Source organism: Tripterygium wilfordii, chromosome 5, assembly GCF_013401445.1.
Source record: "Tripterygium wilfordii isolate XIE 37 chromosome 5, ASM1340144v1, whole genome shotgun sequence".
Classification (NCBI taxonomy): domain Eukaryota; kingdom Viridiplantae; phylum Streptophyta; class Magnoliopsida; order Celastrales; family Celastraceae; genus Tripterygium; species Tripterygium wilfordii.
In genome coordinates, this window is record NC_052236.1 from 725,322 (window position 1) to 838,167 (window position 112,846).

The 112,846-nt window shown below is 38.4% G+C and overlaps 17 protein-coding genes, 1 non-coding gene and 1 pseudogene across 30 annotated transcripts; 12 read left to right on the forward strand and 7 right to left on the reverse strand.

The window, feature by feature from the left end:
• Positions 1-3,733: 3,733 nt before the first annotated feature.
• On the forward strand, positions 3,734-7,172 carry LOC119999043 (lanC-like protein GCL1). The gene is made up of 5 exons (XM_038846537.1): positions 3,734-3,966; positions 4,050-4,240; positions 5,298-5,409; positions 6,040-6,510; positions 6,639-7,172. The coding sequence occupies exons 1-5, from the start codon at positions 3,820-3,822 to the stop codon at positions 6,978-6,980; spliced, it is 1,263 nt and encodes a 420-aa protein (XP_038702465.1). The 5' UTR covers positions 3,734-3,819; the 3' UTR covers positions 6,981-7,172.
• A 1,251-nt stretch (positions 7,173-8,423) lies between these two features.
• On the forward strand, positions 8,424-10,976 carry LOC119998200 (40S ribosomal protein S6-like). The gene is made up of 6 exons (XM_038845458.1): positions 8,424-8,561; positions 8,659-8,723; positions 9,613-9,670; positions 9,786-9,894; positions 10,057-10,329; positions 10,463-10,976. Exons 1-6 carry the CDS (start codon positions 8,556-8,558, stop codon positions 10,699-10,701), a joined length of 750 nt encoding a protein of 249 aa, XP_038701386.1. The 5' UTR covers positions 8,424-8,555; the 3' UTR covers positions 10,702-10,976.
• A 1,538-nt stretch (positions 10,977-12,514) lies between these two features.
• LOC119998203 (RNA cytosine-C(5)-methyltransferase NSUN2-like) lies at positions 12,515-22,464 on the forward strand. Its single transcript, XM_038845463.1, has 15 exons — positions 12,515-12,799; positions 12,886-12,974; positions 13,670-13,736; positions 13,833-13,948; positions 14,728-14,794; positions 14,937-14,985; positions 15,311-15,396; positions 15,600-15,856; positions 15,944-15,999; positions 17,487-17,572; positions 17,713-17,805; positions 20,203-20,521; positions 20,662-21,200; positions 21,494-21,728; positions 21,807-22,464. Exons 1-15 carry the CDS (start codon positions 12,617-12,619, stop codon positions 22,043-22,045), a joined length of 2,481 nt encoding a protein of 826 aa, XP_038701391.1. The 5' UTR covers positions 12,515-12,616; the 3' UTR covers positions 22,046-22,464.
• A 224-nt stretch (positions 22,465-22,688) lies between these two features.
• Positions 22,689-25,392, reverse strand: LOC119998204 (ras-related protein Rab11D). Its single transcript, XM_038845464.1, has 2 exons — positions 25,045-25,392; positions 22,689-23,443 (listed from the first exon to the last, which is right to left on the reverse strand). The coding sequence occupies exons 1-2, from the start codon at positions 25,275-25,277 to the stop codon at positions 22,996-22,998; spliced, it is 681 nt and encodes a 226-aa protein (XP_038701392.1). The 5' UTR covers positions 25,278-25,392; the 3' UTR covers positions 22,689-22,995.
• A 2,029-nt stretch (positions 25,393-27,421) lies between these two features.
• LOC119998205 (polyadenylate-binding protein 2-like) lies at positions 27,422-32,749 on the forward strand. The gene is made up of 6 exons (XM_038845465.1): positions 27,422-27,586; positions 27,738-27,846; positions 28,213-28,280; positions 31,641-31,832; positions 32,006-32,133; positions 32,253-32,749. The coding sequence occupies exons 1-6, from the start codon at positions 27,473-27,475 to the stop codon at positions 32,299-32,301; spliced, it is 660 nt and encodes a 219-aa protein (XP_038701393.1). The 5' UTR covers positions 27,422-27,472; the 3' UTR covers positions 32,302-32,749.
• Positions 32,750-33,511: 762 nt separating this feature from the next.
• LOC119998311 lies at positions 33,512-36,487 on the forward strand. The gene is made up of 3 exons (XM_038845611.1): positions 33,512-34,362; positions 35,047-35,157; positions 35,879-36,487. Exons 1-3 carry the CDS (start codon positions 33,718-33,720, stop codon positions 36,071-36,073), a joined length of 951 nt encoding a protein of 316 aa, XP_038701539.1. The 5' UTR covers positions 33,512-33,717; the 3' UTR covers positions 36,074-36,487.
• A 2,979-nt stretch (positions 36,488-39,466) lies between these two features.
• Positions 39,467-40,219, forward strand: LOC119998122 (EPIDERMAL PATTERNING FACTOR-like protein 1). Its single transcript, XM_038845347.1, has 2 exons — positions 39,467-39,698; positions 39,786-40,219. The coding sequence occupies exons 1-2, from the start codon at positions 39,588-39,590 to the stop codon at positions 40,035-40,037; spliced, it is 363 nt and encodes a 120-aa protein (XP_038701275.1). The 5' UTR covers positions 39,467-39,587; the 3' UTR covers positions 40,038-40,219.
• Positions 40,220-41,090: 871 nt separating this feature from the next.
• Positions 41,091-43,352, forward strand: LOC119998348 (linamarin synthase 1-like). Its single transcript, XM_038845655.1, has 2 exons — positions 41,091-41,704; positions 42,285-43,352. The coding sequence occupies exons 1-2, from the start codon at positions 41,230-41,232 to the stop codon at positions 43,238-43,240; spliced, it is 1,431 nt and encodes a 476-aa protein (XP_038701583.1). The 5' UTR covers positions 41,091-41,229; the 3' UTR covers positions 43,241-43,352.
• A 2,561-nt stretch (positions 43,353-45,913) lies between these two features.
• LOC119998443 (linamarin synthase 1-like) lies at positions 45,914-47,873 on the forward strand. Its single transcript, XM_038845775.1, has 2 exons — positions 45,914-46,474; positions 46,752-47,873. Exons 1-2 carry the CDS (start codon positions 45,973-45,975, stop codon positions 47,681-47,683), a joined length of 1,434 nt encoding a protein of 477 aa, XP_038701703.1. The 5' UTR covers positions 45,914-45,972; the 3' UTR covers positions 47,684-47,873.
• A 1,388-nt stretch (positions 47,874-49,261) lies between these two features.
• Positions 49,262-55,865, reverse strand: LOC119998738 (chaperone protein dnaJ A6, chloroplastic-like). Its single transcript, XM_038846134.1, has 8 exons — positions 55,713-55,865; positions 54,764-54,918; positions 53,707-53,848; positions 53,489-53,546; positions 51,848-51,890; positions 50,753-50,801; positions 50,562-50,642; positions 49,262-50,475 (listed from the first exon to the last, which is right to left on the reverse strand). The coding sequence occupies exons 2-8, from the start codon at positions 54,868-54,870 to the stop codon at positions 49,621-49,623; spliced, it is 1,335 nt and encodes a 444-aa protein (XP_038702062.1). The 5' UTR covers positions 54,871-54,918; positions 55,713-55,865; the 3' UTR covers positions 49,262-49,620.
• Positions 55,866-56,109: 244 nt separating this feature from the next.
• LOC119998737 (probable LRR receptor-like serine/threonine-protein kinase At5g10290) lies at positions 56,110-61,574 on the forward strand. Its single transcript, XM_038846132.1, has 12 exons — positions 56,110-56,280; positions 56,979-57,121; positions 57,585-57,720; positions 57,882-57,953; positions 58,298-58,441; positions 58,546-58,617; positions 58,804-58,869; positions 59,053-59,123; positions 59,232-59,372; positions 59,477-59,818; positions 60,385-60,779; positions 61,059-61,574. The coding sequence occupies exons 2-12, from the start codon at positions 57,055-57,057 to the stop codon at positions 61,371-61,373; spliced, it is 1,821 nt and encodes a 606-aa protein (XP_038702060.1). The 5' UTR covers positions 56,110-56,280; positions 56,979-57,054; the 3' UTR covers positions 61,374-61,574.
• Positions 61,575-63,445: 1,871 nt separating this feature from the next.
• Positions 63,446-64,756, reverse strand: LOC119998740 (tubulin-folding cofactor C). The gene has a single exon (XM_038846136.1). It carries the CDS (start codon positions 64,692-64,694, stop codon positions 63,618-63,620), a length of 1,077 nt encoding a protein of 358 aa, XP_038702064.1. The 5' UTR covers positions 64,695-64,756; the 3' UTR covers positions 63,446-63,617.
• A 4,152-nt stretch (positions 64,757-68,908) lies between these two features.
• Positions 68,909-74,838, reverse strand: LOC119998742. 2 transcript variants are annotated; one of them, XM_038846138.1, is made up of 2 exons: positions 74,186-74,838; positions 68,909-69,098 (listed from the first exon to the last, which is right to left on the reverse strand). In XM_038846138.1, the coding sequence occupies exons 1-2, from the start codon at positions 74,728-74,730 to the stop codon at positions 69,032-69,034; spliced, it is 612 nt and encodes a 203-aa protein (XP_038702066.1). In that variant the 5' UTR covers positions 74,731-74,838; the 3' UTR covers positions 68,909-69,031. The 2 variants fall into 2 exon arrangements, with proteins under 2 accessions (XP_038702066.1, XP_038702067.1); XM_038846139.1 differs by having other exon boundaries at positions 68,909-69,082; positions 74,182-74,836.
• A 1,000-nt stretch (positions 74,839-75,838) lies between these two features.
• Positions 75,839-79,393, forward strand: LOC119998741 (UDP-N-acetylglucosamine transporter ROCK1-like). The gene is made up of 7 exons (XM_038846137.1): positions 75,839-76,058; positions 76,573-76,621; positions 76,720-76,946; positions 77,159-77,357; positions 77,444-77,587; positions 78,244-78,318; positions 78,878-79,393. Exons 1-7 carry the CDS (start codon positions 75,928-75,930, stop codon positions 79,037-79,039), a joined length of 987 nt encoding a protein of 328 aa, XP_038702065.1. The 5' UTR covers positions 75,839-75,927; the 3' UTR covers positions 79,040-79,393.
• An 889-nt stretch (positions 79,394-80,282) lies between these two features.
• On the reverse strand, positions 80,283-84,651 carry LOC119998739 (oxidation resistance protein 1-like). 2 transcript variants are annotated; one of them, XR_005468293.1, is made up of 8 exons: positions 84,255-84,651; positions 83,305-83,810; positions 83,153-83,225; positions 81,958-82,038; positions 81,810-81,873; positions 81,003-81,109; positions 80,780-80,864; positions 80,283-80,630 (listed from the first exon to the last, which is right to left on the reverse strand). XR_005468293.1 is itself a non-coding variant. In XM_038846135.1 (8 exons), exons 1-8 carry the CDS (start codon positions 84,366-84,368, stop codon positions 80,547-80,549), a joined length of 1,095 nt encoding a protein of 364 aa, XP_038702063.1. In that variant the 5' UTR covers positions 84,369-84,650; the 3' UTR covers positions 80,283-80,546. The 2 variants fall into 2 exon arrangements, 1 of the variants encoding a protein (XP_038702063.1); XM_038846135.1 differs by having other exon boundaries at positions 81,003-81,090; positions 84,255-84,650.
• A 66-nt stretch (positions 84,652-84,717) lies between these two features.
• TRNAR-ACG lies at positions 84,718-84,790 on the forward strand. Its single transcript has one exon. It is a non-coding gene; the product is annotated as a tRNA-Arg (tRNA).
• A 1,046-nt stretch (positions 84,791-85,836) lies between these two features.
• On the forward strand, positions 85,837-88,105 carry LOC119998087 (annexin D2-like). The gene is made up of 5 exons (XM_038845296.1): positions 85,837-85,987; positions 86,603-86,748; positions 86,872-87,090; positions 87,197-87,409; positions 87,620-88,105. Exons 1-5 carry the CDS (start codon positions 85,912-85,914, stop codon positions 87,914-87,916), a joined length of 951 nt encoding a protein of 316 aa, XP_038701224.1. The 5' UTR covers positions 85,837-85,911; the 3' UTR covers positions 87,917-88,105.
• Positions 88,106-88,369: 264 nt separating this feature from the next.
• On the reverse strand, positions 88,370-90,925 carry LOC119998088 (annotated as a pseudogene).
• A 3,344-nt stretch (positions 90,926-94,269) lies between these two features.
• Positions 94,270-112,540, reverse strand: LOC119998660 (ABC transporter D family member 1-like). 11 transcript variants are annotated; one of them, XR_005468281.1, is made up of 27 exons: positions 112,351-112,540; positions 109,549-109,690; positions 107,966-108,245; positions 107,393-107,617; positions 106,619-106,816; positions 106,052-106,506; positions 105,520-105,655; positions 105,357-105,435; positions 104,051-104,289; positions 103,627-103,931; positions 103,416-103,527; positions 103,167-103,325; positions 102,461-102,560; positions 102,264-102,372; positions 101,204-101,294; positions 100,798-100,922; positions 100,553-100,702; positions 100,400-100,472; positions 98,997-99,177; positions 98,604-98,762; positions 97,218-97,379; positions 96,920-97,147; positions 96,201-96,364; positions 96,057-96,109; positions 95,882-95,960; positions 95,351-95,740; positions 94,270-94,877 (listed from the first exon to the last, which is right to left on the reverse strand). XR_005468281.1 is itself a non-coding variant. In XM_038846005.1 (27 exons), exons 3-27 carry the CDS (start codon positions 109,608-109,610, stop codon positions 95,654-95,656), a joined length of 4,011 nt encoding a protein of 1,336 aa, XP_038701933.1. In that variant the 5' UTR covers positions 109,611-109,690; positions 111,964-112,063; positions 112,356-112,540; the 3' UTR covers positions 94,969-95,653. The 11 variants fall into 11 exon arrangements, 10 of the variants coding, with proteins under 10 accessions (XP_038701933.1, XP_038701934.1, XP_038701930.1 ...); XM_038846005.1 differs by lacking the exon at positions 94,270-94,877 and adding an exon at positions 111,964-112,063 and having other exon boundaries at positions 94,969-95,740; positions 112,356-112,540; XM_038846006.1 differs by lacking the exon at positions 94,270-94,877 and adding an exon at positions 111,964-112,083 and having other exon boundaries at positions 94,969-95,740; positions 112,356-112,540.
• Between the last annotated feature and the right edge of the window lie 306 nt (positions 112,541-112,846).

Genomic DNA, 112,846 nt, shown 5'->3' on the forward strand with positions numbered 1-112,846 from the left:
TCCCACTTATCCCAGTTGTTGAGTTGAACGCACAAGGTTTAAGTAAATTCGTGCGCTCCACATGTCTCACATGTTATGCACATGAAATGTTTTACTTCCAACTTAAGATAATTGGAATACCAATTACTAGGATCCCTGTCATAATTGTGTTTTCATTTGATGATGAAAATGATCCTGGTAATTGATATCCCACCCACTGAAAACGCACAAGATTCAAGTGAATTCGTGGGTTCCACGTGTCTCACGTGATGCTCATGAAATTATGTGTGTACAACTTAATAGCTGGGATCCCTATCATAATTGTTGTTCATTTTATTCAGATGATATTATGCGTAATCTATTGTGACGACGTAAAAAAGACATTAGCAAAAAAGTTATTTAGTTATTAGTCTAATTGAAAAATTAAGGATATAATAGTAGGTTTTAATGTTTTATACAACATTTACTTATGATAAATCAATTTTTTTAATTAACGAGTTTGAAAGGAAATACTTGGGTGATAATTGAGTTGGTGAATTTTTTTAGGATCAAATCGTATAAACTCAGGAAATTATGAGTTCGATTTTCATTGAAAAACAATATACTTATTGCAACGTGCTGGACTTTGACCCTATTTTCCATATCATCATATGTGAAAACTTTTGTAATCGCAAATCTAACACCCTAAATTCAGTCAATAGTACATTGGAGATCGGCGATAACAACGATCCATCTCATCCGGATCTTGTCAACATTTGTAGGGAGGTTTAAGAGAATTATTTTGCAAATGGAATCTTAAGAAATGAGACCCAACGGGCTGGTCAAGTTTATTTGGGTCGACTGAAACTCTCATGGGCTAGGCTCATGTCCTTTCACTAGGCCCAACTTAGGTAGAAGTTGAAAATTCAAAATCGACAAGAAAGAGAACATGTAAGCCGATCGTTAAATTAGAAGAAGACAAACACCAAACTCATGCCCTTATACACCCGAGCCACTAGTTAAATAGTAAGGATGGTTTGTATCACTATAGTGATCAGGGATCGAATTCTCCCTCCCCCGTTTCAAAAAAAAACTCCGGTCTTTCTCTCAAATCTACATTTGTCGGATTCTCAGATTTAGATAGACTCCACTGCGTATATTGTCATTACTGCCTGAAACTCCAATAGTTTTGAATGTCCGCACCATTGATTATTGTCACTCTCTGTCTAAACCTTCTAAGAGATTCATGCTATATTGGTTCCGTTGGACTGGATTACCAAACATAGAAGATTCAAAAGAATAATCATGCCTAATTCAACAATGTTACCTTCTAAACCAATGTACTTTCTTAATGTTTTCTTTCATTTTTCTTCCATACAAGTCCATGCACCATTATCCCTATTTTTGGTCATTTAGTTTTTCATTTCCTCATTTTAGACACTTAGCTTTGATGTAGACGAAAAACTCTTCCACAATTGCTCCAACTCGTTAGTTGTCCAAATGGCTTCCCCGCTCGTCTGAACAGATGTCCCTCTGTCTGTATTCTATTGTTACTCCTCGACTGTCATCCCGAAGAATTACTCATACCCATATTTCTTTATCTTTTAAACACCCTTTTTTTTTTTAAATCTAAATACTAACACCAGGAGGAATGATGAGATGACTACATGATTCTAATAGATAGTTGTCCTTTGTTTTATGGGTTGGGTGTCCTCTCTTGTGATTTAGGTACCCGATTTGTTTTGATGATTGAGGTTGTGCGTTTGTATGTTGTTTGGTCTTGGTGAAGATTTGTGAGCATGCTCTTTATGGATGGATATTTTGTGTTTCTTGCAGTGTACCCTTTAATTTATGTTCGTTTTTTCTTTGTTTTTTTTTGGGTGTATTCACCATATTTGAAGAATTGGTGCAATACTATTGTGGTCACGTCTTTGGTTTTTGATCAAATTTATCAAAAAAATTTATGCGCGCAAACTTGATAACCCGAATTTACATCCGTATAGATATCCAAAGGGCATCTTAACGGGAAAACCTAAATCTTCTAGCGACATCGAAGAAATTACATGTGGAAAATAAGAGATTATGAGATATAGGGGACCCAATCACAAAGCACAATTGCTTTTACTATATTAAGCTTTTGTATATGTATTTTGCTTTACCTAACTTGAAAAACATTGTGACAAGCCATTGTTTGTGCCACTTGAAAAACATTGTGCTTCTTTCCTTTTGATTAATTCTCCTCATGCATCTGATTAAAAGAAATCACAAAACATCATCTTGTAATCAATACAAAATCACAATAATTAAATACTAATAACGGAATCTCTTTCATTTAATTTTTTTTTATAACTGATATGATTCATATGAAATCATGTGCACCACATGACTCATATGATACATATGAAATTGTGTGAGTGATTATCTCAACATTTGGGATAGTCGAGACAAAAAACACTGATATCACTAAGACGTAAGACTGTTGGAAATGTATAGAAGCGCTAGTCGTCTCAACAATTGAGAATTATTGGTATCTCAGTTGCTGGAACAAATATCTTTTTGGAGAGATGTAATAAAAATGCTAAGGTAATTATGTTTATTAACTTATATCCTAACATAACATTTTCAATATTCAATTATTTTTAAATTTGAAGGACAATCCCTGGCTTGCTAATAGACCGACAACATGTGGATCTGGTGGACTCGGGTCAATATCAAGAAATTTAAGGTGCCCATATTAACCATTTCCATTTGTCCTTAAACTATCTGGACCCACACCTCTCATAAGACTCTCTGGTCCCACACGTAATACCTGATAGGCATCCAGATCACCCAGTTTTAGGGAAACAAGCGATTTTCGTGAATCAACGGCGTTAGTTAATTCGTATAAATCCTCGTCATCACGCCACGTGTTCTAAAACCTACCGTTCGCCAATCCACAGAACCATAATTAGGGGTAGCAAAAAATTGATTTCAAATCGATTCGGTGTCTGACAATAAATAACATGTGTTTACGAAAAATTTATATATCTAGATCTTAACTCGAATTAAATTTTGGACGTAGACAAGTAAATCGGAGAATAAATTAATCCGGATTAGAGTCAGAACAACTAAATCAGATAAAATTTTTGCGTTGAGACTCATATGAGATTTTAAATCTGACAAAAAATTTATGTTTATATTTAAATTCGAACATATAATTTATGTTCAAACTTGATTTAATACGATCTATCATCCCTATGATTTTTGTCACCCCCTAACAATAAACCATAACTCCACCACAAGCACACTATATATTCATCGCTCACTGCGACAGAACAAAGAAAGAGGCGTTAGAGAGACAACGAGAGGGATTTCTAAAATCGGAGACGCCTAAGAACAATCTCTAAAGTATCTCCTTCCAATACAAAATCATTTGATTTATTAGACAGGATACTGGAGTATTATTTTTAAAAATAAAAAACAAAATTTTTTATTACTTTAAAATTATATTACAATGAGATCTGTTGTAATTTTATTACAGTGGTGCAATTACCGCAGGCAGCCGCCACCCTCATAAAACAATATATCCCACACGTAATACCTGATAGGCATCAGATCACCGAATTTTAGGAGAACAACGTGATTTTCGTGAATCCAACGGCGTTAATTATAAATCCTCGTCATCACGCCACGTGTTCTTAAACCTACTGGTCTACCTTGAACCGCCAATCCACACAATCATAACTCCGCCACAAGCAAAACTCCTATATATTCACACACGCAGCTCTCACTGTTAGAAACAAAGACACAGGCGTTATAGAGAGGCAACGAGAGGGATTTCTAAAATCGGAAACGCCGGAGATATTTGCAGAGAGCGATAGTATGTCGTACGTCGTTGGATTAACTTCTTCTCAAGAGAGTAAAGGAAACGAACGGCGGGATTTGGTCGACGGAATGAATCTAACGGCTTCGAATTTGACACTCCAGTCGGAGACTTTACTCAGAGCGGCCGTTTCTCTCAAGGAACAGGTACGTCTGTATTCTGTAGCTTTTAATTGAGTTTAACCGGAGGTTATGTAGACTGAAAGCAGGTAAAATTCGTGTCATTTTAGGTGGTGGAGTTCACGTGGAGTGGTGGTCGTTGTACGGACGGCGCTGCGAATGTTGATGCTACGGTGTACACAGGACTGCTCGGTACTGCTTTTACGTGCCTGCGGTCTTACGAAGCTACAGGCAGCCAACAGGACCTGCTATTGTGCTCCGATATCGTCGGCGCGTGCGCTTCCGTCGCACGTGCTTCTAGGTATGGCATATAGTAATTGCAGAGTGCTCTCTGTTTATTTATTTATTTGTTCATATTATCATTTATGAGCACAAGTGACGACACGTCAGCAGATCCTGTTCCATTTTTGGGGTGTTAGACATAATATACACCACATCGGTATATACACTTGGGGTGTTAATGACCTCCAACACAAATCTTTGAGTTATCATCAGAGTAATTCGGTCTAGTGAAATGTAGCCTTTACTCCATTTGGTGGATCTGACATAACCCAGACCATAAATGTAGGGAGTGTTAAGACATAATATATACCATATCGGAAAAGACATAGTCTTTCAATAGGTATTTATATGTAAAACCCGCTTCTAAACACCAACTAAGTCTTTTCGCTAATTTGGTGAGTTGGACTTAGCCCACTTGTTAGATTAGGGAACAAAACCGTGCGGACTTGATAACGGATAAACAAAAGCGGACAATATCGTTGGCGCGTGTTAGGTTGACATGTAGTAATTGCAGGGCTCTCTGTTTTTTTATTTATTTATTTGTTCATATTATAATTTGTGAGCACAAGTGATGACACGTCAGCAGATCCTGCTCTAGCCGTTTTTGGGGTTCCAAAATTTAGATATTAAAATATCAGTGTAGTATTTGATCTAAGGAATGAAACGATTTATGTTCGAAACATAAATTAAATTTACCAAGATCAAATATTTTGGATTTATATCTCACAATCCAGAATTATTATGCATTTTTCATTTTAAATTTTGATGAGTTTGGAATGAAGTCAAGATTCTAGTTTCCGACAATTTTAGTCATTGTCATCGAAATTATTTCATAGTCATTTCCGCTCAACTTTGCCCACCTTGACATGAAATATTTTTGTCCTGTCTTCGCCCTGATTTCATATATATGTTACTTTTTTTTTTGAAATAGGGGTTTAGGGAGGGGTAGGATTTGAACCCACGACCTAATAGGTGGGTCATCCCTTACACAGTGATTGTCGTTCAATCAACGGTTCACTTGCATATATGTTATTGTTCTTTATCATTGATAATGTCATCTTTGTGCACTTGTGCAGGCATGTGACATTTCTGTGTGGTAGAGGAGGAGTTTACGCACTTGGTGCGGTGGTTGCTAATTATACGAGGGACCAGCAAAGTCGTGACCTTTTCTTGAATCTGTTCCTCGAGGTACCACTGCCAAATATCAATCCTTGTCATTTTGAACAAATTAACGGAAATAATTAAGTACCATTTTCATAATTCCAAAAAAGGAGGGCTCCATGTCTTTTAAGTACCTCCTTCATGTGACAGTAATATTCGAAATATCTTATCAATAATTAGGGGTAATGGAGTGTAGGTGTGGAAATGTATGAACCATATAAGCCGAGTCTATTGTGTTGAGATGGAAAATTCCTGTGCGCGGACGGCCCAGGTTTATGTTCATTTCGTATGTCCAAAGAGCAACCTTGTGTAGTGTCGTTCTTGATTTATCCAAAAAAAAAGTCTATGCATTAGGAATGACAACAGTACTTGACAATTACTGTAGCTGGTGGGAGGTTTGCAATAACTAGCTAGCCAAGGAAGAATTTTATTTGGTGATCTATATATTATGTGATTCTGATATTCTAGTCTAATTTTGTAGTAAGATAGAACGATGAGGGTTATACTCCCTCGATGTCCTGCTTCTAGCGATATAAATCAAGCCAAAAAGGTTTTGGAATGTTGGTTTTTCTCTTGCAGTCTGCTAATGTTGTACACGAACAGGTTCGTTCCAAGCACGCTGTTATTCTATACTTATACTATTTGTTCAAATGATAGGTAGCACAAGAAAAGGCCCTTCCAATTGGTGCAGAGGAAGGTGGTTTCGGAATGTCATATGACCTTATGTACGGGAGAGCTGGTTTTTTATGGGCTGCTTTGTTCATAAACAAGCACCTTGGAGAAGAGACATTGCCTCTCGGCCTTCTTATGCCAGTAGTTGATGCTGTGTTAGCCGGAGGCAGAGCAGGGGCATCTGATAACACAGCTTGCCCACTGATGTACAGATGGCATGGAACTAGATACTTTGGTGCAACCAACGGGCTTGCTGGAATCTTGCATGTTTTACTTCACTTTCCTCTCTCTGAACAGGATGCTGAAGATGTTAAGGGGACTTTAAGGTATATGATGAGTAAGAGGTTCCCACATAGTGGAAATTACCCCTCAAGTGAAGGAAACGCAAGGGACAAGTTGGTCCAGTGGTCTCATGGTGCGACTGGAATGGCCATCACCCTTTGCAAGGCATCCCAGGTAATCAACTCAACCCAGTTAGTTTTTCGTGAACACGTAAATACATCTGCCAAATTAGCCCTAAGAGACTGTATGCTACTTTTAAGAACCTAATAACATGAAGCCGGACTCCCTTTCGACTTTTGCAGGTGTTTCCATACGTTAGAGAGTTTCGTGATGCTGCTATAGAAGCAGGGGAGGTTGTATGGAATAGTGGGCTAGTGAAGAAGATAGGGCTTGCTGATGGCGTGGCTGGTAATGCCTACGCCTTCCTTTCCCTCTATCGTCTTACAGGAGACAACATATACAAAGAGCGAGCAAATGCATTTGCAAGCTTCCTTTGTCATAACGCGAGACAGCTTGTAACCATGACACATGGACGAGGAGATGAGCATGCCTACTCTCTTTTCCAAGGTCTTGCTGGAACAGCATGCCTCTGGTTTGATATGCTAGCGCCGGAAAAGTCCCGGTTCCCAGGTTATGAGTTTTAGTGTGAAAATGATAGCCGAAAGCCTTTACCTTTCAAGGGAGAAAAACATAGTCTAAAATGTATATATGAAAGTGGCTTATTGCTCTTAATTAAAGTTTGTAATGAGCGAGGCTGTATCTCAGGCACATTCTAACAGAGGTTACTTGATGAATTAATACTGTATGTTGGCAACTAGGTTGCAGAAGATTCTTGACATTGCAGTCCAGTTCAAAATCTCCATCAAGGGCAAACAATCGAGTAGATTATGTTAACATGAATTTATATGGAGATATTGTGAATTTAACGATAAAATTCGAATATAGAAAAATTATATGAAAACAAAAGGTAAAACAAGACACAATATTTAATGAGGTTTGACACACCTTATCTACGTCATCGGACGAAAAACAATGAAAAATTTCACAAATATGAAAAATATTTACAAATAAAAGATGAACTCTTCAACTTAAAAACTAATTATCAAATCCTTTTCTTTGGATTCCTACACTCTCACACCTTAAACCCTTATCTATAGAATTCTCAAGAACTCCTTAGAAAGTTGCACAAAAGCTTAACTTTTATAGACTAATAAAAAACACAAGTGAAGGAAACTCAAATTCATTTTGGATTCTAACTCAAAACCTAATGTAATTATTATTTTAGAACTTTGGAAAAGTGAGGTGCCGTGGTCAATCAATCAACTTTATTTACCACTGACTTGCTATAGGAGCTCCTACCATTCATGTTGAAAAGGCCCAACAGCATACCTTTTTTGGTGGGATCATAATAGTTAAGGATTTACATTATTCTGAAAGCATAAGAAAGTGTTGGAGTTTTTACTACTTACTACAAATTCCTTCCGGTAAAAATGTATTTTTTGTCCCCTAACTATGAAACAAGTTTCATTTTTATTCCTAAATTTTTTTTTCCCATTTTTCGTCTCTCAACTATTACAAAGTACCATTTTCATCCTTTATGTGAAATTAAGGTCGGAAAATGCTTACGTTTGACACCTATGTGGCACGACGGAGAAATATGATCTGACGAATAATAGGGTTTCAAGTTGGATTTTTCCATTGCTGGATTTATTCGAGGGACAAACGGGGTACTTTCCCATAATTGGAGGTGAAACAAGGAGAAAAAAAGCTAAGGGATAAAAATAAAACCCGAACATTAATTGAGGGATGAAAAGTATCAATTCCTCCCATTTTCTAGTCTTTCTAGTTCTAGACATGGTATTGGTCTCCATAACATTCAACTTTATCGGGCCTTAGTGAGAGAAAGTGCCAAAGTGGCCTCTTCATAGTCAAGACTCAAGACACAGTTGAACAAATATCAAAGTATAGGCCCGATGAGGCCCTAAAGTGGAAGACAAAAAAGCCCAGGAGGCCTGGAGAAAGAAAAAACGGAGAGAGCGTAGATTTAATTGTCCACGTGTACGGCTGGGATGTCGCTTAAGAGAAATTTCGTCGTTCTCATCTGATGCATCTATAAAGGACACTCGGCGCAGCCAAAACCCTAATCGCTACACAGGAGCCCTTGCGCAGTAGAGCAGTCGCATTTCCCTTGGTGGCCGTAGCGTAGCACTCCGTCGAAAATGAAGGTTCGCCTCTTTCTATCAGTCTTGAAGAGTCTTCTCCTTCCTCAGGAAACCCTAGAGTTTTCGATTTTCTGATGCTAACTTGTTATTTGATTTACAGTTCAACATCGCGAATCCAACGACTGGATGTCAAAAGAAGCTGGAAATTGATGATGACCAGAAACTGTAAGTGTTATTTTCGTTATTTTGATTATTTTCTTTGATTTTTTGAGGCAGCGGTAGGCTTGTAGTTTTCTATGTGCAATTAAATTTTTGCATTGAAGCATAGTTTTTTAATTTTCTAACACTCCGGACAGATTACATTTACTGCAGTAATGGATTTTCGAAAAAGTATTTTCTTAGGCTTCTATTTGATTCCTTAAAGTTTAGTTTGCATAATTTGAATGTTGGTTTTGATACAAGAGATTTAGCTAATTATGTTGTTAAATAGGTTACTAATTTGAATATATGTTTAGTTTTAGAAATCGTTACAGTGTAGTATGGAACATTTCAAACTCGTTTGAACTAGCCATGCTTCTTCTGGTTTGACTTTGCGATCATCAGATCTCTATTTTTCTTACAATCTGTTAAAACTTGTTTGATAAGATAATGGGCGTTGTTCGATATCTTGCATCTATTCTCTACTGTAATGGTTGCTGCCGATGGTTCCTTGGATACCTGAATATTATTCTGATAAGGATATCCAGGATACCAAAGAAATCTTAAGTTAAAGGTTCTAATTATGCATTTTTGTTATATGGTTTGGTACTAATTGGATTTCATAGTTGTTCTAGATGTGTCGTCTTTCTCCTTATCTTCTTCAGCTTTTTTTGTAATGTGTCTACAATTTTCTGGATGCACATCTTTTTTTGTATATATTACATAAGAACCTGCTTCAGTAAACTGATTATAAGTGGATTTCATGTTCTTTGTATAATCAATCAAGCCTGCCATAGAATATAGCATTCACTTCTGGTTAAAACTATTGGTCATTAACAATTATCTGGTGCCTCAAATGCATTTTTTTGTTTTTGGAGGACAATGGACTCCTAATGAAATATTTTGGATGATGCAGACGAGCATTCTTTGACAAGAGAATTTCACAGGAAGTTAATGGAGATGCCCTCGGTGATGTATGTTGGCTTTTCTCGTTTATTGTTCTTCTTATCCCTCTACATTCTTGTTTTGCTATAGGTTGTCGCCATTTTTCTTCCGCTGTATGTTGACACATTTGAACATGTATTACAGGAGTTCAAGGGCTATGTGTTCAAGATCATGGGAGGCTGTGACAAGCAAGGTTTTCCAATGAAGCAAGGAGTGCTGACTCCTGGCCGTGTTCGTTTACTACTTGCCAGAGGTTTGTGGACAACATACACTGCATTTGTGTCAGTTTAGAAATGTAGGAGGGCTTGCAAATTCTGGCCCCAGTTTAGCGGTTTTACCGTTTTGGATCAATTTCTTTATTTAATAATTGTAACATTGAAGAACTATGAATTTGGCGTAATGTTTGATGAAACAGGTACCCCTTGCTTCCGTGGACATGGAAGGAGAAATGGAGAGCGTAGGAGGAAGTCTGTCCGTGGTTGCATTGTCAGCCAAGACCTCTCTGTCTTGAACTTGGTTATTGTCAAGAAAGGTGAAAATGAGCTTCCTGGTCTGACTGATGTTGAGAAGCCAAGAATGAGGGGACCAAAGAGAGCTTCTAAAATTAGGAAGCTGTTTAACCTGTCAAAGGAGGATGATGTCCGGAAGTATGTGAATACTTATCGTCGTACCTTTACCACCAAAAATGGTGAGTCACTGATTTCTTCATTTGAGTTTGCTCAGGAGATCGAGTTAGCATTCAATCGTATGTAGAGTGGTAACTTCACAGTAGTTACCAGAATGATGTAGTAAAAATTGAGTTACACTTGTCTTGTTTGCAGGTAAGAAGGTCAGCAAAGCCCCCAAAATTCAGAGGCTTGTGACTCCTTTGACTTTACAGAGGAAGCGTGCAAGAATTTCTGAGAAGAAGAAGAGAATTGCGAAGGCCAAGGCAGAGGCCGCAGAGTACCAGAAACTTCTTGCCTCCAGGTTGAAGGAGCAGCGTGACCGACGCAGTGAAAGTTTGGCAAAGAAGAGATCAAGGCTCTCTGCTACCTCTAAGCCATCTGTTGTGGCTTAATGGTGATTTAAAGTAGCTGGTAAGGTTGTCGGCCTGATGCCTCGGATATGGGTTGGGGTAATTTTGTTTGTTAATTTGGAGAATTCATGAGATTACTTCCTTGTTTCCTGCTAGCAATCGTCTTCTAGACAAATGAGATTTTGTTTTATTATGTTTCTATGTTGAGTGTAACTTCTATCATTTGCTATAATCTCACCTTTATGTTGGATTTAAGCAAATGTTGTGGTTGGTTTATGATGAATCTTCTTTGAAGGATATCGTAATATGTGTAGAAATTTTTCTATGTGCGCTTAAAATACGCACAACTTTTTAAGGATGTGGACGAGTGAAATGACAAGTGGGGTCATTGTTTTGAATTTCATATGTTTCAAATCAATGGTGAAAACATATGTGCGTATTTTAAGTGTATAATTTAGGTGCGCATATGAGAATTCTTTATCTTAATGTGCGTCTTTTGCTGTGTTCAAATTGGGGAAAGTAAATTTGTTGAGTCCTGCACTTTTTGCGGAATTCACACACTTTGTCCAAGAAGAGGGTGAATTCAAGTGTAAGAGACAGATTGTGGCGGTCACACGTTCATGCCATCACCACCATTATTTGGGTCGTAAAGTCTTCCGGTGGTAACTTATGAAGTTGCCAGTTTGTTTGAGTGCCGCCTAGGATGTATATGAGCCGAGTCAAGCAGCACTTCTCCAAGCATTGGTTCGGGTCATTTAGTTAACAAGCTCTAAAATGGAGCTTCCCTTTCGTTTGTTTAATAACAAACGAGTCCAGCCATTCGACACCACACAGTGATTTTTCCAATCCCATCCGCAAATAGGGATGGTGGGGCGGCCGATTAGATAAATATAAGCCACCACAATATAATTATTAGTCTATATATTAGTCATATAGGGATCCCGACAATTAATATACTAGTATCCTAGTTGAGTTGCGCTAGGATGGCAACGGATCGGATACCCTTTTAATTAGGAAATATCAAAACTGTTTCCGTTTAAGATACTCTATACCAAAACCGTTTCAAAACCATTCTAAAAACCATTTAAATTTCCAAACCCGGAACCGTTCCATAATCTTTTATCATCGGGTACCCATTTACCATTTAACTTCTAATATTTTTATTTTTTTCTTTGATGATTATATTAATATAAATTAATATTGAGTATGATTTATATTAATTGTGATTTTATAATTCAAATGAGTCTAATTTATAGTTTTATTAGTATGCTTCTATAAATATATACCTTTATTCATGATTTATAATATTATTACTATAATGAATCTTTTTATTAAATGGTTCGGGTACCCTAAACCAGACATAAAAAACCAAACCCTACCCTAAACCATGATGAGTTTGAAAACCAAAACGAAAACGAAAACCGTTTCCAAAACCTATAGGATCGGTTTTCGGGTTTTAAACAGATCGGTTACCCTACGGATAGTGTTCGGATTGGTTTTTTTTGCCACCCGTATAGAATTTTATATACATCATGTGAGATATGTGGAACCCACAAATCATTTGGATTTTGTGCATCCATCCCAACAAGTGAACAAGTGGGATAATTGGTATATCAATTTTTGAAATGTTTATCATTTTCGTATAATTATCGATAAGAATTAAAAACGATATGCAATATAAGTGGGCTGGGCTATCCCTTTTGGATGTTGGGCCCTCGGGGAAATCAATTTAATTGCAAGGGCTTATCTCAAACCTATAGGAGAAGCCTACTGAGAAAAACCTTTGAGCCCAAGAGCTTTCGAGCTCCTTGTCCCGCCGCAAAAGTTAGAAGGGAATCGGGCTCTTACTTTGGTCTCGGGACCCAATTGAACTACACGAAGCGAAAGCCAAGCAAGAGTAGGCGCCAACAAGTCGCAATTTAGCAGCAGCGGTAGCAGCAGGCAGAGCTAGCTGAAAATGGGCGGCGGCGGAAGAAGAGGAAGGAACTGGAACAAGTCTCGCACACAGAGGAAGCATTTCAAAGAAAATAGAGAGAATGTCTGGAAGCAACCAAAATTCGATCCATCCGCTGATTCAAACGATGATCCCTCTTGGCAACCCTGCGCCACCCAAAACCCTGCCTTCGATGAGTACTACAAGGTTTATATCTACATATCATGAATACGAAAGCTTAATTCTGTATATTTTGTCTGCATTTTGTGATTGTTATGGGATCGCAATGGTAGGAGCAAGGGATAGTGGCGCCGGAAGAGTGGGACACTTTCATTGAAGTTCTTCGAAGACAGTTACCTGCTGCTTTTAGGATAAACTCCAGGTAAATTTTGATTTAAATATTGATTAATTTTTTTTTTATTTTTGATCGATTATTTGTTATTACCATGTTTTCCTTGAAGTGAATTGATAAGAAATGGTGCATTGAAGTGAGGTTCGTTTCTTCTGTGCTTTGGAATCCTGTTATGGTTAACCAGAGTAAAGGAAACAATAAGAATGGCCAAGTAGGGTTACTAGTTTAGTTAGTTTAGTTACATAGTTACAGTAGTGGAGGAGAAGTTTGAGGGAGGAATGGAACAGTAATTGAAGGTGCTAAATGAAAGCCAATTTTGGATGCTTGAGTAGATAATGAGTTAATAATTGGATATTTGGACGTTGAAATCTTAGAATGTGGCCTTGCTGTCTTGGAGAGAGTTGAATTTTTGAAAACTATGTCTTTCAAACATCCTTACGAACCTTTTTGGTTTATGAAATGAAATTGTAAACTGGATGCACTTCTCCAGTTCTCTCGTAATCCAAGAAGAAAAAATCGTTGTAGCAATCATTATGGTCGATTAGATAGTGGATTCTGCCATTTTCTATAAAACTACTATTTTATCTGTAACTGTAGTAAGTATAAAGTTTGTAATTCACTGGTTTCTGTGAACTCAAATCTGCTCATAGATTTTACACGATGCAATATTGGAGAGTTTCTAGTTTGTAAACTCATTGTGCCAATTCCCTTCTCCTACCTTGCAGTAGCCAGTTTTATTCAGACCTTCGATTACAATTAGAAAACGACTTTACGAAATCTCTCCAGGCTGAGGTAAGTTGCACCATTCATTTTGTAATTCTACTTATCTGATTATTATGTTGCCCATGCTGGTCCTTAACTTCCTATTTTTCGTCACCCTTTTGCCAGTCCATTGATGGGGATGAAGTGGAGGCTATCAGACCATTGCCTTGGTATCCTGAAAATCTTGCATGGCAATCAAAATTTTCCCGGATGCAGCTTAGGAAGAACCAAAATCTTGAGAGGTAAATTAAAACATACAAAATGTGGAGATAAATGCCTTTTTGACTCTATGTATGAAAAAGTGAAAAAGAAAAATATGCTAATTTTTTGATGGTAAAGAGGACAGCAGTAACAGGATATTATGCTTTTCCATTGCCAAGAGGTCTATACGTGCGAGCTGGTATTGGATTAAACGGTTTCCTTTTAGTTTGTTGAGAATTCTATGTAATATGGTACATAAATATTTCATTTAGCTCATGCTGCATCTACAAAATATACATGCTTCAGTTTGTCCCACTATTCCTTGACCACTTCTTTTTCATGAAATTTCGAGGGTAGTGAAACTTAAGGGTATCTGCTTATGGGAATAGAAAATACTTTATTCTTTCGCGAAAAGAGAATATTTTAATGTAGGGTGATTTGGATTTTCTTTGGCATTTATTGACAACTTCCAGAAACAAACAACGCACAAGTGTGTAATGTGACTCTGGTGTCTAAGAGTACTTATATAGAAGGAATCTGTGGCGGAATGATGGAAGTGGTTGTTGATGTGAGTCCAGATGTGTAATTCTGATTGGCGCTACTTTTCCTATATTAGTTATAGGTGATAGTTGCTGTTTTAAGTGTATTCTCTTCGGGAATGTTACAAAGACTAAGATCATGTGATTAGTCATTTAAAGGCTGTTTTCTGCTTCTGTTCACTGAGGAATTTACTGATTTGAACGACCTGATGAGATCTTATTTGTTATTTTGTCTTCATTCATGAATTCATTTATATGAATTTTAAACTAATATGTTTCAGGTTCCATGAGTTCTTGAAGCTAGAAAATGAAACTGGAAACATCAATCGACAGGAGGCTGTCAGCATGGTCAACCATCATTACTTCTTTTATTTTCTATGCTAATTTAGCGTTGTCTATCTTATGAAAACTTAAGATATTCAGATTGCTCCAGGTTGCTTATTGTAATGGTTAAGTATTTATGACCTCTTATTGAATGTTTCCATTGCAGGTGCCTCCTCTCTTCTTGGATGTACATCCAGATCATTTTGTACTTGATAGTAAGCAACTTATGTTACAGTTAATTACACGTCTCTCAATGTCTAATCCAAGTACTGTATTATCACCTCGAAACCGATTATACTAGCACTTCTTTGCTTTCAAAAGGTTTCTTTAGATGAAGGAAAATTTTTCTTGCAACCATATTGAAAATTGCTGTTGCATTGTTGGTTTAAGAAACTTTCACTGTGTTGTCATCATCATCATCTCCAAAGGCTTAATCGCAAATGTTTTGGGGTGAGCTACATGAGCCCACCGTAAAAAGTAATATGGTTCATTGGAGCTCAATATGTTGTTTCCTGACCAGCTACTTTACTTCTATCACAGTGTGTGCAGCACCAGGTTCAAAAACTTTCCAATTGCTTGAGGTCATATACAAGTCAATGAAACCGGGATTACTACCCAATGGAATGGTTTGTTTCGTTTAGTTGTGTTTCAATGCTATTGATAATTTATTTATTTTTTATCTTCTGTATGCTTTGTATCTTGTGGAATATATTGGTAGCGAAGACATCCTTATTTCTGCTTTTGAGTATAATCTTGTCCTAGTGCACCGCAGATGACTCCACATTCTTCCAGTCTATTGAAAATTGATTTAACTTCCTTTTCTTAATAGGTTATAGCAAATGATCTTGATGTAAAGAGATGCAATCTTCTCATCCACCAAACAAAAAGAATGTGTACTGCAAACTTGATAGTTACGAATCATGAAGCTCAGCACTTCCCGGGGTGTCGGTTAAGCAAAAAGGCACGTGACATAGGAATAGAATATGAAACTAACAGTAGTCAGCTTCTCTTTGACCGTGTCTTATGTGATGTTCCCTGCAGTGGGGATGGTACGCTTCGCAAGGCTCCAGATATCTGGAGAAAATGGTTAGCTTCCTTGTTCCCTGTTCTGTTGCATATTCATTTATGTTTTAAATCAGCTTTTGGCAGATTAAATGATTTTCCTTTATACAGGAATGTAGGCTTGGGAAATGGGCTACATAGCCTTCAAATTCAGATAGCATTGCGAGGTAACCTATGGAAATCCTTTAATAGATATTTCTGAATGGTTTTGCAGTTCTCTGGTTTTACAAAGTTCCATTTGGAAATCGCTTTTTCAATTGTTGTAAATCGATTGTGATATCAGTTTCTTTGAGTTCCCAAGAGTATGAATTTGATTGGTTGAAAATGTCAAAAGTCAATACTGAAGGCTAATCTGCTTTGAAACGGCCAACTGTAAAACCTGAAAGTTCATCACAAGCATGAGCTTGTCTGTCTTTCATGTGATTGAAGGTGACATTCTGTTTCTTTGTGAACTCATACATACTGGTGCAGAAACTTTGATTGTTTTTTGAATGTACAATAACGAACTTTATTGATAACTCATCCAGATGGTACCAAAGTACCAAACATTACATTAAAGCTGTAACAAATTGCACTCTCTCACATAAAAACTCTCCTCTATTCCTCTGTACCAGATGAACAGGTTGTCAAACCAAGTACTATGTATATTGCAAAAGGATGATGAGAGCCCATTAAAAACCCTATTGTTCCAACCTGGGGCAATAATTCAACTATGCTTTTCTGACTCCTAAGGATGGAGAGCTAGAAAAAGCCATCAGATCTTTAGCTGTTCTTGCAGTAGGCTAGTAGCTCATTGAATGGCCAACATGCTTCTTATGATAATCCAAAGCTCTGTTGCTCACTCACAGTGAAGAACACTATGGTTGACAATTCTCTTCCTCTTTCTTACATAAAAAGTATCTCTTTACTTTGATACAGTTTCCTCTTTTTGAGATTATCTATTGTTATAATTCTATCCCATCCAAGTTCCCACATGATAAAGGCCACATCTGGTGGTGCCAAAGTTTTCTTGACATCTCTCAAAGGAAAGTTGCCACCACCTGTTGCCTCATATTTGCTTCTCAAATACTTAACATAGGTTTTCAGCATGAATACCCCTCTCCTCGTCCACTTCCACCATAGGCAATATTTTTCTTCTCTAAGAAGTAAGAACTACCTCATTTGCTTTGTACCAAGTCTTTGATAACTCCACGAATGCATCTATCTCCAAATCAAAAGCTTGCTGGATAAAGTGAATATCTTAAATGACTTTCCCCATTAACCACACTTCTAAGGTCTCCTTGTCCGTTGATCTGAGAATCTTCTACTTAAATGCAGTTCACTATAAGAGTCTTCGTTGTTTTCCAGTGAGTATCTAAATTTTTCCTTGAATTGTTGATGTGGGGTCTGAATCTCAGAAAGGAAATATCAGTGCTGAGAAAAGGGGGAAAAAGAAGCAAACAGAACTATTTGGTGTGTGTTATATAAAATATAAGCATTTCCTGGTGAAAAACCCAACTGGATATTGTACTTTAGAAAGAGGAAACCCTAAATCATTCAAGTTTTGGAAAAATTGAAAGAAAGTCAATTTTGTGAACTCCTTTCGGTTTCTATTTATTCTCTTTACTCTTTAGTGCAATGTGTCATGATTAGAGTTCCTCTATTCATTGTCCAGGCATATCTTTGCTTAAAGTTGGTGGACAGATGGTTTACTCGACCTGCTCAATGAATCCAGTTGAGAATGAGGCTGTGGTTGCTGAGGTAATGTGTGCCAGTCAATAGAAAGAAAATGTCTTAATTAGATTTATGCTATCACCATTTTGTTTACATATCTTTGCTCACCCTTTTTTGCTCACATCTCTCTTGATCGTTCTGTTGGCACTAATGTTCATTCTCTTCAGATTCTGCGGAAGTGTGGAGGCTCTGTAGAACTAATTGATGTTTCTAGTGAGCTTCCAGAACTTGTTCGCCGCCCTGGTCTCAGGAAATGGAAGGTTGGTTATTTGCCAATAGCATTGTCAGGTCATTTTAATTTAATGTCAGAAACATTATCATTATCTTACTTTAAGATTCTGGTTTCTGTAATTGTGTGTGTATATTTATCTTATACTAGGAAGCACGGACACTTCTACAATGAAGACATCCCGGTGTCGGACACTAACACTGCTCGGACATGGCACGGACACGTGTCCATGCTGTGTCCTATTTTTTTTTGAATTTTTTGAAAGTGGACACTGTTGGGACACGGTTTAAGTTGAAAAAAGAAAAAAAAAAAGGTTTTAATTTGTCTACAGATGTGGCCCATTTCTTATATTGATTAAGTAACTTAAGTTGGACTACAGACCTGGCCCATGTTTATAGTCTACACAGTGCATACCTGGCCCATGTCTACATAGCACATCTTGGCCCATGTCTAGTTGTTGAATGTCCAGTCTCACACAACTCGATTTAGAAAGAGCAACACCCCTAGATGGCTAAATTCTTCCGTCTGTTCAAGATCTTCGTGGGTGACAGGGTGAGTCTCCCTCCTCCGACTTCCTTCCTAGTTCCTACCCAGCTCTGACTTTGAGGTTCGACTGATCTGCAAGGTCATTCTAAGGCTCCGACTCTGCCTTATTATAAGCTATTCAGGTACTGTGGCCAGTGTGTGTGGTTTCAGTAATAGAGTAATCATGGTGTGCCGTGTGTATGGGTACTACTATCTATGGGACTATGGGTCCTTTACTCCTTTAATTTATAATTCTATTGTTGACAATAAACAATTATTTGTGAATGTTTATTTCTAATATATGACATATATATTTTATATATATTTATGTTTCTGTGTCCTTGACGTTTCCGTGTCCGGAAAATTTCGGAACTCCTGTGTCAACGTGTTTGTGTCGTGTCGTGTCCGTGCTTCCTAGATCTTATACATTTTCATAGCACAATTTCTCTGATTACTAGAATAATTATCTTATTACGGATTCTATCAACGGATATTAATGCTTGACTGCTTGGATATAGCATTAAACTAATGGGTTGGTGAAAAATCTAGTGAGATTCAAGAACAAGTTATGAATTTTGGTACACTGAAAATGATAAAACCCTTAGGGCAAGGATGATTATCAATAAACACTTAGAAAAGAGATTGTATGGGTTAAAACTTAAAGGCAAAAGTTGGTTTAAATCTAGGAAGCACGGACACAGACACGGGACACGACACGGACATGTTGACACGGGGGTTTCGAAATTTTCAGGACACGGACACGGCAAGGACACGGATACATAAATATATATAAGATATATGTCATATATTAGAAATAAACATTCACAAATACTTGTCTATTGTCAACAATAGAATTATAAATTAAAGGAGTAAAGGACCCATAGATAGGAGTACCCATACACACGGAACACCATGATTACTCTAATACTGCCACACACACTGGCTGCAATACTTGATTAGCTGATAATAAGGCAGAGTTGGAGCCTTAGAATGATCTTGTCGAACCTCAGAGTCAGAGTTGGGTAGGAACTAGGAAGGAAGTCGGAGGAGGGAGACTCGCCCTGTCGCCCACAAAGATCTTGAACAGACGGAAGAATTTAGCCTCTAGGGCACTGCTGCTCTTTTTAAATCGAGTTGTGTGAGACTGGACATTAGACAACTAGACATGGGCAAGGTATGTGCTATGTAGACATGGGCCAGGTATGCACTGTGTAGACTATAAACATGGGCCAGGTCTGTAGACCAACTTATGTTACTTAATCAATATAAGAAATGGGCCAGATCTGTGGACAAATTAAGACGCATTTTTTTTTTCTTTTTTCAACTTAAACCGTGTCCAAGCAGTGTCCACTTTCAAAAAAAAAAAAGACATAGCACGGACACGTGTCCGACACCGGGACGTCTTCATTTTAGAAGTGTCCGTGCTTCCTAGGTTTAAATGGTTTTGGCATGTACTAGAGTTTTTGGCAATCCAGTGTGAAAGTCGAGAAAGAAGACATGGAGAGAAGGATATGGACACCATAGAATAGGGGAGAGTGGAGCTTTGAATTAGATTGGACCATGATATATAATAAATGTAGTGTATTCATGTGATGTTTCGGAAAGACTTCGAAGATGATGATGCTCGCGTAGAATAAGTTGTATCTTATTTGGCGGTGACCATAATTGATAGATTGTTCAGACAAAGTCTTGAGAATCAATTTATGTTGCATGTAAATCCGTGAAATTGACTCTGCCTTGGTAATGAGATTTCATGATCAGAGGCACTATATTATATCACAGTTCAAACTGGCTCAAGCTCTGGCAAATAGCTTGACATACCAAATACTGAGCTTATATAGCCGCCAGCTCATCTATGTATTTATGCATAATTATTAAATCCTATTGTTCCTTTTGCTTGCAGGTGCGTGACAAGGGCCTCTGGTTAGCTTCATACAAAGATGTCCGCAAATTCCGCAGAAATGGGATTGTTCCCAGCATGTTTCCTTCAGGTAGAAGTGATAATGCCATATCTGACAAGGAGGATGCTGGGCATGAGAATGGTGCTAGTATAGAATCTGAAGATGGGTTTAATTTAGCTGAGGATTCGGGGACGGGGACCAATGACTCAGACATTGAAATTTCTGATCTCCCACTAGAGCACTGTATGAGGATAGTGCCTCATGATCAGAACAGTGGAGCTTTCTTCATTGCAGTCCTCCACAAACTTTCTCCTTTTCCAGGTACTTCAGGAATCCATGAAAGTGAAGTTGTTGGTTGTGGTCCTGCTGCTCCCCAACCCCTATTTCTTGATGCTGCTGTTTATTTCCTCAATAAACATTTAATATGATTTGATTCATCCTTTTCCATTTTCCCTATGCAGTTCTGGAAAAACCTAGTGATATGCAGCAAAATGTGTTATGTAAAAACCATGAACCAGAAGAAAATTTGACAGATCATCTTGTGGAAGATATTGATGGGGTCAAACTTAATACTGTAGATGGTGAAGAGGAAAGTTCTTCGGGAGCTGATTTAATTGATAAAGAAACAGATGTAAGCGCTTTGGAAGTTGATCCTTGCAATACTTGTGAAGAACAAGATTCAGGGGAAACCGAAGTGGCAGTTGGTGGGGAAGCTGATTCTTTAAAAGCTAGAAGGAAGAGAAAGCTACAAATTCAAGGCAAATGGAAAGGGGTTGACCCTGTTCTTTTCTTCAAAGATGAAGCCATTATCAACAGCATAAAGACATTCTACGGTATTGATGAGTCGTTTCCACTCAATGGCCACCTAATATCAAGAAACATGGATAATAACCATGTGAAGAGAATTTACTATGTTTCAAAATCAGTCAAGGATGCTCTGGAGCTGAATTTCCTTGTTGGGCAACAACTTAAGATAGCTTCAGTTGGCCTCAAGATTTTTGTAAGTGTACCTGCCCATTTTCCTGCTCTGCTTTGTTGTTGTTTTTTTGTTAAGACCCAAGATCATAGTACTTGCCCACTTTTTGTTTTCTCCCTCTTTGGCTTCTTGTCAATTTGGTGCACAGAACCATCGATGAGAGGTTAAATGGTATACGTCCCATATCCTGGAATGAACAAAATTGTCTTTTCTTAGTTCATGCTTGATGCTTGCCAAAACTTGTTTATTCTGGTATTTATGGAAGAATTACTTGTAGGGTTATCTCTGATCTCTTTTTTTTTCCTTCTATTAAAAAGGAGAGACAAACATCAAGGGAAGGTACGGCTGCTTCTTGTGCCTTCCGGATAACCTCTGAAGGGTTGCCAGTGATTCTCCCATATGTCACCAAACAAATCCTGTGCGTGTCCCAATTAGACTTCAAGCATCTTTTGCAATACAAATCCATCAAGTTTGCAAACTTTGTCGATGCAGAATTCGGTGAGAAAGCATCAAAACTAATGATGGGATGCTGCGTAATAGTTTTGAGAAAAGGTATGTGTAGTCATACAGTTGATGTAACCAGAGCAGATGCATGTATGTTTAAATTCCCTTATTGTCCTTTCTTTGCAGATGGCCAAGCCTCATCAGATCCGATAAAAGTAGATGAATCAACAATAGCCATTGGCTGCTGGAAGGGTAGGGGCAGTTTGACTGTGATGGTCACTGCAATTGATTGCCAGGAACTACTAGGAAGACTTTTTACATGGCCGGAGACTGATAAGAGCTCATCATCAAAGGAATTCAATGGTGAAGCTGAAGTGCTGGGTTTAGATGGGGACCAACAGGTTAAGGAGATCGAAACCATTTAACGGCAACCTGATTAAGTGAGCCAATTGCAAAATTTTGAGTTTACATTTCTTGTTACTCCATTTTTTGTTCCATAGACAACGCTCTCAGGACTTAAGGTGTATCGTAAGTGTCCAAGGTCGGCATTTAGCTATCCAAAGAGTATGTTGGGCTATTCTAACGGCCCGACAATATTTATGCCCACTCAATTGTTCAAAGGCCATGTTGGGCTAGTGTTTCCTCATATAGCAGAGCCTATTGTGGCTCTCATCAGTCATCACATCCAATTTTATTGCTTAGTCACTAATTCGTTGTTTCAGTCGTGGACATGTAAAAGCTTTTGGGAGTGGGACTCATTCGTAATCGCAGAACAGTACGATAGATTTGTATCCTGAATTTCTTTTGTATGATCACTCGTTGGATTGTTTCATACTCCTTTTAAGTCCTTATGTGTGGCCAGAGAATAGTACGTTGAGTGGGTGTGACCATATAAATTAAAATAAATTAATCGGACCAACCGACCCCCTTTCATATCTCACATTAAGAGCATCAAGAGTCATTATGTGAAATGGAAAGATCCACATAACTTCCCTCGTTATGCTCTATAACTGATAACAATTGTGAAATCAATGGGTAAAAGGGCAAGGAATTCAAAATAGAAAGAGCTGAATCAAACAAAATGTTTAGGCTTAAAACCCAAAAGAAGGGTACATTTCTCTCGGCATTCAACCTTGACTGGCTTCTAGGATTTTACAGAGTCGGAAAAGGCAGATGCAGTTGAATTCCAATCAGGCAAATAAGTAAAAGAGAATGTGCAACTCAGCTTTACTTTCAATTTTTGGTACTTGATTAACTAGCTGCAGTCCAACACTATGCTAAGGTAATGTAAAATACAACACACCTTTCATCCAAAAATTGCTATATGGATCATAGAGTAAAGAAACTCCACAGTAAAGAAACTTGTCTCACCAATTCACGATGATGTACAACACATCTTATTCTTTTGTGGAATTACCTGTGCAGGACCAGGAATTAGGATCTTCTTACCAGACAGTGACGCAGGATTTCCGTTGCTTTCATTTTCATCAGCAGTCAGGCTCTTCTTGTTCACGATGTTGAAGATCTCTGTCAACACAGTCAAGAACGCAGATTCGACATTGGTTGATTCTAATGCAGAGGTTTCCAAGAAGAACAGTCCTTCCTTCTGAGCAAATTCTTTCGCATCCTCAGTTGGTACAGCTCGCTGGTCCTCAAGATCGCTTTTGTTCCCAATCAAAATGATAACTATGTTTTTGTCAGCATGGTTACGCAGCTCCTCCAGCCAGCGGGGGATGTGATCAAAGCTCTGGCGTTTTGTAATGTCGTAAACAAGCATTGCCCCAACAGCACCCCTGTAGTATGCGCTCGTGACAGCCCTGTATCTATTCACGATATCCATAGAGAGAATAGGAGAACATCAAATACTGATAAAACACTAGGTGGACAAGAATATGTTTGGTTCAAAACAAATATGACAACAATCTATAAGGAAAAGATTGGGAACGACATGTCAAGGATAACTTCAACAATTAGGCAGCTGTTGTATTTTTTTATTCAGCATAGATGAGGAACCTAGCATGTAGCCCATTGGTAAAATTACAAAGGTGCAACATAGAGGTAACAAGTTAAATTCCTGGAAACAACCTCATGAGACTTGTTTACCTTTTAACGCGAACATATGACCCAATGGTAGAGTAGTGGTAATGCAACCCCTAGGTTACATGTTCAATTTTTTGAAACAGTCCTCCACATATTATGTTGTGGTAAGATCTGCATACATACAGTCTATCCCCGACCCCGCACACTGCAAGAGCCTTGTAGACGAGGGTTGTTTACTTCCTTCTTCTTTTTTATATAGGTTTAGGCACGCAACTATTGTTACTCAAGACCATGTGAGCTGCAATAAAAATAACAGACAGAACATAAACATAGTACAACTGAGGTAATGCATATCATTATATGACTGAAAGGCTTATCAGTCTTCATCTGGCGCAGAGATACCTTCGGCTTGTTCAATTCACATGGGACCACTATGCCACATTGGGAAAATGACACAATGCCAAACTCATTGACTGGATCTAGCCCAATTACCAAAAGCAGGAAAAAAAAAGGACACATTACCTCATGATTATTATACAGGATCAAGCTTTATGGCCAATGCTTTTGTCATGTTTCCAAAAAATATGGTTGAAATGTACAGCATCTATGCAGTACCCTCCATCATAAGAAGTGCCCAAATATGTGCAAATATGATCCAGAGATAGAATGGGGCATCAATGAATCAAAAAAATACTAATGGAAAATAATGTGTCCATATAATGATTTATGAATAAGCCTGTGCTGATATTACCGGCTCCAACTACTCGTGGTCACATATTGTATGACAATAATTTGTATAAATGTGACCGAAGTAATACGATTTTGTAGCCCTTATACATGTTTGATGTTTGTGTGTGTGACCAAGTCAAAGGTCCTAAAGGAAAACATGCAATACCACCAAAGTAGAACAAATAAAATTGTAGGTGCAATGGCAGCAAAGAGTCTCTCCATCAGCCCTTCGCAAATATAGTGAAGTCGCTGCAATAAGTTTTCACCAATCAATACAACCCAATGCTCTCTAGAAAACAAGCCAATTAACAATGACAAAAGAAAGATTAGTTCCTTACTTAAAATTATATTTCATTTCCAGGATTTAGAGAAGTTAATTCTCTGAACACCACATCGACTACTCATCAAGTGAAGTGAGCAATTGAATCAATTCATTCACATCTGAATCAAGCATCAACAACTCATACGGACATATTAGAAGTAAGATTCAACTTCAGATCACCCCTAATTCAAGTAATAGACAGATTTTTAAGAATGAGTGCAGATTTCACCGAGTGAAAAACCTAACACCAGCAACAAAACACACCGAAAAGCACAAAATTACGGAAATCCAGTCTCAGCGACGCATAGAAACAAGAGAGTAACGATATAATACCGTTCTTGGCCGGCAGTGTCCCAGATCTGGGCCTTGACACTCTTGTGCTGGATAACGAGTGTTCGAGTCTGGAACTCGACACCAATGGTGGCCTTGGAATCGATGCTGAACTCGTTCCTCGCAAAACGGTTCAGTATCTGCGACTTCCCGACCGCGGAGTCCCCTATCAACACCACCTTGAACACGAAGTCTATCTTCTGCGACGCGTCTCCGTATCCTCCTCCGGTCGCCATTTCTGCTCGTAATCAACTCAGCTGGAACCTGTTAATCTCCTCTTATCTTCTTCTTTCTTCTTCTCTGTTAACTAAATTTGAGATCAGTGACTTCCGCTGCAGAGACGTAGTACTTCAATACTTGTGTGAAAGCCAAGGCAAAATGATTAATGAGGTGAAATCCAGTCCGTTGTGTTCCACAGTATTTAATGTGGAAGCACCAGTGGGATTCCCTACGTGTGGTGCCATCATGATCATTTGTTACGTGGCGTGAATGGATTTGTTGGAATGGAATGCGGGGGTACACGTTAGCGTGTTGGAATGGACTCGGGTGCATTTGTCCCGGGTGGGTTGTCTTTCTTTCCATTATTTATTAGACAGGGGTCGTAAAAAAAAATCGGTTTTTAATAGGAGAATATCACGTTTTTATAAATTATTTACATATCTTAATTTTAATTTGAATCGAATTTCAAACATACTTAATTAATCAAATTCGGATTTGAATTGAATTTCAGACGTACTTAATTAATTAAATCCGGATTAATTTAAATTTAGATCAACTTCAGATTAATTTAAATTTATATTGGTTTAAATTCGAATAAATAAACCGGACAATAACTCAATTAGAGTTAGGATTCCGACAAGATTTACATGTTTTGACTCATATTCGGTTTTAAATGGAACAAAAATTTTATGCTTAGACCCAAATTTTAGATATATAAGTTATATTCAAACTCGATTTAATCCATACCATTGATAGAGTAGCACCCATATGCGCTCAACATCCAAGACCCAACCGACACCCATATGGGTCGACTGTACCCAAGGTCTCTCAATCCATACTAGAAAACCTTGGGTACTAAGGGAGGCCTATACTCCCCCCTATAAACAACACTTTTGCACCCATATCTTTCGATGTGGGACGAACAATCCTATCAATACCCTCCCTTTCAAGACCAACGCCCATATCAATACCCTCCCTTTCAAAACCCAGGCCCACGTTAGAGGGCACCATGGCCGACCACTCCAACAGACTCACCCCCTTCGATGTGAGACGAACAATCCTATCAATACCCTCCCTTTCAAGACCAACGCCCATATCAATACCCTCCCTTTCAAAACCAAGGCCCACGTTAGGGGGCACCATGGCCGACCACTCCAGCAGACTCACCCCCTTCGATGTGGGACGAACAATCCTATCAATACCCTCCCTTTCAAGACCAACGCCCATATCAATACCCTCCCTTTCAAAACCAAGGCCCACGTTAGGGGGCACCATGGCCGACCACTCCAGCAGACTCACCCCCTTCGATGTGGGACGAACAATCCTATCAATACCCTCCATTTCAAGACCAACGCCCATATCAATACCCTCTCTTTCAAAACCAAGGCCCACGTTAGGGGGCACCATGGCCGACCACTCCACCAGACTCACCCCCGTTGGTCGAAAGAATCTCGCTTCGATACCATTGATAAGGACCCCTCCATACCAGTGTTTCATGAGCTCAGGAGAGTCCAAGCCAAAACCCCATCCTAATAGTCCAATAGGCCTAGCCCCCATACATGGGCACACACCCATGGACCGACTGTAGTCCAATGGGCCTCCACAATACCAATGTTTCATGGGCTCTTGTGAAAACCTATTGGACATGTTAAGAAGTGGCATTTGCCCTCCTTATAAATATCACTTAACTCCCCTATCTTTCCGATGTGGGAGTTTCTATCAATGTGCAAGGACCCCTCCATACCAGTGTTTCATGGGCTTTGGAAAGTCCAGGCCAAAACCCCACCCTAACAGTTCAATAGGCCCAGCCCAGGCATACATGGGTGCACGCACCCATGGACCGACTGTAGTCCAATGGGCCTTCACAATACTAAGGTTTCATGGGCTCTTGTGAAAATCTGGAGTGACATTTGTCATTTTTATAAATAACACTTAACTCAGATTGAATAAATTCGGTCATATGTACCGATCAGGGTTTTCCAACCCCCATTATTAGTCATTAGATGCAAATTACGGTGTCGTTTCTAAATGAAAAGGACGCCTACGTCGATTTCGCGTCTCCTTTGTACGGCTACGATTTCTCTGTTTTCTATTATAATCATTGAACGGTCACGATTACGCGACCGCAGTAAGGGATATAAAATGGGGGACTGATTCAGTGCAAGTGCTTCCAGATTCAATAAAGAACACACTCTCGGAGAGACAGAGAGGGATGGAGGAAGAGGAGCATGAGGTGTACGGTGGAGAAATCCCGGACATGGAGGGAGATATGGATCCTCACAGCGCCGATGTCGATATGCGCGCCGCAGAAGATGACGCCGTCAAGGTATATTCATATTTACTCACATACGCGTATATGTATACAACGGAAACCTAATGGGGTCGATCGATTAGGTGATAGATATGAAATTGTAATGTTTACACAGTCGAGCGGTATATATGGGATTTTTATTAATTTGTGCTGGTTACGTGATTAGGCGCAGGAGCTGGATGAGATGAAAAAGAGGTTGAAGGAGATGGAGGAAGAAGCCGCGGCTCTCCGCGAGATGCAGGTAAAGGTGGAGAAGGAGATGGGCGCTGTTCAAGGTTCTTTTTCTTTCTTTCTTTTTTTATTTTTTATTTTCCCCTTTTTCTGATAGGGTTTCGGATCTAGGGTTATTAGTGTCGATTCCATGTTCTGATCCTGGGAGTATTTAGGACTTATTGCATCCCGAATAGCAACCTTCTTAGTTGTTGTAGGAATTTGAACTTGTTCTGCTGGAATGATCCGAATAAACTGTATGCCTATAATTCCGATTTACTCTTAGAAGTTAGAATTGCTATTTAGAATTATATTGATTTATATTCTCAGCCTTTTCAATTTAATTTTCCCCTGATTCTTTCCCTTATAGTTTGGCATTTTAAGATTAAAGATGTATTTGACGCATGCTGTTGGATGTAACTTTGGAACAGATCCTGCTAGTGCAGCTGCTAATGCGAACAAAGAGGAAGTAGATTCAAGATCAGTATTTGTTGGCAATGTAAGAAACATAATATTTCCCCTTTTAGGTTTCAAGAAAATAGTATTTTTTAATGATCTTGTTGTTGCTTTATTTCTTACTATGTTTTTATTCATTCGGTCATCAATCAGGGCATTTTTTGTTTTGAAATTGCTCTTGTTTTAGTGCTTACTTGTCGGAATGTGTGCATGGTTGGGAGCAAATATTTGGGCACAAATATACTTTGCACATTTCAAAATTGCTGAGGAGTTTCGATTATATCAGAAGCGTGTATTTTTGGTGCTCTAAAAATTGTACAGTACTCTCTTTGTATCTTCCATCTCTATTGTTTGGAAAAGCATTTGCATGATTTCATCCATATGGAAACATCAGGTCAAATGGAAACCTGGAGAACTGAAAAGAAAAAGAAAAAAAAGAGAGTAATGAGTAGAAGGTGAAGGGGGAGGAAGAATATTGGCATTTTCTGCACCTCTTACCATGAAGTCAACATAATACCTTCAACAAAACTACAGCAGAAACTATAGAGAGAGTACGAGAGGAAGAATGGTATTCTGACTAATTGAAAGCGGCTCAGGGAATTCAGTGGTTCAGATGGGAATGTACGAGTCAATTCTATTGCTCAGTGTTTGCGTCCTCACATGCTCCTTTCCAATGTTGTTAAGAGTGGAAAGCAATTTCAGGGTTATCGTTCTCATTTATGTGGAAAGCGGTTTCAGTTTATCATTCTCAATATTTAGGTAGTCGGTGTCTGAAAAGTCATTATATATGATCAAACTAAAGGGCATTCTAGCCTGAGCAATCTAAGCACCCAGTTCTAGTGAGTGATGATTGTAACGGTATACTAGAAAATAGAAATATGGAATTTGCTGGGACTCAAATATAGCATAAGAGTTTGTTGGAAATGGGGTTTCGATCTATGGAGTCTAAAGAAAAAGATAGGGAAGAAAACTGTAGGATGTCAGGAGACTATTGTAGGAAAATAGAACAAAAAAAGGCCTTTTAAAGTAACAGTAAAGCAAAATACCCCCCCCCCCCCCCCAATCCCCCCAAAAAAAAGTTCTGTGACTACTTGTCTACAATGTTCCTAATACTCGGGTCATGGTGAGCAGTTCACATTTTTTAATCACTAAATAATATCAGTATCATGTTCATTTTCTCCCTCGTTCTCATCGAGTATTCATTCAGCCATTGCTCCTCTCCTTTGTTGTTGTCAGTAAGTCACATCCTTTATGTTCCATTGCAATTGCTGGTGTTGCATGTTTAATTTGGGGTTTGAGTTTTACTGTATTCTGTCGGGATTTAATTTATAACTAAAACACTGTTCATTTTCCCCTTATAACTTCTGGTCTGGATATTGGTATTTGGTATCATGGTTTGACCCTATGTCTCACTATGATCGCAGGGTTTGTATTCCACGCGTTCTCTATTAGTAATGCTGGAATAGTTACACTATCTTATGAGGTTGTAGTGAGGAGAGGAAAAAGGAAAACAAAAGAAAAGAAAAAAAATGAAAGATCAAAAAATCTCTATGTGAAAGAAAATGTAAAAAAACTCTCAAAAAAGTTGGGGAGTAAAAAAGGGAAGAAAAAAAGGAGAGATGAGAAAGAATTTCCTGGGAAAAAAAGGAAACAGGAAAAAGAAAACAAAAAAGAAGGAAGTGTAATAAAAATAAAATGAAAAGGAATGGTTTGTGGAGAAAATGTTTTATTTGAGAGAGTGGATTGAATTGGAGCTTCTATTTTGATGGTTGCTGAAATGGATTCAAGTGCAATGTAATTTTGAGCTGCTTTGAATGCGAAAGGCTGCAAGACAAACTTTTGTCTTAATGGAGGCAGCATGGATGCTACTGGTGTGGTGCGCGTTGGCGCTCCTGGAAAGGATGGTTATTGAGCAGCGGATATGATGAGGTCGTAAGATTGTTAATGTTGCGTTCTTGTGACCTTATCTTTTGTCAACCAACACTTTTATTAAGTTTCATTCATTGTTATGTAGCTGTCTAATTAATAGGAATTTCCTTCCTCCATAGGAAATGACTGCTGCTGTGGGTGGAAATTACCTGATGCATTGTTTATCTTTTATTTTCACATTTATAATGCTACATGAAAAATATGCCACATGCGTCTCTACTTCTCTTTTTCATAGTGAATCCCTCTGCATTCTTGCCATTGGTCCTGGAACAAATTTGCAATCGCTGTCTTTTGAACACGATATGCTGTTCTAAAATCTCACGCATTCATTTTAGTCTTTCAGTTTTTCACTTATCTGAAAAATTCATTGGTTCTGGTTATCCCTTTGGTGTATTATCCATTCATCCCTCTTTAGAACCCTTCTATTAATATTTTGGTGCATTGGAGTCGTACTGTTTTGCAATTTGCTTCTAAATACATTTTTAAGAAGTTATCTTGAAGATTGCTGTGATTTTAACACACAATTAAATGGTTTATTAAATCATCTGTTTCCCATTCCATTGAATTAAGTTAAGACGTATTCTTTTGTTTACTTTCACCCTTTCATCTTATGTCAGTGGGTGTTGCGGTGATTTGAAGTTGTCGATAAAATAGATTGCAGTCTCGAAAGTTTGTGCAGGACATAGTATCAAAAAATTTCTCATGAGGAATTAAAAGAATGCTCTAATTTTGTGACTATGATTGTCTTTTATTGTAAACTATGAAATGTTACAATTTAGTCATTTTGTTGACAAGGTGTTTGGAATGATATAAGTCAACAGTTATTGGAATGTTGTATTCAGTAAAGCTTTGGGCGACCTCGAACATCCTTACAAGTAGTTGTTGTGGATTTAACAAAATGAAAATTATATTTTAAATGAGCATTAGTAACTGTAACTCTTGGTGAAAATGAGTTGGCCCCACTTCAATAGAAAGTTGTGATGGCTAGAAAATATTTTACTCACAGCATAAAGGAAACAAGATATTTCTCTTAGTTTTACCATGACCTTAGGCAAGTTCAATTGGTAAGCCTGTGTTTCGTTGCAAAATGAGTATTTTTTAATTAGGATTTGTTGTTATATTGCAGTTTGTATTTGCATAAGTACTGAAATTTTGCTTGAAAACTTGTAAAATTAGTAGTAACTGTAATATACTAACGTTCCTGGTAGGATGCAAATCTTAAAACATGTGCGTTGATGAGCAGTAGATAGTTTTCTTGTGTTTTTCAGCTTTATTTGTTTTTGTCCTTGCTAAATACTGCTGGCAACTTGGCTTAACGAGTGCACTGGTTATCATGGATCCGTGCTACGTTCTTACCTGCTTGAAAGCTGTTCTGGATTGAAAATGTTTCTCTTGTGGCATCTTTGGTTAACTACTTATGTGGTATCAAGCCTACTCCAATTTTTCATCAAGAGGTTGGATTCAATTCCTGCAGGTTGATTATTCATGCACTCCTGAAGAAGTGCAGCAGCATTTCCAATCGTGCGGCACTGTGAACAGAGTCACTATTCTCACAGACAAGTTTGGACAGCCAAAGGGTTTCGCCTATGTGGAATTTGTTGAAGTGGAAGCTGTTCAGGAGGCTCTTGTGTTGAATGAATCTGAACTACATGGCCGTCAGTTGAAGGTAATTTCCTTTGGAAAGATACAATGTTTTGTCTTTTATTGCCAAACGTGGGGCTTAAGATTTAAGAATATCACACAATTTATGATGGGTGTATTCCTAGTGGTATGGTGGTTCTCTTGAAATAATCTTATTCCTAAATTTTATGTTTTTTGTTCAATTGACAAACATTTCAGGTTTCAGCAAAAAGAACAAACGTTCCTGGGATGAAGCAGTATCGCGCAAGGCGTTTTAATCCTTATGCTGGATATGGATTCAGGAGACCATATGTACCTCCATATTTATACTCCCCTTATGGATATGGGTATATTCCACCGGTCCTAGCTAGTCTGTTTCATTGTCGAACAATTAGATCAATTATTCTTGTTCTTATCTTGGCTATTTTAATTTATTTTTCATTTTCATTTTTCTTTTATTTTGCAGCAAGGTTCCTAGGTTTCGAAGGCCAGCGAGATACATGCCTTATTACTAAAAAGTGTTTGCTTTGTAGCCAATGAAGTTAGCATCTTCCGAGAGCTCAAGACTTTTACATATTTTATTTTAAGAAGAATTTGAGACACCTAATCTTGCATGCATGAAGATTGTCTTCATAATGATTTTACTATATGGCACAGTGGAAAGTAATTAGGCAATGTTGCCTATCAGCCCACGCTGCATTATCTCCTTTTTCTTATTCCATCATCTTGCGACATGAAGTTGTGTCCATGTTTAGGCAGTGATTATATTTCTTTTTGCGCGAACTGCCTTGATCTTAATTGCTGGAACCTGTTTTTGTATGAAAGGGGAAAAAAAAGGGTTCGGAGGTATGATGTATGAGTAGGAGGTTTGCATGTGTTAATAGTTAATATTTGCTTCTGGTGATATAGAATTTCTGTACTATTTCTAACCGAGGATTCGTGGTAATGAATCCATCATTTATGCAATTTGACTATAGCTTTTCGATAAGGATTTTGTTGATGAAACTGTTTTGGGTGCTTGGGAGTGGAAGCAGTTTTAGCTTTTGAACTCTCCGCAGTGCGGTGATATAGTAATGCACTGTTCAGTTAAAACACTTTTTCTTTGAATGCGGTGTGTTTAAACCAAAACTAAATGCACTGTTCAGTTAAAACACTTTTTCTCCGAACGCGGTGTGTTCAAACCAAAACTAAAAGCGGTGTATTGGACCGGTGTAAATACATAACCAGACGGATTTGGAATATAGATTTTGTTGACGAAACAGTTTTGGGTACTTGGAAGTGGAAGCAGTTTCAGCTTTCGAACTCTTTGGGCTGAACTCTTAGGGTGATATGGTAATGTATCGTTTTGTTAAACGCTCTTTTGTTTGAACTCTCCATGGTGCCCCGTTCGATTAAACTTTTTTTTTTTTTTCCCTTCCGAACACAGTATGTTTAAAGCGGTGTATTTGACATGTGCAAATGGATAGCCAAACGGATTTGGAATAAATATGACGAGATTGAAGATTCGAACACATACCATAGTGGACTGGATTGGGAATAAATATGATGAGATTCAAACACATATCTTAGTGGGCTGGACTCTGCTGCCATGATCTGCTTTTGTCAAAACTTTGGGCTGAGGCCCGTTAGCTTTAGCACCTTAACATTGATATTCGGATATTCCCTCTAGATCACTGCGTATTTTATCCCATTCCAACAGTCTAAAACTAAAGTGCACGGATAGCCCCTTGGCCTTGTCTGCCATTGAAACCATCGTCATAACCTGTTCCCTCTCCCTCTCTCACCCCTCTCCCCTCTCTCTCACAGAGACGCACTTTCTCTCTCTTTGACCAAAATCCCTCCCATGCCGTTTCTGGATTCAGATAACTCAAAAATCTAACGAATTGTAATCGGAGTACGAGTACGCGCAAACACAGCAATCAACGACGGCAATGTCACTGCCATCTCAACACCTCTTCACAAACTCACCTCCCGCTCGCATCCCGCTGCACATCAAAACTCCGATTACTCTCGTTCCTCGAACACTCTCCAGTCATCTCATCACCGCTTCGCATTTTCAAAATTTACCCCTGAGGCCCCGAATTTCTTTCACTTACATCCTCGTCTCGCTCAAGACCCGCCACTCTCGTCTCCATGCATATGAGTCCGACACTATCTTACAACCAAATCCCAACTCCAACGATTTCAATTTGGATTCTTTTCTCTCAATCGCCGAGTTTTTGTGCCTTGCGTCATCCGTGATTGTTTCAATCGGTTTTGCCATAAATAGTGCATTCCCGGGATCGAAAGCGACATTTCTTGGGGCGCTAGGAAATGGGGCTTTTGCATGGGGAGTGGCGGCCTTGGCGGGTGGGGTGGCGATTGGGGCATGGATAAGGACGCGGCAATGGCGGATGGTTTGCAAGGAGACGGTTAGAGGAGGAGGACCGAGTGTGAATTTGGTGGATAGGATTGAGAAGTTGGAAGAGGATCTGAGGCGCTCTGCAACAATTATTCGGGTTTTGTCTAGGCAGCTTGAGAAACTGGGGATTCGATTTCGGGTCACTAGGAAGTCTTTAAAGGAGCCGATAGCTCAGGTACTCTCAATTTATCTACTTTCATCATTGACCCTCTATGTTTAATGAAACACCATGACCAATTTATTGAACTTCGGAGCTGATTGATGCACTGACACAACTCCATAGTATGAATTCTTACTTTTTTGAAGAAACTGTTGTCTTCAAATACCATTGAACATCTAAATTTCTTCAAATATATATGGCTTCGACGGAATGAGGATCCATTGTTTTATCAAATTCACGTGGGACTTGTATATTTGCTGACAATTGCAATTGGTAACTCCAAAGTCTTGCAGATATTTTGAATGATATTGCATAGCATTTTCTTTAGAGTCAGTGGCATTGAAGCTTACTGTTATCTTTTCTTTCCTAAGATGAATTTGAGGGTGACACCGTGGGTTTGTTTAACTTATTGTCAAGTTTGTAGAGTGTAGGATGCGATAATCTGTTATGGGGAAGTTAAAAGTAATACTACTTTCATAAAAGTCACCAAGCCATGTTCGTAGTTGTATAATCGGTTATTTTCATAAAGTTGTGTTTCTAGTTCAAAGAATTCTAAACCCAACTAGAAAGACTATTAACTTCATGACTCTAAAATCCCAATATTTGAATTTTGTCGTTCTTCCTATCTGCATCACTTATGTTACTCTTACATTTTGCAAAATTCCTGATAGCTTCTGACCATCAATGTCTCTCCTGAAGACTGCAGCTTTGGCGCAAAAGAACTCAGAGGCCACTCGAGCATTAGCAGCGCAAGAAGACTTACTGGAAAAGGAGCTCGGTGAAATTCAAAAGGTGTTACTTGCAATGCAGGTAAATCCAACAATGTGGAAATTGTCTTTTGATAGGATTATTTTTTAGTTATAAATTCTCTCGATGTATTTTTATGGGAGCAAAAGAAAACTTATTAAGAGGGGCGCCGACAAGGCAAAACCCTTATAAGGAACAGATACAATGGGAGAAAGTAGCACCCTTAAAAAAAAAAAAAAACACTCTTGATGCTAGAGTTCCTTGGCTAATCACTAAAGAACAGGATTTTTATTTATTTCAATAGGAAGTATTATGTACATATGAAAACCTGCCTGGAAAAAGGTCATATCTTATTTCACTCTCTTCCACTAACTCTCCCAAAAAGGGGGGAAATGGAGAAAAAAATGAAGAGTGAAACCTGGTCAGGCATCATTCATCAGTTCCCCAGACCTTTTGTTCTGAAAATGCGGGCAGTTTTAAATGGGAATCTTTCTACTAGAATTTCAAGTTGGTTTTATATTCTTTTATATTCATTTTGCTTTGATAATTTTGATAAAGATTTGCGAATTGTTATGTTTGAGGAGCACCACTATTTGCAGTAGTCAAGCTCCTCACCTCCTTTACAACGTGCAGGAGTTTGATTCCCGATTCCCCTTGAATGGTCCATCAAAAATGATATCGTTATGGTCACATAATCATTTTGCAGTTTTAATTGTTGAAGCGTGACTTTATGGTGCTAAATTCTGTTTTTTGACTTCGTTTTTGCTCCGAGTGTTATCCTTAGGAGCAACAGCGAAAACAACTAGAATTGATCCTTGCAATTGGAAAGACTAATAAGCTATGGGACAATAGGGAAGAAGCCACTCGGGAAGAGGATAGGGTTAACTCATTTAAATTGAAGGAGGGGGAGAAACAAATGGACTTTGGCAATACTCACTTTTCTAATGCAAGCATGGGAGCTGCCAATGACAGAGCCTAGGACTTTGTTGCCGCAATGTCTGATCTGAGTTTTCCGTCTCAACTACCTGGCAACATCGGATTGCCTTATCTTTTGTTCCACAAAGTGATGGTGGCTTTTGTCACTCTGACTGCATTTCCAGCCACCATAACTTTGAACATCAGAGATTGCAGGACGAAACAGCAGAATGATTAATGATAGACACGTTGGAAATACTAGTTTTCTTTTTTACTATTGTTAAAACATTATAGAACTGTTTGTTGGATGGTGTAGCATAGCTTATGTGTCGAGTTGCAAATGTATGTATATATGTTTGATTCATGTTTGTAACATTCTAGCACTTAGAATGGAACATTTCATTCTTCAAAGGGATCAGTATTGTAAAACCCCCATGTACTTTCTGTAAAAGTTGAAACAAGTCTCGTCTTTGTACAATTTTTCGGACTAAACAAATTCATCTACTTTGCGTTTCGGGCTAAACAAGCCTCTTTTACTGTATTTGTTATTAACAGTAAGTGTCAGGATTGTTCTGTGTAGGTAGACATCACTACTCTTTCAGTATAGTATTTCAGCTAACTAAAGTTAGTTTATAATCCTCCCCAACCCTTCTCTCTCTAAAACACTCTGGTTGTTGCTCGATTAGGGACTACGATATCAAAAAGTACCGCATTGTTCAAATGTTGATACGTATATTATATATTAGCCTAGTTTGACAAACAATATTGACAATCATATATATGATAGTAATAGAAATGTTGGACAATAATGGTTTCATGTATAGGTAATGAAAATTGGGTCGGAATCATTCTACCTTCTTGGGCCAATCGGTAAGATGGGCCCGTGAAGATTTGGTCTCACTTTGATTCTTGAATACCTGAACAAGTTAAATCTCTAGGTTTTAAGTGGTATTCTTTCTATAATAAAAGATTCAATTCCCTCACCTTTTCTCCTCCTCGGGTTATATAGTCCCTTTTCAATGATCATAGAATCTTCCTTCATCCGGAAGGTTGACTGGTTTCTCTTATTTAATGGTTGATTTTAAGCCGTTATTGTTATTTCAGGAGGATTGACTTAACTCGTCAATCTCACTCCTCAATTAGGGGATCTTCATAACTATCACATCTCTTAATCCGCTCCTTCTGTGAGACTTGTTAGGCTATTAAAAGTTCATTAGTTGACTTTTACGAAGGTCATTTTATTGCTCTACAACATAAGAAACAAGAACAAGCAAAACAAGGAAGTTTTGGTTGAAATAGTGAAGTTGACTATTACAAATTCAATTATTGGAAAATTACCCCAGAATCCTCATTCAACAATATCAATAACAAAAGAGAAATTGAACTTGAAAATAGCAATACAAAATCGGAGAAAAAACCACGAATGTTGTCAAAAGACAATCAGAGAACCTTCATTATGTGAAAAATTTGTACAACCATATCCTCCTATCTCTAACAGTACTCTACATCTTGGAGTCTCTCACCAAAAAACCCAGGCAAAACTCGAGAATAAAAACTAAGAGTTTAATTCTATCTAGAATCTCTCCCCAAGATATTTTCAGTTTGAAAAATGAGTTTCATCAAAACAGCGACTCTTTGTAACTCAAAAACTCATCCAAAATCGCATCTATCTATCAGTTGTTCAGACCGCTCGAGTATTTCTGTCAGCTGTAGATGCTGTCTGCACAGTCATCCGAACAACACACCCAACCGTCCGAACGGTTTAACTCCTGCCCATATTTCTTTATCTTTTACACCTTTTTTTTTATCAAAATCCTAACACAAATCCCATATTTCTCTCTCGCATGGTTTGATTGACGGCTAGACTTTATAGATGGTCCTCTCAGACGTCACTTCTCCATTCCCCATGACGAATCACTACAATCCTATAAGATTTCAACTTTTCTTTCACATCGTTTACCGTTTCTATCAACTCTTTTTTGACCTTTTTAATTCACAATCGACTGTGGGAGGTGTTCTACGTTGTGTGATCACTCACTGTCACCACACACTACTCGTGAGCATGACGAGAGAGAGAGGGATTGCGCAGTGTCAGTCTTTTTCTGTTCTGTTACTGCTTTGACTGATTTCTGGATTGATGAGGTAGAAATTGAAAACAGAAGCAATGACAGTCATCGAATAACCCTAAGATTAATTGAAGACTCGCATGGATAATGGCGGGTACATATTTTGGTATATGTGTTTGTGCTTTCTTTCTTGAGTCATAAACCATATTCTGTGCAAATTAATGAAGAAATTATCACAGCTGGCTTTGGTGGGTAACTCAAGTCTCTTCTTTGATATGCAGTAATTAAGAAGATCCTGACTTGGGTTTTATGGGGTGTGTTTGATAGTGTATTTTGTAAGAAGATCTTGACTTGGGGGTCTTATGGGATGCGTTTTGTAGTGTATTTGCACCTGTCAAATGTACCTCTTTTGATTTGAACGCATCGCGTTCGGACAAAAAAGTGTTTGGTTGAAAGGTGCATTACAGTATCACTACACCGTGGTGAGTTAGAAATTGACCTCATTTTTTACGTTAATACTCGAGATGATTTTTTTTTCAATTTTGTTCTCAATCAATTTTCTCATTTAATTTATATTTTTACAAAAAAAAGTCATCAAAAATAGTATTTTTAATGAGACTTCAAACACTTTTTTTCACCTCAACTTGCTACATTATTTTTATGATGAACATTATTTGCACCCTTTTTTTTATTAAGTACATCCCGTTAACCCTTTAAAAACACAGTAGAATGGGGTGTACTCAGTAAAAAATGTGGTGTAAATAATGTTCATCTATTTTTAGTGTCGCTTCAAATTTTTTTGTCATGACAACTCACCACAGTTTCAAAACTCGCCCCACAAGAGGTGAAAACACAATATACTCCGAGACCACCGATCCATTGCATACCAAGACAATTCTATCAACAAGAAGATTTAGATATAATAATTCTGTTTGGGAATTTGGACAACCCTTTTTCTGTTGGAACATATTAATAGATCTGGTGAAGGTGAAGCATGTCTCTGGTATGAATATACATACTCATATAAATACTCAAAACCAAACTATTTCATTCAATCAATCTCAGTCAAAACCCCGAATCTGACACTGAAAGAAAAGTGAGCCTGGCCTTGTATTAAATACTGAACTAATCACTGCCTCCTTTCTCTTACATTTAACACACCAGCTGAATCTACTCGACGACTCCCCTTTCCTTTCCTGAGCTAGTAAAGCCAGAAAATAAAACAAATGTAAGGAAGAAGAAAAATAAAATAGTGGCCCATACTATCCTTTCCTCTGACGTGGATTCTTTCAATTTGTTTCCCTCTCATTGTATTGTTCCTTTCACTCTCTCTGCCCTCATATGTCCTTTCCTCTCTCACTAACTCAGACCCTCAATTTATGTATTTTCTCATCTTCATCAACAACCCAACTCTCTCTCTCTCTCTCTCTCTTGCATGCATTGTCGTAAACCCAGTTACTTTGAGAAGCATTGGCGAATTGGGTTTGAATGACTTTCATGGTAGCATGAAAAATGCCTTATTTCTCACATCTCCTTTGCTTTATCACACTAATTCTTCTACAACTGAACTCTCTTTCTTCAGTTTCTTGCCTTAATCTGCTAGGGCCACCAAATTCTCCTAAGGTAATTAATCCCCCCCACCCTTCTCTCTCTGTTTTTTTTAAACCTTAGGACTCTGTTTTTGATTGATAAGAGTTGGGTTTTGTGTAGGTGGGTATGTATTTTGAAGGAAAAGGAAGGCTTGGTTCAAGACCACCAAGTTGTCACAACAAGTGCAACCAGTGCCACCCATGTATGGCGGTTCAAAACCCAACTCTACCGAGTCACGACAGAGTCCGGCCGGGTTTCACCAAGACCCAGTTATCTGACTATTCTTACGGCGGTGGTGGTGGTGGGCGTTACTCCAATTACAAGCCTCTTGGTTGGAAATGTGGCTGCCGTGACCACTTCTACAACCCTTAAGAAAATATGTTTTCTTCACTAATTTGATCTTGATTTCCTCTGTTTTTTTCCTTATTTTTTTTTTCAATATTGGTTAATGGGGGGTTTTAGGATTCTTTAGAGATGATGATGTAACGTGTTGATTGTTTCGGCATTAATCAGTACAGACAGAAAAAATGTGATACAGTGTACAGAGATTTGTATTTTTGTAAGCAGGCTCTTCACGGTTTGTAGATTCTTATGCCTTTTTTCTTCTTAATCTTCTTGGGATTTCTGGGACCCAAAGCACATCATTTCTCATGTCTTGTGCCTGATTATATCCGGTCAACTAATTTGTCTCACTGTCTCTGTGGGTTTTAGGCCATTCTACAATTGCCGAGTTGTGGTCTCTTGACTCAGATTTTAATTCTGTGGGGTAGAAGTAAAACCCAATAATAATGTGTCTTCGAATCAGTCAATTTTGTTGAACATGGTTTCCTGCGCTTAGGACACCTTTACTGCTATTAAATACTAGGCTAGACCAAAACTTTCCGCACATATTAGGATGGGCCTCTAAGAAAAAGCCCAAGTGTGGCTCGGTGAGGCAAAACTCAACAAATGAATTATATAGGTTAGAGTTTTCTCACATATGAGTGGTCAATCCATTGAACACCCGAAATATCCTACAAGTGACCCATCCATGATTGATGTACCCTTCACCTATAGGTATTCCGTCCATTAGGACATCTAAAAGATCCAACGAATAACCGAAACGAATGGAGGTAAGTGAATTAACGTCGTAGTTGTGTATTGCTATGAAATCATGTAAGAAAGTCCAATCCAAACAATTTATAATTGAGATTTATTAGATTTTAACTTCACTTTAATTTTTATCAATTTTTAATGGGTAGAAAACAAACTTGCAAATAATATTAAGGTCGTAAATTGACCCCTACACATCATCACACAGAAAATTTGCTCTTAAGCAAAAATTACCTAATCATTTAGGTCACTTCATCAATTATTTTTTACTTAAGTAGGACAAAGTCAAAGACAGATTGAAATGGAAAGTGATCTCTATGATGTAATCAAAGTTGACAGAAAAAGAAAAAAAAACCCTCCTCATCACCTTGAATCAAACCTTTTTCATGACACCTACCCATGCACACTGATTGTCAATCCAGATCTCATTATCAGAACCAGAAATCCCCAGATTTCTTTTCAGAAAGAAAACATGGCAAAGCCTCATGCAGTGTTGCTTCCTTTTCCTGCACAAGGCCATATCAACCCTTTCATGCACCTCGCCAAGCTTTTGCACGCAAGAGGATTCCACATAACCTTCGTCAACACCGAGTTTAACCATAGACGTCTGATAAGGTCTAAAGGGCAGGACTTTGTTGACGGCCTGCCGGATTTCAGGTTCGAGGCCATACCAGATGGGTTGCCACGATCGGACCATGATGCAACCCAAGAGGTTTGGGAGCTATGTGGGTCGGTCCAGAAGAATTGCTTGGATCCATTTAGAGAACTACTGGCTAAGCTCAATTCGGACCCTCGAGTGCCTCCGGTGAGTGGTGTGATCGGAGATGGTGTCATGAGTTTTGCTATTAAAGCAGCGCGAGAATTGGGAGTGCCAGAAGCTCTGTTTTGGACTGCCTCTGCTGTGGGTTTCATGTGCTATCTTCATTATGGTGAATTTGTTAGGAGGGGTATTTTTCCATTCAAAGGTACACATTTTTTTTTCCCCATAATATTGATTTTGTTGGTTCGATCTTGAAATTTTCAGCCCAAACTCTAGGTCACGGACATGAACGAATTTGTTTTTCATGGACCGTCGTTAATGGTTCTTTCTTAGACCTAAAAAACGTATATTTGATGTGAGAGGAGATGAACTTTGCTTATAAACCACTCGGTTGGGTTATGCCGGATAAATGTCTGAATTTTATATTTATACTCACTCACACTTGTGGACTTGTTTATGTCAGACCCAATAAGTAGACAATTAAAGATCTGTCCAACTAGACCGAGACTTTGCTTTAATAACATGTCATGTTGAATTCTCAATCCAAATACATTGAAGATATTGTCCGTTCTGACCATGGACCCACATAGATTTGTTATTCATAAGGGTCGTCAATGGTTCTTAAATGCAAAAAATACGTTTTCAATGTGAATGAATCTTGAGTTTTAATTAAACAAAAATCACTCGGCTGAGTTATGTGAGACCGATATCAAATTTTTGTCTTGACACTCGATGTGACTTAGATCACAAATTTTGATGTTTTTCAGATGAGAATTTCTTCAAAGATGGAACTCTTGATTCACCAATTGATTGGATACCCGGCACGAGAAATCTCCAACTCAAAGACATCCCATCATTCATCAGGACCACAGATCCAAACGATGTCGTTTTCAATTTCTTGGCTTCAGAAACCCAAAACTGCTTAAACTCCTCTGCAATCATTCTCAACACCTTTGAAGATTTGGAACATGAAGTGCTAGAAGCCATGAATAGATTGGAAAAATCCCCAAGAACTTTCAAAATTGGTCCACTCATTCCCCTGCTTAACAAGTGTGTCTCTGTCCCCCAAAATCAATCCAAATCATTGGAGCTCAGTTGTAACTTGTGGAAGGAGGATTTGGGTTGTCTTGAATGGCTTGATAGAAGAGAACCCAACTCAGTTGTTTATGTGAACTATGGCTGCCTTACAGTAATGTCTGACCAACACTTGAAAGAATTTGCTTGGGGATTGGCAAACTCAAAGCACCCATTTTTATGGATTATCAGGCCTGATATTGTGATGGGTGACTCTCCAATCTTGCCCAAAGAATTCTATGAAGAAGTTAAAGACAGAGGATTGCTCGTAAGCTGGTGCCCGCAAGACCAAGTTCTTCAACACCCATCAATTGGTACTTTCGTGACTCATTGTGGATGGAATTCTGTGACAGAGAGCTTGTGTGGAGGTGGTGTGCCACTGATATGCTGGCCTTTCTTTGCTGAGCAGCAGACCAACTGCAAATATGCTTGCAGTGAATGGGGGATTGGTATGGAGGTTGATTGTGACATAAAGCGCGACGAATTGACGGCGATTGTGAAGGAGATTATGGAAGAAGATAAAGGGAAGAGACTGAGAGAAAAGGCTCAAGAGTGGAAGAAGAGAGCAGAAGAGGCAACTGATGTTGGAGGGTCATCTTATAATGACTTTGATAAATTCCTTCAAGAGGTTTTTCTTCCAAAAAAGTAAGTGAGATGCATTTTGTCGAACACTTAAGTGTCATTTGGTTCGCAGAATCCTGTTTTCTAGCAGCAAGAGTTTTCCTTTTGCTAATGATTCATATATTTGGTTGGTGGAATTATTGGAGTTTACGATTTCAAGAAAAACTGGACTTCTCCCAACTTTGGAGGAATTCTTCTTTTATCATTGAAATGCTCACTTATTTTTAATTAAATACATATAATGTCATTTTGAAAAACACATCATTTTAATAATATCCGACAATTATGTATTTAAAATATGTCGTTTTTATATTATTTCATTTCTCATTGATTAAATCTGATCACATAAAAATTACTTTTTTATTTTCTTCATTTGCTAATTTAGATATTCAAATTAAAGCATTATTTTTTAATTCAATCTATCATAATTTTTACTCTAACCAAACATGATCAAAGGAAATCAATGATGTCAGAAAATAATATAATAATGTGATCCAAACATTAGTAAGGAATGAGAATACCAAGAAAATAACTTTCCTAACATCCTCTACCATTCTTAGCTCAAAATCCGCGAATCAAACTAACCATTAGCAATCAAAAAACTAGCGCGACCCAGTCACCATGGGCTATGAAACACAACCCATGAAATTGGGTTGAAGCTAGCCCAATGTACTTGGGGCCTTATGCAATTCAAATGAAATGCTTATACCCAAGACAGGGAGCTAGTAGATTGAAGGAACCAAGTGGCCTGATTCTCTCTACATGTCAAGGTTCAGTTATAGGTAGCAGCAGCCAAAAGTCACGTTGATCATGTTATATTCCTGTCGAGTATATTCTCACCTAACTACTTTGTTGGCATGCATGTATTTGCATGGTTAACATCGGCCTACAATAATATATATATATATATAGGGCTTCTACGGTGCGGGATCCTATATTTTATTTAAAATGAGGGATTCATCTAACACCATTCATGCGTGAATCCCATCACGTGTGGGGACCACACTTATATCAAATGAATGTAGATGAATCCCTCATTTTAAATAAAGTGAGGGATCCCTCATTTGAGAATTTTCATATATATATATATATATATCGCGAGCGGGATCCATTTTTTGACTTTTTTGGTTCTGATAATATATTAATGAAAGTTTGATTGTTTTATGAGAGCACTCACAATGAGGTGTTTTTGCTTGCTTGGAGATGGTAAAAAGTTGTTTTTGCTGAGCCAACAAATACAAAATGGGCATGTGGTTCCAAAAACCATTGAACATCCAGACAAGAACTGATATTATCATGGAATCAATAATTGCATGACTCATATACTACACAAATCTAAGATGCATGGTAAGATCTTATCCTTGAGACTAAGCTTGTGAAGTGGCCATATCTCTAGATTCCTTCCATTTTTGTGGCCTGAGGCCTTGTTCTGGATTGATTTGTAAATTAAGGAAATTTGGTTTGCTTCATTTATTTGCACAACTCTAGATTCTTTCTTTTTCATCTTAAAAGCTGAGATGCTAAAGGTGCTGATGCATGCTCCGTTTGTTTTACGAAAAATAAAATCTTGGAAAATGATATTTAGGTTTTTTAGTGTTTATTTGATGAAAATTGATAAGATCAAGGAAAAACAACTAAAAATTATCATGAAGAATTCACTCTAACCTAAGGAAAACAACATCCCATTTTAAAGAGGGTATGTCGTTTTTCACCATGGCTGCAACCTTATGTGCTTATTAATTAATATGCATGATATAATATTTTTTGCTTATTGATCAAATTTTGGAGTTCTAATACGTACCTTTAGGGTCTGTAAACTATGTATTCATAATGTTGTAGGGGTTTGTTTGTTTCTTTTTTAAATTTATGTTTTCCACCAAACAAACACCGAAAAATATTAACAACGTTTTTGTTCAAACACTGAAAATTAATTGTTTTTTCATGATAAGTGTTTCATTTTTCATAAGAGATTGATTTTCCTCGAAACAAATGGAACAATAGTTGCTGCTCTGTCAACAAGGGGAAAAAAAAATGCCATGCCCTGCCCTCCCTCTCTATCTATTCAAGGGATGGAAGGGCAGAGGCCTTTGGTGTGCCTTCCGTTCAAGAATTGGGCTCTCAATCACTAGCCAATATATTTTTCTATCATGTCTTGTGTAGAGGAACCACATCAATCCATCTCAAACTTGGTGGTTAAACTCTACTGGGAGTTTACATACACGTGAAGTGCCATGTCAATAACGGATCGTTGGTTGAGATGGTGAACTTGATAGTAGTAACTCTAATTGCAAGCGGGAGTCGGGAGGTTGTGAGTTTAAGTCTTCTTATTGTTTCCATTATCGCAATTTGCGATATGAACCCTTTCTCAGCCCAACATATGTGAATGCCACCCCACATTATCTCCCGCACTGGGCCTCTTCCATGTGGGTGGCTCAGGATTTATCAGCCAATTATCTGGTGAACAATTGGATGGGTTCCATGTTACTAAAAAAGGAAAATGCTATGTCCAATTGAATTTTATGATGTAAATTGTGAAAATATTTAGAAAGATTGGGGCTAAGAAATGATTGAGACATGGATTAATATAAATTATCAAAAAATATTTGGAAAGACTGAGGCTGAGAAATGATTGAGACCATGATTAATAGTGAATGAAATCAACGGCTGAGATTAAAAATCCATTCCTTTAAATGGACCCCCCGTTGAAGACCATGCATCCACTTGCTTCCTTCTCCACTGCACTTCACTATTTCTGCAACAATGGGTTCTCTGAATAAGCCTCATGCAGTCCTAGTACCATACCCTGCTCAAGGCCACTTGAACCCATTTATGCAACTGGGCAAGCTTCTTCACGCAAGAGGCTACCACATTACCTTCGTTAACAATGAATTCAACCACCAACGCTTGGTTAGATCCAAAGGGTCCGAATTCATTAAAGGCCTGCCGGATTTCAGGTTCGAATCCATACCCGACGGGCTGCCGCCGTCCGACCTGGATGCCACCCAGGAGATTACGCCTCTCTGTTATGCGGTTAGGAAGTATATGATAATCCCATTCAAGGAGCTACTAAGGAAACTGAATTCGACGCCGGATGTGCCTCCGGTCACCTGCGTGGTATCGGATGGGTTCATGAATTTTGGTAGTATTGCGGCAAGAGAGCTTGGGATTCTTGGAGTTTGTTTCTGGACTGCCTCTGCTTGTGGCTTCTTGGGCCATATGGTCTTTCCTGAGCTTCGCGAGAGAGGGCTTTTTCCATTCAAAGGTAATTCTCTCTCTTAACCACTTAGTGATTGCCTAGTGTCCGTGGTCGGGAGTTCAAACCAACCCGCTGGATACTTACTTGTAGAATCCGTGGCCGCATCCACAACTGCCGCAAAACAGGCAGGGTCGGTCCCCCACCCACACGGACTTCGTGACAATATTACTTGTTGTCAGTGTGGTACGGCCTGAGTTGGGTGGTCGATTCTGTTTTTTCTTCAATTTTTTAAAATAAATATATGATGTTTCATATCCCAATCTTAAGCATTATGTATTGACAGATGATAATTTCGAGAAGGATGGCAGTATGGACACGCCAATCGACTGGATACCAGGCATGAAGGACGTCAGGCTACGGGACATGCCAATCTCAATCAGAACCAGCGACCCAGACGACATCTTATGGCACTGCTTACGAGAAGAAGTGATCGACTGCATGAAATGTCCTGCAATAATCTTCAATACAATCGAAGAATTCGAACACGAAGCCTTGGAAGGAATCAAGCCAACATACTCCAACGTTTACAACATCGGACCTCTGAGTTTACTTGAAAAAAACCTACCACTGAGCCAAGCCAAGACACTCAGCACCAGTTTGTGGAAACCGGACACAAAATGTCTCGACTGGCTCGACAGACAACAGCCCAACTCGGTGGTGTATGTCAACTACGGCAGCATAGCCGTAATGTCCGAAGAAAACTTCAAGGAATTCGCTTGGGGACTGGCTAATAGCAAGCACCCATTTCTGTGGGTGGTTAGGCCTGATATTGCGAATTCGAATTCCGGTACTTTAACCAAAGAGTACTACGAAGAGATTAAGGATAGAGGGTTGTTGGTTAATTGGTGTCCGCAAGAACAAGTTCTCTTGCACGAATCGGTTGGTGTTTTCTTGAGTCATATTGGTTGGAATTCGACATTGGAGACTATTTGCGGTGGTGTGCCTGTGATCTGTTGGCCTCGGTTCGCGGAGCAGCCGACGAATGCTAGGTTTTCGTACACGGTTTGGGGGATTGGGTTGGAGCTGGATCAGGATGTGAAGAGGGAAGAACTGACGAATCTTGTGAAGGAAATGTTGGAAAGTGAGAATGGGAAGAAGATGAAGAGTAAGGCAGTTGAATGGAAGAAGAAAGCAGAGGAAGCAACTAGTGTTGGTGGTTCTTCTTACAATGATTTTAATAGGTTGTTTCAAGAGGTTTTTCACTTTGGGAATTGATCACCATTTGATTGATTTCAATTTGCAAGAAGTAGAAGTTGAATTTCCTAATTGTTGCTGGTGTTGAAGATTCATGTGTTGTAGTATTGAGGATGTTTTGATAAGATTATTGAGTATAGCAATAGTGTAACTAGCACTCATCTCAATTAGGGGTGTTAAAAAAATCGTATAAACTGAATCGACTGTCAAACCGAGCGATTGTAAGATTATTTTTAATTTTTTTTTACTTAGAACTCATCAAAATAACTGAAATAATCGTCGATAACGACAAGTCGATCAATTAAATTCACGTCGAAAAACTGATCATTTACAACAATAATCTTAATACTTACAGTTTATAACAGGATACCCATCCACCCGAGGTTTGAGTCAAAACATTCGTCTTAATGTGCCGTGGACGTTCGACTAGGTGTGGGTTAGTGGCCTGCTAAGTCTTGGGCCTCTATGACCGGCAAGTGACTTGCCTAGAGGTTCAACTGGGGTAGCTGAACTCTCCCTTTGAGGTTTACATTATGGGGTTCAGCCCAAAAGATCAAATCCTGTGATGGTTCCTTAGTGGCAAAAAAAAAAAAAAAAGGTCAATTATAGAGGAATCACAAGATTGTATAGGCTGACATGGTGGGGCACCTACAGTGGAACTTTGTGAAATGGGCCAGGAAGTCATGAAACTTTGTGCCATGTTGGCCCATAATTTTTGTCCCCATTCACAGCGAGTCAGGTCATACCACATGGTGCCTCAGCTGCAAACAAAGTGGGAAGTGATGGAGCTGAGGACGATGATTGGTGGACGCTTGCTACTTAAAGTATCGGACTATTGTCTTGCAGCGATTGTGAGTTTATTAGATTTTATAAAGTAAATTCAACGGTCCACAATCAATACAAGACAATAGATTGATACTTTGAGTATTGGACAAGTGACACCCCCTCGATCAGATGAGGGTTAACAAGAGGGTAGAGAATGCCCAATTTTTTTTATTTTTTTTCCCATTTCCGTAATTTAATGATGGTAATTAAAACCACTAAGTAATTATAAAAATATTAATGCCATATATTGGGTATAAACCACTAAGTAATTATTATCTATCACGTTCTAATAATCAATGGATTCATTGAAGATCGTTCTACCTACCCACTATCCCTTCCAGGGATTCTGCAGGCCCACAAGGCATTATCTTGTACTTTTATGTTTTTTCTTTTTTTTGAGAAACTTGTACTTTTATGTTGATTTAAAGTTTGACAACAAATATACATAAGAATCCCAGGGAGAGCCAATGCACCATGCACTAAATTTTTTTTAAAAATCATAAATATATATATATAGTATTTAGCATAACGATTCCATCTATATAAATCATCTACAGAATTTCAAACTCATCTTTAGAAGGGGAAAATCAAAATCATTCCGACAAACCAATAAAGAGACAGTTAAGATATCCAGTAGTTTGAAGGTGCGTAAATAAAATTTCTCAAGTTATATTCCCCTTTAACCGGATCTAGATGTATATATATCTCATTAAAGATCAACAAGAGAGAAGCAAAATTACATTTTATAATCGTTTGTTCAATTTCAAAGAATAATTAATAAGAAAGTAGGTGTGGATTCCAATCTAAAGCAAAAGCAAAATCAAAGAGAAAGAGGGGCATGCATCCCTCCAGTTTTCCTATTTTTACCTTCTGTTTCACCTCCCTTCTCAAATAAATTCAAAATCCGCGACAAAATTATAACAAAACATGTTTTTTTTTTTTTACCTACTGCTGCTACTACAAGCACTGCCTACTCATCCTGCAATTCAAGCAAGCTCGGATTGTGACATTCTCCTTCGACATGTGAAAAGGCTCACTCAAACTCTTAATACCTGTGAAAAGGAGAAACTGGTTGATGGCGGTAGATATAATTTACAACAGATGGACACTGAATGAGAATGACAACCAGGCAACTATCTCCTACTGTTTGCTGTCTTGGCCTTGCTGAGATCCGCAAGCTCCTCAATGAGTTTTCTCTCTTCATTGCTCAATCTTTTAGGAATTTCAACCTGGACGCGAACTAACTGATCACCCCTCATGTTGCTTTTATTCAGCACCGGGACTCCCTTCTTCGCCATTACAAGTGTGGTATTTGGCTGGGTTCCAGGTGGGATCTTCAGATCAACCATTTCATCAACTGTTGGCACTTTGATTGTTGTCCCCAAGATTGCATCCACATATGATACCTTGCAGGTGTATAATATGTTTGTGTCGTCGCGTTTTAGGACTGGGTCTGGGATTACTTCAATAACAACAAACAGGTCACCAGGAGCCCCTCCTCTCTTTCCAGCATTACCTTCAGAACGGACTCTTAAACGGCTACCAGAGTCTACACCAGCTGGCACTTTCAGACTAATACGCTTTGTCCTTCTCACCCGTCCATCTCCAGAACAAGTGTTGCAAGGCGTAGAAATCTCGCCAGTTCCACCACATGAAGAGCATGTCATTACTTGCTGGAAGACACCTAATGGAGTTCTTGCCGATGAGACAACTTGACCTTGCCCACCACATGTACTGCATGTAGATGGCTTTGTCCCCGGTTTTGCACCAGAACCATTGCAAGTACCACAGCTCTCAAGTCGAGTTATTTCAATTTCTTTTTCTACTCCAAAAACTGCATCCTTGAAATTTAAAACAAGACTGTAATATTCATCCTGGCCATCAACTGCTCTGCTCCTAGAACCTCTACCGCCCATGCCACCCATACCTCCCATGCCACCCATGCCCTCAAACAGAGACTCGAACAAATCGAAAGGATTGCTGAAATCCTGCTTGGTAGAAATAGTCCAAGCAATAAGAGGATAGAAGATGTTGAGAATATCTGAAAAATTGAAGTCAACGCAGGTTCACTTACCCCCATGCCCATGCCAGCCCCCTTAAGTCCAGCCTCTCCGTACTTATCATACAAAGATCGTTTCTCATCATCAGACAAAACCTGCAGTAGCACATTTACGATTTTAAAACGAATTGCTTAAGAAGAAAACTACAAAATGGCCAGCTCAAACAGAGGTTACAAAGACAATAACCATCAAAGAGATCATTTACCTCATAGGCATTACTAATTTCCTTAAACTTTTTTTCTGCACCAGGATCTCTGCAGGAATGGGACAATTCCAACAAAGATGGTGAAAAACAAGCAATATTGTCTATAAAGATCTAAGTGACCAATGGATTGTTAAAATGGACATTAAATCAATGCTGATCTTCGGAATAAAAAAATATAAGAAATGAAACATCGGATTATCGAATGTATGATTGTTGTCCTGAGTTTCATCCCTTCCATTCAAACAGACCAGAATATTTGACTTCAAAGTAAGACTAATCTCCCTCCCCTTCAATGGCACCTTGTTCTAACCTTCCCATAAAGAATATAAAGATAGCCAACTTAAACAGAATGCTATGGCATGTTCAACATCGACTACTCAAGCAAGGAATAAACCTTTCCAAGCCTTCTTATTTCGCTAAGCTTTATCTATATATATATCCCCAACCAGCCTTAGGGAAGAATATGTAAGAAAAAAACTTTATCATTTAAGAGGAATATAAATAATAAATGAACCACACCCTTCATATGATACCATCCCTAGAAAATCTAGTCATTTTTGCATTGAGCCCATCAAATTGCCAACTCCCTTAGTGGTAACTTCATCATATCCTTGTAAGAGAATTTTCAAGATCCCTTGGTAAAAAAAAATCAATTCTTTCCAATGCTCAGTGAATTCTTTACAATGCTCCCCAAAGCGACATTTTAATTAAATCTCATAATTCAGTAATAAACCCAAGATAAATTTTATTTTTTTGTGTACATAAGCCTTGCAGTTCTTTGGCTGCTAAGGCTTGCTTTTGTTTCTCTGCGTCTCCCTTAGTCTGGTTGCACCACCTTGGCGCCCTAAATAAAAATTTTGCACTTAAACAGAAAAAGAAAGGTAAGAATTAATTGTAGTTACAACCACACAAGCTAACCAATCTCAAACTTCTTTTTAAGTCTCACAAGTCAAGCTTAAACTTTGAGTTCTTTCTCTCCCAACTTGGGCACATAAGTTGTTAAACATACGCAATTCCAGATGTTGCCACAGGATAAAGTTAACATGTTAACATAGATTCAGAGAGGAGAGTTGTGCATATCTGATAGGAACTTACTTATTCACATCTGGATGATAACTCCTTGCTAGTTTCCGATAAGCTGAAATAAAAAAAGTATATAAGGAATCCAATAAAATCATTAACAGGATGAAAACAGGAAATGCAGAAATCAAATTCAAGAGCAATAACAAAGATCCAAGAAGTTTAATAAGAGAAACTGTAAAAGGATTATGGAATGTACGATTGTTCATTAACAAAAACTGTAACAGAAGTCTGCCAGTTCATCACGTGTCAGTCTTTCCCCTCCCTAGTTTGGTCGCCAACAGGAGTGAAATACAGAAGAATTTTTTGTGGGAAGACACAAGAAAGCAGAAAATATTATTTGCTTTAATGGGATGTAAAGAAATTTCCAAAATATTTAGGTGGTCTCCGAATCAATTATCTTTCCAGTTTCAACAAAGCCCTTTTGGGGAAATGGTTGTGGAAATTTAGTAACACCAAGGAAGAACTTCTGTTGAAAGACTAATTGCAGGACAGAGGTTGGATATCTAGTCAGAGAAGGAAAAAGGCTGAGGTGATTGGACACAGTTTACTTCCTTTGAGGTGGGAAGAGGCGATAACATCAGCCTGTGAAATGATGAATGGGCTGGCACCCACCCTCTTAAGGTGCAATTCCCAATGCCGCTGAGAAGGGCTAGCAACAAAGAAGCAAGCACCAGTAAGTTCCCCATTCATTAAAATTCCGCTTCAACCGGGATATTTGTTTCCATAGGGATGCTCAAGACTCGAAGGTTCCTTTCTCTAAATTTGAAGGGTTGTATGTGATCAGGTCATCAAATTCAACATAGAGGACAAAATACCATGGAAACTTTTAACAGCTCGTTGGTACTCTGTTAGATCCTATTTCCTATCACACTGAGCTTATCAAAGCTAAGCACCATCTAAGAAACTCTTCTGTCAGCAAAACAGCATTTGGAAAGTTAACAAGTCCCTCCAAAAGTGACTTTTTCTGCTTGGGAGTTAACCTGGGGAAAAAATTTGATCATGATAGGACCAGGAAAGTCGAGGGAGTTATCTTAAGTCTAATTGGAATTGGTATACATTGGGTTTTAGGTGTAGATTTGCACTCAGAACTTAGAGCTTGGAAAATCCTTGAAAGCACAGAGATCTTGTAATTCATTCCCTTAGTTACTTGTTGATTAGTGTGGAAGGGAAGGAATTACTGGACCTTTAACAGTCAAGAATTTTACCTCAATCACCCTTCAAAAAGAATTTTACCTCAACCAATTTCCCCCCCATAAATTTAGCTCAACCAGTTAATGGATAATTGGCTTATCTCTGTTAAGTTCAGGAACATAAGTGTACTAACTCTTCATGACAGCATTAGTTCATTAACTTTGCAATCCTTTCTCTGTGGATTGCACCTACTTGGTGCTTTCCCTTCCATAATTGAGTTCAAAAATGAAGAAGAAGAGTACTTACATGTGTAGATACAACAAGAAGTTATAACAAAGAAAAGCAATGCCAGCAAAGGGCATAGCAAACAAAGACGGGGTCAACCAACAACATAAGATTAGTCTGAATTAGTCACAGCACAAAAGATGACAAGTGAAAGTGGGAAATAAGAGATGTACAAGCAAAACAACTTCAGGTAACAATAAACAATCCAAAGAAAAAAATGATAGTGAGAGTGCCTACCACTTTTAATTTCAGATTTGCTAGAATTTTTTGATACACCAAGGACAGAGTAGTAATCCTGTGGATGAGAAATTATCGTTACTTTTAAGTGAAATATAAAACAATAAACATGCACACAGTTAAAACAATAAATTTAATCAAACAATTAGGTAAAAGCCGTCAACACAACCTTCCCTGTCATCACAAAAGCAGAAAGGGAAGATAACTTTTTAACTCACCGCATCAGCTCGAACTGTAAATCGTGATCCTCTCCGCTGATGCGAAGTCTGAGATGGCCCAATAAAAGATAACAACGGAAAGGAGTCATGTGAAAATAAGCTTGAGCCTGATGCCGCCAAAAAGCTCATTTTGTTGGAATTACTGCATATCGGGAAATATACACCACTTTATTAATTATTATATTCGGAATTTGGAGTTTTCCGCTAGCGTATACTGCAGCAATTGATGTTCTCCAAAAAGATAAAAGCTCAATGCACCGAGGGATGCAATATAACACAAAAAAGTAGTAATGACAAAAATCACAAGCAAGGCCACTATTTAATAGTGAACCACATCATCTCAAACCACCATGCACCTGCTTCTCTTATGCAGCTCCGTGTAATGTCATACAACTTACAGTTATGCCCCCAGTCAGTTAATATGTGCCTTCAGTGTTTCACATGTGTAACGAAAAGTATGACTTGTTGAAAAACATGAGCATCTCTCTAAAAAGAGGAGAGCTCCTTATAAGAGAGAAATAATTTCACTTCTGCAGCATCTTCTGGTTTTTCAATGACTTTCATCCACAAAGTCAAATTTGGCAGGATCATTTTCATCTTTCTTTTCTCATTTTCATTTGGTAGACCTGGGATTTAGATTTTTCTGTTCCTATTCCGTCCATTTCTTTTCTCATCATTCCCGTCAACGAGCCCTTCAATAATTGTCCTATTACGAAATTTGATTGATTTGGAAATAGAATGAATGTGTGGCAGCTTAAAGGAATGTAGATATTCAATGCCATCCGGATGAAACAATGAGCATATAGGTAAGTCATGGAAGGGTAACTCTCAGGTCTAGTATCTAGACGTGCACTCAATTTGAAACAGCAACAAATTATTACAACTTCTAGTCTGCTGAGGCATGCAGCAGAACATACTGCCTCGACAGACGACAGGGCAGTAGCCAAACTATAATGTCTCCAGGACAAACCACCACAAATAACAAAAGATATGAAACTAATGTCTATAGGCACTGTACCCAACTTTACGCTCTAAAGTAGTATGAATAAATGCTTACCAGTTCAGGGGCATCGCTATCCTGTTGGTAAGATAGGACCTTAGCATAAATTGAGGACGAATACCCCATTGAGCAACCAATGTATTTCCACAAGGAATGGTGGCCATCCAATAAATTTTCAGTATACAAATTCACAGCTGATGGCCTTCCACGGGCTGCCAAGCAAATTACTTGGCAATTAGCAGAAAATATATAATTAAAATATACAGAAATCTAGAAAGGAATAGTTGTACGAAAAGACAAATAACATAAAGATATCCAGAAAACCCCATTTACTTTCCTATGCAAAATGCAGACATGCCTATGATATCAAGAAGTCTGGCCCATCATTCCGTCGTGGCCTAATTCAAAACCGTAGAATTACACCTTATGCTTTTGAGGGGTGGCATCTACGAAAATGGCCATCAACTCCAATGACTGATATAGAACTGGCCATGAAATTTTTTTTTTATACTTTGTAAACAACCATCACTAGTTCACTACTATACATCTATAACCTATATGAGAAAAAAATGGATTTTGCAGCATACCAACTAGCCATACGATGTTCATTCGAACTAAAAGAGCGTCTATTTTGAAAATCCAATATAAATCCAATCAGTGCTTAAATTCGCAATGCAGATGCAAGGACAAAGCTACTTGCTTGATCGTAATTTTATTTTCCACCCTTAGAGGTTCCGAAAAGATACTTGCTTGATCATTACAAAGCTTTTCTACCGATTCAAAACCCTAAAATCAATATTCTTGAACACGAAAAAGTAATTAATCGGAAGACAATATACCAGAAAGCGGACTAAACAGATGAAGCCATAAAAGTAATGATTTTTCAGATACTTTGCAGTCACTCAATCGAGAAAAACGTAAACAAATACAAACAAAAACCGAGAGGGTATTAAGAAAGAGTGCCGTAAGTTCCAATTTAGGGCATTTAAAGCAGAAGCCAACAAACCTGATAATAGTCTTCGAAGCTAAGTTGCTCTGCTCGCTCTCAATAAGCAAGAGAGGGAAATCAGAGAGTGCGCGCGAGCTCGAGCGAAGTAGGATTAGAGGCTAGATTTTCTTACTGGAGAAGAAGAAGAAGAAAATCTGGTTGATGGTTAAATAGGATTGGCTGTTCTAGAAGCTTTCAGCTGTAGAGTACGAGAGCCGGTTCTCCACCGTTCAGATCATTTTCACTGGTCTACTTGATTAATGGACTGGATTCACTGCAACCGGTGTTATGGGTCTAAGTCGGTAAGTCCAAGCGAAGTCCTAGAGAGAGAGGAGTAATTATTGGGAAAACCGTAAGAGTCCCCATTTCTACCTAACGAATTACAGACGAGACGACCATGAAAGCAACATTAAAGAAGAAAGGAGTGGACAGAAGTTTCTCTCTAGATTTGGCTGTTAAAATCTTTGAAAAACACTGTACACTCTGAATCCATTGAAGAAAAAGCACTCCTACTTTCCCATGCTTCAGTCCACCTCATGAGATTCGCCTTCTGATTCCGATTCTCATTCTCTGTATCCACTGAAAGGTACTTCTTTTTTAAATTTTCTTATCTTGTGCATTCTCTCTCAGTATTTATTTATTTATTTATTTATTGGGGTTTGGATAGATTCTTTCTTCTTTTGTTCACCCTTTAATGTGAAGTTCAATGTTTGTTTGGATTTGAGGGAAGAAAATGAAACTGGGTTTTCTGAATCGGTACCTGGAATTCTAGGAGAGTCCTTGAAAATTTAGAAATGAATGAAATTGGCCCATAACTCTTCAGCAGAAAATGGAACTTGTTTTTCTGAATTGGGACCTCAAATTGATAATTGAAGTAGATTTATGGTTCTTCAATTGACATGCGCCATTAATTTACAACTAGTTGGAATGACTCATTGCATAAATAATAGGATTCAGTGGTTCAATGAACAATAAACTGATAACTTAAACGGTTTTAATTGCTTAGATTTTGCTCTGAAGTCTAAACTAATGGGCTTTGGGGGACTGTCAGATACTTGCTTTGCAAATCTTTCGGGTAGAGTGAATTACACAATATTGATATGGTAGACTAGTAGTTGAGAGTGGTCGTCGAAAAAAGAAGAAGACTGATTAGACATTTGCATACTGAATGTTTATCTTCACTGTTTCCCTCTCTGGATCATTAATGCAGATATTGCTGCCAAGTTTTGTGTATATTATGTATATTTACAGGTAAGAAATCTCAATGGTAGGATGTTTTTGCAGATATGGCATTTACCTACGCGTTTGTTAGGGTTCCTATGTTTCATTGCATTGATCTTTGGGGTTGATAGCGTCAGAGATGGAATTGGTTTTCGTGGCTTTGGTACTTGCTTGCCTGAATTCGTTTGTTTTGCCTGATGACCAAGGTACAATGCCAATCAAGTAGACTATGATAAAAACATAGCTAGAATATAATACTACGCATATACCTTCGACCTCTCTCTTTTCATTCGAAGGCCCCCTTCTCAATTTTTTCTCATATTTTTTGCGTTGTGGCATTGTCATCACGTGGTTAAAGCATTTTAAACGTTTATCTTCAATTGGAGCTACCTATATGTTAGATGGAATATATTGGTTTTGTGTTCTGTTTTTATTGTGTTTGCACTCATATATACTTATTTTTATTTTTTTTCATTCTTCTCTCTCCCATCAAACTTAGATAAATGAGCTCTATATTGCCGCAATGATGATAAAATTGGATGATAATTTATTGATATTCCTTGGTTTTTTTTTAACTTTTTTTGAGTATTTACATTGTTTTAGTACTGATTAATTAGGGGTGTGGTGCTTGCTTGATATGATGCTGAATACTCGTGTATCCTGTTCTAGGTGATGCTCTAAATGCCCTGAAGCTCTCACTTAATGCTTCTCCCAATCAGCTGACGGACTGGAATCCAAATCTAGTTAACCCATGCACATGGTCAAATGTTATCTGCAATTCCAATAGCAATAAAGTTGTTTCTGTGTAAGCTTTTCTTTCATAGACTTTCATTTTTTTCTGTTAGCAGCGACGCATGAATAACTTTTCATGCCAGCATTGTTAGATTTTTATGCAAGATTATACTTGTTGGTTAATCAGTCTGTTTCTTAATGCATGGAACATGTTTATATTTGTACTTTTTGCAGGACATTGTCATCCATGAACTTTTCTGGAACCTTGTCCCCTAAACTAGGAGTTTTGAAGACTCTGACGACACTGTACGTACAACTATTATTATGAGGCAGATAGTTTACTATAGAGGTGGACATTTGCATACTTTGTAGACATTGATATTACAAAAGACGCAACACTTGCGCTGTTGCGCACCATATAAATTCACGCACCTATTCATTTTTTTTTGTGAATGAGGTGCAACTTTCTATTTTCCTAATGAATATTCTCCCATGGCCTTGGAATCAGACCTGACTATGAGGGTGCATGTTTCTTGGAGCTCTCAGTTACGCAGAACTGACATATATTATACTTTTCTATCAATCGTTAGATACTCAGGCATGGAGCTGTTGAGTGTTGTGCTAATATATTTCAATCATTTATCATGCAGTACACTAAAAGGAAATGGCATAAATGGTGAGATACCAAAGGAGTTTGGAAATTTGACAAGTTTAACTAGCTTGGATTTGACGAATAATCATTTAACTGGTGAAATCCCTTCTTCCCTTGGCGATCTTAAGAGGCTTCAGTACCTGTAAGGGTTATAGTGTTTGATGTTCTGATGCTCTTCATTTCTTATATATTTGTTTTAAACACTGATTGTTTTAGTTATTGCTGTCTACTTTTTGTTACAACCAGGACTTTGAGTCAAAACAATCTCACCGGGACTATCCCTCAGTCACTTGCAAGCCTTTCGAACCTGATCAGCGTGTGAGTGAAAATGATCCAAGATGGTGCTCTGACGATACTTGAAAATGGATTGCTTTATGTAGCTAAGATGAAGATGAATAAACTGCTCTCCTACTGATTTTTCTTTTAGAATTCTGCAGGTTAACTTTGTAGATTTGTGTTTCTTGTTATATATCATAGTTTCTGATGGAATGCTCGGATTTGCAGTCTGCTTGATTCCAATAATCTCAGTGGTCAAATTCCTGAGCGTCTATTCCAAACTGAGAAATACAAGTACGAGAAGCATGGATTACAATTCTTATTTTGACTGTCCTCTCTTTTCTTCTTCTCGCGACTATGAACATCAAACATAGTCCGATACAGCTTCCACTTTTTTTGGTTCTACTGGATATAAATTTAACTTCGGCATGAATTCACCTTTATTTTGATTTAGCTTTACTTGGTGCCTTGGTTCAGTTTGACAGGAAACAGATTGAATTGCGGTATCAATTTGCCTCACCTTTGTGAATCAAGTAGTGATCAATCAGGTAATAGAATTAGCTATTTTGATTTAACATTATCTTGCTGAGAAACTAAAGTAATCGAGTTTTTTTGACCTTACCAGCTAATTCCTAATAACCTTGCCTTCTTGGCAGGTGGTTCAAGTAAGCCAAAAGTTGGAATCATAGTTGGAATTATTGGACTTATAATTATACTTCTTTTTGGAGGACTGCTGTTTTTTGTATGCAAGTGTAGACACAGGGGCTACAAGCGTGAAGTATTTGTAGATGTTGCAGGTTTGTGCTACTATTTGGGATTGTGATTTCCTTTTTTTTTTTTTTTTGTAACTTTTAACTTTACTCAGCTGGTTATTCGAGATGCAATTTTTTTTATGGCTCAGGTGAAGTTGACCGAAGAATTGCTTTTGGTCAGTTGAAGAGATTTGCTTGGAGGGAATTACAACTGGCCACTAACAACTTCAGTGAGAAAAGTATCCTTGGACAGGGGGGTTTTGGAAAGGTTTATAAAGGAGTCCTTGCTGACAATACGAAAATTGCAGTGAAGCGTTTAACGGATTTTGAAAGTCCAGGTGGAGATGCTGCTTTCCAACGTGAAGTTGAGATGATAAGTGTGGCTGTCCACAGGAACCTGTTGCGGCTGATTGGGTTTTGCACAACACCGACAGAACGCCTTTTGGTGTATCCATTAATGCAGAATTTAAGTGTGGCAAATCGTCTCAGAGGTATTGGTCTTTAATTCATAAATGTAACTTGAAGTTGCTAAACTTTAAATCTTAATAATATGTGTGTTTCTCTGGCACCTTATGCATGTTTCTAAAACCCTCAGGCTTTCTTTCATTCTAAGGTAATCTGGACTAGAGCATTGGATGGAGCTAGTTGTAATGTGGTGCTTTGTGTCCCTCGTCTAACGATTATATTTGAGTAATTATGTGCATACTCAAGGTAGTCGATTCCCTATCAAAAAAAGAGGAAGAAAAGGAAAGATTAGTTATGTCTAGGGTGCTTTTATCTTATTGGACTTGGGTCAAATGTATTCGTGAAGCTAAGGGCAGTACGATTGAAATAAATGTTAATGTGGACTTCTTGCTTCTCCTAAAAACCCGATTTAGATAGAATTCAACTACTTTATGTTTTCCTCATTAACACATGATTCCAATTCTGAATTGAGTCTTGTCAAATTCTTAAGACTTGAAATCAACTCAATTATCTCAAGAGTAGATTCATAATATTTACTAAAATTCGTAATTAAATATCTATGGGCACTCACTAATTTTGAGCAACGTTGCAGATCTTAAGCCTGGGGAGGCTGTTTTAGATTGGACCACAAGAAAACGTGTAGCCTTAGGTGCAGCCCGTGGACTGGAGTACCTTCATGAGCATTGCAATCCCAAGATTATACATCGGGATGTGAAGGCTGCTAATGTATTGTTAGACGAGGATTTTGAAGCAGTGGTTGGTGACTTTGGCTTGGCAAAATTGGTTGATGTGAGGAAGACTAATGTAACGACTCAAGTACGTGGAACAATGGGCCACATAGCACCAGAATACTTGTCCACAGGAAAGTCATCTGAAAGGACCGACGTTTTTGGTTATGGAGTTATGCTTCTAGAGCTTGTAACTGGTCAAAGGGCGATTGATTTTTCGCGCTTGGAAGAACAGGATGATGTCTTATTGCTGGATCATGTAAGATATCCCCATCTGTTTCTACATTGATTAAATGTATGCTTTTAGCTCCTCTTTTCCTTCCTAAAATTGTAGCCCATTTTTGATAAAGGGGATGTGAGAAGGAGTCACCGTACCTCGGTAATATGTTCTTTTTTTATAAGTAAATGCTATCCAATGCCTTGATCCAGATTACCTTAGAATGGAAATAACATATGTGCAGATTTCTACTGGATGATTTCCGTATCACAAGTTTTTCACTTGCTTATTTCTTGAGTTCATGTCTATTTGCTTATGAAGGTCAAAAAGCTGGAGAGGGAGAAGAGACTGGATTCTATTGTAGATTGCAACCTAGGGCGGAATTACGACGTCCAGGAGGTGGAGATGATGATCCGAGTTGCACTGCTGTGTACCCAATCATCGCCGGAGGAGCGTCCAGCGATGTCCGAAGTCGTACGGATGCTGGAAGGAGAGGGATTGGCTGAGAGGTGGGAAGAGTGGCAGCATGTTGAAGTTAATCGCATGCAAGAGTACGAGAGACTGCAGCGAAGATTCGACTGGCGAGAAGATTCAGTATGTAACCAGGATGCCGTTGAGTTGTCTGGTGGAAGGTGATGTAGAACAGATTATATAGGCTGCTCTGGAAAGCATGCAATTCTCTTTTTGCTTGGCTAGAGGTTTCCATTGGTAAAGAAAACTTGTAATTTTTCAATATAGAAAGGAAGAGAGAGGAGGGTAGATTGGTGTTGTAGTTCAATTTCCAGTCACTTGGGAATGTTAATAATGTATTTTCAATCGTAAAGCCTATTCCATGTATTTCTACTGGTTGGAAATCAACTTGTAACTACCTTAACTGTCAATTCACTTGCTATCCGACCAAGCCCCATCAAACCTACAAGCCCTTCTTCAATTCCAACTATCGTCTGTACGATCTATACTTGATCTGACCTATTTCCTCTACGTTCTTGACAGCCCATCTTTGTCTCCGTAGTGTGAAATGTTTCGGTCCTCTTCCCATTACTTAGAGAAAGTGAGCCACCGGTTCAAGTACTAGCTACTTATCATTACCTCCTAGACAATTAGACATCCAACCCATAATCGCAACGACCCAATTGGAAGAAGGAAGCTCTACACAATTAATTACCTATATATACATATTCTCTACACAATTAGTTACAATATGAATGTTAGTCTGTGACAATTTTGATGTGCTTTTATTTATTTTAGGTTTTATTGAAATTTAGTAATTCTATTTTATTCAATTTATTCATCCGAAAGACTAAATCTAATTGTGTTTGTCTATTTCATTCAATTCAGCTCCTCCTTGAACCTCCTTTTAAATTATTCTGCCTCATGGTGCCTATTGAACTGGCCTACTCTTCGGGTGTGGTTTTTATCAATCAATATTATTAGGGGCATAAATTATGTTTAAGAGATGGATTATCTTGTTTATGTGGATTGATTGTTCATCTGCCAATCAATCTAATGGCTGAAGTTGCAGCCAAATATGTTCAGTCCAGGTCAGTTAAGTTGATCTTCATGGTTTTAAAATCCTTGGTTCTCACCACTGGTTCTTGCTAGAATTATCAGACACGTTGCCGCATGTCCACCGTGGCACGCCATCCGTAGTCGCACCAACACGAGGCTTGAAACCTGCAACTGATGCACCCAAGGGGGTTTTTGGGTCTGGGCTCAAGCAAGCCCCGTTACAAGGAATGGAATGTACCTAACTCATCATTGAAAAACCGACTTACCAATATAAGACTTGGAGCCCATGAGTTACCGATGTAGGACATCATTCCCGCATCACTCGGTGTTCATCTTTTGCTCAAAGAGAGGATCTTCAACCTGTAAGGGTTGCTCCTACTTCCAAATATTGTATCTTCTGCCATCAACAATAGTTAATTATGTATGGTAAGTTGCCCACTGCAGGTTTGAATCTTTAATGATGTGTGTGCGTGTGTGTGTGTATATATAGGTTTTCTCCAAGCTTAGGGGAGCTTATAATATGATGGTAAAGCTTACAAGGGAAGAGTTGGCTATGGGAGTCATTTGTTCATCACCAGGTAACCATGCACAAGAAGTTGTATTATCTGAACAAAGACTAGGCTGCAATGCACTGATAGCCATGCCTGCCACAACTCCTGAAATCAAAGTTGGATATCTTTTTCCTCCTCAACTATGTTAGTTCTTCAAATCACAAACAATATCATGTAGCTCCCATGCTAAGGCTATTGCTTTTCAAATGTTTTACCAAATGGAGCCTAATTCCTGTAAACAATTTTTGTCCCCAATGGAAAATAATGGAGAGAATTGGAAGAATAGTGGTTCATGTTCTTATGATGAAGCACAAACATACGTGAAACAACGGGCTAAAGATGAAGGGCATACCACCTTTCGACCATCCTGATGCATAGCAGGACAAGGGACAGCAGGGATGGAGATCTTGCATCGAATGCCATCTACATTGCATCCAAACTTTGAGCCTGTTGGGGGTGGCGGATTGATAGCAGGAATTGCTGCCTAGGTAAAGACAGTTTGTCCAGATGTACGAGAGTTGCGGTCATGTGAATTGTCAAGGGACAGCATTTGGCTACATAGTCTATGTTATGGACGGGAACTACTGCAACTCTGTCACCAAATGCTTAAACATTGCAGGTCAAGATCAATGGATGGGAGCAGAGAGATGCAAAAATGCAAGATCAACATTTATTTCATTGATCCTCCTCAGGTCTTTTCAAAGTTTAAAATCAGCAGAGTTACAAAACAAATTCAAATACAAATAAACAAAATGCTGACACTCCAAAATTCCAATCCCAGTCCAAAATCCAACCAAAATTAATTACCTGCAGTCCAGTTTCAAGCAACATTCCCACTGTCAGTATACGAAATGTCCACACTCTCAATCCGCTGCCCCTCTTCCAAAACAGTCCAGTTCGGTGATTGCACCGCCCTCAACCACCGGAAATCGTCCACATTGGCCCAATTTGCTGTCTCCTCATGAAGCCCTGCCTCTTCAAGATCCTCCTCAATACCCTGGTATCTCAAACAATATGGTGCAAACCTCACGCCATTACTGTCCTCAATTATTGGCCTGCTCCTCACTCTCAAGTAAAAATCACATGCCTTGGCCTCATGTATTCTTATCTGATGTGATGCAAGTACAAACACACACCCCTCTACATTATCAATCAAGATTGAACCAGTCACTGGCCCTGCATAAACCCTACAATTCCTCAATCTGTGAGCAAAAATGGCTCTCGCCGAGCCAATTAACCTCACCTCACATGAATCAAGATCCGATAATGTAAATTCACCCATTTCGAAACCCTTGAAGTTCTTCACCAGTAGCTCATTCTCCTTGTTTCTAAACCCCGGGGACTCGGGAATCAAAAAACTCGACTTCTCCGGTAAACCAGAACTGGACTTTTCAGATGGAGTGCCGCTGGGTTCGGTAACGATAGGGTTGTCCTTTTTGGTGGCTTTGTTTCTGAAAGCGAATTTCTTTCGGGGAATCAATTCAGAGTTCAGATTCTCCAGGGCTTGTTTCAAATCAGATATGGTTTTGAGTGAGGAACGGACCTCGTAAGAGGGCAAGAAGTAGGAGTTCTCGGCGACAAGTTTCTCCAGATTCGAGATAGAGGACGAGATATCTACGAGATGGGATTTGAGGCGAGATGGATCGGCGATAAGTTCAGACGACTCCGCTAGTTGAGTGTCGATGGAGCGCTTGCAGTCATTGAAGCGGGAGAGAAAGGAAGATGTGGATTCGAGGGATGAGTCCGGTGAGTCGGATTTGCGGGCCAAACGAGTCTGGTGACGCTCGGAGAGACGTTCGAGCATCGATTGGTGCTTCTTCTGGAGGGCTGGATCAAGTGTACCGGTCGGGATTCTTTCGCTAGAGTTTGATAGATCTGCCATTGTTTCGTCTTCCATGGCTAGAGACAGAGCTTTTGAATAGGAAGTACACAACGGCAATCAGGCAATGGCGATGGGTGTCATATAACAAAGAAAATCATGTCGTTTTAATTAGAAATACCTTCCACGTGTTGACACTTGAAGCCGAATGCCCATAGCAAGAATATGGTAGCGTCCACAGCAGAAAATGGAGCGCCGTCATCACGGTGTCTTTCTCACTGCGAGACAGATGGAAAAACGTCTCCTCCTCAAAACAAGCAATTCAAAGGAGAAGAGAGTGGCTTTGATTTGATGAAAGATTGATCGGGACGAGTCGAATCAGACGTGAGATCTGAGTCAAGCCGGATGCGGTGATGGGTGCTGCGGGCTCCAAACTCGAGAAGGCTCCCGGAGGCCGAAAGATACTTTGGCCTCGAGAATTTCGGCAACACTTGCTACTTGCAACAGCGTATTGCAGGTTCCGCTCGCATCAAATTCAATCCTTTTTTTTTTTTTTTTAAAGTTTTGGATTTTGATGTTCAGATATGGCTCTTGTGGTCTTTTTGCGAGCGATGAAATTTGGTGCATTTTGTGTGGTTTCTATATGCTGTGTTTATCTGCTGACTATTAGGTTTTTTGTCTCTCGATTATATGACTGTAAATTTGTAATTTAGAATAGGATGCTTACAGTTGATTTGATTTTGATATGTCCCTGCTCCTTGTTGTTTTAGTTTATCATTGAGACTGTTTTTTAGTTTCATTCAAGCTAATTACCATCTACATGGTGCGGTGAACTCTTTCGTGAATGAGCCTCCTTGAGGAATTTGTTATTATTGGAAAAGAAGTGGAGATTCCATTGCAATTGAAATTCACTAAAATTTCCATTTTGGTGAATTTACTTTCGAATGTGGTATGGTTATGAGTATTTATCTTAGATTAAAATCTATGACCATATTGAGTTTACCACATTCAAAATTACAGTTATTCTTGATACTGACAAGCGACAGCTTTAGAAATTCTGAAGCATCCTGAGAAGTATTCGTTGAATCAGAACACTATCTAAGAATTATTTACATTTTATATTTTCATCCTTTTATTGGGAAAAATTGTAGCACAGAATGTTGGTTGAGCATCCTACGCATGTTCACTTCTTTTTTTACTCCCATCACATATTCTTCTTCTGATATGGTTTTTTGATCATGTGATTGAGTCTATTGTTAGATTTGAATCAGAGCTCTTGAACTTGTGTTCATTAGATAGCTTTGCTGCTACTCTAGTTGTTAATATAAGCCCATTGAAAAGAGGCCTGCACTAAATGCTGTAAAGCTGGTCATCTTTTGTATTGAGCCCTGAAAGTGGTGTCAGGATATAATCACATGGCTCATTCACGTAGTCAGAGATCCTTGGCCATGACTTACACAGCCATGCCCCTGAAATAGGCTATTGAGCTTGTCGCTATGACCCATGGTGTCTGGGTTTCGAAATCCCTGCTTGCCCACAAACAGCCAGAAAAAGGAAAGACGCTCTCCTATTGTAGGAAGTGTCCCTTTAGACCAACACCAGCTTACCTATCACCTAATAAGTTTGAAGACCATAGAGGTGTGTGCATGCTTTTGTATGTTTAGTTTCTGTTGTTGCAATTGCACACTAGCTATGGTGCATGCTGAATCAAGCTGGGTGATCCCTGGCTCATTGTATTTTGTTTTAGCCTCGTGGCCTATCTTTTGTAACAGATCAGAGTCAGCTTCAAGCATAGTATTTGTTGATGTTGGGATTGATGGTCAAGTCTGCATATGCAGAATATAAATGGACCGTCAAATGAGCTGAACTAGATAATAATGCTGAAGCTCCTGTTCAAAAAACCCGGGAGTATTAAGCTGTTGGAAAAGTGCCTGTGGTTCTACGCAGTTGCTATGGCACTTAGTATTTTCCTTTTTCTATCTAAATTATCTCTGTATCTTTCTTGAAAGTTTTTTTAAGAATAGTAAACATTTTCGTACTAATCATTTATTTCATTTGTCAACTTCAGCAATGATATTCATCTCTCAGTCGATATTAATGTCAACATGATTCTTGAGTCCATTTCTGTCCATGTCAATACTTGACATTAATTCATAAATCATAGGCAAATAGGTTAAGTTTATACGTCCTCTGTAGTCTGTACATGTTCAACCTTTGAAAGCACAAGAAAATTTAATGCTTATAACTTTCCAAAATATATTTAGATGCATTCATCAGGTTACTCTTCTATTTCTGGTGAATGAGGAAGGATTTTCTTTCACTCTGTTGAAAAATTAGCTTCAAGTATTCTATCTTTGTCTTATATTTTTCTCTTATCCTTTCTATGTAGGCACTTTATTTTTGTGTTCCATTTCGTGAGCAGTTACTGGACTGCTCTTCCTGAAAATGCTCGAGCATGTGATAATGATCTTTATAGAGCCATTGACACCTACCCTAAAGGTTTGTCACTATTTCTCTCTAGCCTGTCTCAAACTTACGATAAGAAATTCGTTAAGCATGAAATTCCAATCTTCCTCACAGAGTCATCCCTCACTCTCTGAGCAAGACAGGAAAAGACTATGCAAACTAATGAACTACAAAAAACTGTCACTTGATGCATGCGCACATGCTGCACAAAATGACCGACTGCCAATAAGGACAGTGATCCAGGTAATTTTATGAAAGTTCTATGCAAACTTTTATCCTCCCTAGATAAGCAATAAATTTGATAAGCATTTGCTTTGAACTTCCATATCAAGCAGGATAAAGTTGCAACAATATGTCACTTAGGATATTCGTTTTGGATGGGGAATTAAGATTAAACCAACAAGACACAACTTGAGGGCAGGCATCAAGCAACGATGTTGAAGTTTAGTATAGAATTACAAGTTAAGAGTTCTAAAATTGTAAGTTTTGTCTTCCTTACAGTCCTAAAATTACAACTTAAGAGTTCTTCTACAACCAATATACTATATAGATTGGCTAAGGATGGCTTTGGTGGAACAAATCATTAAGCAGCAAGCAAAGCTCTAATTCTACAAGTTCAAACTTTCATCTCTTACAACAAGAAACAATGTTGCACCTGCAGGTGCTGTTTGCTGAGCAAGGTAAAATGAGGGCAGCAATGCAAGGGAAGGAGCTGGCAGTTACTGGCAATAACTCAGAAGTCAGAATAGGAATCTGACCCATCCTCCACAAAAACAGAACTTAAGAACTTCAAAGCTGAACTTGAGATGGTAAAGACAAGGATGGCAGAACTTCAGAGAGGCTACTATGGGCTGCAAAATGAATATGAAAAGCTAAGCAACAAGTAAAGAAAGACATCAAGTTGGGGTTCTGCATCAAATCGAAGATGATCAGAAAATCATCTCTTTCCCAGCATAAGGGGGAGGAGGATGAAAATGGAGTAGGGAGGGCAAGGTCCAATTCAATTGGCCGCAAAGTCAATTATAGAAGAAGATTATTCATATCCCAAATGTCTAGACCTCAAGCCTGCACCCAAAACAATGCAACTGTGAAATCTAGCTATTATCTCCTTTGCGAAATCAGGTTCCACGGAAAGCTTGTCTTGGCTATATGATACATTTTGAGCCAGCATTTATATGGGAGATCAGTTAAAAATTTGTGATAAAATGGCATTTCAGGACAAAAGAGGACGTAAACTATGTATCTTGAATGAATATTTATTGGAGAGATGTTCGGTTGACACTCTAGTCCTCTAATGATGCGGTTAACTTCCTCGGATATAATCTACACACCTCTTGGACAAAGAAATGCATAGTCCGATCAATACATTTCTTCTTCATTCAAAAGAAAGATTTTCAGTTGACACTTTTGTCCTCTAATAATGCGTTTGATCTTGCTCATGCATGCTCAGCACACAGCTTTGACAAAGAAATGCCTAGTTGCATCAAGATATTCCAGAAATAAACTATGGCTTTAGGAAAAACAAACCATAAAACAGATTGATCTGAGGCAACCCAGATAGCCAGTATCTTTCTTTTGGGCCCCTACCACTGAATGCCATAGCATATTTCCAAATAATTGTTAGTTGATGAAAGGGAGCAGAAAAGTTGGTTTTAGATCATGGCACTTCTGTGACATTATATTAATGCCAACACTGCCAGCATTTCACACCAGTTCATCACCCTCTCAATGATGAACAAAAGATATCGTGGATAGTGATCAATCGAAGTTCAGCATACATTGTAGCAACCACAATGAAACAAATGAACAGGAAATATTCATAGAAAGATCTCCAAACCAAATACTAGATTTATTTTTACTATTCTATCATCTTCATTGGAAAAAGTCCAATTTTTCAAACCAGTAATCCCCAAAATCCAAGAAAAAAGGAACGTAAAACAATAAGAACACTACCTATCTCCCCGCATGCTGCTCCACGGAAACTTAGCCGCTGCCGCAGCCGCAGCCGCATCACCAATATTCTCAAAGTTGGAAGAGTGGAATAATCTTCTTATCATTTCAATATGTCGTGATAGACTAATTATATACAGAGAATAATGAAATATTTTACAGAGTGATTTTAGGAACTAATCATTGACTTTTTTCTACAATTAGACTCCTATAATCTTGCTAAATCTTTGAATTGACTTCTTGCTTGATATTATACAGCTATGATCTTCTTACTTGATATTATTGACTTCTTGCTTGATATTATACAGCTGTGATCTTCTTGCTTGATATTGTTGACTTCTTGCTTGATATTATACAGCTGTGATTTGACACTCCCCCTCAAGTTGGTGCATATATGTCTTTAATGCCCAACTTGCTAAGTGAGCTGTGAAAGATTCTGCCTGTAACTGCTTTGGTGAGAATATCTGCAAGTTGATCTTCAGATTTGACAAATGGTACCTCAATGATCTTGGCCTCGAGTTTCTCCTTAATGAAATGTCTGTCAATCTCAACATGCTTGGTCCTATCATGTTGCACTGGATTATGTGAGATGTCTATTGCAGCCTTGTTATCACAATACAATTGCATTGCTCCTTTTTGTTTGAACCCCAATTCTCTCATCAAATTTCTTATCCAGAGTAGTTCACATATTCCATGTGCCATACTCCTATATTCTGCTTCAACACTTGACCTAGCCACCACGTTCTGTTTCTTACTACGCCATGAGACTAAATTGCCTCCCACGAAAGTAAAGTAACCAGATGTTGATCTTCTATCAGTAACTGAACCGGCCCAATCTGCATCTGTATACCCTTTCACATCAAGATGAACATGTTTTGAGAACATCAATCCTTTCCCCGGGGCAGATTTAAGATATCTCAGAATTCGAATCACAACATCCATGTGAGCCTCTCTCGGTGCATGCATAAATTGACTTACGACGCTAACAGGATATGCTATGTCAGGTCTTGTATGTGATAAGTAAATCAACTTACCAACAAGACGTTGATATCGTTCTTTATTGGTAGGTACTTGTTCAGCATCTTCATGAAGTTTAAGATTCACCTCCATTGGAGTCTCTATTGGTTGGCAGGCTAACATTCCAGTTTCGGTTAGAAGGTCAAGGACATATTTTCGTTGTGATAGAAATATTCCTTGCTTTGAACGTGCCACTTCAATGCCCAAGAAATACTTTAGTTCGCCGAGATCTTTCATCTCAAACTCAGCTGCTAAATAATGTTGCAACGCTTCCTTCTCTTCTGGGTCATTCCCTGTAACTACCATGTCATCAACATACACAATGAGTGCAGTTATCTTACCTTTCTTATGTTTCAAGAAGAGAGTGTGGTCAGAATTGCATTGTTTGTAGCCAAAATTCTTCATTGATTTGCTGAACCTTCCAAACCATGCTCGGGGTGATTGCTTCAATCCATAAAGAGACTTTTTGAGTTTGCATACCATGTTGCTCTGACTTGGCTTCATCTTGCATCCGGGAGGAGGGTCCATATAGACTTCTTCTTCTAGGTCTCCATGTAAAAAAGCATTTTTTACATCAAATTGATGTAAAGGCCAATCTAGGTTGGCTGCCAATGAGATAAGTACCCGAATTGTGTTGATTTTAGCTACAGGTGCAAACGTCTCCCAATAGTCAATTCCATATGTCTGAGTATACCCCTTCGCCACCAGTCTTGCTTTGTATCGTTCAATTGCTCCATCTGCTCTAAATTTGATTGTATAGATCCATCTGCAGCCTACTGTTTGCTTCCCTTCTGGCAAATGAGTCATCTCCCAAGTAGAATTCTTTTGGAGAGACTCCATTTCGTCATTCATGGCTTGAGTCCACTTGGGATCCTTAAGAGCTTCCTGCACATTACTTGGAATAGATACAGTGGATAATTGACACACAAATGATGCATATGACGGGGATAACCTATGAAGAGACACATGATTAGCAATAGGGTATTTAACACTTGAAGTTGGATCAGGTTCATATTGCTGTTTAGGAATTCCTCGGTTTGAACGAGGAGGCAATTTATAACTTGAATGACTTGACTCAGGTAGGGAATCAGAGTTAGATTGTTCAAGTACCTGTGTAGGGTTTTCAGGACTGGACTGATTGCCTGGCAATGGTACTATAGGAGAAGTTGTATTTAGGACACTATCTGGATTCGTAGCTGGTTGTTCTGGCATTGTTGTAGGATTGGCATGGTCTGGGTCAATCTCCTCTTGAATTTGATTTTCTGGTCCTTGCTCTTCGTCCCTCATGGTTTGACCTACTTGAAGTTGTTCTTCCACAGGATTAGTTGACCCATCAATATTACCATCGGGACACTGGGAAACATGGACAACTTGGTTTTGAGTATCTTCTGCAAAGATAGAGTTCTCCCCCTGCAGAGGATGCTCAGAAGTGTTCCTTGAGTAATAAAATTCACTTTCATTGAAAGTAACATCAGATGTAACATATAAGGTTTGTGTAGGTGGATGGAAACACTTGTAGCCTTTTTGAGTGGTAGCATAGCCTACAAAGACACAACGTAATGCACATGGGTCCAGTTTGCTACGTTGGTGAGTATGTAACTGAATGTAAGCAACACACCCGAAAATCCGTGGTTCAAGGTTTGGTGTAGGTGGCACTGTGAGAAGGTTGGTCAATGTTTGAAATGGAGTTTGATATTGGAGAGTACTGGATGGTGTCCGATTGATGAGGTAAGCTGCAGAACAAAGAGCCTCCCCCCAAAATTTGTGGGGCATATAAGCCTCGAATAAAGATGCACGAGTAACTTCTAGGAGATGGCGGTTCTTTCGTTCTGCTACACCATTCTGCTGTGGCGTATAAGCACATGTGGTTTGGTGAACAATCCCTTGTTGGTTAAAAAACAAAGAAAGATCATTGTTGACATACTCTCTGCCATTATCTGACCGTAGTGTTATGATCTTCCTGTCAAACTGTGTAGCAACATACTGATGAAATTGTTTGAATTTTGCAGTAACTTCGCTTTTCTGTTTCATGGGAAATACCCATGTCATCCTGGTGCAGTCATCTATAAAAGTCACAAACCACTTAAAGCCACTAGTAGTGAGAACTCTTGATGGTCCCCAAACATCCGAATGGACAACCATGAAAGGTATAGAACTTTTATTTAATCTCAATGGGTAAGAAACACGATGACTTTTGGCGAAAATGCAAGTTTCACAATGAAAGTCTGATAAATCAAATTGAGAAAATAAATCTGGAAATAAAAGTTTTAGGTAACCAAAGGAAGCATGTCCTAGTCGCTTGTGCCATAACCAAATCTGCTTTATTCTGTCTGACTCTATACCTCTTACATGATGCACACGACTCAATCTGCTACTGCAATCATCTGATAGGTCCAAATAATACAACTTTCCCTTCCTAGTACCACATCCAATCACGGCCCTGGTGAGTAGATCCTGAAAAAGACAATAAGATGGCCAAAAACACACAGTGCAATTAAGGGAATCAATAATATGAGGAACAGATAACAAATTATAGTCTAGGGAAGGGACAACCAAGATGTGATCTAGGTTTAATAAAGGCGTAAGAGAGAGGGACCCTTCTTCCAAAACTTGGGAAGTGGTTCCATTTGCACTAGTAACATGAGTTTGAGATGATGATTTTGTGGAGTGTAATCCAATTGAGCTAGATGTCATATGGTCAGTAGCACCAGTGTCAATAATCCATGATCTATTATAAGTAAGTGAAGAAGTACCTGAGGTCGCCAAAGCCTTGGATTCAGATGTACCTGATGGAAGTTCAGAGTCTTTCTCCTGGGATGGTCCAGCAGAGACGAATGAAGCCCGACTTGGTTCCTTCTTTCGGCCTTTATGAACCCATCCTTCTGGATAACCAATAATCTCGTAACATCCTTTAATTGTGTGATTTTCAAGACCACATTTTGCACACTTCATTGGAGTTCTGTTACGAGTAGCACCTGAATTCTGAGAGCGAGATTGCTTATACCTTGTGGTAGCCAAGGCTACGGTTTCAGATGTGGAATCTGCTTCAGACATAGTGCCTTGACGATTACTCTCTCTTTTAATATGTGCATATACTGCCCCGAGTTCAGGTTTAGGCTCCATCCTTAAAATTTCTCCTCGGATTTGATCAAAATTATTGTCCAAACCTGCAAGAAAAATATAAACTCGAAGACGGTCAATCTCCTTGCGTCTTATTTCCATATCTTCTGGGTGTTGCATGTTGCTGGGGCTTAACTGATCAAGTTCCTGAAATATCTCTGTGAGATCACTATAGTATGTTGCAACTGATCTACCATTCTGTTTCATCATAAATGATTGTCGATGTAGATCATAAATCTTTGCCTCATCAGAACCATCAGAGTATGTTTTCTTGATGGCATCCCATACTTGCTTGGCTGTATCATAACGAATGAATCGTTTCATCTGACTGGGGTGCATGGCATCAACTAGCCAACTCTTAATTTGACAATCTGATGCACGCCACTTGTTGTATGCTGGATATGTAGCTGCAGGTTGGATAGTATCACCGGTTAGGTGACCATGTTTTTCTCGTCCAGCAATTTTCATCTCCATGACTTGGTGCCATAGAGAATAGTTATTTTCATCTAACTTTATGCCAATTGAGAAGTTGGAATTGTCTCCTTGTATGGTGACAATATGAGGGATTGAATTTGATTTGGGAGAGACATCTTCACTTGTCATGATGATGACTCAAGAATGAGAAGATAATGAGTTTCAACAGACTGTGTTTGGTGATGAATGAATGAGTAGGGTTTGATTAAGAGACGGCCAGTATCGACTCCTGTGATACCATCTCAAAGTTGGAAGAGTGGAATAATCTTCTTATCATTTCAATATGTCGTGATAGACTAATTATATACAGAGAATAATGAAATATTTTACAGAGTGATTTTAGGAACTAATCATTGACTTTTTTCTACAATTAGACTCCTATAATCTTGCTGAATCTTTGAATTGACTTCTTGCTTGATATTATACAGCTATGATCTTCTTGCTTGATATTATTGACTTCTTGCTTGATATTATACAGCTGTGATCTTCTTGCTTGATATTGTTGACTTCTTGTTTGATATTATACAGCTGTGATTTGACAAATATATCGGCGCCGCCCACTTCTCTCTCCAGCATAACCCTTCTCCGCCCTGTCTTGGAACTTAGCCGCGGCCGCATCATCAACATATCGGCCCCGCCCACTTCTCTGTCCAACATAACCCATCTCTGCCCTGACTTTCTCCCCGTCCTTCCTATCAAGCCAGTGCTTCCTCCCTTCACCTTCCTCCACAAAGCTTGGCTTCTCCTTCTTATTTACTCTTTCCTTCTCCTCCTCGATGACTCTAATCGGGAACAGGTCCTGCGATAAGGAGAGCGGGTTCCTCAGAGTGACATAGGCCTTCTTGTAGTCTGGTTTGGCAATGAGTAGACCCCCGCGCTTCTTCTTCTTGCCCTCCATGTTAAGGGTGCGGACCTTCTCAACCTCGAAGCCGTAGAGAGACTCAAGGACGCGCTTGATTTCGATCTTGGAGGCGGAAGGGATAGTTTTGAGGGCAATTTCTGTGATGTTGGTGAATCTTGTGGGCATCAAGAGCTTGATTGGGAGGTTAGCGAAGTGTACCACTCTCCCCCCAATCCTGCTTGCCATTTCTTCTTGTCTGCCTTCGCTTTGCTTTCTTCTTCTCTCTTTGTGAATCTTCTTTCGCAATAACTTCGTCTGCAGAAACTATTCGTTCGCATTTTAGTACTGGTAAAAGCCCTTGGAGTCGGTTTTTACACCGGCCCATGGGCTGTGCCTGTGTGTATAATGGGCTACATTAATGAAATCTGATTCTTCTCATACAGCTGTTGAGAATTCTTGATAAATACCCACACCGACCCATAAGGCCCAAGGTAGAACTACAACCCAGAAAACCGGCTTACTAGGTGAGGGTGCCTTGAATCCTTATAAACTAGAGTTGGTAGCCTTATTTTTTCGATGTGAGATACTCATCAAATCACCCCCCTTGGACAGTCGACTTCCACGGCGGCTACGCTTGCCCTTTCGACGGCAGCCCTTTCCCGAACGGCAGCCTTCTCCGCAAACGCAACTTTCTCAATGAAAGCACCAATGATGAATACCCACACCGGCCCATAAGGCCCAAGGTAGAACTACAATCCAGAAAACCGACTTACCAGGTGAGGGTGCCTTGAATCCTTATGAACTAGAGTTGGTAGCCCTATTTTTTCGATGTGAGATATTCATCAATTCTTCACAACACCGATTCTGTTAATGTGTTCTAGAGATACATATTTGGTACGGAGTGATGGACTCCTAAATTTGATGGAAATAGGTCTTTCTTAATGAAGGGAAACCAAAAATCTTGATTTAATCCATGCTTTTAATTTTACTTTATGTTTCTATTTAGTTTATCCAGGTTTAGTCCACGACAATGCTATTCGAGTACATCTCGGTTTTGCTAAGTATTTGTCCCAATATAGTGTTATTCGAATACATCTCGGTTTTGTCCAATATTTGTTATTTGGTTTTACAATTCCTCTGCTAAGTGTCTCTAAATTCATAGACCGCTAATATGGTGTTAGGATAACTTTTACTATTATAAAATGAAGTGTGAGATTTAAACCTTCATTAAAAAAAACGAAGGGGGAAAGAAAAAAAAGGAAATAAAGCATGCATTCGTAAAAACGACCACGTTTAGAGGCAAGTCCTGGTGGGCTCTGGCATGTATTTTTCATGGTGGAAGCCGGAAGGAAAGGAATCGAGCAAGTCATCATATAATCAAGCTAAGGACAGAATAAGGATGACTCCTAAAGCACAAGAAAACAATCACGGGAGTCGCCAAGAATGGCGATATCCAAGAGCCAGGGTGCTTCGATTCCGAGTTCGGAGAAGATGAGCCCCCGAGTGTGGCTATACTCGATTCTGCTTACTCTTCAATACGGGGCACAGCCCTTGATATCGAAGCGCTTCATCAGGTACTTTCCCTCGCATTTCATCTACTTGAACAATTTTATCTGATCGTATTGTAATCAATGGCAATGTTTGACCAAATTGGCTGGATTTGATTAGTACTTGTGAAATTGTTACGAAGGGTTGCTTTCATTTTAGTTTGTAAAGTAATTGAGCAGTTGTTGCCGATTGCCTCGTTTATGTGATAAAAGTCTGTAATTTGACTGTAATGTTCGCTTTAACTGGGAGAAGTTTGGCTGATTTTAATTTTCTTTGACCCTTCTTAGCTATTATGGTTTTCATGTAATACCTCTGTGTAGAAATGCTCCTCAATCTCTTTTGAGGGGACTTGTTCAATTGTTCTTTTATGGGGCTTATTTGTGATGATGAAAACATACATAAAGTCGTTTCAAAGGATGATAAGAATTGCAAGTAATGCAACTCTTATCATTATTCAGCAAGATGTTATGCATTGAATAAATAAATGGTAAATGGTTCTATGAACTACTAATCAATAACTCGTTGATTTTTTCCATGCAGACGAGAAGTAATTGTGACATCATCTGTCCTAACTTGTGAACTTGTAAAAGTAATTCTTCTACCATTTGTTACAGTTTTTGTTTCAATGAAGTCTGACACTAATTATGTCCGTTAATTGGTATTACATAATTTCCTCGATCTTCATAGGTACTATCCGCTCTTATTCTTATGGCTAAAGATGGTAGTTTGAAGAAGTTATTCAGCAAGTGGACTTTGGTTGGTTCATTGACTGCTTCTGGACTTCCTGCAGCTATTTATGCACTGCAAAACAGTTTGCTCCAGATATCTTACAAGAATCTTGATTCACTTACGTTTTCAATGCTGAACCAGACGAAAATAATTTTCACCGCTTTGTTCACGTATATAATTTTGAGGTATGTCCAAATGGTAATTACACAATTGGTTGATGAACTTCAAGTGCATTCAGTGAAAGTGAGTTATTGGTTAACGTGATAATTCTTAATATCCTAGCCAGAGGAATTTAACTAGAAAGCATATATTTGTGTACATTGAAACAGAGATCCTATGTAAGGAAATTTGAAGTATCTATCTTTACACTTGCCTGAATTTTTGCTTTGCAATGCAGGCGACGGCAATCAATTCAGCAAATCGGGGCCCTATTCTTGTTAATCATGGCAGCAGTTCTTCTGAGCATTGGTGAAGGATCCAGTAAGGGCTCCAGTAGTGGAAATGCTGATCGAATCCTATTTTATGGTATTATTCCTGTACTAGTAGCTTCTGTACTCTCAGGTCTGGCTTCAGCTTTATGTCAATGGGCTTCTCAGGTTAGTGGGACTCTTCACACTACTGCTTTAAGGTTTAGTAATGATCTTTTGAATGATTCCCCGGTCTCTTACTGTCTTTCATACAGGTTAAAAAACACTCCTCGTACTTGATGACCGTTGAAATGTCCATTGTTGGAAGCCTGTGTTTGTTGGCTAGTATCTCCAAGTCTCCAGATGGAGAAGCTATCAGACAACATGGATTTTTCTATGGCTGGACTCCGCTGACTCTGGTAATGATCTTATTGATGATAGAAAAAATATATATAGTGAGAGGGAAAAGGCACCCTTGGTATTAAGTTAAGTGGGATTGGAGTTGTTGGGTGTCAGCTGGTGTAAAGGTCCATTAAGATGCTTTTTGGTCAACTATTGAGTTTAAGCGGTGTATGAGTTTTTGGGATTAATTGAAGTTCTGTTTTTCATCTTACAATGAAAAAATGGGGGTTAAAAGTAAAAATATTATGTTTTGAAGCCCATGCTGTCGTTGGTGATGAATGTGTCTTTATTTTCCGTAAAGTTTGATGTGATTGCTATGTACATTACATGGGCCTTGATTTGCGGATGTTTTTTCTGCATTGGTGGGTAGCAAATAAAGATCTAAAGGCACTTGGAAGTCGAGCTTCATTATTTGCTCATCTGGACCAGAAAAATAGTCAATCATCTCTCGAGTTTATGATCTGGTGTAATTGGATGGAATATTTGTTTGCATTGATTTGCAACTCTTGGTCATAATTGACACCATATATGTAAAAGAAATTGTTGCGTTTTTGGATGTTGTGCTTGTTTAAGGCAAACCATTGATGGTTCTTCTTTTTATGCAGTACCTGCTACAAGGCATTATACTATTATATAGCTTCGCCTTGGTAATTTGTGTTGTGTTTTGTTTCAGATCCCAGTTATATCCAATGCTTTTGGCGGAATCCTTGTTGGCCTAGTTACAAGCCATGCTGGTGGTGTTAGAAAGGTAAGTTTATTTCATAGTAAAATTGTAGAAGTGCAAGATCTTATTGGATCCCAGAAACAATGAGAAGAAGAATGATGAGGTGGGGTGGTTAAAAACCCTGAATAAATCATAAGGGCTGTTACTGTTACAGTTTTTAAAACATTTAATACTGCTACGGTTTTTAAAACATGTAATTCCTTCAACGTCGCATAAAATTCTATTAATTGGCATGTCACTAATAGACTGTTATGTGCATAGCAGTGTTGATATTGTTTTCAAAAGAAAAAATCATCAGATTTCCTGAACCCACGGTGCGCTATTATCTTCAAAGGGACAAAAAATTGGAAAGTCAGATACCTTGGATATGCCATAATGGTGGTGTAGTTATATATGGCTTTGATTATCAGCTTATCAAGTAATTTCATGCTTGTCCATGTATGTAGAATTCTCACCAAGATTTGTAGAGCTTGGTGGTTTTATCTTCACTTTTATTGATCGAATTTCTCATGCTTGAATGCTCTAATATCAAGCTATTGTTACATAAATTGTTTGTTAACAAATGATTGTTAAATTCATGCAGGGATTTATCATCGTTTCTGCACTTCTGGTAACAGCCTTGCTGCAGTTTGTTTTTGAGGGCAAACCCCCATCGGTGTATTGTCTTTTGGCTCTTCCACTTGTCATTAGTAGTACTTCTATATACCAGAAGTATCCATATAAAGAGGAAAAGAAGGCGGCCTAATCCCTACTCGTTGCAACATTACATGGACGACCAAGTTGTAGAGTGGTTAGAGTTAAGACTGGCAGGACATTTTTTTGTAAGTGGAGTCATACCTACCAATTTAGGGAAACTAGAAAGGTATACTTGCATTGCTTTCTTAAAACTCATAGTTACAATTATTCGAACTATGTATTGTTTTGAAGCAGCATGCGGGGAGATAGGTAGTGTTCTTATTGCTGTACGTTCTGTTATTCTTGGATTTTGGGGATTGCTGGTTTAAAAAAGTGGACTTGTTCCAATGAGGATGATAGAATAGTAAAAATAAATCTAATATTGGTGCATTTGACTTGGAGATCTCTCCTGGGAATGTTTCAATTTCACTTGTTTCATTGTAGTGGCACTACAATGTATGCTGGACTTCGATTGATCACCAATCCACGATATCTTTTGGTTCTCATTGAGAGGGACATGAAATGGTGTGAAATGCTGGCAGTCTTGGCATTAATATATGTCACAGAAGTGCCATGATCTAAAACCAACTTTTCTGCCTCAGATCAATCTTGTAGCGCCCACCTCAAGTGAGTGGGTCTACAAGTTTATCAGTGTCAAGTTTGGTAGTATAGGGCGAACTACCGAGTGACAGTAGAGCTAAGTCTCTTGTTCCACATCGCCTAGGAGAAAATGTGAAGTACATAATATAATAGGTCAACCTTCCAAATTAGTAACGAACACTTTTCCTAGATTCAACCTAGTACGATCTGTACAAATCTGTTTTGTGGTTTGTTTTTCTTAAAGCCATAGTTCGTTTCTGGAATCTCTTGATGCAACTAGGCATTTCTTTATCCAAGATTTAACTGATCTCCCATATAAATGCTGGCTCAAAATTTATCATGTAGCCGAGACTGATTAATTTGTCATGTTGAGTGCTTTAATTATACAATAATCGCCACGGACCGAGATTACAAGCTTTCCATGGAACCTAATTTCACAAAGGAGATAATAGCTAGATTTCACAGTTGCTTTGTTTTGAGTATGGGCTTGAGGTCTAGACATTTAGGATATGGATAATCTTCTTCTATAGTTGACTTTGCGGCCAATTGAATTGAATCTTGCTCTCCCTTCTCCACCTTATGCTGGAAAAGAGATGATTTCCTGATCCTCTTCAATGCAGAACCACGACCAGATGTCTTTCTTTGCTTGTTGCTTAGCTTTTCATATTCATTTTGCAGAAAATCATCAACCATAGAAGACGACATAGTTATCATATAGTCATCAACTACTTTAGCGGAACGCAGAAGTCTTCATACTTGGTTTAAATCGCGTAACGTTCATCGATGTCTCAATCCAATTCATACCCGAAATTGGTGATTTTGCAAATGTCCTTCCTATATACAGAGAATACATATGTACAAAGTGTAACATGGTAACTAAGAGACCCTGAATATACAGAAGTAAGGACCTCCCACGCATTGATTGTATATAATCAGCATATTATATCATCCAGTGAAAGTAAGATCTTCCCCGAGCGTTACCACCGGCAAATACCAGGCATCTCAGTTTTACTTAGAGCAAGTATTTCTTCATACCTTGAACCATACACAAAGCCCCACAACTGCAATACATACGAAAATGCAGTTACCTTCCCGGGATTATGAAAAGTTTTTGCCTTGCTATAAATGCATCAAACTGAGAAGTAATGGTGAGGCCTAACTAAGATGTATGTACACAAAAACATGAAAATGTGCGTAGATCATTCGATACCTCGATTTCCTTGACTTCAAAGTCTTCAGAGTATGCAAGACAAGGGTTCCCATAGGTTTCAGAAACTGAACTTGATCCATTCAACCTTCCATACATAAAACGCGTTTACAAATAAGAAACCAATGTAGGGCATTTTTACGGTCACCTTATATTTGATTTATGGAAATTTGAAAACTCAAATCAAACAAGACTTGTAAAATAAAGAAGAGAATCAAGAGCTCACAGATCACCATCCAAATAAAGCGCAAAGTGTCCTCCACCACCAATGGCTAGATAGTCGGTGGAGCACAAAGTAAAATAGCGATTTGCACCTGCTTAAACAAAAATCAGCTGCCGTTGCGGTTACCTATATTGACTAGGAAAGAATATGAAACTGACTTGTCAACTTGTTACTATATAGTACACACACACAACCATAATATTTTGGTTCACTTTCTTCCTCCAGAAAAGTTTAAAAATGTATTGTGCAACCAAATAACCAATCACTTACTAGAGGGAGTTACAATATATAGTAGAGCCAAGAACATGATGTTATTTTCAAATCAAAAAGTAATAATTTCTCAGTATCTTTCATATACAGCTTGAGAAGAATCTAAATTATTTTTTAACACATACAAGGGTTCTTTGTGAATTTTCAATCCTCCAATTTGCTCAATGAAACAGCCTCTCAATATATTTTTTCCTGTTACACATTTACAGGGTCAAATCGACAAATCTTAGGTTCCATACAAGCTTTCCAAAGTGGAACTCGTAGCAGAGGCCACTGTTAAGACATGCTACATACAAAACATGCAAGTAGAACTCCTTTTCTTTTTGTTTAATTTTTTGCCGTTAATTGCTGGTTGAACATTTTGATTGCATTACAATATTAACAGTGAGAGAAGCACCACTGGTTCAGTAGTTGGTCCTGACAACCCCATCTTGAGGGCAGGGTTCAAATCCCCACATCCCCATTAAACGATGAAAAAGACAATATTAACAGTAAGATCAGAACTCATAATTGCTGGATTGAAAACAGAGAGGAAAATACCTGTTGGGCGGAATATGACAGGATGGCCAGAAGTATTTGTAAATACAAAAGTGCTATTGGATCCCTGTTTAGAAATTCATGTCAATATAATGTATAAAAGAAAATTGTTGGTGAATGAACTCATGAAAAATATGTGCACAATGAGCACCTGATACTTTCTCCTGTTGGTTGGTCTCAGGGGAGCGTCAACCAAGCCACCAAACACCGCACCTCTACGATCTCCTACAACCTGAATGCAAAATCCCGTATAAGTTCATTCGCAATTGCAAACACAAACAGGAACGGTGATATTCAAATGTGCTTGACATGATATCATCTTCATCAGCAATGTCGTTATCCCAAGTAAATTATGCTTGGCTACACAAGACTTCAGTTATAATTATAATAAGAAAGTATTAATTATTAATCTTCTTTTCGAAGGAGGAAATATGAATTGTTTGAAATCATCAAGGAGATGCAGCAAAATATTGTAATTGGCATAGGCATCAGAGAAACAAATGCAGCTGTGGTTGGTAGAGTAGAACTAGCAATATGGAGGTTTCATCAGACTCAATGTATGAAATCTTCCACAAATGGTGCTTGACGTGGCAAAGAAGAAAGAAAGGAAGCTATGAATCAAGTAGTTATTACAGAGGCCAAATGAGATAACAACAAACAAACTGAAAATATTCAGCCAACCAGATAAAACAAATAGGTTGGTACAGCTATAAAGTCAGAAGCAATAAGCAGAAAGAATGTAGAACCGCTTGCTATGCCCAAGATGTCTTTTGCAGCATCTTCGTGATATTCCTATATTCCCTGAACACTAGTAAAAGATAAACAACACCTTGTACACAAATCTCCCGCAGTGGACGGGATTGGGGACAAGCAGTATGTACGCAAACCTTACCCTCACATAATATGTGGATCACATAATATGTGGAGAGACTATTTCCAAGAATTGAAGCTGTGACATTTAGGTTGCACCACTGCAACTCTTACCAATAGGCCACATGTTCGCTTGTGGTAGAGTTGCAAAACACTATCAATGATATTCCTTAAGGAACTTCCAACTAAAAGAATTTGAATCCAACAAAAGCTTATCGGAACCACACGGTCATGTTACAAAGGCTACAATGCACTTAGCCAATACAAATGTATTCCTTTTGTTCATACTTCTTATATGCTCCTGAGAAATGTATATAATGATGGTATCCCTGTTATACAACGTGAAAATATTGGAATCTTACCAACTTGTGAGGTAGAACATAAATAATGGTCTAAATTGGTGGAAGATACAGCTTGTTGCATAAACGACAAGGACATGCATTTGTAACTCAAAATGAAAATTGATTAATGATTACCAGTAAACTAAGGCCTGGCCAAAGCATGCTTCTTCGGTAAAGGGTTGAGAGCGATATGCCATGCCTCCATGTACTGCAAAGCACAAAAATATTCTGATCGTTAGTCACAGGATCCTGAAATGATTTAGTTATAAGAGTCTGTGTTCCCACACCTGTAGAGCAACAACCATTTCCTCCCTTGAAAAAGCACTGGAAGTGAGGCATAAAGGACACCTCTTGTTTTCTCTGAAATAAGCAAAGAAGGTTCAGAGATATCCGGAAGATCTGTTGAAGCCATAGACTCTTTCATTTTTGGTATGTGACTCATCTCAAGTGCATCAAAATTATCATCACTATTTTCATCAGGTTTCACGTCAGAGTCAGAATCAGTCTTGCGCTCTTGATTTCGATACCCACCTATTCTAGCAGCTTGGTAAATGGCTCTCAGTGACTTTTTACCCCTGGAAATTGTCCCACTCTCTTTTATCACATCATCAGAATGATAGCCACCCATTTCTGTTTGATTATCATTTTTCTCATCTGAATTTGCATCAGAATTTGACCAAAGGGAATAGAGGAATGCAGTGAAGGAAGAAGTATCAGGCCCATCAACTAAATTCCCAGAAACCTCTTCAGCAGCTGGCTCTAGCTGACTTTTTCTCGACTCATTCTCATCTTCCTGACAAAAAGCAAACATTCATCATCACAAATATGGAATGAAACACATTCATGCTTAGCATATAACAAACGAAAAAAAAGATACATACACCCACAGCCTCATTCAAAACTCGATTCAAAAACAGAAATTCAGCTCTCAGATTATTCCACACTCAGAGAATTCACAAAGTATGATAATCCCTCTTTCTTAGTCAGAAGATTAAAAAAGATGCATATTACCTCTTCAATTCCAATTAAAAACTATCACATAAACTCACCCAAACCCCACCAACAAACACGCAAAGCCAGCACATTCAACCATCAATGTCAACAAAAAGGCTAAAATCAAACTCCTCTTCATCAAATATGTAGTGGGATTTCAATCAATCATACAAACAAACAACCAACCAGATCGCTATGTCATCAAATTCAAAAGTGGAAAAAATCAGAAAGAAGAAAACTTTACAGTGGGAGGATGAGAGTTTGAGGAGGGTTTGTCAGAAATGGGGTTGAGGAGGACAGTTGTAACATCTGATACGAAGTGTACTGCTTTGCCCCTGAACGAATTTTTCTTGCCCATCTCTAATCTGCAAGATTATCCTCCACCAAAGCTTCCACCTTTTTAAGCAACCAATGGAATTCTGCACTGTATATTCCTTCTTATGGTTGACTAACAAAACTCAACGTGCCCACTTCGCCTCTCCATCCATCTCCTAACATAGGCAGGCAGGTAGGTGGACGGATAAGAGGAGCAACTTTCAAGTTACTTTTTGTTTCTTAATTGGCAGTGGATTCTGCTGTTCATGCGTACCTGCTGATAGCCGAACGCCCGAACCTGCTATTTCTCCACTCCACAATACTGAACTGAACTGAACAGACTTGTATCCAAAGAAGTAATAAGGTTACCATGGCCGAGGTGAGGCAAAAATGACTTCATGGCCCAATGGATAAGGCGCTGGTCTACGGAACCAGAGATTCTGGGTTCGATCCCCAGTGAAGTCGGCCCCAATATCACAGTGAATCACATTCGGCCCAATATAGGTTTTATAAATTAATGTTTTATGGCCCATTTAGCTATGTTTTGTAGGCTAACCCGTCAGTGAACGTGGCCCACTTGAAGTCGGCCCAATTAGTTTAATCAATTAATGTTTCATGGCCCATTTAGCTATGTTTTGTGGGCTAACCTTTTAGTGGACGCTGCCCACTTTATGACAATGCCCATGGCTCATCAACTTCCACACTGTTTTGTCTAGGGCTGAGTACCAGGTTATTGGTCAGGGTCGGGCCAATCCAATGTTTTTTTCAAGAGAGTTCCTACCCAACCGATTACCTGGTTATTGGTTCGGATTAGGCCGAATCCAATCTCTTAAAGAGAGTTCTTACCTGTCAGTTATCGATCAAGAGTTAATTTGGTATTTTTTTTAAAGAGAGTTCCTACCCGACCGATAATCCTGTCAAGAGTTAGCATGTAATTGGCTTTTGGGTTATCCGAAAATCCGATAACCCATTTATTAAACCGTATCTAGCTCAATCCAGTATTTTTTTAAAGAGAGTCCCTACCCAATCGACAAATCCTGTCAAGATTAGCTGATAATTGAGTTGGGTCTACGAGCTCAATCCAGTTTTTTTAAAGGAGAGTCCCTATCCAACCGATAACCTTGTCAAGAATTACCGGATAATATTGTTCCCGGTTACCGGAAAATCCTTCACTTTATGCCAAAGCTCATGGCCCATGAACTTCCATTTCTCCTTTTGTCCATATGGATAGGCGGAAAGCCCATTGACATTGAGGAGTGGCCGCTCGTGGTAGCCCACAGATGACGATCCTTTGTCTCGACTGATGGTGATATGATAACAACAACAATCCGGCGTGATCTGTTTTCCTCATAATTTGTTCCACCTGCCATTGCTCAGTGCAACGTAATCGTCGCCGTAAACATAGAAGATTAAAAAAAAAAACTTTTTTAGAAAAATAATAATATTTGTTGTCAAACTTTTCATGATCTGTTTTTTTTTTTTCCAATCAAACTTGAATGATTTTCTCTACATTTCCATCTATAAATACAGTCTTTCGACATACAGAGAGCTTCTCACATTGCAATCAGACACAGAGAGAGTGAAAAATGGCGACTCTTAAGGTTCCTTCCAGTGTTCCCTCCCCTGCTGAGGATGCAGAGCAACTCCACAAGGCCTTTCTAGGTATAATATATATTATTTTTCAGTGATTTTAGATCTCATTGTTCTCTGTGTTTGATCTTATTGTTCATGGGTTTTTCTTGTTTCCTTCTGATTCGAGTGATCTGTTTGACCATATTGTGTTTGTGTTAGATCTGTGTTTTGTATCAATTGTTGAGAATTTTTCTATCTTCTTGGTCTGATTTTGTTTATGGGCGATGCAAATGAAGAGACTGGTGAGGATCTCTTGATATACATCTTTATATTAGTGATAACTGACAAAAAACAGTTTGAATGCTTTGTTTTCACCATTTCTGTCTTTTGGTTTTGTTACTGATGATGCCTGCCTGTTAGATCTAGAAATGTAATGTATATTGATTTGTCGGTCACTGAATGTTCAAACGTTTCTACTTGAGAACGTAAAGTTGAAAATTGTTCTAATATGCACACGCAAAGTTGAAAGTTGAAAGTTGACAGATTTATTTGTTTCATGCTGTTTGGAACTTATTTTATCAATCAGAAACTAAAAGGCCCAATTCTTTTGCTGTATAATGTATGGATCTGTTTGATAGCTGCTTCAATGTCTTGAGAGTGAGCTGAAGTCCAGATGCTTTGTGCTTTTTGTTCATTTTTGGGCAGGATGGGGCACAAATGAGGCATTGATTATCTCTATATTGGCTCATAGGAATGGCGCACAGCGTGCCTTAATTCGAAAAACTTACAATGAAGCCTTTGGTGAAGATCTTCTCACATCCCTTGACAAAGAACTTTCAAGCGATTTTGAGGTCCGATTTGATGAATATCTTGTTGTGTTTCATTCAAAATGTGATTGTTATATGCTTTTGTCTTTGGTCTGCATTTTCTGCCATATAATGCTTGTTTTTTGCTAATTTGTTTGCGTCTTTCAGCGGGCTATACTGGTATGGACGTTGGAGCCAGCGGAGCGGGATGCCTTCTTGGCTAATGAATCAACAAAGAGGCTTACTTCAAGCAACTGGGTTATCATGGAAATTGCTTGCACTAGGTCCTCAATTGACCTATTCAAGGCGAAGCAGGCTTATCATGCTCGTTTTAAGAAATCAATGGAGGAGGATGTTGCTCATCACACCAGCGGGGACTTTCGCAAGGTAACCTTGGCCATGACTCATGAATAACCATGCATCTCATTACTTGGATGATTTGAGTTGAATATATGATTGTCATGTAATTACATGAACTTTGTCTTCCTCACAGCTTTTGGTTCCCCTTTTAAGTGCATTCCGCTATGAGGGAGATGAGGTGAACATGCGTTTGGCTAAGTCCGAGGCTAAGATACTTCGTGACAAGATCTCGGACAAGGCTTACAATGACGATGAGATAATCAGGATTCTGACAACAAGGAGCAAGGCACAGATTAATGCAACACTCAATCACTACAACAATGAGTTTGGAAATGCAATCAACAAGGTATTAACATCTGATCTGCTAGATATCTATTCTTTTCTTGTCAATTGTTTGGTGTCAGCAAGTTTTGAAACATTGAACTCTGGATTGCGCTGAGTCTTGTTTATGTACCTGTCGCTTGTTAGCTATGGTTTTCCCGTCTGTTCCTTCACGGTCGTGGAGGTGAATGACAATGTTCTTGAATTCCATAATGATCTGAGTATCTGTTTGCAGGATTTGAAGCCGGATTCCAACGATGAATTCCTGAAGCTACTCAGGGCAACAATCAAGTGCTTGACAAGCCCTGAGAAGTACTTTGAGAAGGTTCTGAGGTTGGCCATCAACAAGCAGGGGACAGATGAATGGGCTCTCACTAGAGTTGTTACCACAAGGGCAGAGGTGGACATGGAACGCGTCAAAGAAGAGTATCACAAAAGGAACAGCATCCCGCTGGAACGTGCAATTGCTGGAGACACTTCTGGGGACTATGAGAAAATGCTTCTTGCCTTGATCGGTCATGGAGATGCTTAATCGGTCTGGTCGAGCGGAGTTCTCATTTCTGTTAATAGTTTGTTTTGTTGCTTGAAATAAGAACGAAGAAGTACCAATGAGGTGTTTGAAAGATGTAATAGTACCCGTGCCTTGTGTCCATGATGGCTGCTTCCCTATGCCTTGTGACCTTAAATCTTTTCTTGATTTCAAATGTGATATTGTCTTCTATTGTGAGTAACCAGACAAGGTGCCTGCAGTTTTAATCAGATATGGCCCTGCAAATTTAATCACAGACGTCCACTCTATTTATCAGTGTGGGATCCAGTAAATAGATTGGACGTCAATTTACCAATGTAGGATTCACACTTTTTTGAATTTGGTAAATTGACTGAACGTCGGTAATTAAAATTGCATGGCAAATGACAATTACTGCAGGGGCCCTTAACCCGCGAGTAACTGCCATTTCTGGCTCATGAGACTGGACAACCAAAATAATTCAAGAACATCTGAAGCTAGTTTGTTTATTCTCCGTGTACAAGTCACTACCCACATACATGACTTCACCATCACAGTAAAAAGCATCACAAGGCACGAAGAGCAATTATCCAGTCTAACATAGTATACCATTAGTATCAAAAAGATGACAAAGTTTCAAACTAATGCAATGCTGCTCTCACCGCCAGGGGGCTGGCGAACACCGCCGAAGTAATCGCGGGATTCTGCCTTCCCATCAGCAAATATATCATTGCCACTTACTTCTCTCAGCTTAGCAGTGCTTAGAGGTTTTTCAGCAGACCCTGGAGGAACATCTCCCTTGAAAATATTATTTCCCGTCAGCTCTGCAAATTTCTGATCGTGTATTTTCTTTGCTGTCTTGATGACTGGTTCTTCACTGAATAAGATACTAGTCTGTCCTCCAGCAGGCTACAGAAATGGGGCACAGTACATTAACTCCAATTTCATCAGTGAAAGAACCAAAATTTCTGTTTGAGTGTCATGAGAAAAGCCCAAATTAAATTACAAATGCAAATCCCAGATATTTTAGTTCACAATCAGATGCAACACGACAACCATAGATGATCTTAAACGTTGCCAACCAAGAGTTCTTTGAGCAGTAAAAATTTAAATTGAATTTCCTGCTAATGGAATCAATAAACTATCTTTTAACTTTCAATCCAGGTCAAAACAGTACAGCTGAAATGAATGAGAGTCTAGTGAAGAGCCAAACACAAACACAAGAACAGTTTTTTCATAAACTCGAGAAGTAACTCACGTTGCAAACTTTGACAGCCGTTCACACATTGCGAGGTGCAGGCTCCCCAAGGTCTTTAGCTTCTTTTGATTCCAAGGAACGTGCAGCAACCAATGATTGAGGCACACTTTCAGTAGGAGGGCCAAAGATGTCATGCCCACTAATCTCCTTTATCTTTGCATCTGATATCTGCTTGTTATTTTTTTGTCTCTGACTCATGTAGCAATGTACCACTTAATTCCCGCTGCTTTGCTACCTCAGGAATAGAGGTAGGTTTTTTTGGAGAGATGCTCTCCTCAGAATTGAATGAAATTTGGCTAATTCCATTTATTGCTTGCTGGCAGTTAAACCAAGGAACCTATAAAAATAGGTATTGCCTTCACAACAGCAAATAACAGAGAGACCTCACACATACCTGATAGCCAAGCACATTCGTTCTGTTATTAGGACTCGTAGCAGCAGAATCTGATGTATCATCTTCACCATTGGCAGCAAATATACCACTGCCAGTCATCTCTTTCCACTTATACCCTGAACAAGGTTTCCTGAGAATCACACTGAAAACAGTTCTAGATGAGCTTAGATGGCAAAAAGCAATACTTATTGTTGATATCGCAACTACAGCCATTGATGGAACTACGGGGTACAGTCCTAAACTTGAATAAGAAAATTAAAAATTTCAAGCAACTGGTCAAATAAAGGACCTGCAATTGCTTCAAAAAGTTCCAGTTTCCTCTCGTCATGTACGTTGCACTCTATTAATGGAAGTCTTGATGCCCATTCCATCCAAGTTATAACCTAGAAAGAGTGAAGATAGGCCACTGGAATCCACCATTTTCATAGAAAACTTTGCCTAATCTGGACAACAGAAACAATAAGAGCTATTTATAATTTCTTTTTTCTAATACCACTTAAAGTAATAATATCTCCCATTTTACATTTTCTTCATTCCATCTTGCATTGCAAATTAGAATGTAATCAATCTATTAAAGAGATTAGCCAAACAAACCACATACAAAAGTGCTAAATCAAAAGATGAAAAAAGAAGAAGAATTAAACTTATAATTTGACACATAAGTATAACAGATCAAAATCTGTCAAGGATTGAGAAGCTTTCATTATTGAGTCCAAGTTCTCGAGCTCAAAAAACAACCAAATTAAGAAACTTGGTACAGATCGCCAAAACAGTCTAATACAACAAAACATGCAAATTCAAACAAAAAGCATGCAACAGTATATCGATATTGCAAATAGACTAACATGTTAGAAAAACAAGAAACTTGAACCAAAATTACAAATAGAAGGCAAGCAATCATTTTAGCACGAAACAGAAGCAGATCTTACTTCTTCATGAGAGACTCAGCTTCTTCTTAAGTAACCTGACCTCCAAAGAGCACCTTAGAGATTCCATCCGACGGCTGAAAATGCATGGAAAATCGAACAATGTCAGAAACCCTAGCTCCCCTCTGTTAGGATGAAATATCCCACATCGGTTGTAAACCAGGCAAAGTGTCTGTATATAGAAGCAAGCCCCTTCTCCCCTTAATAGACCTTTTAGGGGAGGCCCAAGGGGCCCAGAAATATTTACACCCTCAAAATTTACAAAGATAAACCGTACACATTTGTGCATTGCAGGGTACCTGGTGTGAACGAGCACCGGAGCGATGGGAGGAGCGGGCGGAGTCAGACGGTTGAACCTCGGGCCAAGTAAGGAGGTCTGCGGTGGAAAAATGCTTCTTCCTCACAGGTGGTGTTCTCTCCATTGTTAGTCGCCGAGAGTGAGCTCTGCCTCTGCTGGGAATGTTTCTGGGTTGTGGAGTCCTTAATCAGTAGATTGTCTCTTTGAAATATTTAAATTTTGATGAATTTTAAAATTTGAAAAAGAAAATATACACTAGTTTTTGAATTTTTAAATAGAGCATAGAAGATCTGAATTACCGTTACAGCCTTACAGCTCCCAACCTCTTCATAACGGTCAATTTTAACACACATAGAATTGGATGTCAATACATTTAACTAAGAAATAACTCGATGGTATCTTCAACGTCGATGATTTGAATCCCGCTTTATCATGCTAGATTATAATTGATCCTGCTTGGAAGAAGAAAAAGGAGGGGAGGATTTGACTTGATTTACCAATTTAGGGCTTTTGATGAGTTGGGTTTTAAAAATACCGATGTGGCATTACTTTTTTAATCATGAATTACAATGGTATGTGACGCACGCTATCATTTTTGGTTGCTAACTAAGTAGATTCTAGCGCTCATCCCTAGAAAAGAGAAATCGGGACATAAATGGGTAGTTTTTGTAACATTAAGCACATATACGAAAAATTTTGAACTTTAAGAATATAAACGAGAAAATCGAAGAAAATTGTGTAACTCCAAGGACATGGAATATGGTTTAGCCAAATATTGAATTCCTAAATTGTGTTCAAAATCTATTACAAACAAAATTCAAAAAAAAAAAATAAATTGATGAAGCCCTGTTTCTTGTACTACAGAGCATCCAATTCCAAAGCAGCCACTAGAGCAAACACATCATAGCGATCATCATCAAAACAATCACCTTCGCATCCACAATACTCATGATGATGATCCTCTAATTTCTTCAGAACTCCATTGTTTCTCTTGCTCTGCTTCTCCATCTCCACCATTGTTGGAACTTCAACTTTCATTCCTACTAACAGACCAGGAGGCTTTAGACCTTCAACAACGCAACTCTTTTTCATGGATTTCATCACAACCCAATTCTCAATCTCCATTTTTGGCGACTCAAAAACATCTTTCCATGGAACTTCAGCTCTGGCTATGACCTGGGAAGACCCAATTCTCCCAAGAACTGGCACTCTGTTCTTCCTCCATCTCAGCTCGAAAGCCACAGTTTCGTGCCTCAGATGGTCAATGGATTCTTGGGTTCCTGTGCACTCCAAAGAGAAGGATTCGTTCCAAACAAGGCCTGATTTTGTAGAGATTTCTCGACTGTTCATTCGAATTCTCTGGCCATTACCAGCAGAGATATAGTACCTAACAAAGAGAGTACCATTTGACTTGAATTCAAGGTTTCTTGCTCGAACAAATTTCAGTTCACAACGAAGAGACTGAAGAGCATCCATTGAGAGACAGATCAGAGAAAGAATTGAATTTGTGCGTTTTGTATTTTGAAAGCAATCTCTGGCTTTGGTGTGTGTTGATGAATTGGGGTTGTGGGGGTGTATATATATATATATTGGGTGTGTGTACAATGTATGTATCTATTGATGTGGAGAGAAGGTGATAGTGGGTTTTGAGGAAGCTGCAATGTGCATAAAATATATATGTAAGTGGGTCTTGCAAAATCTCAGTTGCAAATATTATATAGATGAATATCAATGAGGATCTTGATCAGATTTTAACAGTATCTTTGATTCCATATAATATGATAACGTGGGTCAGATCTAAAATTTTATGTAATTTTTGGAAGCAATAAATCCAAAAAATTTATTTATTTTAATTCTTAACCTCACAGAATAATTGAAAATATGTCCCAAGAGCAACTCCAGTGGTAAACCAAATATCAAACACTTCAAAACCATTATCTCTCTTCTTCTCTATCTTGAGTGGCATAATTTAATTGAGTGAATGGGTCTCACAATATACATTATCCATCAATACTTTATACTTTCCAACACTTCAAACTCATTTCTCTATTTTCTCTCTCTTTCTTTCCATCATCTCTCTCTTACTTTTATCATCTCTCTTCCTTTTCATCATCTCTCTTTCACTATTCATCAACTATATCCATGCTTCATATTTCAAGTGTCATTTTTCACAACAACCTATAAAACAAGTGTCATTATCAAGAAAGTGTGTTTTCAAGTGTTCATTTTCATCAATTGTAGAACTCTAGCACTCTAAATTTTCCATAAAGTTCACTTTTGGACACTTGAAAACTATGTTTCAAGTGTTCATTGGACATGCTCTAAGGTCCTGAATCCTTAAAACAATAAAGCAAGGGAGGGAAACAGTTTATGGGATTTTAGAAACTTTTTTCCTGTAGAGGAATTTGTCATATCTAAGAACACCAATCACATCTTTTTTTTTTTTTTTGCCATCAAACCCGCATGCACACACATAAGTTTTCATAAGTTTCCATCATCTATAGGGACGCGTGGATACAAGGATATGCTCTCAGTGAGATGACAATAACGCGTGACTACAACGGTATTTTGGCTACAAGGGCATGCTCCTAGGGAGATGACAGTGATGCGTGACCACAAGAGTATGCACCCAATGTGGCTACAAGGGTATTGTTTTTAGTGAAAATTGAATACCGTACCTTATGAGTCCATACAATAAGAACAACTACAATGGTGGCTTTTTGATGGGGCATGAGTAATGTATGGGGATTTGTGTTTTGCTGATGTGATTATATTGGGGATATGTTTTGTTGATGTGGTTGTGCCAACAAAACTTATTAGTACAATGGTGTAAATTTACTTGCTTTATTTTTGTGTAATAGAGGTTAAACCCGATATTGATTTTTGTGTAAGAATGTGTGTGTATATGTTGAAGTGGGTCCCAATTGGAATAAAATGAGCCAACAAGAACGCATTGACACGTCCATTCTTGCAAAGTTGGCCCAACATTTTTGAAACAAGAAATCATCACCATTGTAGCCCACTTTTTTTACTTGGCCCAATAAGAGATACGTGAAATAACACCTTTGAACCATTAAAGAGCAACCATTGTGGTTGCTTGTAAGTGTCAAAAATTCACCACTAACTTATCACCCAAGTGATTAATCACCTATCACACGATCCGTCATTTTGTTGAAAAAATTGAGGGATTAGTATCTTAAGACAATTATCTTAGTTTGTCAACGTCATTGATTACAAAATAGGCAAAACCCCAATTGGAAGGTATAATAAGTCCCAATTGCTTAAACACTTGTGATTAAGCACTAACAAATCATTTTTAAAATTTTTTTTTTATTACAAGTCACAAATTTTGACCTGACAACTCAAAAGGACTAAAGCAAAAAAGATTGTATGTATCCCTAGGAGATCTTCAAAAGGATACTCACTGTGCCATTACATATATAGCATAAAAAGTAGATAAGAATACTAGATGAAATCTCTAAAACATCACCTTTAATAGTAGTTTAGCCAAAAAGTTTGTTGATTTATTAGGAGAGATGAGAATTGTGATTAACACGTTAGCAGGATAATTATGCTTTCCAACATCATCCAACAAACATTGGCATTACTCTTCATATGCCAATAATGTCTTCCAACATCATTCACCCCAGAACTGTAGAACATTATTCTCACCACGTTGGATGAACGATGACTATTGATATTCCTCATTATCCGACCACCAAAACAACCCACACCATGTGGGAGGATGAACAATGACTATTGATCTTCCTCGTAACGTTGGTTACTATTGCTAGCGCCTTCAATGAAAAGACGAATCCCTTCAATTTTTTTAACCGAGAAATTATCTAACGCAACATGCTCTTTGGATGGTTGAGCAGGTGTAAACCTCAAGCCACGAACAACCCGCACCACTAGGTCTAGGCCCAACGAGGCTCCGGCATGAGCCCACAGCCCCCAGAGCATAATTAATTTGATGTTGAGGAGGGTCGCACGCTCTAACAGCGGACACGCGAATTTCTAACTCAACATAAACCCATGACCTCATAAAGGGGGAGGCGCACGATTTATCCTGGCAAAATCCCACGCTCCCACAACGGACACGCAGCTTTCTGCCACAACAGTTAACAAACAAATACCTTCAATAGCCAGTCAATAGGGACTAATTGCCTCCAAAAAGAAAAATTAATTAGGGACTAAGAATTCAAGCCGCCCGATTATTATCTAGTGAAAACAAATGGAGGTAAACATTTCCATGAACAAGTGCTATTATATTATGCTAAAAAATGTAATCCCCACATTCAAGCCAATTGGACTTCTGCTGACTTGAGGGCTCAAAACTATCAATACAGGACAGAGAGTGAAATAATTCTACCCTCTGCAGAGGCAGCAGGAAGAGAACACCAGTCCATGTGAAATATGTGGACCTGTTACTCATGGGGGACTAATTAAAAATAATTGAGGCTTGGTGGGCATCTGATCTTGAATACCCTAACCAAAAAAATTACAACAAAGAAAAGGCTGTACATGAACGATCAATCTGTATACTACTCTAATCCATTTATCCTTAACTTAAGAATCGTACCAAATTACTTCTATGCTCCTGATGTGGATTGACTTCTCCTTTTCATCCATAAGCGTTGCTGGAAATAACGGCAACTTGTAGCATGTCAAAATGGCTAGCTTCGGGGTACGGATAGGATGGCATCTCCATCTCAATCTACTTGAATTTGGAGAGAAATATCAGCAAATGAAGATTTATGTTAAGATGAATCAATTGCACTGAATTTGTGTGACTCTAGTATGACTTGTCCACAGCTTCATGTGTAAGAGTCAGCGTTGTAATAGCATGTACAGAGGGGTAGTACAATGCCGATTCCATAGCTAATCACTGCTTAATTAAACGAAGCTCCCAGTTTCCCTCCCCATCAATAAACCGCAACTCCATGGAATGAAATGGTATTAAAGCTGGACGCTGAGAAAGTATTAAATCAAAGAGCACGATATGTAAGGTGCAAATGCATAAGACGATAAAACAAATTATAGGTCATAAATCTGATGAGAACTCAGATTGAAACACGGTAGGATCTTTCAACATAAGTTGAGAACTCATTACCTGTGAGGACGTAACAACTGTTATGCCCATATCAGTAGCAAGTCTATAAAGTTGCTCCTCAACATCAACACTGGTGGCGCTGCCATTCACAACATAATCAAGCATCAATAAACGGTTACATAACCGGAAAGTAGTTTCTTTAAAGCAACAAAAATAAAGAGTTTTGGTAGCTTACTTGGTGCACTCATCAAGGATGCCAAATTTAGGCTTGTGAAAGAATAGTCGTGCCTATTACAATAAAAGTAACAAATCAAACAATGAATAAAATCACTAATTTAATTGTAAAATGGTCTCCCAAACAAGAATGCTACTCACTCACCATGCCTAATCTTTGTTGCTCTCCCAGAGAGAGCATGTCTTCCCAGTTGAGATTAGCATCCCAACCATCTTCCCCTCTCTCTAAAAGATAATTTAATCGAACATTCACCAGAACAGTTTTTAAATGTGCATCCAGAAGGTTTGTAGAGTCGGCATATTGTTGCCCTGAAATTAAGCGCAGCAAAAAATTCTCAGTATCAATCATAGACTGAACCAATAATGTCTCAGCCAAATATACTAAGCATTATACCATACAATTTTAGATGCATACAGGGCTCTCTTAAAGTGACGAATGGTATTGCCAGTGTCACCACAGGTTGAGCTTTTAGGATAATGGCAGCACACTACTGAAAAATAAAGCATTAAATACCAATTTTGAAATACGCTGCTGCTTTAACAGAGAGCTCTTGAAAGCAGTCAGAGTTAATTTAAAAGGCAGATTACTGCATAAGGTTACCAAAATTCTCGTTGCATCAGCAGTCAAAACACTACCTAATACAATTTCTTGCCAACTTTTGCACTAGTGTCAGATAGCATCTTTATGCAAGCAAGAGCAATGCCAAAACTTGTCAACTAAATAGTGACCAGCATAAACAATGGCACTCATGAATGCTTCAACTGGAGAAACTTAAAATGCTTGTCATCTTAAAAAAAGGAAACACTATGATGGAAACTAGTTAGCATAACAGTGGCAATGTCATTCAGTGATAAGTACTTTACCTTTTCCATATAACTTTAATGCCACTAGTTCTGCTTCTTCGCGAGAGAGAGGATAAATAATTTGATCTCTCAAGGTTCCTAAGCACGTGTATGGTCGCTGAGGGACATAGAATATGTCATAACCAGTCTCTTCAGTACGTTGGGATGGTTTGGTAAGCCTTCCACTAATGACCGGCCAAAGACCTCTCAGGACACGGAAAACAGAACTTTTCCCACTCCCATTTGGACCTTTAAAAGTTTCAAGCATGTCAAGCACAAATTTGCATATCAATCTAAAGAAAAAATATGCTAAACTAACCAGTAACAAGTAAGCTTTTCCCAGGCACTATGTCACACGTCAACTGCCTGGCCAACATCTTCTGCGCTGGTGTAATGATATCCACCTCGGCAAAGGAGATAGCATCTTCTGCGTAAAGATTGCTCTTTCCGGATGAGAAGAGACCATTAGTGACTGAATCCCCTGGATGGCCAGTACTTTTGTTAGCATGGATGCAAAAATGTATTAAAAAACAATTAAAAGGAAAAAATAAAAAATGTTTATCTAATTGATGATTCAGTGACATAAGAAGGTATGTTAGACAAAGGACTACCATGCTTATAAAATCTGAATGTACTCAACTTAAAACCATCAAATCTTTTTAAAAAGGTTTTCCAAGCTATTAGCAAGAAAACTCCACAAGGAGAGTAAATACACCCAGAGACATTAAGGCCAAATGAAAAGACAAACATTTCACTAACAATCTTCATCCTCTTATTGCCTCATATTTGATTTCATTAATCCACGACTCCAAGTCTTGCTGAAACCAAGTATAAATTCCAGAAAAACCAGTAATTTTCTGAATTGAATTTGTCATTGGATAAAGCATGGGGGAGTGATGTTAATCTGTTATACATCTTTAACAAGCAAACTTAGGAGGACTCTAACTCAAGAAGTGAGCTTCTCAAGATATGTGAAGTGGTGGCAGGCAGTGCTAAGCTGGTTTTGGCCTTTTGGGTGCTAAAGAAGAGGGGAAAACTCATAATTTCGATTTTGATTTGACAATCATATGAAATTGAATGTTGAAATGTATGGGATGTGTGAGAAAAGTAGTCCAATGGATGCATTTCAATGCTGTTTTTCCACAGGCTAGCATGGACACAAATTCTTATATCATCTTAGCGTCTGCATGTCCAAGTTGACGTAGAATTCTCCTTTTTGGACATTAAGAAGACTAGTATCTAGGACTCCTGCTTCCCCAAATAAAATAAATTTCAATACTATGTGCCTGTTTCATAGTACAGTTGACATTGAGAAACTTAAATAGGTCTTTGTTATTCATAAAAAAAAGATAGTAGGTGCTAGTTAAACTAAGGGAAGCACTTTTAAAAAAGGAGAGAAGATGCTGGAAGATCCTCTCACAAAATCAGGAGAGATGCTTTTACCCAGAAAAAATCTCAATATTTTTATTTTTTATAAATTGAACCAAATACTTCAAATTTTTTTAAAGAGAATTCATGTTTACCCATTTCTCTATATAAAAGTTTTCTAAAATTATAATACACAAATGGCACTAATTATGTTAACTAAAATCTCTCTTTATCTCTCTTTCATATGAAGCGCTTCATGAAATACTAATGCAGCACCAATTAAGCCCTCTAATATATTATAAACGAAATGCTATATAACGTAAAATTAAATTTGTACCAGATTGAGCAGCATCCAAAAGCTCTTCAAGCTCAAAAACTCGGTTGATGCTTCCAGAGAGCTCAAGGAACTTTCTGTGCAATTCAAGAATATCTCCAAAGGCCAAAAAGCTTTGAGATACAACAGATGCTAAGAACCTCAATGCATGTGCCAGCTCACCTGAAATTTTTATGCTAGTAAATGTCAGTGTGCTTGTGAACCTATGGCTGTGTGTATGAGTGCGTGCATATGCATGCATACCATAAGGAATGAGAGTGAGTATGCACACATACAAGAAATAGAGGGAGACCGGAACACACATGCAAGTGCGCAAACACACACATTTATATATAGAGAGAAGGGGTGGGGGGTAAGAAGGAAAGCAATTCGAATTAGTTGTCAGGGTAATCACACCTTGAGTGGAGCTCAAGGCTCGGTCTCCCTTGTGTTCCACGGCATATAACAAACTCAAGCCCCAAGTCACATTATGTGGGAGCTGCTTTGTGACAAAATCATCTAGTATGCCAAACAGCCATTTCTTCTTTAGAAGTAACATTGAATGTTGAAGAAGTCCCCTGAATCTTGACTCAACCATCTGCTCAAAGTACAAACATTTTATTTAAAGATTAGTACACAAGCTGAACTTAAAGTTAGCACCTAAAAGAATAGAGAAAAGTAAAGAAATGCAAAAGAGAAGATATAAATGTCTGGTGAGAGTCCTGGCTAGTGGCTGCAATTATGAATTTCAATAAAGCAAACTCTTAAGGAATTTCCCAAGTTTCCAATACTATTGTTGACACCCAAGAAAACAGATGGTAAATATAGTAGACCCTAAAACTTGATTTGAATTTAGTCGTTGATTGCTATACCCTCAAAAAGCCCTTCCGTCATTCTCCAGCCAAACATTCAGAGACACAAGTAGGACAACCCTCTGTGAATTCTTTTGCATGCCACTACACTTTCCAAAGAGCCAACTGGTCAATACAGAAAGAGCAAGACATGTCTCCAGACTACTATAGCTACCATGAATGCAAGGGAAGGAGAGATACACCTTCATCATCCTTCTTACATGCAGCTTAAATAGAATAAACTCAGAGAAAGTAATAAAACCATAAACAAAAAGTGAAATATGCATCCGCTGGTGCATTGTAAATGTAAAATCATCCATAATAAATTGTGTAAAAGACAAAAAATATATCATTCCTAAGGGGAAACAGCTACAGCTACACTATATTTTCCCTAGATGAGAAACAAAAAAAAAATAGATATCAGTTCCATTCCAAAAACATAGTATGTCATTAAGCACTGGCCTTGCACAAAGCTAACACCATGGTAAAAAGCATGTCTACCTCTTCCAGAAGTATCAAATTTCAACTACGTTATAATTGGAATTTTCCGTATAACTAAAAAACCTAGAACAAGTAAAGCAGCAGACCAAACATAATTTTGTAACAAAATCATATGCTTCCCAAAATAATAAAATTCCTCATATACAACTCGGAAATGCTATAAGAACAGCACTTGTGTCACATGGAACACAGGAATAGGAAGTCAATTCCCCTTTGAAATGGTAGCTAAGATACTAATGAATCTCTGTAAAAAAAAACCTGTCAATCCACCATGATCCAAGAAACTTCCATGTCTCAGATCATCTACGCCCCACGTTAAAAGATAAAGGCATAAAGCCAAGAAAACAAGTGACGTCAAGGCATGCAAATGTCAACTGATCTTCTAGTCAGAATGCAAGGTCAAGATTGTAGAAATATCAATTGGAAATTCAGGATGAACCAATACAAAGTGAAGACCAAGTAGCTTACAGCTTTCTCATGAGCCCCACCTCCAAAGAAAGCAACAGATTCAGCATGAGTGCGAAGTCTTTCATGCATGAACCTATATTTCACCAATCACCACCCAGGTACATATGTTATGCCCCATCAACAAAAAGGAGAGCAGAAAGCAAAGAAAATTACCTGAAAGTTCCTTCAAGTTCTTGTTCCCGACCGGTCAATTCACCCAAATCAGGAGTTACAGTTCTTAGAAAACCCAGACCAAGCAGCATATAAGCATACAGTATAACAACTCCCCTCCGACCAGTTAACAGTTTCATTCTCCAAGTGAACCTTAAAAATATACAGAAAAAGTTAAGAAAATGTGAAATATAAGAAAGTGGATAGGCTCATACAAGTATCTAAATAAAAACAATTCAAGTGCTCACCATATGATGTCAACAGACGGTTTTACCATTCCAGTAACCAATCCAGATAAGTCAGTTGTTAACTTATCCAAATCATGAGTTATTCTTTGATCTGCATCGACATTTTTGCGTGACATGTGGAAGACCTACAAAGAGATGCCTCTTACACGAACTTCAGCTACTTTATCATAATCAATTATGAAAGACCCAAAAAAGATGAAGAGCACTTGACATAATCAAATCCCTCTCGAAAAATATGACTACTTTAGCTCAGAATATGAGAATCCCGAACTTCTCCAAAGGTGTTTGTAAGTAGTGTAATATACCAATGTCAATATCATGCAATGATTTCAAAACATGCACACATTGTTGCCTTTTCATGAAATAAGATTAATTAGAAATTGACTGTAAGACCATATGGGAGTACCTTGTAAAATGTGTTCTTTCTCAAATAGTTCTTCAGTAAATGTTGAGTCAAACGAATTCTCCATCCAAGGGCCAGTCTGGCTTTCAAGTGCCTGTAGAAAAAAATATAAATTTTTTCACGAGGAAGAGGCAGAGGAAGAGGAGCAGAGGTAGCAAGGGTGAGAATTCATCAATTTGAACTTCTACACAGATCGCAAGTATATATCATTTCACACTCATAGGCAATTTGTATCACTTAATAAGTTCTCTTTCAGCTCCACTTCCGAAGACGACTGAAAGAAAAAAAATGATTAAAGGACAGCTTCAGAACCCTAGAGCTCTGTTAGTGATCAAAAGCATGAGACCTGCAGTAATTGGTCTGTCTTTTCACTTTACAGTCAGAAGGGCTACCCTGGAATACACAGGCTCATCAACATAATAAGGCACATGCATTTGACAGATACAATGTGAGATCCAATAAGATGCCCATGATGGAAGTATTACGGAATCTGACTTCGATCAAAAATTTGAGGATCAATGCCAGGTATGAGGTCCACACATGAAGTCTCCAACTCAGCTGTCCAGTTTTCTCGGAGAGAACTTATTCCAACTGGTTACTGGAAGATGATGCATAGATCCAACTCCAACTGGTTAATGGAAGATGATATATACACCCAACTCCAGTGGGCAGTGACAACTCCAAAGTAAATTAGTTTCAATAACCAGGAACTGAGGTGCAAATTTAGTAGGGACATAGGAGGTGCTATATGTGCACTCTAGAACATAGTCCCAGTCCCTCCTCTTTTACTTGTCTAATATACAAATCGAAGGTATTTTAACCAGTCTTTTGCCAACTGAGAAAAATACATCCATGGGAGCAGCCAAAGTATATGTTACATTCATACTTACAAGAAAATGAAGTACAAATATTGCTGAGATGCGACTCCCAAGGAGGAAAAAAATAAAAATAATTATAAACCATATACGTCACATGTCTACTTTAAAAACTAAACACATTACTTGATTCGGTAACAAATTCACAGCATGAGAACAGTAAGTCAGGTATGGTAAATTGAAATTACCTTAACGAAGGAGCGATAAAAGAAGACGCAGCACTTTGAAGAACACTAATACCGATCAACCTAATGAAGGATGCCTTGTCCTGCTCCAAAACATACTTTACAGTAGTACCTGAGAAAACACAGATATTCAACCATGACACGTGATCCCTTCTGAGAATCAAATTCAAATCCCCCTTCCCCACAATAAACAAAAGTACCATTCAATGAGGCAATCCGGTCTGAAACCCAGGTCCTTGATACCACAAGGAAAGCAACTGCAAGTAGTTGTGCCCCTTGTTTGTCAAATACAGTCGGTACCTGGAAAGCACGAGATAAAAAGCTAAGAAAGAACCATGATAAATTTTCAGCCACAGAAAAATGGCAAAATCATTGAATACAGATAAGACCACGATGAGTTTTTAGTAATTGGCAATTTACTCCAGCAAACATCCAAACACCTTGCAGGTGGATAACAGCACACGTTGAGAATAGAAGCGAGAAGCCGAGAACCAATGGTTCAGAAGTAGATTCTATGTCAAGTGATCCTTTCAAAAGGAGTGACAACCATGTTATGCCTAAGAAGTTTTTTTAGTACAGGTCAGAACCTAGTGAATCTTTTTAAAAATATAAGAGGAATAGCATTATAAAGACAACAGGGGGGGCACACCTAATTACAAAGCAAAAGCAATCACATTGATCTAAAAGAAAGAGTAGCATTGAGATCTAAATGACAGCCTTGATGGACAAAATAACTCAAAATGACAAAAGAAGTCACATGAACAGTAGCACTATAGTACTTACAAGTTTTCACACAATGTAGGCAATTAGGCAAGAAATAGATTTTCAGAAGTTAACAAAATTAAGAAGCAGCATATGATTAGTACCATGATGGATGATGAAAGGGCTTCTAAGCACAGTACTTACCAGTATTTTAGACATAGCAGCTACTCTCAAGGGCAATACCATTGGAGTGCTTTTGAGCTGTGGAATGACAGACAATGGTGCTCCACAATCCATGTGAGGAGATGCAGCCACCACCTCAGAAACGTACGATTGTGCTCTTGAATTTGAAAATTCCAGACCCTAGACAAACCACCAGAAAGGCTATACTACGTGAAATAGATCAAATAAAACATAAACTGCAGATAATATTAACAAGTTTAAGATTCTAACCTTCCCAGTATTCATAAATGCATGTTGAACAGCCATTGCATCAGTTTGGCGGTTCGTCTCAGAAGACTTCAATGCATTGCTGCTGCCTTGTGTTAAATCTGGAGAATCGTCCCTAGTTTTCAAAGAGAGTTCAGTAACACTACTTGCAGATTCTACGGAAATAAAAAAAAAAAAAAAAAACCTTCTGCAGACTCTGATTCAGAAATCTAACCTCTTGTAGTGAACACGCCAGCCCCCTTCACCATCCAAGGATAAAACCACATCATGAAAAGCAACTAGAGCTGGACGATGAGATATTGTTATGCATGAAGTACCCATAGCTCGAACTTTGGCACAAAAGCGCTCTTCCATATCAGTCGTTACAGCACTCGTGCACTCATCAAGAATTGCAAATTTAGGCTTATGATAAAATAATCTGGCCATCCCCAACCTTTGTTGCTCTCCAAGAGATAGTTCATCACCCCAATTAATTTCTTTCTCAGGAGGATAACGGTCTAATAGATACTCAAGGTCAACCTAAGAAATTGGGCACAAAATTTACACCAAGGATTATGTAAGGAGCCGTACAAAATATGCATATAATTATGAAAGAGATGAGAGGGAGATGTTTGTATAAAAGAGACTAGATTTCTTACATTTTTCAACAGCTCCACCATTCCACTATGTGTGAGTGGTTCAACCTCTTGATCTGCAGTGAGAGGATAAATTAACTGGTCGCGAAGTGTTCCAAAAGCTGTATAAGGCCTTTGTGGTACATAGAAGATCTCCTTATTGAGATCAGACCCAACCCCAGGCTTCGCAATATGGCCAGAAACTAGTGGCCAAAGTCCCCCTAGAACTCGGAAAAGTGAGCTCTTTCCACTGCCGTTCGGACCTTCAATACAAATAAATAAATAAACTTTCTTAGTTCAGCACTGTTACATAGCCAATGTCCAATAAAAAAGTTGTTTTGGCCCTTGATGCAACATACATATATCTTTTTGATAGTTCTACTTCATCATCAGAAAAAGGCTAGAATCCACATCCAACTATGTTAGTTCTTTCCAGTCACGATGCCATATAGAATTAGACAGTAGAGAATTCAGGCTTCCTTTCCAATCTATATAGAGTTACTACTCATACACTTAACAGAAGATCAGTTCCCAAAAAATATGAAGTCAGGGAGTAACATAACCACATAAACTTTAGACTGTTTAAGCCAGTCATGACGTTCATTAAAACAGGCTTCTTCAAATTCAAATTTTATCAAACAAAAATTAGACACATGCTATTATAGCAAGCACTAACTTCTCCCAAACATCTGCTCAAGATGAGTACAGAAGAATTAGAGAATGTTGGCGGTAATAAGTAATAGCAGCTACCTTATGACCAAAATTATCCTAAAAAAGAAGAAATGCTAAAGGCACATCTTTAAAAAGCTACCTTGCAAATCATTAACAACAATCAACTAACACCCAAAGCATATTGCACACTAAATCCACTTAGCACTTACTGAATCACACACAAAGCACCTTCACCTCACAGTCATACAACATTGCGTCCACCTTAACCTACACCATCTGGAGCGAAACTCCACCAAGTCCAGGACTAGCAAAATCAAGTCATTGTTGAGCACTTTCTCTGCTGCTATAGTGATGAATAAGCTTACAAGATCGAAGCAAAATGAAATCCTTGCTACTTGTTGTTTGCAGATTATGGTGTTTGATAGATGAGTTCAAAGTTAGAAAAATAAAGACATAACCTAGAATACAGAGGCTTAGAGTAAGACTAATAACCTCAAAGGCTATCGGTGTTCAAATAGGACCCATGCAAATGTACAAGTACATATTCGTAGAACTGCTTTTGCTTTTTCACAAAAAAAAAAAGGGAAAAAGGAGCAAAGAAATTTAGAGAGAGAATTTATCCCATTACATAGAGGTATGCAAAGGTAAAATAATCTACCTGTAATCAATAGATTAGATCCCGATTCAACCCTGAGAGTCAGATTCTCCACCAACACATTACCTGTTGGGGTAACAACCTGCAAGGCAATACCACAAATAACTGAAATGTGCATAAATAATACTACCAACAGAAGCTAGATAATCCACAAATTTTCAAGTACCTTGACATCAGAAAACTCAATGTAATTAGCTTCAGTAAAGTATCTTGTACTTCCATTTTTTTTTGGAGAAGATCTGCCATCAGAACTAAGCTCTCTTGATATGGCCATTAATTCATGTATGCGGTCTGCATATCCACTGGATACAAATAAACAATTAGATAATAAACAGAAAAGATCGGTACTCTGTGACTGTGTTTGATAATCAAGAAATTATGCCTCTCTTTACTCCTTAGTTTCTATCTGGTCTACTCCTGCTCTTTTTCTCTATCCACTTTCAGTCTCCCCAAAGAGCTTTTCCCATTTCCAGTATTCATACATTAACAGTCTTATGGAGGATATGGAAAGGAAATGTTTTGGAAGCATGGGAGTTTACCATAAAGTCATATATAAGCAAGTGCTGCCATAACCATCCAAAAAAGATGCATGGTGCAAGAGATCTTAAATATTATCAGTCAGTAATTGCTCAAATCTATATTGCTCATCAGATCTCCGTTTAAGGCAACTGTAAAGAATCAAAATTGAGGAGAAATACCTGAGACGGTTAAGCCTCCTTGAACTTACAGAAATAGTTCCAAGAGCTTGGAATAGTGATATTATGACACTGGTGTGATACCGTAGATTGCTTAACATTTCTGCTCGCCCTAAAGTTGACGAGTCAGGTCGAAGATGGCCAGCAAAGAAGGGTTCAATAATCAATATCACAGCAACAGTAGCACCACAATACTTTACTAAGAAGTCCTGAATCATTCCAAACCACCAATGGTCGTGTAGAACAATTCTCATGTGCCTTATAAGATTCTTAAACTTTTGCTGAATGTGATATTCTTCTATACTTTCTCCACCATAAAAGGCTATACTTTCTGCATGGGTCCTTAACCGTGAATGAAGCTGCCGATAATCCCCTTCCAATTGTTGCTCTCTGGACATTAATTTCCCAAAAGGAGGAGAGAAATTTCTAATAGCTGCTCCCGCTCCAAAAACATATGCCTCCAAAACATCATACGTAAATGAGGGAGTAGAAACCGATGCCATGCAGAGAAAGATCAAGAATAGACCAAAAATAGCGAATAACTCAATAAACAAGAAATATTTGACTTACCAAAATCCATAAAAGATATTTTGGACTGGCATATGAACACAACCTCCAAGTATAAAGCAGACCATCAGTAACTGCTGTCAACTCATCCTGTACAAGCTCACTTAACTCTGAACAGAACTTTGGTACATCACTAGCAATTCTTTGTTCGGGATTAGTAATCCGACCATCAACATGTGATATTTTATAGTACGCCATGTTCTGCAACTCATACAAAAGGACAAATGAAACACATCAAAGGGGATTTGAAGACCACAAACAATTATGCACTCACTAAACAATTCTGTCACCAATACAGCTTTGCCTTGTGATGGAAAATAATAGCGTGTGTATTTGCAATTGCATAAGAAGATTGATTGCATATCCTGATTCTGGAAGAATCGATTATACAAGAATAACTGGACACTAAAAACCTTGATAGGGCATTTCCCAGGAAGAAAAACACAAAAAGACGATAATTTTCAACAGGAAGAAGGCACAGGCATCACAGGGAAAGCATATTTGACAACTAAAACTTGCAACGTCACAGAGTCAAGTGACGAAGTAAGGAACACATAATGAAGTCCAGACTTCCCCAACATGATTTTTTGTATTTCTATTGATGGCAGGAAAAACTAATCTTCATATAAGATAAACTTAACTCCACTAATACATGAAAGGCGTGAAACCCTTAGAGAAAACCATGCAACGGAACTAAATTGGAATAAGACCACTGTAAGAAAATTGTAAAGATCAGTGAATAAAAATAATACTTGCATAAGTAGTGATCGTACCTACCTCAAAATAATCTTCATGGATAAGTTTAGTCAATATTTTTCTGAAACGAAGACTCAAGGTCCCTGTAATGTATTTTGATGTAGAATGCATAGTTGACAGAAGGAAACATAACAAAATGTTTTCTGATATCAGCCTGAAAAATAATGGCACACGTCGGAGAAAAGCAGCACGAAATAGAAATCCTTGAACCTTGGCTAATCTGTTGCTCAAAGCAGTTCTTAACACCTGCAAGTAATGCCCAAGTTCGTATGGATATGTCCACCACAAACAGAAAAGGTGGATTAGAAGATTTCGTTTATGAGCATCAAGACGATTCTTTATATCCACCATATCCAATTACAAATTATTACATGTATGACATCATAATGATGTAGCATGGAGCATGGCAAACCAGAAAACCACTAACTTATGGACTACTCATTTAACATGGTCAATAGACAACTAGGCTTAAGACATTGTATAAAAGAGAAAGCGATAGGGCATGCAACAAGTACGAGTCACAATAAGAAAAGCCAAAAGGACCAAATTATAGGAAAAACATTGTACTTTAGAGTGTACAACAGGAAAACTCACCACTATGGACACTAAAGCCAAAAGGTCCTTTGCACCCATTTTGCCCATCTTAGATAGAAGAATTGAAGCTAAGACTTGAAGAGACTTTATTCCTCCTCTCTTTTGCATAGTTTTCTTTCTATTATTATCATCCGAAACTGCCTTCTCTGATTTTTCTTTATCATCTCCAAGCCCATTGTAATGATGAATTGAATCAATCTTCTTACTGCTAAATCGTGACTGCACATATGCAGCAGTTCCCCCAGCCACTAAGATACCAGCGGCAACCAGTAGAGTTTTCCTGTGCTCAAGAAATATTATAGATACCCTTAGGGCATAAGGGAGAGATTATATGCTCGAGAATAAGTTTCATGCAAAATTAGAGTAACAAATGAAATTAATATATACTGGAATGAATATCATGCACCTTACCCACTTTTGCATCCTGGTAGATGTTAATAAGGATGGAAAATGTAACAACAAAATACACAGAACAGTCTTGTGAATGGCTGGTTACAAGATCAGCAACTTCTTTTTCATACTCAAAAAGTTAATCAGCATGAGGATCATACTTAAACAAAAGGGTCCCATAGACCCCTCCTTCAGAAACCAATACGTTTGGTGTGTAACTTCAATAAGACGAAAAACAAGAAAATCCTATCTAACCTCATCAAAGTCTAAGGAGTTTAAAGGGAAGGAGGCAGCAAGAAGACAAAAAATAACCCAAGAACCTGCCAAATCAGATAAAAATATCATGCACTTAATTTAGAAATAGTCACAACTCACAAACACTAGAAGACCAAAGTCGCACAAAATGGCCCTGATATTTTTTGCTACAATATACAGTGAAACAACACGAAAGATTCAACCCAATATCCAAAAAACTGTAATGTTGGTCAGCACTACTCTGAATCCTATAAGTAAGAACCTCTGCATTGAATCAAATTTCAATGAAGGATAGTTAAAATAAGAATTGAACACTCAGCTTTTTGCATTGAAGAGAACAATTAGGCATCCTGGCCGTGATTTATTGTCAATCCTAATGCACTTATTAGCTAAGTAAATAAAAAAAATTAAAACAAGCAGAGGGCTTTTGGAAAGCAGATGTTACAAGGAAATGGTTTTCTACAACTTAAGTCCAATGACTTAGTGACTATCATCGGAGCCTGGCACCATCTAGTCCATTGTAATTGTTTACTACTAAATATGACAGAAAATTTCACAGAGACTCTAGTGAAACCCATTTCCAAGAGTTTCAAGAGTTCAAAGCATCAAAGACAAAACAGGTTAAGGGCAGAGGTGTGATAGTCACCTAATGTTGCATTTATGAATATTGAATAGCAACCACTTACACATGTAGCACATTGAACATCATAAACAAGAATATTGCAAAAAATTGCAAAGACCTAAGTTCCAGTCAATCAAGCTCTGAATCCAAAGGTCATTTAATGCTTGTAAAGGTATTAACTTATCAAGAAGCATATAAGGCAGCACCAATTTTTTCATTTAGAAACAATTTCAACAGCAAAATATGATGGATAATTATCTGACTGCACATTTAGATTCAACATCTTTAGGGAAAAACATAAAATAGAACAGTATACCTTCTTGAAACCATAAGACTTCGCCCATGCTCGGTTAAATGCAGGAGCTGAAGAGAAGGCATGTCTGTAAAAGGAACTTCCTCCTACCAGAATATATCAGCAACTGCAAGCAACTTCCTCTTGAATAGGAGAGTAAATAATTCTGCCATATGCAAAATCAATGTTCAATCCATCTTGCTTCCCTTTTCCCATAGCTAATAGTTAGCAGAGTTTGGAAATAAAACAAAGAAGACAACTGTAGCATAAGATATTAAAAGGAATGTAGGTCACAGCCCCAGCACTAAAAGAAAAACAGTGATGTGAGGCAATAATCACAGTAAATGTCAATGTTAAGCAGTAAATAATTAGAATTTTACTAATCATATAAATAAGAAACATCTCGTTGCTTGTAAAAGGTAAACAACTCCCGTGCACAAGACTCCTTAATAAAACTATCGTCTCCATTATGGATCGTCCCGGCATAAACCAAATTGTTTTAAGATATCGTAAATATCGATCTCAATCTCCGTTCCACAACTCTTTCCCAAAGTTTCAATATGGCTCATAAGCTTGATGCCCTTATAATTGTTATAACTTAAAATATCATTGTTGTTCTTGTATATAGGTACTATAGTGCTTCCCTTTCATTCATCAAGCATTCTACGAGTCTTAGATTGAATAGCTTAGTTAGCCATATTATACTACATCTTCTACGCATTTCCACACTTCAATTGGAATTTAATCAGATCTCATGGCTTTACCCCCTTTCATTCTCCTTAAGACTTTCTTCACTTCAATCACCCTAATACGTCTTAAATACCAAGGATCCTTACTCTCATGAGAGAGATGGAGATCTTTGATGTACCCTCCTTAGCTTCCATCAAGCAGCTCATTGAAATAACTTCTCCACCTCTCGTTAATTTCTACGTCTTTCACCAAAACTCAATCATATATATCTTTGATGCCCTTTGCATGATTTTAGGTCCCTGATTTTCCTTTCTCGTATTTTAGATAGCTCAAAAATAATTTTTTCTTCCTCTCTTTTATCTAACTTGTTATATTACACAGTATTTGCTTTATGACATGTCGCTCATATAATCTTCTAAGCTTCTTTTGTAGCTACTTTGTACGTTTCATAACTATTCTTGTCTCTACCATTATGCAACTTTTTTTGACAACATTTTTGCCTAGTCTTAATTGCTTTTTTAACATCCTCATTCCACCACCATGTTTCTTTGCCATATCAAGATTATCCCAAAATTCTTTATTGGTATTTTCATCTAATTTTATTTGCGGGATATAAGCACTTGCCCATTAAGATCCTATAATATTTTTTGCTTCTCTCTACATCTTATCTATTACTATACCCACACCATTTCTATTTCTATTCATTTCAGTGTATCGTAAATGTAATTTATAACATGTGTTCTCAATCTGTCATTCCGTCTAGATTTTTCAACCACCCGTTTAGTCTCATGTAGACATATTTTGTTAATTGTTAACACTACGTCCAATCATAGTGTCAACTAATTCAAAAAATCTACCTGTAAGTAACCCTATGTTCCATGTGTCTATCCTAATCCTATAATTATGGCTTTACCCATGATTAGTGACCCTATGTTCCAAGTGTATATGTCTCCATTTAGACGCCGATGCAGCGCGTCACTTGCAGGGGACGTCCTACCATGCGTTTGCCCATTAATCACTACACCCGGGGTCCAATGCAACACATCGCTATCGAGGTACGCCCATGCAAACCCTCGCTCATTTATCGCTGCGCCTAGGCCCTGATGCAACGCATCACGAACCACGAATGCCCCAACGAATTTCTCATTTTGACTCATATTCATAAGTTTGGCAAAATTTTACGTTGGCCCTAGAATAAAGTTATATGACTACATGTAACTGTTGGTAATACGACCTCAAAAGAGGCACAAATGGAAATGTTGAGCACATAGGAGTCAAATCCCGGTACCAACTAAGTGGAGCCAATAAAGGATGTCATCTCAACTCTCAAGAAATCAAATAGGCAAATTGGCATATACTTGGTTAAGAAATTGGAACAAACCAAAAAGATTTCGTTTCCCCCAAATATAACTTTAGGGCCAACAATCACACATCAACTTTCAAGTGCTCCATAGCATCCAACCTCGGTTGCGTTATTTTTTAAAAGATTAAAGAGAGCTAGACCAAATAGTTCGGATATAGGAGACCATAGGAACAAGTATCTTGCAACAAAGCAATGAAAACAGGCAATGTTCACATCACAGGATTTATAGCTACGTAGATAAAGCAGAGCCATATATATGCTACACAGTCTAGCAACAAAGCAATGAAAACAGGCAATGTTCACATCACAGGATTTAAAGCTACGTAGATAGCGCAGAACCATATATGTGCTACACAGTCTAGCAGATTCTGCCAAGACATCATTACCAATCTTTCTCATCAGCTTTATGCATCATGGAGACGCAGTTCTGCTTCATAATATCTTTTTTCAGTAACCTAATCGCGAATCAATGATACTCAAATATCCCTGCAAGAATTTAAATCCTTCTTCAAGAAGGACCCGATCAAAGATGGAAACATATTCACTTACTGATCTTTAAAAAAATAAAAAAAAATCCTCATCCATATTAACAATCAATCCTTCATCACAATCAAACAGAAATCAACCTAGGCACCTACAACAGCAATTAAAATTGCAACATTGAGCACACACCGAATTCTAATAGTAAAACAAATACAATCGCGTAAGAGTTAAACCTTTCGCATACCTCATGCGTAAACAGCATCACAAGCCATAGAAAGTTACAAACTCACCTCACCTTACTCACTCTCTCCCACTCAGTATCGCTGCCAATAACTGTATAGCGAGCTTCAAACAGTCGAGCGTCAATGGAGATCCTAACAGAACTGCTCGATTTGAACCCTCTAGAGGCTCCGATATCTCAAGGAACCGGAGAAAGCGAAGTCCGCGAATCGGACCATAACTGAACAAAGGAAATAGAAAACGAGGAGAGAGATTGATATGAAGATGGATTGAGTGACGACGAATTTACGAATTTGCTTTTAATACATTTATCCTACAATGTTTCCTCTTGCAGGGAGGATTAACAAACAGTTAGGGGCAGAATGGTCAAAACAGTGACGGTAGAAATAAAATCTTTATGGAAATTCTTTGCAACAATTACTCCTCCAATGTGGCCCCGTGTTAAGTCTCAGAAGTATAAATATATGGTCACAATTTTAAGTTATTAAAATAGTCTCCCCACTTATTATGTAGGGAAAGTTTGGGCGTGTTTGTGCGCTTTTCAAT

Bases quoted from the DNA above. Each gene is read 5' to 3' on its own strand.
- LOC119998738 (XM_038846134.1), bottom strand. From the start codon at position 54,870: ATGGCCACCATTCCTTGTGGAAATACATTGGTTGCTCAATGGGGTATT. The intron at 50,802-51,847 runs GTAAGTTCCTAT...CCATTCCTGCAG, and splicing joins TATCATCCAGATGTGAATAA to AGATCCTGGTGCAGAAAAAA. The intron at 50,643-50,752 runs GTAAATGATCTC...GTGCTACTGCAG, and splicing joins AAATTAGTAATGCCTATGAG to GTTTTGTCTGATGATGAGAA.
- LOC119998660 (XM_038846003.1), bottom strand. From the start codon at position 109,610: ATGCCTTCTCTTCAGCTCCTGCATTTAACCGAGCATGGGCGAAGTCTT. The intron at 101,295-102,263 runs GTAATTTCAATT...TTTTTTCTACAG, and splicing joins TTTATCGCTCCTTCGTTAAG to GCACTTGAAAGCCAGACTGG. The intron at 100,703-100,797 runs GTGAGCACTTGA...TATATTTTTAAG, and splicing joins CCGTCTGTTGACATCATATG to GTTCACTTGGAGAATGAAAC.
- LOC119998348 (XM_038845655.1), top strand. From the start codon at position 41,230: ATGGCAAAGCCTCATGCAGTGTTGCTTCCTTTTCCTGCACAAGGCCAT. The intron at 41,705-42,284 runs GTATTTTTCCAT...GATGTTTTTCAG, and splicing joins TGGTGAATTTGTTAGGAGGG to ATGAGAATTTCTTCAAAGAT.
- LOC119998205 (XM_038845465.1), top strand. From the start codon at position 27,473: ATGGAGGAAGAGGAGCATGAGGTGTACGGTGGAGAAATCCCGGACATG. The intron at 31,833-32,005 runs GTAATTTCCTTT...CAAACATTTCAG, and splicing joins TACATGGCCGTCAGTTGAAG to GTTTCAGCAAAAAGAACAAA. The intron at 32,134-32,252 runs GTATATTCCACC...TTTATTTTGCAG, and splicing joins TACTCCCCTTATGGATATGG to CAAGGTTCCTAGGTTTCGAA.
- LOC119998739 (XM_038846135.1), bottom strand. From the start codon at position 84,368: ATGGGCAAGAAAAATTCGTTCAGGGGCAAAGCAGTACACTTCGTATCA. The intron at 83,226-83,304 runs GTGTGGGAACAC...TGTGCTTTGCAG, and splicing joins AAATGGTTGTTGCTCTACAG to TACATGGAGGCATGGCATAT. The intron at 81,091-81,809 runs GTATTTTCCTCT...TTGTTTAAGCAG, and splicing joins TGTCATATTCCGCCCAACAG to GTGCAAATCGCTATTTTACT.
- LOC119998311 (XM_038845611.1), top strand. From the start codon at position 33,718: ATGTCACTGCCATCTCAACACCTCTTCACAAACTCACCTCCCGCTCGC. The intron at 34,363-35,046 runs GTACTCTCAATT...TCTCTCCTGAAG, and splicing joins TAAAGGAGCCGATAGCTCAG to ACTGCAGCTTTGGCGCAAAA. The intron at 35,158-35,878 runs GTAAATCCAACA...TGTTATCCTTAG, and splicing joins AGGTGTTACTTGCAATGCAG to GAGCAACAGCGAAAACAACT.
- LOC119998740 (XM_038846136.1), bottom strand. From the start codon at position 64,694: ATGGAAGACGAAACAATGGCAGATCTATCAAACTCTAGCGAAAGAATC.
- LOC119998087 (XM_038845296.1), top strand. From the start codon at position 85,912: ATGGCGACTCTTAAGGTTCCTTCCAGTGTTCCCTCCCCTGCTGAGGAT. The intron at 86,749-86,871 runs GTCCGATTTGAT...TGCGTCTTTCAG, and splicing joins AACTTTCAAGCGATTTTGAG to CGGGCTATACTGGTATGGAC. The intron at 87,410-87,619 runs GTATTAACATCT...ATCTGTTTGCAG, and splicing joins TTGGAAATGCAATCAACAAG to GATTTGAAGCCGGATTCCAA.
- LOC119998742 (XM_038846138.1), bottom strand. From the start codon at position 74,730: ATGGCAAGCAGGATTGGGGGGAGAGTGGTACACTTCGCTAACCTCCCA. The intron at 69,099-74,185 runs TTGTCAAATCAC...CTTTGAGAATAT, and splicing joins AGTGGGCGGCGCCGATATAT to TGGTGATGCGGCTGCGGCTG.
- LOC119998203 (XM_038845463.1), top strand. From the start codon at position 12,617: ATGGGCGGCGGCGGAAGAAGAGGAAGGAACTGGAACAAGTCTCGCACA. The intron at 14,795-14,936 runs GTCAACCATCAT...TTTCCATTGCAG, and splicing joins GACAGGAGGCTGTCAGCATG to GTGCCTCCTCTCTTCTTGGA. The intron at 17,806-20,202 runs GTTGGTTATTTG...TTTTGCTTGCAG, and splicing joins CTGGTCTCAGGAAATGGAAG to GTGCGTGACAAGGGCCTCTG.
- LOC119998122 (XM_038845347.1), top strand. From the start codon at position 39,588: ATGCCTTATTTCTCACATCTCCTTTGCTTTATCACACTAATTCTTCTA. The intron at 39,699-39,785 runs GTAATTAATCCC...GGTTTTGTGTAG, and splicing joins GGCCACCAAATTCTCCTAAG to GTGGGTATGTATTTTGAAGG.
- LOC119998443 (XM_038845775.1), top strand. From the start codon at position 45,973: ATGGGTTCTCTGAATAAGCCTCATGCAGTCCTAGTACCATACCCTGCT. The intron at 46,475-46,751 runs GTAATTCTCTCT...ATGTATTGACAG, and splicing joins AGGGCTTTTTCCATTCAAAG to ATGATAATTTCGAGAAGGAT.
- LOC119998200 (XM_038845458.1), top strand. The intron at 8,724-9,612 runs GTAAGTGTTATT...TGGATGATGCAG, and splicing joins ATTGATGATGACCAGAAACT to ACGAGCATTCTTTGACAAGA. The intron at 10,330-10,462 runs GTGAGTCACTGA...TCTTGTTTGCAG, and splicing joins TACCTTTACCACCAAAAATG to GTAAGAAGGTCAGCAAAGCC.
- LOC119999043 (XM_038846537.1), top strand. From the start codon at position 3,820: ATGTCGTACGTCGTTGGATTAACTTCTTCTCAAGAGAGTAAAGGAAAC. The intron at 5,410-6,039 runs GTACCACTGCCA...TTCAAATGATAG, and splicing joins TCTTGAATCTGTTCCTCGAG to GTAGCACAAGAAAAGGCCCT. The intron at 6,511-6,638 runs GTAATCAACTCA...CGACTTTTGCAG, and splicing joins CCCTTTGCAAGGCATCCCAG to GTGTTTCCATACGTTAGAGA.
- LOC119998204 (XM_038845464.1), bottom strand. From the start codon at position 25,277: ATGGCGACCGGAGGAGGATACGGAGACGCGTCGCAGAAGATAGACTTC. The intron at 23,444-25,044 runs GTATTATATCGT...TATCGTGAATAG, and splicing joins GACACTGCCGGCCAAGAACG to ATACAGGGCTGTCACGAGCG.
- LOC119998737 (XM_038846132.1), top strand. From the start codon at position 57,055: ATGGAATTGGTTTTCGTGGCTTTGGTACTTGCTTGCCTGAATTCGTTT. The intron at 59,124-59,231 runs GTAATAGAATTA...CCTTCTTGGCAG, and splicing joins ATCAAGTAGTGATCAATCAG to GTGGTTCAAGTAAGCCAAAA. The intron at 59,373-59,476 runs GTTTGTGCTACT...TTTATGGCTCAG, and splicing joins AGTATTTGTAGATGTTGCAG to GTGAAGTTGACCGAAGAATT.
- LOC119998741 (XM_038846137.1), top strand. From the start codon at position 75,928: ATGGCGATATCCAAGAGCCAGGGTGCTTCGATTCCGAGTTCGGAGAAG. The intron at 76,947-77,158 runs GTATGTCCAAAT...TTTGCAATGCAG, and splicing joins TTCACGTATATAATTTTGAG to GCGACGGCAATCAATTCAGC. The intron at 78,319-78,877 runs GTAAGTTTATTT...AAATTCATGCAG, and splicing joins ATGCTGGTGGTGTTAGAAAG to GGATTTATCATCGTTTCTGC.